Genomic DNA, 144,179 nt, shown 5'->3' with positions numbered 1-144,179 from the left:
ACCCACCGCCAGCTCTTGGGCTACTTTTACTTATAAATAATGGAATTAGCCATCACACGATTGAAAAAGTGAGCTTGTTTGTTGCGACGGGGATTCGAACACGTGACCCTAAGATTACGAGTCGAGTGTCTTAACCACCTGGCCATGCGAAGACGCTCCTCACTTTCCTTGTTCTTTTAATCCATCTAAACTATATTTGATTAAACTCCAGTTTTTTTATTGCTACAAAAAAAATATTTTTCTTCATATTTCGGCCATATTTGTTCGAGTCATTATCTGCCTAAAAACTTGCTCTCCAAACGAGTTTCAAGCTCCGAATTTTGCAATCATAAGTTTGTAAGCACAATACTGAGCTCAGTTGGAAGAGGGTGAGTGTAATAATTTATTATTATGGTGGAAAATTACAAAGTACGTCAGAGAAGCCATAATTGTATTAGATTATGGAATTTTATACGGCGCATGTGCAGTTACGTAAATGGTAATTTTACGTTCCTCTAAGCTAATGCAACATTACTTTTTGTGTATCATGTCACTGTAATCTCGCCTCAGCCGCATTATATGATTTTCATGCAAATTCAAACTATTAAGCACAGTATACATTTTCTTTCTTCATATGGTTACATCTCATTTAACTCACGATAAGCTTATGTGCTTAAACTCTCCATTTTGGGTTCATATCTTCAAAGACCAACTCTCACTACTGATATGTTTGTAAACCAATCAGGATATTTTGGAATTCAAAAAACTAAAGGAAATAGTATAAAAAACTGTGTTTTTACATAAACCCTATGTTTACTGACAACACAATAACAACTCATAAAATGAAAAAAATAGCATTTTTATATCTATTAATTTATTGAAAACACTTTCTACACAACAACAACAAAAGAGTTATAATTTACTTATTTTACGTATATAAATATATACGTTTTTTCTTCTTGATTGTGTTATAACTTTATTTAATTATTTGGGGGTATTTATTTTTTTATTTAATATTTTCTGATGGCTTAAAACAAGGTTTATTGTCTGTAGTCTGAAGAGTTCGGTAGGTTTTATTTACCCAGGGTTTCGGTTGTCAGTAAATGAACATGGCTAATGCATATAAACAGCATTTAGTCTTAAAAGTAATATTTAGTACAAGCCGAGCAACCAAAGCCGTCTAAAACATGGTTAACAACTTCGATGATGTTAGTGTTTTTTTTAGTCCTAAAGTCTTGTCTGTAGTCCTTAAATTAATCTGATATAAACAAATGAAGATCTTAGAATTATTTTACTTATTATATATTATTCACATTTGATAGTCTCTATATATGCACATATATACCTAAGGTACGTTTTATATCCCATATTATAGCCTGTACCTTTGGGATCCTTTCAATTGGTGTAGCGTTTTCTATTTTCGTTTGGGCTTTTTAATGTTTATATAAAATTATATACGTACATACACATGATTTATGTAACTTCTGCATATCGATTTAAAAACTTTTATTTCAGATAATAATAGAGGATATCTAAAAATAATCTCAAAATCGTTGTGCTCCGGTAGGACATCGGTATGTCTTCCAATTTACTATACTAAAATCCAGGAATTCTATTCCTCTAGGTGGACACAGCAGACCTCCAGATGTGGCTTTTCTATAAAATACACATACACACACGAAACCACTGATGAATTAAAGCAACAGGTCACAAATGCTATCCATCGAATCAGAGCTGAAAACTATGTAACAGCATGTCAGGCACTTCTTGTAGATGTCAAGATTGTTTGAATGATGACGGACCACAGTTTTAGCGTTTTAAACGATGCAGTGATGGATTTACAGTTAATCTATTGTATGAAATATTAATAATAATGTTTTGGTAGCTTGTATGTTCATTTACTATAGTTATATGAGCATTCGAAATGTGGATTCATTCAATATAGATATAGTGAAGATATAACAACTCCATATGTAAATATATATATGCATAGAATATTAATGCTCAACAGTCAAGTAAAATAAAGGAAAAAATAATAATTTTCCTAATAAACAAAAACAAGCTTGAACAAAAATCAGAAACGGTGCATAAATTAAAAGGATCTCCATGATACAGGCTATAATGTGAGATATAGAATGAACACAAGGTTTTAGAGGTGACTGATTAAGTAGAACCCACCTTGCTGTAGGGATACACCGTCTATCAGTCTTAATCTCCGTTCGGCTATATATGTATACACACAAACACACACGCATACGCATATATATATAGATGTATACAGAGAAAAAGATATGGTAACAATTGTAATCGAGTCAGATACTGTCTGAACTCTTTCGCTAAAACAGTTTCATTGTAGTGATATAGTGGGATAATGAGACTTATTTACAGTCATAAAGCGAAAAGTTCTTTCAGGCCTTGACATCTGAGAATTTCACGAAAACACGCACACATTCACAAAAAAAAATATAAACTATTGTTAATGATGGTATATGTATATGTATATATTTTCACAATACATCTGATGTCATAAATCGCTCAGTGGAACCAAACGATGAGATTGTTCGACGTTCGTTTCGTTCCAATGTCTCTCCTGCCTATAGTAGTTCTGATATGAAACAAATGTTCGACAGCTTCATATGTTCGACCCATAAAAGGTAAAGTTACTGTAAAGTAACAAGTGTGGATAAATAACGAGAGCTGTTAACTCTAAAAGAAGACGAAGGAAAATCAAGAGGGAAGGAGACAGGAACATTAGATATAATATGAAAAGGATAAGACAGGGATTAGACTAAAGTGAAGAGCAAAGTCCAGGAATAATTGTATCTGGGAGTGAAGATATCTTGAAACAAAGAAATAGGACAGTCAAAACATAATAACCGGTAAAAAATGCATAACATTATTAAAACAGTGCAAAAACATTCTCATAAAATTAAGATGAAAAGAGACAAGCAGAAACTGTTAAAAAAATGCTGATGTGGAAATGACGTGGAAGCGAGCAAATATCGAAAGGAACTATAGATTATGCAAAGGAAAAAGAGTGAGTAATGGAAAATATCAGCAAAAAATCTATTCAGTTAAGTTTGATGGAGGATAAACAGAGAACTGGTGGAAGAAGAAAAATGAAATGACTGAATCAAACGGAAGAGGACTTGAGAGAGACACAAGACTGAGGGTAGAAAGAGAAACGTAGAAAAGTTATAGGAAAAATAAAACAGTTAGAAAGATATGTAAGAGTTGGTTGTTTTGAATTTCGCGCAAAGCTATTCGAGGGCTATCTGTCACTAATTTTGCAGTGTAAGACTAGAGGAAAAGCAGCTAGTCATCACCACCCACCGCCAACTCTTGGCCTACTCTTTTACTAACGAATAGTGGGATTGATAGTTACATTATAATGCCCCAACGGCTAAAGGGCGAGCATGTTTGGTGCAACGGGGATTCGAACCTGCGAACCTCGGATTAGGAGTCGAACGCGTTAATCACTTGGCCATGCAGGGCTAGGAAGAAAAAAAAAGAATACAGAAGAGTATACTTAAGACAGTTGGCATGTGTATTAAAACATTCATTAAAATAAGGAGGCTTATATGTGTATTAAAACATTAATTAAAATAAGGTGGCTTATATGTGTATTAAAACTTTAATTAAAATAAGGTGGATTATATGTGCATTAAAACATTAATTAAAATAAGGTGGCTTATATGTGTATTAAAACATTAATTAAAATAAGGTGGCTTATATGTGTATTAAAACTTTAATTAAAATAAGGTGGTTTATATGTGTATTAAAACTTTAATTAAAATAAGGTGTTTATATGTATTAAAATTTTAATTAAAATAAGGTACAGAACAACATTACGACCTTCTATACTTTGTTTTAATTAAAGTTTTGATACCAATACCAGCCGTCTTGAAAATACAATTTTATTTGAAGTGGGTTTCTCGGCATTACGAATTACTTCACAAAAGGATAGAAGAGATTACGGATCGAGCGCCCTAACTATCCAGCCAACACAAACCTATGTAACAACAAAACTAGTTTCAGTTAATTTTTGGATATCAAAAACATGAGGATTTTACCACAAAATGATAATGTTTATATTTCTTGAACCAAGAATCACAGAATTACACAAAATCTTAATGTAATACACAGAGTTTCTTGACGTCATAATTACATTTATACCATGGAAAGAATAACGTTTTTCTAACATGATCGAATTACGTAATTCGTTCTTGTTATTCTAGCTTAGTTACAGCATTATTGGTATTTTCTCTCGGGGTAAACAATGTGACAAAACTAATTGACGTTTCATCTAATAATACCTGGATGTCGAGTGCTTACATTCGTCTCAGAGAAAGCAATTACAAACTTGTTTTTTAATATTATGCTACGTGACGCTACGGATAATCTTAACAAAGTGCATCAAAAATATGTTGAACAAAAACTAAATCTCTGTAGGTCTTTCTTGTTACACAGATGACCGCAGAACCTAAAACATGCAATTCGTGTACTCGTTTAGATTGTCGACGATTACCGGGAGGTGACACTTAACATCCAATATGGCGGCGATGTATGAAACAAACAGTTTTACGATATCACGTGTTAGGCCTCCACAATTCCACTTTAGTTTCTTGACACGTTTTTGTTTCTGCACGTGTGATCTCGCTGCATACGCATTTCAAATCAAACTTTAAGTTATCCCAATTACTCTTGCTGAACGAAACGTAGCACAGTTGCTGACTGTAGAAAAAGATTTTATATTACTCTTAAGAAACAGTTTGATACTTACTATAGTGACGGACTTTCAGACGTCTTATTTAAATTTTAATGAAAATGTTTTTTCCCCTCTATATATTTGTAATTCTTTTTGTGAGAAATGTACATTTCTTTTTTAGTTTTTTATATTCCAATACTTCATAGCGAAACGTCTATTTGCAGTCTTCATGGTTTCGACTAAACAGTGAACGGGGGCTGAAAATAAAAGATGACGAAATGATGAACTAGGAAAAGGCATAAGTTATGAGTAACTCATATTTAAAACTGTAAACTTTTTTAATTAACAAGCACTATTACAGGAAACCATGAGAGACTAGTTTATTTGCTAGTCCCCGTGGTACAGCGGTAAGTATTTGTAGTTATAACGCTACAATCAGTGATTCGATTTTTCTTGGTGGACACAGCAGACAGCCCGATGTGGCTTTGATGTAAAAACGCATACACACATACTCGTTTGTCACACGATTAGCAACAATAAAACCATGAGAACATCCATCAAATGTAAGACATAGAAATTTGTTTATTTAAGAAAATGTATGTGACGATTAATACCAGTTACTTAATATAAAATTTATCTCGCAACAATGTTCTTAATGTTAAGTACAACAGAATACAATCTATACTAAGAACTGAAATCATTTTCAAAATGTTTATTATTTCCACCACCCTAATAACAAGACCTGAGATCATTTTCAAAATGTTTATTAATTTCCACAACCCCTAATCACAAGATCTGAGATAATTTTCAAAATGTTTATTATTTCCACCACCCCTAATAACAAGACCTGAGATAATTTTCAAAATGTTTATTAATTTCCACCACCCCTAATTACAAGACCTGAGATCATTTTCAAAATGTTTATTAATTTCCACCACCCCTAATCACAAGACCTGAGATAATTTTCAACATGTTTATTAATTTCCACCACCCCTAATCACAAGACCTGAGATAATTTTCAAAATGTTTATTAATTTCCACCACCCCTAATCACAAGACCTGAGATCATTTTCAAAATGTTTATTAATTTCCACCACCCCTAATAACAAACAGGTTGTTATGTGGTTTTTCTCTTCTTTTATTTAACGTCTAAGTTGAACTTGTTGTGAAATAATTTAACATAACTTTCTATGTTTAAATAAATAAAAATAAGAACTATTCTACATAATTTTAAAATAAAAACGTCAAGTATTAATTCATTTAGTTTAGATTATAAAAGCAATAAAGCTTCTGTAATTTGTCGCATATAATAAAAGTCTTAGTAAATACAAACGTATAGTTGTAATTTAAGCGCATAAGACATGTGCTACGGATAAAAACACTTCGATAAAATAGGTTTCATTGTTTGTAAACTCACACTATTCCAGCTTTACTATGGTTTTACCAAATTTTTAATTGATTGAATAGATTTAAACGTTTATTTTTGTAGCTCTATCGTGGGTTGATTATCTTGTTCGGTTTCGTGTTGTTCAACGGGTTCTGTGCCATTTCGTTGTAATTAGAAATTTATTGGCTGGATTGATATTTAACATGCGGAAGTAACTGGTTTTCATTTTTATCTTAATCATCATAATTTTTAATAAACACGTAAAACCTGAAACAGTCGTGAACTTTTGTCTAGCTTGTGATTTTCGAAAGATTTTGATCTTATGAAAATTTTATAATTTTTTCGAGGGTTAAGGGAAGGAAATTTCTTAGTTTTTAAAATACAAATAGAGTATGTATAAAAATTTGGAAAACGTGCATGAACATCTGTTATGATGTGAGCATTTCATTCGCTTGTCCCAGTTCGTTTATTATTTTAAAGAAATGCGATATTTTCATGATAAAGGCACTGGCAAGTTTAGGTTTGTTTAATTATTCGATTTAGATAAAATTCAAATATAATTTTTATGGTGAAAAATACTATATATCTGACTTTAAAGACACTTTATTCAACTTTTTAAACTGTTATGTTCTCTCTACCTTGTAACCTTAGAATATGTTGTGATTTAATTATTAAATATATATTATTATAAGAAAAAATAATCAAATCTGTTTATTAATATTCATAAAATATCCTCATTTTATATACTAGATAGAAGAGTTTTAGAAACTTTCATTGAGTTGGGTAATTAGGTTTGCGTGGCCATTTTCTAAACGAAAATTACTGCCCTCTAAGAACGCTGTACACTTTGTTTATCTTTGCAATATAATTTGAAATATTTTCTTCTAATAAAGCTACTTTGTATTAGAGTGTATTTTACCGGTTTCCTCTACTAGTCAACCTTGAGAAAAACATTTGAAAGCAGAAAATTGATGTAAATGTTCTGTAAAATAAGTAAAAAAATAAATAATTTTAATGTAGTAATACGTTTATAATAATGCTCAAAGTTCTTTGTACATCACCATTCGATATCTTTCAGATTATCAGAGTTGAATGAAAATTGATGGAATAAAAAAATAATATCCGAATTGTTGTAATTTTGAGTACGATTACACAAAACTAATACACTTAAATTAGGAAGATGGAAGTTCAATAACTGCGTAATAATATTAATTAAAGGCCTACAACTAGAAAGGATATTGATGAGTTATGACAGATTTTTAGAAAGACAAGAGAGGCTCGTTTCTCAAGAAATAATCTGTCTAACTGATCACGAAATTATTAATTTTTTTTGCATTTAAACGATTGTTTAAATACAGATAATTTAAATAAATAACTCGCAACATGTTTAGCTCAACGTTCGACGTTAAAACCTGCTGCAGGTACTTTAGATTTATATTAAAAGATGGTTAACAAACGATACATTTACGCATATCGAACTTTTAAAAGCAACGAGGAAATAAACCAATAAGGTCAGGTTGGGTTTCGTTTGTTTGAATTTAGCGCAAAGCTACACGAGGGTTATCTACGCTAGCCATCCCTAATTTAGCAGTGTAAGATTAGAGGGAAACCAGCTAGTCATTACCACCCACCGCCAACTCTTGAGCTATTCTTTTACCAGCTAATAGTGGAATTGACTGTCATATTATAACGCTCCCACGGCTGAAAGAGCAAGGATATTTAGTGTGGCGGGGATTCGAGCCCGCGACCTTCGAATATGCCTTAACCATCTGGCCATACTGGGCCTTTAAGGTTAGGTAAAAGGTTATCACTCTGATAATAAATTTTAATATCTATTAATTTTTTAAAATTAATACCTTGTTTCTAACGTGGAGATCTAAGCTCAGCTTTATGATGCAGTTGAATTGTTTGAAAACAGAGAGCTAATTCCGGATCTGTGTTGCTGGATTGCTCTAAGATAGAAATCTAACACTAGATATTAGTTACTGTATTGCTCTAAGATAGAATTCTAAGACCAGGCCTGTGTTGTTGGATTGCAATAGGTGAAAAACTAAATGCCAGATCTGTATTGTTTAATTTCTCTAATATACGAAATTAAAACGAATTTTTGTTTGATGTTTCTAACACTCAATGAATTCTCACATAGCATTATTTAGATATCATTTTTAAGTTTACAAATTAAATATTTCTTTATAAGCAACTTATAACACCACTCCTATTTCAATAACAGGATCACTTGTATTATATCTTTTGTTAATATAATGCTGAAAAATGAATTATCATAATGAAAATAACCAGGTTTTGTGAAACAAAGGACTTCGAAAACAAAACCGATACCTAAAAAAATATTTTGGCCTTATAAAACACCGTGTATTTCTATGTTGCCCCCTCCACAGTGGCGCAGCGGCATGTTTGTGGATTCACGCCGCTAAAACCCGGGTTTCGATGCCTGTGATAGACAGAGCACAGATAGCCCCTTGTGTTGCTTTATGCTTATTTCTAAACAAACAAACAAACAATCTTTACATTAAACAGATTTACAAAGCTGTATCCAAAAGGCTTTAACACCGTATATACATATATATATTTAAATATATACCGGTCCTATCGTAATAAAAGTATTGATATCTGTACATATAAAGGTTTGTAGCAAGAATAATTATGGTAACATTTTCAGAGGATTTTAATTTCCTTATAACCTCATCAATTAACCTTCCAAAATGGTTTGATACTGAGAGTATGTTTTAAAATATCTCTTGTCAAGATTTAATTACCGTATAACCTAGCTCGGCATGGCCACATGGTTAAGGCACTCGACTTCTAATCTGAGAGTCGCGGGTTCAAATCCACCTAACTTCAAACATGTTCGCACTTTCAGCCGTGGGGGCGTTATTATGTGACGGTTAATCCCACTATTCGTTGGTGAAAGAATAGCCCAAGAGTTGGTGGTGATGATTAGTTGTCTTCATACTTCAGTATTCACCCTTTTAGAGATTAAAACTGCCGTTGCTTTTAAGTTTGAAATTTTTGACACAAGTAAAAATTGTATTATATATTCTTCGAGTGCTGTTCACTTACTAAACTTTAACAATAATAATTTCAACAAAGATGAAATTAAGAAAATTGTACATTTTCATTCACCACAAATGCTTTAACTGTAATGTTTGAAACTTGCTTGAGGACATATTTTGAATGCGCTGGAACGGTTTGTTATTGAACTTGCTTCAAGCCAGGGTTTAGAAGTCCATTACGTACCAATAAAAATGAATTTTATTTATAAATTAATACATGTCGTGTCTGGAAAGGGGGAAACTTGTGCGTTAATTGTCATTTTTAACACTGAAGAACGTTCTCTCTCCCCATCACGTTGGAATTATATATTACAAAGTTTAAAGTATTGAAGCATTCATTTTAAACGGCCCGATATGGCCAGGTGGCTAAGGCAATCGACTCGTAATCTGAGAGTCGCGGGTACGAATTCCCCATAACTCCAAACATGCTCGCCCTTTCAGAAGGGGGCGTTATGATGTTACGGCCAATCCAACTACTCGTTGGTAAAAGAGTACCCCAAGAGTTAGCGGTGGGTGGTGATGACTAGCTGTCTTCCCTTTAGTCTTAAACTGCTAAATTAGGGACAGCTAGCGCAGATAGCTCTCGAGTAGCTTTGCACGAAATTCAAAACAAACCAAACAAAACCCTATAACCTTATCAATTAACCATTTACATTATGATTTCTAGTGTAACTTCAGACAAAGTAGACATAGTAGGTTTAAGAACTTAATATGACTACAACATATATACTAAATATCAATCTAATCTGCTTCTATGTACATACGACAATTCATAATGGATTATAAAATATCTATCAAACATACATGCAATTATAATAACTGTTCCACATTGAGTCCTTAATTTTCATGGCCACGTGGTTATGATGCTCGTCTCGCTAACTGCAGGTTCACATACCACCAAACATGTTCTCCCTTTCAGCTGTGGAGTCATTATAATGTCCATTTAAGTACAATATTTATTGGTAAAAGAATATCCCTAGATTTGGCTGTAGGTGTTGATGACTAGCTGTCTTCCCTTTAGTTTTTACTGCTAAATTAGGGACAGCTGGCACTGATAGCCCTCGTACAGCTTCGCATGCAATTACAAACAAACAAATCTTAATTATCCCTACTTGTTGAAGTACTTGCTAATATTAAACACGAATTTTGATTTTCTTGTTTCTATAGGGTATAAACTTTAAAATCATGAAACACTTCTTCGTTAGATACTGAAAGTGCCATAATAAATGTCTCTAAAAATGTTTCAACCAGCTCTGTACAACTCAAATCAACAGAACACGTGATGTTTGGATTGAAACCAATTTTTACTCTACTTGAGAAACCTACCTATCTTAATAGAATAATTTCAGTTTACTCGTTCACCGCCTAAGCTCAAACACCTTTATTTATTTTCATGTTCATTAAAATGTTTTGGTGAATGTAGAATACAGAATTTTAATTCATAATTCTTCAATTCCAGCGATTCTTCAAAACTCCCAATACACCTAATCCATTCTAGAAGATTAAGTTTCGATCTTGTCAAAATTTATGTTATTAAATATTTATACTTTTTAAGCGACAACTTGCGATAAAATTAACTTGTATATTTTAGTAACTTGTCAAAAATCCCCGTAGAGAATCAAAGCATCTTTCCTTAATTTCCAAGTGGTTTACTTAAGTAAGTATCCTAATGTTTTGTTGTAACATTCGTAGATAGAACACTTCCCACGAATATTGTTAGGTATGCAATCTGTTGCGTCATTCCCATGAGGCCAACGAAATACACGCTGTGCGTGGCAGAGTTATTACCAATTTATGTGGTGTCCTTAACTCACAGTCAATTGTGAGTAACTAGCGAAATCAGTTTTGACAAAAGCTGATGAATAAATCTAATTTCATATGGAATAACAATCGAATGAACGGTTCGAGTTTGACAACCATTTTAATTTTAACGACGTGAAGCCGACGCCAAACAAAGTAATATTTAACGCAAAGCTTAGCAAGGATTTTTCTGACCAACAGTTCTTGCACTGAAGCTCAAGCTAGTGGAAGAGGGCGTCCCACGCTTCGTTAATGGCTTTACATTTTAATCCAAACGTTGCTAAGCGATTTTCACAGTTCACAGTTAAGTTGGTCAATAAATAACATCAGTGTTGCCCTGTTGTTAAGGCAGTTACCATGCAAGCATGACGTCGCAGCATAATGAAGTGTTTACAATAATTCTTTGATTGATTTTGTTTGTCAATTTGAAAGCTAGTGATAAATAGATAAATCCAATAATTTAAAAGCAAGTATCGTTAACGGATATTAACGTGAAAAGATAAACGCAAAGCTTTATGGCGCTGATATCTTAAAAATTTTAACAGTTTTATTTTATGTGGGCTTCCTACTGCTAGCTTCTACTTTAGCAGCCTAAACTTGGATGATGTCTAATGTTTTCTTCTAATATATAATATCTTGCGTGTTCAAATATCCTCGTAAGCGCAATATTACTCACATTTCAACACCTCTTCTTTACAATAAGAATAACTTAAACAAGACACGATAATATTTTTAGATCGTGTAAGAATCAGTTTCCGTAAAAACCAACACTTAGTAAGTTTTACTTTCTTCGTAAAATGGTGGATGATGGCATTTTTCCAATAATATAAAAATAACAATGTTTTTTTTTTTCTGATAACAAAAATTTAATCCATATACTTTAATAACTGCTTTACTGAGCCACATAACTCATGATGATGAGAAACTCACTCGAAGTAAAAATGTATTATAAAGACACCTGGTATGGGTATTAAAACTTTAATTAAAGTAAAGTCAACGTTTCGACCTTCTTAGATCATCTTCAGGCGCGACATAACATCAATAAAAAACACTGTTAATAAGAAAAGTGAAGATAAAATAATATATATATAAATATTTCACTGTTATGAATAATTTAGCAGTTTAAGACTAAAGGGAAGACAAATAATCATCACCGCCCACAGCCAACTCTTGAGCTACTCTTTTATCGACAAATAGTGGGATTGACCGTCACATGATAAAGCCCCCGCGACTGAAAGAGTGAGCATGTTTGGTGTGACGGGAATTCGAACTCCCGACCCTCAGATTACGTGTCGAGTGCTTTAACCACCTGGCCATTCTGAGATCATTCGTTAGGACATATAACAAATGATATATTTCTTATCTGGTTATTTAAAGTAGACTTTTCATTTGTTATCCTAACTCATATAATACTGGTGTATTGAAGATTGATACAGGTCTTATAACGGTCTACAATAACATGTTGCTACAACTAGGACTCAACAAAATACAATTTATCAAATTGTAACAACAGTTGGAATAAAATTTTTCCAATTTCAAAACCCACAGTTATCAAACACGTGATTGGCCAGACCGTTATATCCATGTTAATAAATAATAAAACATAAATATCAGTGTTAAGTATTTCAAATAAAGGAATCAGGAAAAGAATCAGAGGAACAGAAATAATTAACTCTAAAGAAAATCTTTCAAAATCACTTGTGTGTATTAAATGGAGTGACAAACAGCGATAATTCACAAACTATGTTGTGACTTAATTTATATAGTTTCAGTGCATTAGGACACAAGAATCCATCCCATGTAATCATGAATTTCCATCATATTTTGCTACATTAATAGTACCCACATGTTACCGCTAGTACAGTTGGTGTCAATTTCATAATACATACGTATTTATTTAGTTAGAAGGCGAGTTATTGTTTTAATGTAACTAAAAATTGACAGATGAACTAAACAATAGAGTGAATAAGAAATGAATGATAAACAAACCATTGCAAAAATATATATAATTCGCTGTGCCACAGTCCCTAGAGGTCTATTATCACATTACTTGTAGAAGGTAGAAAACAAAATAAAACAGCTTCTTTATCAAAAACGTAAGCCTATTTGAGCTTATTATTGGATGGTGTCGTTCAACATTTTGTTCTCAGCTGGTCATGGTTGAGTCTCATCACTTAACGTGAGACAGAATTTTTATTTCCCAGTCCACTCCACCGAGACACGACAGAGTCTTGATTGCCAAATTACTTGGAAAGATAAACATTCCTTTGGAAAGGGCACCGAAGTGTGTATGTACGTATACCTAAATGTTATCCCAAGGCATCTATTGCCGTTAGTGGCATATACATTTCCATTGGCGATAATCTGCAGAATATGAACCTTGTTGGGCTCATGAGAGTTGAATCTGCTCGAAGTCATAGTCACAAATTGGTTACCCATAGTTGTTTTTACCTAGTGACAGCTTGCTTATGTTTTCCTATTCCACTGAAACACGATTCTAATGAAAGGACACAAAAATGGATGCGTTTTTCGTTAAGCGCACCAAAACATCCGTGTTATTTTCTCGGAATGTTAACTAACGCTTATTGAATCACCATTTCATTCCTTGGCCCAAAATGGCCAGATGGTTAAGGCACTCGACTCGTACTCCGAGGGTCGCGGGTTCGAATTCCCGTCACACCAAAAATGCTCACTCTTTCAGCTGTGGGGGCGTTATAAAGTGACGGTCAATCTCACAATTCGTTAGTAAAAGAGTAGCACCACAGTTGGCGGTGAGTGATGATAACTAACTGCCTTCCCTCTAGTCTTACACTGCTAAATTAGGGACGGCTAGCGTAGATAGCTCTCGTGTAGCTTTGCGAAAAATTAAAAATAAAGCAAACAAAAAACCTACGCAATGTCTGGAGACAGCTGATAGCAAAGTTATAAAATTAGGGCTTTTTGTGTTTGTTTTTTAATTTTAGAATCTCGTAGGATGTGTTATGGTCTTTACAATTCAACCAACCGGAACAAAATAACATCGTTTCTGGATTTGGTCTGGGATTTCGTTTATCAGCCCTAAGTGTACAACAAACTCAGACATGATTGAAATTTACTTAGAAATATTCTGAGGAAAATGAATTGTCGAATTCTCTCATAAAGTTAAAAAAAAAGGCTTAACGCCATGGCAATACTATAAGTCGCTCACGAGGAAGACACAAGTGTCTAAATTGAATTAACGCTTACTATGGTGATTTTATCGAAGAACTTTCCACCACAAAGACAAAGAAAATGTCAAATATGAGTAAAATAACGATAATAGGAACACTTCTTGTTCATATTAAACATGTACGTAGAAATTTAGGTTTAATTTTTTATGAACAAACTGTTTACTTTAAACAGCTTCCAAACTGTTGCACGGGTACCAATAAATACGAGACACTTCATAACGATTAAAATAAAATATATGGCGCTACTCGCCCCTGCCTTGTAGCATTTAGTTTATTTTGAATTTCGCGCAAAGCTACTCAAGGGCTATCTGTACTAGCCATCACTAATTTAACAGTGTAAGATCAGAGAAAAAGCAGCGAGTCATTTCCACCCCCCGCCAACTCTTGAGCTACTCTTTCACCAACGAATAACAGGATTGACCGTAATATTATAACGTCCCTACGGTTAAAAGGGCGAGCATGTTTAGTGTGACGAAGATTCGAACCCGCAACCCTCGGATTACGAGTCGAGCGCCTTAACCACCTGGTCATGGCAGGCCTTGTAGCCGTGGAAGTGAATGTTGATATATTTAAAAATCTTCATGACGATAGGGTGCTTACGGAAATGTTTGTTTGGTTGTGTTGAATTTCGCGCAAAGCTACACGAAGACTACCTGCGTTAGTACTAAAAGACTAGAGATGAGACAGCTAGTCATCACCACCCGCCGTCAACTCTTGGGCAAACCCTTTTACTAACGAATAATGGGATTGATAATCACTTATAAGACTCACACGGCTGAATGGGCCAGAATGTTTGATGGTACAGGGATTCGAACCCGAGACCTTCAGATTGATGGACAAACGCCCTGACCACTCATGGAAAAGTTGAAACATATTTTTCACCTCCTGACAAAATGAAAACGATACACAGCGCCCTCTAATCAAAACCTGATTACGGAAAGAATATTATGGCAGCTTCAAACTTCTCTTCCTTTAAAAAAATATTTGTATAGATATAAACAACTCTTAACAAATATAAAATCAAGAGGTTAATTAATTTATGCTCTGGTGAAAAGAATCAGCATAAGTCGTTCGTGTATACATAAAACCAAATCTTTATTCAAATACCGCGGTAGGACAGCGGTAAAGCTATGGGTTTGTAATCCTACCATTCTGAGGTTAGATTCCCCATAGTAAACTCACCAAGTGTTCAGGTTAGATTCCCCATAGTAAACTCACCAAGTGTTCTCTGAGACAGACATAATTTTTACTCTAGCACGTTTCTTCCTCTCATATTAAGTAAATGCCACTTTATAAATGAAACAATACGTGAAATTATAACTTTATGAGTGTGAAATATTAACACAGGAATCTATAAGGGTATACACTTACACCTTTCATGTTCGGTCGGTTACTGAATTTCGTTTTTTCACGTACACTCTTAGGATATGCAATTTTTACCCTTTTACCAACATACATTATTAGTGTTGAAATTACACTCTATGTAAATAGTCAGTCGCTTCGTGTCTTCGGACATTACATTTTGAATAGTAATAATAATAAATTTTAAAAATAGAATAATGCAATATTCTATATTTTCGAGAAGAAATAGTAGTGTTATTTCTGATACATGTAAAAAACGGCTGGTATGGATAGAGAAAGCACTATGTAGAGGAGCGAACAACGTTTCGACCTTCTTCGGTCATCGTCAGGTTCACAAAGAAAGAAAGAGGTAATTAACCGATAGCTGACCACATGTTTGAAGGCGGTTGTGTAATTGAGTGTAGGAATGTGAAGGGCATGCTTAGATGTTGGATATATTTATTAATATTGGTATAAATGTGTTCCTTTGTATTAATCTATTTTGGGTTTTAGATGTTGTATAAGTAAGGCTTCTCTAATTTTGCTATAGGTCAGTTACCTCTTTCTTTCTTTGTGAACCTGACGATGACCGAAGAAGGTCGAAACGTTGTTCGCTCCTCTACATAGTGCTTTCTCTACTCATACTAGCCGTTTTTACATGTATAGTTTTCTCTATAAGCAGGTTTTCTTTTCATCACGGAGTGCTATTTCTTGTTGCATATACGCCAAATGTCCTCCAATTGGTCAGCTTTAGGACTAAAAGCTGGGATTCGACATTTTGCAGTTAGCTCATTGCGTAGCTTTGGTCAAAAAAATAACCAGCACCAACCTTATACAGCATATGTCTATTATAAAAAAAAACTAACTTCTCTCGCCGTTTGACGCCGCGTTATTAAATTGAATTTCGTCATAAGCCTAGATCGAAATCGGATTAAAAATGAACGAATATTTAGTGGAGTTACTATTATTGACCAAATGTACAAGAAACTTCACTTAAAAGTAGATTATACAAGGAACAAGAATCTGTATGTCATAGTTTCTTAACATGTAAGCATTACCTTCGAATATTCTTATAGAACGAAATCCACTCTAGTGTGCAAGATCCTCTTAAGCCTCATTTTCGTTCAATACTCTCTACACCAGGTCTCGTAAAGAGGCAAGAAGAAACAAAAAATAAAACCTATTGATTGGATCGTTCGCACAAGTCATCAGATGAGAACAAAATACAAACGTGGAAGAACAAAAAACGGTGTATAAAGAAAATTACAATTATATCAAGTTACTATACGCGCAAAGAAAGACGTAGACAAGGGTCAAAACCTTTACTCCTTTTGTCAGTATAACTCAGGAATAAAATTAAAAATGCATTAATGCATTCATTTAAACAGCAACAAAAATAGATATCTATTGTAACAAACGTGTTTATTATAAATCTAAAATACGTGCTCGAGCCTCCGAAGTTCGTGTTTCTGAAGCAAAGCTAAAATAAACAGCACTTCAGTTGATGTAACGTGTTTAGGCAGTCAACGTTTATTTCAGAGTTTGGATAACCAATGGGTGCCCTACTGACGACACGTGAACCAAATAAAATTTTTTTGTCCCTCGATTGAGAAAATCTATCCAAGAAGAGCAGACCTGTTTTGTTTTGTTTTCAATTCAATAAGCAAAATGTTCTTTTTTTTTTATCCGATTTAAGTCAAATATTTATTTTAGATCTAGCATGTTCTCGGTTACATGATCATTGCCTGTAAATAGCTAGCAGCATTCCAAAACAGGAATATTCAGTTTTTACATTTTATTTTGACCCAATATAACGATTTTAATTTGTATATTTATACTGAATTCTAATTCTAACTGAAATCTTCTTAAGTTGATAAATCAATTACGTCATTAATGTTTACACCAACTTAGAACTAACTTTGAAGCTATAGCCTAAATTGCAGCAAATTATTTAACAGCACTAACCATTACTTCTTGGATTATTCTTATCTGATTAAACAGTGTGAGATGATTGTTACTCTTAAAATGCATCCGAGGCCGCCTCAAAAATTGGGCAGCAAAAGTTAACAAATCATGATTCCTCAGATTCATATCCTGAACAAGAGAAAATAAAATTTCGAAAAATTTATAAGCAAAACAGAAATATTAATTATAACAATTAATTATAACCTTCCCTTCTAAATAGATAATTAACATTGTGTTAACTATGAATGCTTATTTGTGTTTGGTTTTTTTCCTGAAATTTTTTGAATTATTTCGATAAAACTAGCAGCTCTAATTGAAACGCTTGAATTAAAAATGATTATACATTTAGGATTTCGTTTTGTTTCCACAGCTTTCATAGAGAGCGAAATAGTGAGATATATTTCGAAAACGATAGAGTGAATTGTTTATTTGTTTATAAAGGTATATGTAAAGCTCATAATGGTCTTGTTTGGCTTAAAAATAACGTATATTCTAAACTAAGAGGATTATTTTTAGAAAAATAGCAGAGATGTTTTTACGTAAAACAACAAATTCTAGACTGGCACGGTGGCGACAGGAGACTACGAAAGTTCGTCTGGAGAAATAAATCGTTAATCACAGTTTTTAAAAATTTGATTACAAATAAGGCCGATGCGAGCAAGTTTTCTTTTGCCTAACTTTGTCACCAGATTTTTGCTGATGTTAGTAAATGTCGTCGCTATTAAAGTATTGTTTGTTTTTGAATTTAGCCCAAAGATATACGAGGGATTTTTGCGCTAGCCATCCTGATTTAGCAATGTAAGACTTGTAGGAAGGCAGCTAGTCATCACCATCCCCCACCAACTGTTGGGCTACTCTTTTTTCAACGAATAATAGGTTTGACCGTCACATAATAACGCCCCATGACTAAAAAGGTGAGCATGTTTGGTTTGACAGGGATTCGAGCCCGATACCCACAGATTGCGAGAGGAGCTCCCCTAAACGCCTAGCCATGCTGGGCCAATAAACATTTTACACTATGTAGTTTTGCAAGATTGCTCAGAATAGTTTGATTGATTGAATTTTTGGAATTAAACACAAATCTACACAATGGGCTATCTGTTTTCTTCCCGCCACGGGTATCGAAATTCGGGTTCTAGTGGTTTGAGTTCGCAGATATACTCTTGTGCCACTAGGAGAAGGTGTCGCCTGATAAAGTATATTTCCTAACTATAACCTAAAGCACATTTTCATGGTCTTATGGATGAAAAAGTCGAATTGTTTAGATGAAATAAAGTCATATATTATCAGATTTATTAAATCAAAGTTGTTATGAAATCATTGTTTCGTCTGGACTAGTAGAGACGTAGTAATTTTGGTTTGTTTAGAATTTCGCGCAAAGATTGTTTGTTTGTTTTTTGAATTTCATGCAAAGCTACACGAGGACTATCTATACTAGCCGTCCCTAATTTTGCAGTGTAAGACTAGAGGGAAAGCAATTAGTCATCACCACCCAGCGCCAACTCTTGGGCTACTCTTTTACCAACGAATAGTGGGATTGACCGTCACATTATAAAGCCCTAACAGCTGAAAGGTGTTTGGTGTGACGGGGATTCAAACCCTCGACCCACGGATTACAAGTCGGACGCCTTAACCCACCTGGCCGTGCCAGGCCGTTCGCGCAAAGACGTACAAGAGTTGGCTCTCCCTAAGTGATAGACTAGAGAAAAAACAAGTAGTCAACAATACCTACTGCCAACTCTTGGGCTACTCTTTTAACAACGAATAGTAGGATTGACCATCACATTATAACGTCATCACTTCTGAAATGGTAAGCATATTCGGCGATGGGGATTCGAACCCGTGATCTGTAAATTGTGAGCCGATCACCAGGCCATGCCAGGTCCCGGATGTAGTGATAACGTTAACTCATGGCTCGAGATCTCTTGACGGCTCCCGGACTCATAACATAAGTCGAGGAATGTAATGATACCTTTTACGATTTCAATGTCATAATTTGTCCTATCAGTCTTTGATGCATATTATAAATGACATATAATTTCGTTAAAAATTATTTGACTGAAGATTAAGAAAATGAGTGTCAAATTTTTTTATAGAAAATTGGTGAAACAAGTATTAGTTTCTTTTGTGTGTGTGTTTTTTTTAATGTCGTTATCCATGAAGTTTCTTTGGTAGGTTTTGAACCTGAAGGAGGGGATAGCGAATACTTGAAATAGATGGTGTGCTATTTTACGTAATTTATCGACGTATTATTTTTATTTCCAGATTTTTACTTTGGCTTTGCAAGAAATCGAATGGTAGTGAAAGACAGACTTGTAAAGAAATGAACATCTGCTAATCTCTTAATAACGCAAACTTCATCACTACATCTGTTATTGTATTCCAAAATTAATGAAACTGTTATATAAGAAAAACTCGTGTAAATAAAATAATTGTAATGTTTATGGCATTCTTCACGTTAATAAATAATTAAATTTACAAGCCCCAAGTTTGCTATCAGTAAACAGAGACATTATAAATTATTATAAGGAATTGGTTAAACTGAATGTCTTCGTTGCTATCCTTACTAGAAACTTCCATTCTTTCATATAGATCACTGTTTTAGAACAATCAAGGCAGAACGTTGTTCTATATTCTGCACGTCCATTATTAGAATAATATAAACAAAAATGACCAAACGTTGTTCCATAAGTTGACCAAAAAAAACTTTCAATAGAATTGTTAAATAATCCTTTATTAGGCCCCACCTTCTGAAAATTTCATTGGGTGAAGTAAACTAAGCCTATGTGACTGAGAGGGCCTGAGTGACTATTTTGTTTCACGTTAATTTACATAAATTACCCGCTTAAGAGGTTACTCAACAGCGTCATCAAAGTCAACCAATAAGAAATAATCTTAAATATATAAATCAAACATCTTATGATCCTTCTTATTATTAGTATTTTCTAGACACAATAAGGATACAGTGACGTATTTTCTAGGGAAAAACAGCCTAGAGGTGAAGAAAAGCACAGACAGAAAAGAACTGAACTTGCAAAATAAACTGTCATCACATCACGAGTGGAACAAAATATGTGGACCAGCTAACTAATGAATGAATATTGGCTATAAAACTGATTATCACTGCTATGAATATAGCTACATGTTCGACCACCAATTCTGTTTTCATTCCTTCAAGTCGCACACTGAATCCTTTTTTTTTTTTACACCTAAGGTGTATTTGGTTACATGTTGTAACTCTTTGCCAATACACACCAACAGACCACAACAAGTAAGAAAGTGGTATTCAATAGTAACCAACATTAGCTTTAGAATCGCACCCTTATTATTCGAAACGCATATACACTTTGTAGAACTCATAAGATTGTTTAAAATATGTGTCAATAGCTTTACTCTATAAAACAATGCCAATAACTTCCTTTATAGTAAAGCTAAGGAATCAGGATTAACTGTTTCTTGTCATCACCCACACGCATTCGGTATAGCTGTATAAAGCGCCATTACTTTTGCTAATTTTTAAGTAATATCACGTGACCTAAATTATTTTTAGTTAGGAGAATCTGATAAAAGTTAGCAAATTTATGCTTAAAACTTGGCAACATATAGTGAATGATAATCTTCCAAACGTATTACGTTTCAGAAAAGTTGAGAAAGAAATTACTAACCTAGTTTGCTTGGTCTGACCAATATTTATGTGTATGCGCGTTCTTGCACCCGATAGCTGTGTGTTATAAGTCAGCCATCTTTAATCAGAATGATCAAAAACTGAAATTGGTCTTTCTTGACTTTCAGCTGAAGTTGTATTACGCTATTCAGATCGATAACTCAAGTGAATTTTTTAGTAGACATATGCAAAAATTGTTGGTTACATTTGAGCGGTTTTTGTTGAATACCTTTTCACATGTAGCTCATATTTACACCAAATTTGAGATCTAATTGTAGATTGTAAAGATCTATCAGTGTAACAAATTGGAAGAATAGTAATTGAATGTTAAGTATGTTTTATATCTATTCAAGTGTTCGGACGTTTGGTAGCAGACCCGGCATGGCCAAGTAGTTAAGATACTTGACTCGTAATGTGAGGGTCACGGGTTCGAATCCCTGTTACACCACACCAATCCTTTCAGCCATGGGAGCATTACAATGTCACAGTAAATCCCACTATTAGTTAGTAAAGGAGTAACTTGGGAGTGGGTGGTGATTTGTTTGTTAGTTTTAAATTTCGCAAAAAGCTACACGAGGGCTTTCTGCACTAGCCGTCCCTAATTTGGCAGTGTAAGACTAGAGAGAAGGCAGGTAGTCATCACCGCCAACTCTTGAGCTATTCTTTTACTAATTAATAGTGTGATTGACCGTCACGTTATAACGCCCCCACGGCTGAAAGGGCGAGCATGTTTGGTGCGACGGAGATTCGAACCCGCGACCCTCAGATTACGAGTCGAACGCCTTAACTCACCTGGCCATGTGGGTGGTGATGACTAGCTGCCTCTCCTCTAGTCTTACATTGCAAAATTAGGGACGACTAGCGCAGATAGCCCTTGTTTAGATTTGCGCGAAAATGAAAAACGAAGAAACATACAAACTTTCGGTGCGATTGAGAATAACGAAAAAGATTCAATCAAAATTGTATATTTTATATCTCGTGTATTTCTTAATAGATTACCTTACAATTTGGTATGTGAATTAAAGGTTCGGAAGAACACATCCACTGAAAATATGTGACAGTTTGGATTAACACCGTCTGAACTACGTAAAATGGAAATCGCTAAACAATCACTTCTGTTAACAACATATTGTGCCGCAGGTTGTTTTGGCCACACGACACATTATCGTGTATTTAAATCCATATTACTACACAAAATTAAAATGCAAAACTTCACTTAGGTGCTGCTAGAATGACTAAAATATGTATTTATCCTTTTTTGCTTAGGACTCAATGCGCATGTGTGAGAAAGGCAATCACGGAAAAGATGACAAAAAAGATTTTGAGGATCCTTTCACTATATCTCGTGTGCTCGTCCTGAAATGAGAGATTTCCTTTGAAACTTTAAATAAAAAATAAACAAACATTTGAAAGTGAAGACTAGGGACGAAACTAAACAAAACTGAATTTCAATAGAATAGCATATCACAATTGCAATGTTGTTTGAGCATTTTTATCAATGATTCAATTATCTTTACTTAACGTTTTAGTTAAAGATATACCTTGGGTTTTGTCTAAAAGACATCAAAATTACCATTATAACTCAAATTTCAGGCTTATTTAAAACCAATTTTTAAAGTTAAATGTTGAAAATATAACATGTCTCGAGTTTTTAGCTTGGTATAAAATGTTACGTATAGTTTACGCACAATATTTAGACAAAAAACTAATGAATTTCATCTTACATTAATACGTTAAGAACACCACTTTGAATCTGACAATGCTGGCCATGCAATTGGCAGAGAAGGTAGCCACGTTCTCTCAATTTATATTGTATTCTCCAATAAAATTAGTAGTAGCGAAATGTTTCATAGAAAATGAATACGAATTTGATATGAAACACAAGGCACGAATACAAACTTACTGAAGCCTAAGTTTTTCTGGCGTTTAATATTACAGATCTTAATATCCGTTAACTAAGAAAATATTGATAAGATCATTTACGGTTTATATGCTTCTGTTTGCTTACAATGAATAAACTGTCGCCAGAAGATTAACGTTTACTTTATCAAAGACACCGAAATAAATATGCTGATCAGAATTAATTTAACGTTAGAAACGAAAGTCACGTATGAACATGTACAGGTTGTAAGTGTCGGAGGTTGTCGTGTTTGGTATTGTCAACATTTGGACATCCTATGCGACACGTGGGCTGAATGAGTAGATCAAATAATTCAGGTTCATGAATAGCCATTCTAAATTTAGAAATGCTGACTGGAGATGGCGGGGCACTATTCGGCAGCACTCCAGATGGATGCTCTTTAACAGAGTAGTGTTATGACTCCTTTGTAACTGAAACTGTAAAGTGTAAGCAACTCCATATTAAGGTTTGAACATTGGACTTACTGTTCCCCAGTGTCTTACTGCTTATTAGATCGTGTCTAGCCTTAAATTGAGAATTTCACAGCATTACTTTTTGTTAAATTAATTTGAAAAATGTCTGTAAGTAATATAATGTTTCATTGAACTCACAATGCTGAGACACTTTACACTTCCCGCTTTTTTTAAATATACTTTAAGAAATGAGAATTGAAATACGAAACACAATGACAAAAAAATGTTTCTTTTTTAGGCTCACTAACAAGGGCACTCACTCCCGCCACTTATTTTGTTGTTTTTGAAACTGAGAATAATTTCCCAAAAAGTTTGTTACAAATTTTTATATTTTAAGTATCTTCTTTTACTCAGATTTTTTTTCCAGAAGAAAGTTTGTTTGTTTTTGGAATTTCGCACAAAGCTACTCGAGGGCTATCTGTGCTAGCCATCCCTAATTTAGCAGTGTAAGACTAGAGGGGAGGCAGCTAGTCATCACCACCCACCGCCAACTCTTGGGCTACTCTTTTACCAACGAATAGTGGGATTGACCGTAACATTATAACGCCCCATGGCTGGAAGGGCGGGCATGTTTGGCGCGACTCGGGCGCGAACCCGCGACCCTCAGATTACGAAGCGCACGCCTTAACGCGATAGGCCATGCCAGGGCCCCACAAGAAAGTAAATTAACGATTTACAAAAATAGGCATGTAGCAAAACCACAAAGAAAAAACAACTTCTTTCAAAATCCAAAAACTCGAGAACGAAATTAATAAAGTAAAGGGATATAAAACCTTTTTGGGTAATAGCCAAATAATCTAAAGGTTTTATGGCATTCAGAGTTCCTAAAGTAAGAATTACGGAAGGAACAAGGGGAGAAATCCAAAGGGTTTTAAAATACTTCTGGGTCGTACCCAAAAAATTCTGGAAAGTCTCTTGTAATTGCTAACAAGGAGGTAAAAATACAAATGTTTTCAAGCTCGTGAAAATACACAAATAACAAATTAAGAATTTTTTTTTCAAATCACTCTTTGTCACGAATCTCTGAAGTCAGCGAGAAATTCAGCAGTTTTAGAGTATCTTTGTGGCATACACATGATATAAAAATTCCTCGTGATCAAAGGTAGAAAAGTTACAAACTTTGCGTTGCGTACTGACAAACAGACACAAATTACTTTATAGTGTAGATTTCTATTGCTTAAGCTCGTAAATTTATTTGGCGAATAACACAAGTCAGTAATTGGTGATAGTTAGGCAAATGTTACACTCCAGTCGCCTCACCAATAGCGTAATAAAATAAGAACCCATACTGCATAAAAATACTTACTCGTTAGATTTTAAGGCACGTAATCTGAGGGTCGCGGGTTCGAATCCCCGTCACACCAAACATGCTCGCCTTTTCAGCCGTGGGGGCGTTATAATGTGACGGTCAATCCCACTATTCGTTGGTAAAAGAGTAGCCCAAATGTTGGCGATGGGTGGTGATGACTAGCTGTCTTCCTTCTAGTCTTAGACTGCAAAATTAGGGGCGGCTAGTGCAGATAGCCTCCTGAAGCTTTGCGCGAAATTCAAACAAACAAACTTGTTAGATTAATTACTTTATTTCCAGTGACAGTCTGATACATCTAAACACTATAATTAAATCGTCCTATTGATAACGTAATCAGGTGAGAAGAATATATAGTACTTAAAATATTTGCGTAACATGTTCATTGATTTATTTCTTGTTTTTTCATTATTGAATAATGTATTTTATTAACAGAAAGATTCGCAAATGTTTTGTTAGGTTTAACTAATGTTAGGCCTATATTCGATAAAGAGATAAATTATGAATGTAATTTGCATATTTCTTTTTCTTTTAGTTCATTTAGGGCTAAACTTTACCGTACTCTCAGTAAATAAACTTATAATTTTATATCTTTTCCAAAAACAACAACTTTATAAGGTTTTACTATGTCGTTGTACAAAATGTCTACTAAAACAAATTTACATGCCTATTTAAATATTCTGCTATGCGCATATTTTCATGACAGACAAAAACTCAGTATTAATATAGCAGATTGTTGCTCTGGCTAGAACAAATATGTTTATATGCAGAAATCCACATACTTTTCACATATCTATTCTTTCTACAACACTACTTATAAAAAACTACAGTTGATGTTCAGAGCTTTGTTGCTTCACAGGAGCTCAGCGTAAGCCTGCAAACTTACACGTTTAAAACCAGGTTTTGATACAGTAGTGGAGGAATATAAATAGTTCATTGTGTAGTGAATTCGCGCTCAAGAACAACCAAACCAACTCACTTCAGTGCTTTGGATACACAAAAATTGACCTTTAAATTGAAAGCGTTCATAATTGTATGAAATTTTAATACAAATGATTAGTATAAAACACTTTTACCAATATCCACTGCTAGAAGAATGGTAAGTCTACGGATTTACGACGCTAAAATTATGGGTTCGATTCCCGTGGGTCGACTCAGCAGATAGCCTGATGAGGCTTTGCTATAAGAAAACACACACATCTACAACGATATCATCGACATGATAAACAGTATTAAAAACATCGAAGTGAGCATACAAGCAAAATAAATGATGCTATCACTAGTTGTCGTCTCTGGAATTTGTTCTCCTACTGTAAGTCTTAGTGAGAATGAGAAGTCCGTAGTTTAAGGATGTGTTAAAATGTTGATAGTTTTTTTTTTCTGCTGCGATTATAGGTTTATCCCTAATGGACTTTTGTTCTGTTCCCATATCCCTGAATTATTTGGGAAGGGTCTAATCATTTCTTGTTTTTCCTAGCAACAGATCTAGGAGCCTCTATGTATCTTCCACATTCAGCTACATTCTACATCTTCAGGATTTGGAAAATAAAATAATTAAGTTTCTAATTCATTTGTGTATCAGTGAAGGAAAGCTTTCTATGAACTTTGTTTTTTATTCGTTCTTTTTTACTGAACAAACTTCAAACGGACGACGGACCTCAAGGCTAACATGGACATAAACGTCATGATGAGATCAAATAAAACGCATCACGTGTTCTTTATGTGATTTTATATAGGATGAATTATTTTTTATGATCATGGAATCAGAGGTAAAAACAACTTACGACAGTATTGAAGAGTTGGTTAAAACACAATTATAATTGGTCGTTTGTTTAATGATAATCCTTTCCATATAAATTGGGTTCTTTAAGATACCGTAATTAAAGCATAAGTACTGTAAGTGGTATGTTTGCGGACTTCCAACACCAGAAACCGGGTTTCGATACCCGTAGTGGGTAGAAAACAGATAGCCCTTTGTGCTTCATTACAGACAAACAAGTTTGTTTGTTTTTGAATTTCGCACAAAGCTACTCGAGGGTTATCTGTGCTAGCCGTCCCTAATTTTGCAGTGTAAGACTAGATGGAAGGCATCCTTAGTCATCACCACCCACCGCCAACTCTGGGGCTACTCTTTTACCAACGAATAGTGGGATTTACCGTCACATTATAACGCCCCCACGGCTGGTAGGGCGAGAATGTTTGGCGCGACGCGGGCTCGAACCCGCGACCCTCGGATTACGAGTCGCACGCCTTACGCGCTTGGCCATGCTTGGCCACAGACAAACAAGAAAATAGTGAAAGAAAAACAAAACGATAACTACAAGTGAAGGACCCGGCTCGTAATCCGAGGGTTCGAATCCCGGTAGCGCCAAACATGCTCGCCCTTTCAGCCGTAAGGGCGTTTTAATGTGCCGATCAATCCCGCTATTCGTGGTAAAAGAGTAGCCCAAGAATTGACAAAATTAGGGATGGCTAGCGCAGATAGCCCTCGAGTAGTTTTGTGCGAAATTCCAAAACAACAACAACATATAAATGTGAAAAACGTATATTAAATATGATACAAATAAACAAAAGCTTCAATATAAACAATTAAATATTATACACTTTAAACAGTTCTCATGGTGAAATTAAAATACAGTGATAAATCAGAAATCATTACTTGACTTTATCAACTTGTGAATTCAAACAGTCAAGGCTCTCGTTAGAAATTATCTTAACTTTGTTCTTGTTATATAATGTAACCCTACGTTTTGTGCAGTCAGAAAACCTATAATTCAAAACACAAATCACCCGAGCGGAGAAAAAAAAAACCTTTTTTTTACGTTGCTCTTACACCAAGCATCTCGTTTGAAACAACAGAGAGAGTAAAACCTACTCTTATTATCTTATTTCATAAAAATGCATGATAGTCAGATTCGCGCATCAAACAACATAAAATGTTTTATAAAATATCCATCTATCGGCGCTTTTAAACATTAGTTTTTTCTTTTACCACGGCTTTGCAATTTTATGTTTCTTATATGACAGTACTTTACATTTTCGATAACTTAAAAGAAAAGGTCCCTGTGCACCATTACCCATCTTTCTTCCGAACAATTACCACCCTTATCTGGATAAGTGATTCATGCTTTTTTCAAACAAAATTCTGAAAGCAAAATATTCCATTCCTACAAGAGCTGAGCTGACATTTCAGACCGAAACAGAAATTTGAACGTTTTTCTATACACTTAAGAGGGAAAAGCTATATAATTCATAGATGCTGAAGTCGCTTTAGTCGAATTATTTTGATTGTAATATTTTACGTAATTTCCCTCTACTGATAAATCAAAATAATTCGATTCAACCTTCTTTATATTTTGGCAATATTTGATCAGGTATTATGCAAAGTAACCAAAGTTTAGAATTACTGGAGTAGAAATGAGCTTTTAATTTACCATGTTAGAGTCTTGCAGTTTGTTTTTTTTTTTTAAGTTAGTTTAAGTGCTGTAATAGTTGCATGTTTGTAAACACATAGTCAAACCCCCCGCTAGTACAGCGGTATGCCTCCGGACTTACAACGCTAAAATCAGGGGTTTGATTCTCCTCGGTGGACTCAGCAGACAGCCCGATGTGGCTTTGCTATAAGAAAACACAAACACATAGTCAAAAACTAATGATTCGTGTTAAAGTGCTCCAGAGAACATTATACCATCATAAATAGTGAACAATGAACGAATGGCGGCCTGGAATGGCCAGGTGATTAGAGCGCTGGACTCGAAATATGATGGGTGCGAGTTCGAATCCCTGTCGCACCAAACATGCTCGCTCTTTCAGCCATGGTGGCTTTATAACATGACGGTCAATCCCACTATTTGTTGGCAAAAGAGTAGCCCGACAGATGGCGGGGGGTGGTGATGACTAGCTAGCCCCCTTCTAGTTTTACACTGCTAAATTAGGGACGGTTATCGCAGATTGCCCTCGTGTAGCTTTGCGTGAACTTCGAAAACAAACAGAGAATGGCATTTTCAGTAAAATACTTGTACTAGCAATTACGGCTAGTGGTAATGTTCTTTTTGGGGTATTTTCAACTAATCGTGGTAATCAAATATGTTAGTACCCTTCGTTTGGAACTGTCTGTTTTAGGTTTTCATTCTATCTTTTTATGACGCTCTGAGTTTGGCAGAAACTACAGATTTATAGTACAAATATTACAAACCCGTATTGCCAAGTTATGACCTCAAAGTTTTTTGCTTTATTGAGAGATATACAAGAAAGTCAAACCTAATAACCGCATCCGTTCTATCGCATACATACTGTCAATAACTCTCTTTGGCATAGTCCCCCAGTGACTCAGCGGTATGTCTGCGGACTTACAACGCTAAAAACCGGGTTTCGATACTCGTGGTGGGCAGAGCACAGATAGCCCATTGTGTAGTTTTGTGCTTAATTCAAAAGAACAACAACTCTTTGGCATTTGCTATTGGATTATTTATAACCAATGAACAGCAAAGTTTCTAGGTTAGTGAACTATTTGCCATTAAAATGTTTGATTCGACCAGCAAATGTAATTTTTATTTATTGTTATACGATTAGCTATAATGTAAAAATTAGAAATTATTGGGTTAGGTATAAAAATAAAATGAAATATTTCTCGTGATACCAATTTTTTTATTAAAAACTGACACATGTTGAGCATGATTGTATTTTTTGTTTGTTTGTTTGGAAATTTCGCACAAAGCTACTCGAGGGCTATCTGTGCTAGCCGTCCCTAATTTAGCAGTGTAAGACTAGAGGGAAGGCAGCTAGTCATCACCACCCACCGCCAACTCTTGGGCTACTCTTTACCAACGAATAGTGGGATTGACCGTCACATTATACACCCCCACGGCTGGGAGGGCGAGCATGTTTAGCGCGACGCGGGCGCGAACCCGCGACCCTCGGATTACGAGTCGCACGCCTTACGCGCTAGGCCATGCCGGGCCAGCATGATTGTAATTCAACATACTTGTGCTTTTAATTCGATCATTTCTTTACATTAAAATGTCGAGATTTCATAAATGATGTCGGATAGACTCTGAGAAGGTCTAAATTGAGTTGTAAAATAAAAAAAAACAGTTATAAAAAAGCTTTTAACTATGGCTATAAGAATAAATAGTGTGTGATTGCCTATTACAATATGTAGTTATTGTAGAAATAAAAATTGGTAACTTGCATTATTTCGTAGTTTTCAACTTTTCGTTTTATCCTCCATTGCTGATTTTGTTATAGGTAGTGTTAAGGTAGAGAGAAATAGCACATTGAATATAAACTGAAAATTAAAGTTAAAATTAATTCCAATTTTCAAATAAAAGGTTCTCGAAGTTATGCAAATGAAACATGAAAACTGTACAAAAAAAAAACCTTTGTTGTTAACATGATTTTGTTTGTTTGTAGTTAAGCACACAATCGGTTACCTGTGTTCTGTCCGCCACAGGTATCGAAGGTACGCTCCAGCGTCGTAAGTCCGCAGACATACCGCTTCGCTATTCTGGATGTTTATATTTCCCTTTTAGGTTTATATTGCTATTACTGGTAAGTAGAAATGCTTGTAGAACTAATAATGGGTTTAGTCTAACATGAATTCGAAGGACGTCATAAGGAAGAAATGTCTAAACTGTTTTAAAACCAAAAAATTGTTAAAGGTTTCTTACAATGGGCCATATACATCGTGTCCAAGGCGGTAAGTCGAGCCCTAATTGTCAGCGTTGTAAGTCCCTAATATCAATATATTCATTATGCATTTAACAAAGTAAAAAACACCTTACAGAATCAAACTATAGATTTTAAACATAATTTTTAATACATATGTCTCAAAAACTCATTTAATATTTAACTTTCGTATCCGCAATATAGAACGTCAGTTAAACAACACAATAGACTTATATATTTAAAAACGACTGGTATGGGTACAGAAAGCACTAATAGAGGTGCGAACAACGTTTCAACCAACTTTGGTCATCCTCAGATTCAAATTGTTAGTTCTTTTCTTTGTGAATCTGACAAAGATGACCAAAGAAGATCGAAATGTCGCTCGCTCCTCTATTAGTGCTTTTTTGTATCCATACCAGTTGTTTTTAAATATATAATTTTCTCTACAAGTGGGTTTTCTCGTCATCACGAACGCAATAGACTAAACAACTTTTTAATTCTGTGTGACAAGATTACCCAACTAAACACAAACTTTGTAGTTCTGTGTGACAAGATTACCCAACTAAACACCAACTTTGTAGTCCTTTGTGACAAGATTACCCAACTAAACACCAACTTTGTAGTCCTTTGTGACAAGATTACCCAACTAAACACCAACTTTGTAGTTCTGTGTGACAAGATTACCCAACTAATCTCCAACTTTGCAGTCCTGTGTGAATAGAATATCCAACTAAACACCAACTTAGTAGTTCTGTGTGACAAGATTACCCAACTGATCACCAACTTTGTAGTTCTGTGTGACAAGATTACCCAACTAATCACCAACTTTGTCGTCCTGTGTGAATAGAATATCCAACTGAACACCAACTTTGTAGTCCTTTGTGACAAGATTACTAAACAAAAAAACTTTGAAGTCCTGTGTAACAAGATTACCCAACTAATCACCAACTTTGTAGTCCCGTGTGACAAGATTACCCAAATAAAAATCAATTTTTTAATCCTGTGTGACAAGATTACTAAGATATGTTTTATCTACAGACTCTGTTCACGTCATACTAACCACAGAACGGTTCCGGGAGAATTACCAAAATCAAGTCACGTTTTACCTGTTGTATTCATGTGTATATTTACAGCGACATTTCTATGTTAGTAATGCATGTCAATGTAAATCAGTAATGTAGATATCTATGCGTGTATTGTTATTTAAAGGTATGTCATATTATTCCTCTTATTCGCCCCCGGCTCAGTGGGACAGCGGTGTGTCTGCGAATTTGCAACGTTAAATTCCGGATTTCGATTCCTCGCGGTGGACATAACAATTTTGCCAGGGAATGGCATTTTGGACTCTGAATACAACGAGCCGAGTTTAAATCTCATTGAGACCTTGTTTTTAGTGATAAATAATTTTATGTGAATTCTTGAAGTGACGTGAGTCCTTCTGATAGCCAAGTGGTTAAAGTGCCCTTATACGGGGTCAGAGGCTGGGAGTTCGAATCATAGTAACCCTGTAATTAGACAAAGGAAAACGGACATACACCTGAGAAGATTTGTTTGTATTTCGCAAGACTAGAGGAAAGGTAGCTAGTCATCATCATCCAACGAAAAGTGGGATTGACCTATACTTTATAACGCCCCTAAGGCTGAAAGGACGATCATGTTTGGTGCGACGGGGATTCGAACCCGCGACCCTTAAATTACGAGTCGAACCCCTTTTTTTAATTTTGCGCAAAGCTACTCGAAGGCTATCTGCGCTAGCCGTCCCTAATTTAGTAATGTAAGACTAGAGGGAAGGCAGCTAGTCATCACCACCCACCGACAACTCTTGGGCTACTCTTTTATCAATGAATAATGGAATTGAACGTCACATATAACGCCCCAACGGCTGAAAGAGCGAGTATGTTTTGTGCGATGGGGATTCGAATGCCTTAACCCACCTGGCCATGCCGGGTCGACATGAGAAGGATAGTACAGTAAACAATAGAATATCGAAAACAGCTTAGAAGAGAAATAACTCAACAAACAACAACAGGTCACGAGAGAGGAAAAAGTAATGCGTGACCCTTCGAGGTATTCAAATCCCGAGTCCCGACCATCATGGAAATATACATTACAGCTTCAGTGAAATTTGTTTAAAAATTCTACAGCCTATAGAAAATTAAACATTTTCTTTAAGCCTAATAGATTTCTTTGTTTCGCTACAGGTTTACTTCATATTTCTCATAATATTTCATATTATAATTATTGTTCTTATATTTTTCTTAAGAATGTGTTAAAAACCTGACCAATAGGCAAAACCATGCATCTTATTTTGGCGGTGTTTGATTGGTCGAGATTTTTCTGAAAGTTGAAAATAGCTCAAAGCAAAGACTCAGTAATGAATTACTAATTAAAGAAAGAAAACTACCATCATGATTCAATAAAAAATTACTGGCTGAAATATAAAAGCTGCTAATGATTCGATAAGAAATTATCAAATAAAGAAAGAAAATTAGATATATTAAATATTCTTTTTTAATATTTAGTTGATTAACTTGGTAATAAATTTTGTTGCTACGAGAAGAATTATAATATATAATATATTCTGGTTTATAAAACATCCATCCTACACTGTGTTCTTTTATTAATAACCATTATGTCATGCAACTTAAGCAGGCATGAAAAACCGATAAAGCATTTCTTGCTCGTTTGTAACTCATTGCTTTAGCAGAATGTTCCTTATATATATATATACTCTTCAAAACAAGAAACGCAAAAGGGATATTTTTGTTATTTTAAAGAGAAATATGTGTAATAACGTTACAAGCTCAGAATATGTGATGTTACACGTGTTAAGGCACTGATTGTCAGACCAAAATGACAATAAAAGTTGTGCACTTTGAAAACGGAGGAAAACATCGGATTTTTCGCCAAAACACATGCGTGTCCAATAAATTTCTTTGAGAGATCTGCATGTTCTGCAAGTGCAACATGTGCAAAATCCCTATAAAAGTGACGGGTTCTCGGTTTCCATAGCTCAGTGTTAAGCCACCGACAGGCAATACAGTTACGCCAAGACTGACTGAAGCACAACGCAACAACGCCATTGGTCGCTTGGAAGCAGGTGAATCTCGATCAGATGTTGCCAGAGCTGTGAATGTCCACCCAAGCACCATCACAAGGCTATGAAATCGTCACCAACAATATGGATCAACTTGTGACTGTACACGATCTGGAAGACCTCGTGTGACCACGCCCGCACAAGATCGCAACATCCGGTTACGTCACCTTCGGGATAGAACCACCACTACGACGTCTACTGCCTCAACCATACCAGGGCTGCGTAGGATTTCCAATCAGACCGTAAGCAACCGTCTACGAGATGCAGGAATCCGACCTCGACGTCCAATCAGAGGCGTCATCCTCACCCAGCAACATCGTCAAGCACGCTTGCAGTGGACACGGGCACATCGAGTATGGCCTCATCGACGATGGAGATATGTTTGGTTCAGCGATGAATCACGTTTTATGCTTCGTAGGCAGGATGAAAGGACCCGTATTTACCGTCGCCGAGGTGAACGTTTTGCAGCAAACTGTGTGCAGGATGTTGACAGATGTGGTGATGACAGCGTCATGATGTAGGCTGCCATCGCCTACAATGCCAGAACAGACCTTTTGCACATTCGAGGGAATCTTACGGCTCAATGATACGTCGACGAGATTCTTAGGCCCCATGTGCAACCCATCATGGTGAACGTCAACGACGTTTTTCAACATGACAACGCCCGTTCTCATACAGCCCGACTCACCACTGTCTTCTTGAGACACCACAACATCAACGTTCTTCCCTGGCCCTCCAGATCACCAGATTTAAACCCCATCGAACATCTTTGGGACGAGTTGTACCGACGTCTGCGACGGCGACAACCTCAACCACAGGCTCTACCTCAGCTTGCAGCAGCTTTGCAAGCTGAGTGGACAGCCATTCCACAGAATGTGATTCGTCATCTCATCGCTTCCATGGGTATGAGATGCCAAGCAGTTATTGATGCTCACGGGGGGCATACTCATTATTGACGTTGAGTGACGTTAAACTTCACCTAGTGAGCGTGGACCTCGCCTTTGCAGACTTTGGATGTTCAGCAGTGAATGTGCAAAGTTTCACACATGTCATACAGAATTACCCGGAATAAACTTGTTAACAATTTGTCTAATATATTGCCTTTTGCGTTTCTTTTTTTGAAGAGTATATATATATTTAAAGGTGTTTACAAGTTACTTAGCCACAGATGAAATAGGATTAAGCTCGGTATATGGTTGCAAACTTGTCACATTTCTAAAAGCGGGACAAAGTTGAACTTCAGCACATTGTTTGTTTGAAATTTAAAAATGTTCTTAGGCTGTAAACCATACAACTTTGTTTTTAAAAAATTCTGTGAATCATAAAATCTCAACAAAAATTATCTGAAATCTCACTGGATATCAATATATGCATATGCTATAAAACAATAATTAAATGGCCAGGTGGTTAAGGCCCTCGACTCGTAATGTGAGGGTCGCGGGCTCGAATATCCATCGCACCAAACATGCTCGTCCTTTCAGTCGTGGGGGTGTTATAACGGTACAGTCAATCCCACTATTCTTTGATAAAAGAGTAGCACAAGAGCTGGCACTAACTTCCTCTAGCCTTACACTGCTAAACCAGGGACGGCTAGCGTGTCTTCGTGTAGCTTTGTGCGAAATTCAAAAACCAACTTGAAATTAAATTCTTAACAAGACTAAAAAGAAGGAAGAATTTGAAATAATAACAATAACTTAAAGTATCCATAACAATATGTTTTCATCTTTGTAAATCTATCTAATTATCTTTTTAACTAATTATTTACACATGTGCTTGGTTTTCTATTTATCACAATCATGAGAACACATGGCAGATGTAAGTATATATAGTCAATCTGGGTATTATATTTCCAATACTTTGGCTCGTTTTCACGATACATGAAAATGAAATATAAGAAGAAAGATAGCATTAGTAGGAGATTTTATTTAAAAAATGTTCATTAATCAAAATCATTTCAAAATTAACTTTATTTTCTCAAAATACGTCGCTTTTTGGGGAAAGGGGAGAAATAAACGGGTTTATATTACGAATGTGATAATGTGACTTGGGTTTCTTCAATAACACTATGTAACACAAAGTTTGTTCCTGGATAGTATGTGTTATTTTTTAATTGCTTATGTTGTATAAGTACAGAAAATGACCATTATTCCATTCAAATTTTGATTTTGTGACCTGGATAATGAAATTTAGAAATTAATCTGTTTTCTATGTAAAAACGGGCAAATTTGCACATTTTCGTTTACATAAGATCTGAATATGAATCAAGATTTACATGTATTTATATTAAAGTTATACAAAAATGAACAAAAAATGTTTAGAAATGAGTAGTTTTTCGAGATTTGCGACTGTAATGTAAATCTCTTTCACGTATCAGCCCCTAAATATAGTCTCCCATCATATTTTTGTTATACGCTCCCAGATAACAAAAGCAAAGTTTGAAGAGGAAAACAGGTTGTTTTTTTTCCATTTACTTTAGGCATAAGCAATTGGGAAATAACACTTTCTGCCCAGGAACAATAAAAAGTAAAAATTTTATTACTTATTATTAAAATAATAAGTTGAGAAAGTAATAGATGACTTTAATCGTTTTCTTTGTAGTCCCTTATGAATTCTGATTTATAGAAACAATAACACATAATGTTTAACTGAACACAACTTGAAAACATTGATATTTAAAATTAATCTCTGTTGAGGCAAATTAGTTTTATTATTTCACACATGCATTTACTTTCCACTTTAATAATTTATAATTAATTAATGTTATTTAATTATTCGTCAAGTCCCACTTTGTTGAAATACTTTATCAAAATAGCAAATATATCTCCAATTTTCATGTTTAACTTTTTTTATTCAATATTACGCTCAAGATGTATGTTCATAATTTGTTTGTTAATCGATTAATGTTTATACGTAACTCTTTTAGAAGATCGAATAAGAAAATTAACGAAATAATCTTTCTTTGGAGAAACGTAATATCTTCATTTGGTGTTAACCCTTCTTTACCGTTAAAATAAATGGCATTTCTTATTGATTTATCTTTCGCATTTATCAAACTTTTAATGTAATATTAACTCAGTTTTTCAGAAAATTGAGAAAAAGTGGGATATTCAATTTGATTAGTATATTTTAAACTACTTTAATTTTGTGCCCGTGCTTCTAGACGGCGCCATGTGTTCCATATCTCTGTCGTTTGGTTTAAGTCCACGTTCGTTAACTCTCTCAATATCTTTTTCGTACCATTTTTATTTTTTATTTCACTCTTTTTTTATACGCACCAGCCTCACAGTTAAACTAACTTATTTTGTTTAAAACTCCACATTAATACGACGGGAACTCGATCATTCATAATGATTTTATAACCTAAATGTCAGTGAACTTTTATTGCTTTTCGTCTTAAAACTACAAGTATGTCGATTTAAGTTAAAATGCATTACAAATCTTATCTTCTCAAGAAACGTTTTGTGAGAAACTGTAAAAGTAAATGTATAAGCAATTACAAAAAAATACAAGTATTTGAACCACAATCTAATGATAAGAATGTTACAGAAATAAATAAAACACTCAGATAACTCTACCTGGTGAGTAATATCATATGTTATAATACAGTCGTATGTCGAATTTATGATATATTTATGGATACGTTTGGGATACTCTGATGCTGCGTAAAGTAGAAAATTTTGTTGATAAGAGAGTTCTAGATATTTCTTGAAGGCCTTTTTCTACAGTTTGTTAAAAAGAATTTAAACTGTATCAACACTAATGATTTGGCCATATTTGATATAAGAATACTAAACCAATATTTACTGTAACAACAATGAACGGGTTAGAATCCTCCATCCTATCATACATATTATCCCTTTTATCTCTGGGGCGTTATAACGTTTCGATTAATTCTACTATTCGTTAGCAAAAGAGTAGTCCAAGAGTTTGCGGTAGGTAATGATGACTAGCAACTTTCTCTCTCTTATCTCTTTCTGCTAAATTAAGGATGGTTAGCGCAGATAGCTGTCATGTAGCATTGCGCGAAATTCATAACAAACCGAATTATAATTTCTTACTAATTTATTGTTATGACTATATATTAATTGGTTTATCATAATTACTCTCTAATTTATTTTTATGACTATACATTAATTAGTTTTTCACGATTATTCTAATTTATTTTTATGACCACATATTAACTGGTTTATAACTTATCTTTCGACTTGTAGTCTGCTGACGTCTTTGAAGAAACCCTAAGAAACTCTACATGGGGCAAAGGTACAGGAACACCCTCTACATTCTCGTATCTGTTCACACTCTCCTCCCTAAAACATGTATGCGTCCAGCAACAGTCAGTTGCAAACTTTCTTTGTTAACCTGAAGATGACGTAAGAAGATCGAACCATTGTTCTGTATTCTATTTTAATTAAAGTTTTAATACCCATACCAGCTGTATTTAAAATACAGAATTAGATCCCAGGTCATCTTGTGAGACAGGCATTTGTGCTATCTACGCCTTCAGGGTTTATATTCTAATCAACTAACTATACGAATAGTTTCAAGAGGGCTAGTCAGATTTTGCTGATCCATATGGTAGGTTCACCCGGATTTGTAACCAGGTAGGTGGATGCAGAAGCCTTCTTTTATCATATAGTTCTTATTTGTGGTTCTTACACCATTATTTAATACTGTTCCATTTAATAGGACGGCATTTCCTGATGTGAACGGGTATTGAAAATTTGGCATTACAAAATATTGTTTTTCGATTATGTTCCTGTATTTTGAATTTTGTTTTTTTAATATACTCAAGTGAAAGTTCATGGTGTTTTTGGTTTACATTATGCTTTAGATAGTTGGTTGTGAACTAACTATTGTGGTACGACAAATGAAAACTGTCCTCATTTAAGGCCATTTATATATCATTTGCATGTTTTCACAGAGAGCTGTAACATGTGTGTCAACAATTTCCTTTCTCGCAATGACGAGAAACCCACTTGAAGTAAAAATGTATCTCAGGACGGCTGGTATGGATGTCAACAATTTTACTAATAGAGCAGAGAACAACGTTTCGACTTTTTTAGGCCATCTTCAGGTTAGCAAAGAGAGAGTTTGCAAACTCACACCAGCCGTTCTGAGATACAATTTCCTGTCTGTTTATTATTTGTGTTTCACTTTATTTTTTTTCCTTTATCAAGGGCACTAGCCTTCCAAGAATACGCTGTCAAAAGGGTTGTAGTGGTGTTTTGACCCTCCTTTTTGGTATTTTTTATCAAGTTCTTTATGACGCCTATCTCTAAAGAATCTTGTTAGTTTTGGAATTTCGCACAAAGCTACTCGAGGGCTATCTGTGCTATCCGTCCCTAATTTTGCAGTGTAAGACTAGAGGGAAGGCAGCTAGTCATCACTACCCACCGCCAACTCTTGGGCTACTCTTTTACCAACGAATAGTGGGATTGACCGTCACATTATAACGCCCCCACGGCTGAAAAGGCAAGCATGTTTGGCGCGACGGGTATGCGAACCCGCGACCCTCGGACTACGAGTCGCACGCCTTATCGCGCTTGGTCATGTCGGACCCTCTACAGAGTCAAGTAGCTTGAATCACATTCTAGTTACTTACTAGTATATATGGGTTTTCTGTAAGATCGAGTTACGTATTCTCGTGACCATCACGTATAGTATGGAAGGTTGTTGACTGGTTTTGCAATCTTAAATCAATATATCCTTTAATTCTGGGTTCTAAAAATCATTTATGTTGATAAAAACTCTTAGAATTCAATAATTTTGGTATTGTATCTTTTACATTAAAGAAACTTCTAATCATAAATATCTGTTTCAAAATAAACTTTTGGATAAATCCGAAATAACCTATTAAGTTTGTTTCTTTAATTCAAATTCAATTAGGATTTGAGTATAATGAGCAAATTTATAGATATAGTTGTTAAGAACTATTTGAATAAATACTATTTGTTCGCACAAATAGACTATAGTTAATAATCGTAAAGTGTTTATTTCTTTGCAATTTTATCGATTATCCAGAAAGACATATCCACAAGTTCACTTGCTATATTAAAACCGATAGGTAAAACTGAAAATTTCTTCAATGTGAAAGATAAAATGCAAAAATTGCTGAAATAGAATAATATTTTCTTCTTCTGTTTCTTTTGTTTAGATGTTGTATGTTCAAGAACTTTATGAGGTCTGGATTCTTGTCTGTAGTTACAAATATATCATTCACATATCTGAACCAAATCATCGGCCTCAGAACAGGTGTTTAGATAAACAAACAACAAGTTATTAAACTGTAACAACATTTGAAATAAAATTTACCACATACCAAAAACACAGTTAGTAAATACGTAACTTACCAAAAACACAGTTAGTAAATATGTCCCTGAACAGGACTTAAAAAATTTAGCACTCACCAAAAACACAGTTAGTAAATACGTCCCTGGACAGGACTTAATAATAACGTTATTATAATAATAATAATAATCCTATTTCAAATAATAGGATTAGGAAAAAATCAGAAGAAAAAACAAACTAATTCCAAAATAACTTTTCCGTATTAACAATATAGAATAAATAATATCAATAATTCATCAGCTCTCGCGATCACTAAATATCTCGTGACTCAATTTATGAATCATATGGCAGGGTATTTATTCACTCCCATAGATCACGAGAGTATATCTCATGTGATCACAAACTTACGTAATATTTTGACACATTAACAATAGCTGTATGTCGCCTCTAGGGAAGCTGATGTAGTTTCATAACACGTGTATATTTACTCAAGTAAGCATGATCAACTAAGAGGTGAGTTTGCGTTTCACATAGTCAGATACTTTGACGATTAATGGTGATATTTGTATTAACAAGCTCGTTAGACAAGAATACTGAATCTCTGCTGCTAAATATCTATCTATATATATGTGTGTTCTATGTTTTAAAGAGAGGGAGATAAAATGTTGGCTTGCGTGAACATTTTAGGTAGGTCATAAAAGTATGGGATAGTGTTGTAATGTAATGTTAGTTGCACAATCTAACTTATGTTTGGTGTTTATTGAGAATTAGGCTAATCTCTTTTTTCTCTCCTAACTTGATTATCAAGTTACACTTGATAATCTTTAGCAGCCATCTTCAACCAGATTATTATATCTTGATTACAAAGACATTATCTTTGTGCGTTGGCAAACCTGCTATGGTGTTGTCTTTCTTTAAAATTCTGAGAACAATTCCGTCCTCTTACGATGTCATTCCACTGCCTGATTGACATTCCATGGATTTCTAGGAGATGACTTTATTTTGATCTAGAATTATTATTCTTTTTTTTTTCCGTGTCATGAATGGATTAAAAAAAAACCAAAAACCTTGGACGAGCGGAGAGAATCCCAGTCTTTCTAGAAAAACAAACCAGAATCAAATCCTAGTCCTTGCACCTGTATACAATCTTTTTCTAGACTTCTCTGAACACGGCACTTAAAACATTGGATATAAATTTGTCACTATCTATTTAAAATAATCAATAAATATTGTATAATTAGACCCAGACAGGCGTATAGACAACAAGAGATATTAAACGCCACGGTCTTACTGAATTATTTAAGCAGGCACAAATATAAAATGTAATATATACTTGTGAAAAAATAAATAACCCGTCTATATGTGTTTCAATTTTAACCCATGCCGCTTATAGAAGAGCAACTTTGGGCTTCATCTAGGCGAAGACCCAAATGTGGGTTTCTCAGATACAACATCAGAAAATTCTATGTATTACGCGTTACAAATTTCTACTCTCCCATGAAAATCCAAATGTTGCGCTTGGATTAATCCTTCAAATTTTCGTTATTTTACAAAAACATGATTTCTACTATATTGCAATACAGGAAAAAAAATGTGTAGAATTTATACTATGCTTTACATCTATACTACAAATTACATTAGGACGTGTAAAATAAGCCACTAAACAGCACCTTTTAGAAACTAATATTATTGCTGTATTTAAAACTATATTCCAAATCTTTCGTATTTATTATGAACATATTTCATTTTATAGAAAAGTTCAAACATATTGAAGAATTAAAGAGACACGAAGTTCAAAAATGGCACAACATGTTATAATTCCAAGACGATACAAAAAAATAACAGTTTCTAGAAAGTGAAATAAATATATCTTTCTTATATTTGTCAATGTTTACTTGAAAACAGTCACTCTTCTATAACACTTTATGTTATGGTTTGTCACTGCTGGCTGGTTTCTCCGTGGTTAATAGTTCAAAGTTTATGTTTATTTATTTGTAGTTAAGAACAAAGCTACGCAATGGGCTATCTGTGCTGTGCCCAGAACTTGTACCGAAACTTAGTTTCTAGTAATAAGTTCGCAAACTTACCGCTATGCCACTGGAGGGTAGGCCCGGAATGGCCAAGTGGTTTAGACGCTCAACTCGCATTGTGAGAGTCGCGGGTTCGAATCCCCGTCACACCAAACACGCTCGCCCTTTCAGCCGTGGGCGCGTGATAAGGTAACGGTCAATCCCACTATTCGTTGGTAAAAGAGTATCCCAAGAGTTGGCAGCGGGTGGTGATGGCCTTCCCTCTAGTTTTACACTGGGGGGAAGGGGGGAGTCTCAGACCTGACGTTTAGCCCGCGTGCGCATAAGGTATTGTTATAAAATTTCAATTTCCATATTGTTTACCAAAACCTAAGAGACTTTATGTAGTGTACATATGCATGTGTCAACTTTGTGTATCAACATCATCAAATCGATCATAAAAAGCAAGAACTGATTTAAACTCGAAATCTCAGAATCTATTAATCCATATCGCTAAATGTGTTACCGTTCATATCATTTATGTAAGTAAAATAATCTTTTAAGTCTGACTTTTCATAAAAGTTAAAACAGTTCTGTTAAAAGTGCGTATAATATTATGTATTAATTCGAGTGGTTATCCCAACAATTTAAATATTACCATAAATTAAGTTGTATTTACCTTTGAACTAGCTTTAATATATCTTCATCGGAATGTATCTTAACGGAATTATCGTTATTAATTATAAATAAACAAAACTATACTTACTAGGATAGATGGTTTTGAAGATTTTTAAAAAGGTTATTCATCATATTACCTCATTTCACTAAGTTACAAATGCTTCTGTCCCCTTCCTAATGGCACAGCAGTAAGTCTTCAGACTTACAACGTTGGTAATCTGGTTTCGATATCCTAGGTGGCCAGACCACAAATAGTCCATTGTAAATCTCTGTGCTTTCCAGGGGCGTAGATCCTGGGAGTATGGAGACATACATCTCCCCTTCATTTTAGGTGGGGGGGTATGGTGCATATAATCAACCCCCTACAGTTTGGTCTGTTGAATTGTTTTATTGCATCACAGGCCTACAAATTGTTGTTTGTTCTTGTGATTCTCGTGTTCTTACCAATCGAATTACATAATTAGGCCTAGATGTAGGCTTTTTCAGTAGCCGAAATGTACATCTTTAATATAGGCGTGCTTCTAAGCTTTTCCATCTAAGCGATAGTTCGTAAGTATCAGTCAGTAGGCCTAAGTATACATGCAAGTATCGTGGCAACAAGATTACTCTGTGACTGCATGTTTACAGCTTTCAGGTTCACGTAATCAGAGATCACCAATTTGCAAATTGAACAGCCCACATAAGTGGTTGCAAAAATCATTCCCCCCCCCATCGGGTGTAAAAAATCTACGCCCCTGGTGCTTGCTTACAAACAGACCCCAAATCACTAAAATCTAAATTATATTTTGACCAGTAAAACTAATATTAAGCCTTTATTTTATTCAGCATTTAACTAGAATCGCTTATCGAGACTGAAATACGCTTAAACTATTTTTCTTATAACTACATAATTGGCTATCTGCTTTCTGTCCACCGCGAGGAATCGAACCCCAGATTTTAGCATTGTGAGTGAGTAACCTAACCACTGATTTGCCATGGTACAGGACTCTTCTTGTTTGGTGACAGTGTCAACGCAAAGCTACACGATCACAATGGGCTATTTGCTTTCTGACTACCGTGGGTAATCGAACCCCGAATTTTAGTTTTGTAAGCCAGTAAACTTACTGCAGACTCAGCGAAGGCTAATACTCTTCTTAACACCAGAATTTTCCGAGTTTAAAAGTAAGCAAAGTCAATTTAACTATATCACGGATCAGCTGAGATCATTTTAAAAGTATATTACTTTAATCATTCTATTATTAATAATTTCCTATTAAACAATAAATAAATGCGAAATATTCTTGAGAAATGATAGATTAAATCTAAGCGATTAATGTCACGTTAGATAAGAACTTAAATTATTATTAACCTTGTGTATATATAATAATTTATATTAATTTTGTCATGCTTGCAATAATCACACAAGACAAAAACAAATACGTTACGAATAAGTAAATAACAGCTTGGTTGGCTATTAAACACATTTAATAAATTCTACCAAACTATATAGGATGTTAAAATATAATGAAACCTTAAATGATCACAAAAATGTAATAATTGGACTTCAGTAAAACTTAATGCTGTCAGGCAGTATGGAAGTTTAATCTAACAGTAAGAACGAGTGATAACATTTAGTGGATTTTAATTACGTTACCTTTTAACTCGGGCGATATTTACCGTGTTACATGAACCGTTTTGTGTTTATTAAATATTGTAACAAGAAAGATAAACTTACTGCACATTATTTTAAGGTGGATAATAAATATGCCAAGTAATTCAAGTGCGGTTTACTTCATGAAAGTCCTTAAGCACTCAACTAACAGGAAATAAAGGTTGTTACATGTCTTTATCGAGTAAACTACTTATTACAGTCATAGAACGGTTACTGAGAAACTGTTATATGTGTGTATAAAACTTTTGTGATTTAGATCATTGGCATATTTCATCCGACATTAACATTAATTATTTACAGGATATACATGAACATTTCATGCTAACATGATCAGATTACCTCCCGAGCAAGTCATGGGAATAAGATGTGTTAGATCATTTGAGGAGCAGTAAACTAACAGTTGAGTTGCTGTGTTTGAACTAATTTAGTGGAACTAGAATTTTTCAGCCACAACGACATCTTATAGGCTAAACGATCAGGTCAGTGTTAGTGTTTTCTTATAGCAAATCCACATCCTGATATCTGCTGAGCCCACCGAGGGGAATCGAATCGCTGATTTTAGTGTTGTAAATACGTAGACTTACCGCTGTACTAGCAGGGGGCGATTAGGTTAGCAACTCTTAGAGTTCAAGTATGTCCATCCATTGTTTTGAACTAGTGATTAGAGGGAGGAACACTAGCCAAACCAATCACTGCAACAACAGTTTTGTCCGGTTATTTTAGACGAATAATAGGATTGTCTCTAAATCTTATATCGCTACCACACTTGACGGTATGAAACATTACGTCATGAGTCTTTAACCTCTCGGTTTTGTTTTTTTTTAACTTCGCGCAAAGCTACTCGAGGGCTATCTGCGCTAGCCGTCCCTAATTTAGTAGTGTAAGACTAGAGGGAAGACAGCTAGTCATCACCACCCACCGCCAACTCCTGGGCTTTTCTTTTACCAACGAATAGTGGAATTAACCGTAACATTATAACGCCCCCACGACTGAAAGGGCGAGCATGTTTGGCGCGACGGGATGCGAATCCGCGACCCTCAGATTACGAATTGAACACCTTAACACGCTTTGTCATGCCGGGCCTTAACCTCTCGCTCCATAGTCTGATAGGTAGTGCTAAGCAATTATCACTTGTTTTATAATTCGGTTGATTATCAGTTCGATATTTGACACAATCCCTAATACGGTTATCAGTTGTTCTAATAAGATCTTTTAGTTTTTTAAAAGAAACGTGATGAAAAGACATAGGAACGATAAAAAAATATACAAATTACTCTACACCCATTAACTCGATAGATGGCGTCATACAAGAAGGACAATCTGAAAACCAAACCTAGTTTATTTATAAATAAATATAATTTATTATTTTGCATTCTTCACTTTTCTTCAAAGCATTATACAACGAAACACTTTACGTGTGTATGAACGTCGTTGTATGTCTGTAAGTATATGCTTAAATGATCAATCATTCTATACTCCTGACTTTTTTTTTTCCTGATTACAACTGAATGCTCTGTTGCACTTGTGAAAGTGTTGTTTCTAACAAACAACAGTGGGTATCAAGCCGTTTGATATGCATTCTGGGAGATACGTTTTTCTTTCTGCGCGCGTTGCTTCAGGGTTCTCCAAGAGCTACATGTCCCAGAGTGCCTTGACATACAAGTACTCTCAGTTTCTACCCAATGAAATCAATTAACTCGACCTGCTCACGTTGCCGGGAGTTAAGAAAACAAAAACCAAAAGTAATACTATACGAAAGAAAACTTACTCATGTAGTGTATTTATTTCCCACAATTTATTTTTGGCGCATAGTTCAACATTGAGGACAAATATAATGTTTGTTTTCTTTTAATGTATCTCTGTAGATATGATACTAACGAGAATAGTAACATCCAGAGTTTTTCTCTGTTAGTGAACATACAAACTGTGCAGTTTTATGCAATTATCAAATAGAAGTGTAGATACTAAATAAATTCGAATTCGATGTTTATTTTTAATAACCAAAATCTAATTGAAATTTCAATTAATCGTTCAGCAATTTACTGGCAAGCTAGTTACTAAGCCACGCTCCGTTTTGCCCCCAGTGGCACAGCAGTATCTCTGCAGGTTTATAACGCTAGAAACCGAGATTCGAGAGTTGAGGTTGATCAAAGCACAGATAGCCCTCTTTGTGTGGCTATGTACTAAACTGCAAGAAAACTCCCCGTCTTTTTTTGGTTTGTTTTATTTTGAATTTCGTGCAAAGCCACACGAGGGCTATCTGCGCTAGCCGTCCATAATTTAGCAATGTAAGGCTAGAGGGAAGGCAACTAGTCATCACCACTCACCGTCACCTCTTGGGCTACTCTTTTACCAACGAATAATGGGATTGACCGACACTTTGTAAAGCCCCCACGGCTGAAAGAGCAAGCACGTTTGGTATGACGGAAATTCGAACCCGTGACCCTGGGATTACGAGTCGAGTGCCTTAACCACCTAGCCATGACGGGCCTGACGATTGTGGTTTAAACTTATCGACTAAATTGAATGAATTGGAAAGATTAATTTCAAAAATAGTTGTAATATTTTGATGAAAAATAAAGAGAGCACAATATTTGAGTAAATACTTGCAAATACTTAAACCAGGGGTTCTTAACCAGGGGTGCCCGCACCCCTAGGGGGTGCGAAGATGATTCCCAAGGGGTGCGAGGATGCCCATGAATAATTAAAGCAAATCTATATTTTTACATAAGAGTATGCTTTATATTTCTCCTAAGAAGAAAATTTTTGCTTCAGCAGTGTTCCGAGATAAAGTTAAACCTAAACCTAATTTCCTAATGAAGTGGTAAAGTTGCATCAGATTCCAATACAGGGTAAACAAACGGGTATGTCATTTGGATAGACGAGGAAGGGACGCGTACAGGACACGTGCGCAACACGGAGAGAGAGGGAGGTTATCATCACGTCTCAGTCCACACCACCCATCCGTGCCATCAACACGTGAGTTATGGTCTCCCTGTTTCAATGTGTTTTTTTTTTCTGATGCATAACAGAAGGGTGGAAGATTGGTTATGTATTATTTCAGATTTTGCTTTCTACACATTTATTTAAATGAGCGATGGGTTGTTTACATAACATACATCATCACTGTAGCAGTGTAGCCGTTACAATATTTTCATAGAATGTATTGTCATGCCTACAAATCTACTGATTAAACCAGGTATTTCAGTCTCTCCATCACATATTTTAGACATAATTCATAAAAAAAAAGAAAACACCTACACATGAATGTGTTTCTTTTCCAGATTTGTCTGCAATATGTCGAAGAAACGAAAGTGGAATGACGAATATGTCAAGTTTGGTTTCACCTGTACTACAGAGAAGGATGGGACACAACGTCCACAGTGTATCCTGTGCAGCACACTCTTCTCCAATGCGAACTCCAAAGCATTTCAAGAACAAACATGGTGGCAGGGATGCAGGAAATGACATTGTGACATTAAGGGTCAAAAGAGCTAGGTTTGATCAGGTTGGCACATTGCCGACTTATGGATTTTCGCCAACAGAGAAACCTTTACTGCGTGCTTCTTATGAAGTTGCATACCAGATTGCTAAATCAAAGAAACCCCATACAATTGGTGAGGAACTGATCAAGCCATGTGCCCTTGAAATGGCAAAGATTGTTCTCGGCAAGGAAGCTGAGAAGAAACTCCAACAAGTGTCTTTGTCAAATGATGTAATCCATAACCGAATCATCGACATGAGTGTTGACATCCTGGAACAAGTTGTAGCTGACATCAAGGCTAGTCCAGTTAAGATTAGCCTACAAGTGGATGAATCAACAGATGTATCCAACTGTTGTCAGCTATTGGCAGTAGTTCGTTACGTGAAGGAGAAAAAGTGGAAGAAAGTTTCCTTTTCTGTCAGTCCTTAAAGACAACTGCACAAGCTATAGATGTGCTTAACAAAATACAAGAATTTTTCTCAAGAAACGAACTTCACCTTGACAAAATTGGTTCAATATGTACAGATGGTGCAACAGCAATGCTGGGCAATCGTTCTGGGTTTGCTGCATTAATGAGGAAAGAAGTTCCTAATCTGAAAATCACTCACTGCTTTCTTCATCGTCACTCTCTTGCAGCAAAGACATTGCCCCCAGATCTCAAGAAAACTCTGAATATTTGTGTCAAGGTTGTAAACTTTATTCGCAGCCGAGCTTTGAATCATCGATTGTTTCAGTCACTTTGTGAGAAAATGGGTCAGGAACACACTGTTCTTTTGTACCACACTGAAGTGAGGTGGTTGTCACGTGGTCGTGTGCTGTTTCGTGTGTTTGAACTGAGAGGAGAAATTCATCAGTTTCTCCGTGAAAGGGTACAAGAACTGGCTATATATTTCAAAGAACCTAGTTTTGTTCAGATGCTTGCCTATTTGGCTGATGTGTTTTTAGCTCTCAATGAACTCAATCTCTCTCTGCAAGGAAGGGGACTCAACATTGTGACTGCAAGCGCGAAATTGGCTGCATTCAAAGAAAAACTTGTCTTGTGGATAAAGCGTGTGAAGATGGGGAATTTGGCAAATTTCCTGCCTGGAAGAGACAGTCACAGAAAATTCTACCCTGCATCCAGACTTTGTTGCAAAAGTTGTTGAACATATGCAGATGCTGCGTACTTCATTTGAGGGTTACTTCTCGTGTGGAGAGCTGCAAACCTATGACAACTGGATCCTGAATCCTTTCATGCAGAATTTGGAAGATGTCAGCGGCATCAAGGAAGATCTCATCGACCTTAGACACAATCGTGAAATCAAATGGAGTTCACCAATAGTCAGCTGGAACACTTCTGGGCTTCTCAGCTGGAAGCATACCCTGCATTAGCGAAGAAAGCTCTTGAAGTGCTGGTACCATTTGCAACTACTTACTTGTGTGAACAAGGATTTTCTTGTCTACTTCACATCCAAACAAAATGCAGAAATCGGCTGAATTCTGAACATGACATGCGAGTGGCACTCAGTACAAAGACGCCAAGATTTGATGCCATCATAGAGAAAAAACAGCAGCAACGAAGTCACTAAGTTTACTGTGCATTACAGGCTAAATAAAAACATCATTAACAAAATTGAAATTAATTTTTCATTACGTACCCTGAATTTTTGTCTTGAAAAAAGGTATGCTGTATGTATGAAGATAAAAAAAAAATTTGATTACATCAACTTTGTATTTTTAGCTTTTTTATATTTAAGTTTCCAGGGGGTGCGAGAAATTATTACTGATTTGAAAGGGGTGCAAACACTGAAAAAGGTTAAGAACCACTGACTTAAACAAAGAAATTTCAGACATCAAATTAGCATCCGTTACGGTTTCTCTTAGCGCCATCTACTGACAATTAAATTAATTGAACTCTAAAACAGATAACATTTGCTACTGGAGAAAACTAAAGTAATTCTGGGCAATCTGATGGCGCTGATTTCAAAAAATGTACTTAGAATCTATTATCCACCACTTTATTTTGAGTTCTTGTAGCATATAGTTAAAACCTTTATCAGCACTATATGAAATACCATGCAATCAACTCAGTACAATGGATTTGTGTTGTGAAATTAAGTTTACTTGAACAATTTAATGGGTAAAAGGTATATCTTTTGGATAACTTTAAAGAATGACTGCATTGTATTGGTGTAATATTCCAAATATATTGTTCTCGATAGAACTGTAGCGAATTGCACCAATGTTGCTTCACTTTCACGATCACCTGGTCCGCCTTGGAATCACAAAACCCTCACGTGTTCAGTTTGCTATAATATTCTAGAAATGTTTAAACTCAGCATAAAAGAGACGGAGTCAGACGTCTCTCTCTCAGTTGCTTCTCATTAACTCAGTTGGTCACTTCGCTTTGCTCCGCGCACAGTTAAACAAAGTTCGTTTTTTTTCTTAGCATCATGCCCACGATATAATCAAACTCTACAAAACTTTCTTTTTAAAATATTTTAAATTCTACTTTTATAATCACAACTTGTTTTATATTTTTGGAAAATAATTTAAAATGCTGGCTACTACCATTTCAAGTAATGTCCGACAGTACGAAAATAACCGAAACATTTTCTACTACATTTATGAAAAATATGGAACAGTTTTACGAGAGAAACACGTCCCACACACAAGGTAAATGTAGTTTACTCCCACATTTTTGGTTTAAAATTTATGACCAAGAGTTCCACATGTATGTTGTACAGTATCTACATCTGGCTTGACACAATAAATGAATAAGAATAAAACAAATATGTCATTTGCAGTTCCCAGAGATCTTCTAACTGACCATTATGTTTGCATGACTAATGTTCTTGATATTAAGACAAAATTAAACAAGACATTAAGTATTCAAATATTGCATCTGTAATAAAACCAGTATACTCCACGTGGATGATCTTCCTTTGCCACATACACTAGCGATTTGGGAAACAAAAGAATTATCCTGTGAAGAAGACAATGAATTGACTTCATCCTCTTCATCTAGTAATTTTATTTATGTAACACCTCAACATAGACTGTCTCATATAATCACACAAGAAGAGCTAATTGATCTGATTAGTGACCTCTATCAAAACAACATGGGGAACTTCTTGGTTCAAGTTTACAACAATGGAAATTAATAGCTCCAGAAATAAGAGTTTTAATTTACCAAAATTGTCATCAAGGTCTTGCTTTTCACTACAGCATGCAAGATACTTTGTGTTTTTGTACAAATGTTGAAGCACTTATGAAAGAATTAGGTATTGAACATCATCTTCAAGTATGAAGACATCTTATTAACTCATCTAAAACTAGTCTGAAAGCTGTACTTTTGAATAATTGGAACAGTAAGCCATCAATTCCTGTTTCTCATGCTTTGAACAAACCTATCAAAACATGTAGGCTTTGCTTGCGATCATCAAATGTGATCACCATAAGTGGAACATATGAGGTGATCTAAAAGTTATTGCAGTCTTGCTAGGCTTACAAAGTGGGTGTACCAAACGTTGTTTTTGTGTCTCTGAGATAGCCGAAATTATTTTAAAAGAGGGAATGACAAGTAAAACAGAATATTAAGTATCAACTTTTAGAGAACCTTTAAAATGTGATTCTGCCCTCATTTCACACTAAACTTGGACTCACAAAAAATTATGTAAAAGGAACAAACAAAGATAGTAATGGTTTCAGATATCTTTCTCAGAAGTTTCCAAAATCAGTGAAGCAAAAATGAAAAGGATATCTTTGTTGGGCCACAGATTCGAGAAGTTCTAATGGATGACGGTTTTGAAACATTACTAAATAAAAACAAAACAAAACAATTTCTGCCTACAAACTAAACTGGTTGTCAAAAAGTTATTCGAAAATCACAGAAATGAAAACTGGAATGATTAATGACATCCTCTATAACTACAGAACAATTAGGTCCAGGATGTCACTAAAATTGTACTCCTTACCCTCCCACTAAGACTGATTTCCAAATGATCTCGGTGCCGTGAGCGATGAGCACGGTGACTGCTTTCACCGAAATATTTTTACAATTGAACAACGATATCAAAATCAATAGAATTCTGCGATGTTAGGAGATTACTACACTATGCTACACAAATTTTGTTCCTGGATAGTATGGGTTATTTCTTAATTGCTTATGTTGTATAAGTACAGAAAATGGCCATTATTCCCTTCAAACTTTGCTTTTGAGACCTGAATAATGAAATTTAGTAATTAACCTATTTTTTATGTAAAAACGGGCAAATTTGCACACTTTCATTTACATAAGTTCTAAATAAAACAACATATAAATCAGGATGTACATGCATTTATACTAAAGCTATAAAAATGTTTAGAAGTGAGTAGTTTTTCGAGACTTGCGACTGTAATGTAAATCACTTTCACATATCAGTTCCTAAATATAGTCTCCCATCATGTTTTCGTTATACGCTCCTTGGTAGCGGCGTTCAAAGTCCAGTATATCTTGGTAGAAGCACTCGCCTTGCTCCTCTGAGTATGTTCCCATGTTCTCCTTGAATTTATAAAGATAAGCGTCAAGAATATGGACTTTCAGGGGCATCCTGCAGCCCATTTTGTCGTAGTTCTTCACCAGAGCCTCAACCAGTTCCATATAATTTTCGGCCTTGTGATTGCCCAAAAGGCCCCGAACCACTGCGACCAAGCTACCCCAAGCTTTTCCTCTCTTCCAACTGAACTTCTTGGCAAATTCTGTGCACTCCAGGATCTTTTTTATTTGTGGTCCAACGAAGACGCCAGCTTTGACTTTTTGCCTCAGACAGCTTAGGGAAGAAGTCTCGAAGGTACTGCAGACTCCTTATCAAACACTGTGACAAATTGTTTCATAAGACCCAATTTTAAGTGCAATTGTGGGAACAACACCTTCTGGAGGTCCACTAGTGGCACACACTTAATATTGTGCCTCCCCACACAGAAGTCAGTTTTGTTGCCAGTACTTTCGGTTGTAGTGCGCTGCGGTGTCCCTGCTGTCTCAAAGGCAAAGATAACAGTGAAACTTGGTAAAGCTTCCTTGGAGACTCATCAGGAATGTCACCATTTTGAAGTCTTCGATAACCTCCCAGCCATACTCATCATACTTCTAGACTTCTAGCAAGGTCTTGACGCTGTTGTATTCCTCTTTGAGGTGCACCGAATGAACCAGAAAGAGACGGATACTTATTCTAGAAAATTCTTGTAACTTCTGGAACATTTTAGAAAGTTCTTGAAAATTCTTGTAAGTTCGAAAAAAATTCTCTATTAGCTACTCAGCACTGAATCTACCTGAAATGTTTTGGAAAATGGGTAAATTTGAAAATTTTATTACCCAGGTCACAAAAGAAAAGTTTGAAGAGTAGAATAGGTCTTTTCCATTTACTTTAGGCATAAGCAACTGGGAAATAACACGTTCTACCCAGGAACAAAAAAAAGTAAAAATTTTGTTACATGATGCTATTGGTTAATACGGCGTGAAACTGAAAACATACACAAAAGATGTAACAAGTCCAGTAGATATTTGTAACAAACAATAATAACACGATGAACGTTCTGAACATCACTTGAACATCATCAGTATATGGCCTTATTATACTCACTGATGAAATGTTCCTGCTTTTTATTAAAAATGTTATTTTCACGATACATAAGAATATTTTGAATATATCTGTCATAATTCGAGAACTAGAGGAAATCAATAGTTTTCAACACGATTTTTAAAATCATCACCGTCAAATTACTGAAAAACAGTTGAAGTTTTCTACAGGGTGTTCTGAAAGTCACTGTGCAGTTTTATAATCATATTTTATTCAGTCTATTTCAAGCCAGCAACTGATAGCGGTGTTTAGAAACAAATTAAGAAGGATCCAAGCCTGTATTGATCCAACGGGGGTCACTTTCAACATTGTTTATAATTGTCATTCATATTTACCTCCTGTATTCTACATTGAAACATGTCTGTTAATAAATGTATAAGTGCACAGTGACTTTCCGAACGCTCTGTAGTTACAGATAAAACAAATGTTGCCCAGTATAACCAATATAGTACATTGAAGAAATGACAACAAAAAACACTAATGTATTTTTAATTGTATAAAACGCAAGCAAACATACAAAGAGATAACATGTAATAATAACATACGTAGTTTGTACAACATAAAAATATAATCAAATTTTTATTACATACATATATATATATATATATATACATACATACCTAATTGTATAAAATCACATCATTCAGAAATTGCCAAAAATGTTAAGTATTTAGCCAAAACATCAGATTCATGTGTTAATATAGTCATACCAGCTGTGTGAAATTTGTTCTCATGAATAATCCATGAAGCGTTTTGCGACTATTTTAGGATAATGGAGGTTGTTAAGCCATTGTAGGCTTTGCTTAAGCACTCCGCGTGTTCTTCCATTATACCAAATTACCGGTGGAAAAGAAATCTGTAAACTGTTAATGGGAAATTATTTTATTTTAAGAAAATATCCAAGGACGATTGGTATTTTAAAAGGTGAAAGTGCCTGGAGTTATATTTAGAAATACGTTTATAATACATAGTTCAATCGCTTCATTTCGCACAGTAGTTCATTTTTTTGGAAAATATGGAATTTTAAAAATTAAATCTTTAGTTTACACTCGATCCTTTTATTTGCTTCTAATTAAGCACAAAGCTACACAATGGACTGTCTTTGCTGTGCCCACCACGGGTATCGAAACTTTTAGCGTTTTGTTCCTCACGCATGCCAATATGCCGTTTGATAGTTACACTCTAGGCCAAAAGTAGATAATAGTCGGAGCTGATCAAAACCTAATAATAATAATAACTTAGGGTTTAGTATTTTGGAAGTTTTGTTAGAAACACTAACGACTATTTTTATGCGTAATAACTAATAGTACTAACAAATATGTAACGGACGTAGTCACTTTCCAAACAACAAACAATTATAGTAGCTTTTAGCAAGAACTGGTACAGATGGTGAGATGTATAATTTCCATGTATTAACAATCCAAATAATTTAAACTTATGTCTAGTTCAGTTCTTGGTTGTTTTTTGTTTGTTTTTATATGTAACCTTACCTAATCTGAATTTCAGTAGATTTCAATAAAATAAATTTTGAAGATGGTTTGAATTGGAGACAAGATAAATTTATTTCAAGTTAAACATACTGAAAAATGTGTAATTTTTCAACAAGATCTGGATATGTGACGATGATAAGACTTAGCCAGATTGTATTTTTGTTGCCATCTCAAACATGTAACAATTTTTTCTCCATTACTAATTTAAATCGTCTTCAAACTTCATTGTTTCATACGTCTTTAACAAATTAAATTTCTTTAGAACAATCTCCATCGTGTTTGTATTATTGGCATCAAGTGAATGTGTTTGCCGAAAAGTAAATTTTCACTTTGTCCAGTTGATAGACGTATAGTATTAGCGTCCAGGACGTTGGTTTTTCCTACTTAGAAAGGTCGATAATACTTATAATGACATTAGAGTTGATTTAAGAATCTCGTTGCTCTGTTAGACCCACTGTTTGCAACGTAGGCTGTCTTTAGCTAGGAACTCTCCTAATTATTACATTAGTTTTCAACTGTTTTACTCATTGGTTAGTTAAAAAATTGCTTTGGTGTTTCTGATAATGTTAAAAATTTTAGGTTTGATGAAGTTGTTTATTTTGACAGTTTAGATGCTAGATCTATGTTCACTATGAGACTATGAATCTTTACATTAACCTTATTTTCAAAAACAGGGTTACTGGTCTAAGTAGAAATTATTTCGGACAATTGCTAGAATTTTTCACAAAAACTCTGTTTTTCGGTTCATTGGTGTATTTAATGAACAGAATAATGAAGTCAGCACGGGGTCTAGCTTAACACCTGTAGTGTCTAATGTTTTCATGTGCTTTCATGAGAATAACTGGCTGATGGATTGCTCTATTGAGGTCAAAACACTTATTTACCATCGCTATGTTGATGACATACTTTTAATACACAAAACATGAAGTTCAATTATTTAAATTTATAAATTATTTGAACTTTAAACATGTTAACATCAAGTTTACCTGTGAACCCCTACATTGCTCTGCCCTACCATTTCTTAACACAGGTGTTCAACAAACAAGAATATATGTTGTTATCAGAAACTCACCTAAACCTTACCATACTTTAACAGATTTGCTCCATTTCACTTCAAAGAAAACTTTAAGCCTCGTGCAGATCGTATCACTAGTTCGCTGGAACTTTTACAGTTACAGTCACTCGATCAATACTTAAATCTGTTTTAAAACTTAACTCCTTCCAGAATTACTTTATTGATTCTATCGTCAATAAATCCTTTCAACAACACATATACCAAAGCCACTGAACTATGACGTCTAGAAACTACAGATAATGATTTTTCTATGATATACAGGCTCACACTCACGAAATTTCAAGACGAAACTAAACATCATAATCAATAGAGTCTATCTATAATATCATCTACAATACTTGTTCAGATCTTTATTGAGAATTCAGATATTTTTTCAAGTTTAAATATCGTATTCAGTTTTTTCAACTATCATGCTCTATTTATGAATTCTGCTGACAAACGTGTGAGGGCACTTACGTCCAATAAAAATGTCCATACAGTATCAAGTAAATAAGTTCATGGTATTATTTTCAATTTGTCTGACTGTTTATTTACCTGTATACTATTTTAAGCGTCTCGTTTCCGGTACAATGTAGCCGATGGCGAGAGTGTATGTGGAAAGTTAACTCCTGGAGCTTGATTGAAAAAGATATGTTATACTAATCAGTTTATAAAAATAGGTATGAAAAGTCTCTTCGTTTGGTCTTTGAAGAATAAAAGTTCACCTTTCGAAAGCGTTCGGGTTTTCATTTAATTTCTATCAAGTAAATATGATGTGGTCTCAATTACTATAGGTGAAGGAGATGTTTCCAATATTTGAAGTGAAACCAAGGTTAAACAATTAGGAAACAGCTACTGCACTTTTATTTACAATTCAGGTAGTTGAAATTTATTTAAATTTTCACACCCAAATGTGTAATTAAAAGGTACTAATCTTAGACCTAACGTAATAACGTTAACCAATAATCAATTACATTGATAATTGTTCACAACGATAACAAATTACGAGACGGAAACAAAATCATTTAATACTTCGTCAACAAACATTTTTTAACTTAAAACATACGTCGTGGTTTTACGTCGGTGTAAATATAAATAACTAATATGAGTTATATTAATACAAGATCTAAGTTTAACTTTGCTTTCTTCTCTTATTTCATGATTAAGTAATGCATTCGTGGTCACTGGCCATCATTAATAACTCGGTATATACAAACAAAGCACTAAAAAGTAAAACTGAAAAGAAAATATTTCATTTGAGGGCCTTCGTTGAAAAAGAAAATAAACCAGACACCAATATGCTTTCAAGCAGCTGGTCCGCTGTATAATATCGAATAATGAATTAGGCTTCATGTCACAACATTATTCACACACCCGTATCAATTAAGGTTATTGTATGGTGAGTAATAAAATTGCTGAAAATTCTCTTAACTATTACAAAGCACTTAAAATATTTTGTTCACTGTTGTGCCTAAAGCTACATAATGGATTATGTATGTGCTACTTACCGACTGTGAGTATCGAAAGTAGATCGTTGGCGTTACTGGACGCTGTAGAATTTGGTTACGTTGCGCATGGTGGAAGTTATTGTTACTTTTCACTTTAATTTTATAGAAGTGTCTGTGAAAATTTTGTGAAGAAAAATGGCGTCATCAAATTGTATGAAGCGACAATATGAAGATGAAAACAGAAATTTTAAGCCAAAGTGAAGGAAGATTTTGCATTCACCATTAAAAGAGGTAAACTTTTATATTTTATCTGCAATGTGTTACTCAGTCATTACAAAGCCAGTAAGTTAAAACGCCACTATGAAACAAATCGCAAAAAAATTTTCGTCTAATTATCTATCTAAATCATAATTACGGAAAAATTAAGTTAACTGTGTTAAAATCGTCACTAAGTAGTCAGCGGACACTGTTGCCAACGTTCTGTAAGGAAGTTGATACAATGACTAAAGCTAGTTTTGTTATATCATGGAATATTGCTCATGCTAAACATCCATATTCTGATGGTGAATTTAGGAAGGAAAAATCTGAAGTTGTTGCAGTGTTAGATTCAAATAACCCCAAACTTCAGCGACTAATAGCACAATCACCAGCTTCACGCCTCACTACAGAGAGACATATCTCTCAGACCAGTGCTGATGTTGCAGGCAAAAAACTTAAAGGATTTCCTTGCATTCAGCTTAGCCCTTGACGATCTACAGACATCCAAGACAACTCACAACTGGCGGTATTTGTTTGTTATGTTTCCTCTGATGTAACTGTGAAAGAAGAGATGTTAGACTTAGTGGCACTAAAAGAAACAACTCGTGGTGTTGACATTAAAAATATGCTTGACAGAGCCTTAACAAATGCTGATATTTCACTGGATAAACTCGTCAGTGTTGCAACAGATGAAGCACCTGCAATGATGGGGAAAAATGTAGGATTAATTTCACTTATGAAAAGTGATCCCAGCTTTCCAGAATTTCTCCATTTTCATTATACACCTGGCAGCCAGATACTTAAAGTATGAAGATGTTATGAAATTTGTTCTTGAAATTGTCAATTTCATACGCTTAAATGGGAAGACCCACCACAGTTCAAAAATTCTATTGAAGAACTGGAGCTTGAAGACAAACCCAGTGATGTCTCTTTCTATTGCATTGTGAGATGGCTGTCAACCAGGAATGTCTTAAATAGGCTTGTGAGTCTGTTGGAGCCTGTTATTACTTTTCTTGAAGAAAAGAACAGATTCTATCCTCAACTGGAAAATAATGAATGGAAGCAAGATCTTATGTTTCTTACTGATATAATTAATCACATACAAACTCTCACCTTGGAACTCTAGGGGAAGGATAATATTGTTTCTGATCTTATTCAGACAATTTACAGCTTTCAGAATAAAATAAGACTTTTTCAAAGAGATATATTGTTAAGAAACTTCAGTTACTTTCCCAATCTCAAAAGGAGAGTAAATACATTCCCTGATATTGAAATAAAAGGCCACAAATTGGAAGAATACAAAGATAAATTGCAGGAACTGCTTCATAATTTCCGAGAGAGGTTTGAAGACTTGCAGAACCTGCAGCTCTGCTTCGCCTTTCTTGTAAATCCATTTGTGGTTCATGTGATCAATGATGGTTGTCCACTTTTCGAATATCTGATTACACAATCAATGGAAACTGAACTAACACAACTACAGGAGAACCTGGCTCTAAAGGTGATCAATAAATGCCATTCTACAATTGAGTTCTGGAAGCAAGTTCCAGAAAAAAAATATCCTGAACTGAAGAAAACCAGTATGCAAATCATCTCAATTTTCAGCACAACATACTGCTGCGAATCACTGTACTCTGTAAAGAAGTTGGTGAAGTCGAAGGATCGTGTAATGCTAGCAAATCAACATCAGACGGAGCTAATTCGTACACCCTTGATAACATATCAGCCGGAATTTCAACGCCTCATAACCAAGAAGAAAACTCACGAGGCCTCTACAAGCAGTAAATAGCCTGATAATTGTATAAATGTCTGTTTGTGTCAGAAAAATATTATGACAAGACTAAAATTTTGTAAGGTGGTACCTGATTAAAATATCTCTGATTTTATTGTTTTACATATTTTCATCCATATTTCGACTAGATATTTACTAAGACAAATAAATATCATTAAAAATATCTGTATTTAACCCTTTTATTTTTGGCACTCTCATGTAATGTTAATAATATGCAAATTTGCCTATTTTTCTTAAATGTTTCCGTAGTTCATTACCGTATCAAATACGCTCAATACAGTTAACGCAACAATCAGCCAGGATTTTGAAAACATTTGGTATATATATGTGTATTTTGTGGTTATTGAAACTAATACAAATTAACAGTTTAAAAACTACATACACGAATAAATATTATTACGTATATGTATTTATTATTTACATACAATTTATGTAACAAGATGTGTGTGTTATATTTGTTTATGTCTTGCGGCCCTCAAACATCTATTGTATGTGGCTCTGACGTTAAGCGATTTGGCCATCCCTGAGCTATATGTAGTATAAAACATGATTGCAGTTATACAACTGCAAAGTTACACAATAGACTATTTGTGTTCTATCCATTGCCTGGAATAAACACCCAGATTTTAGGAATAAGTTTATACGTAGGACTGGTCTTCACGTAAACAGCATGAATATATTTATATATTTCATTCGGAAACAAAAATGAATTAAATAATTTTTGTAGAGTCATGAACTTTCATCTAGTGGTGGTAGGTTGGAATCAAAGATTAGACTACTGAAGTGTCTTATTGTCTGTAAAAAATAATTGATAAAATTCGTTATAAATTTCAGTATAACTTTTAAGTCTACTAACCAAGACGTAAATTACAAATTTCGAAACTGTTAAGGAAAGGCTGTTGTGACAGACAGATCTGTGTAGTTTGTTAGAAAGTGTTTAATTGAGAAAGTAAATGTTGACGGTGGTATAACATATTATCAGTGTACTAAAAATGGAAAGTGAAATACACTGCTTACCTTTAAGTTCAAATGCTAAATGACAGCAACTGTTATGTGTGTTAGTATTATTATTAAACATCAAAAGTGTGCATGTTTTTCCTTCAGATTCCTCAATTTTGTCATTATCATATGATAATTATATTTTTCAGAAAATGAAATTGTAGTTTAGTTTTAAAAACCATATTTGACTTGTTAATTGGAGTTTTTATATATCATTATATATGTAAAGTTCTTATTTTTGAGAACAGCCACATTTCTGATAATTTTATAAACTTAATAACACTGGGAAAAATAATATTCAACCTTTAATTAATTATAATATTTGTATTTGTTCTTTACTTCTATGAAATAAATGTGTGAAAGGTGCTTTTTTAATCAAGAAACTAATGAATGTGTTATCTCAATACACTAGAAACTTTATCCATAAACAAGTAATTTATAAACGTACACCATGTTTGACTCTCTAGCAAAAAACTGTATTTATAACTATGAAGAAACTTACACTTGAAAATCATATTGATTCACACAAATTATCCTGGATTAATAGTGTCATACAGGCATTTTTCAAGATATGTTAAAGAAGTTTTTCATATTTATAGTAATATAGCCTAGCAATATGTAAAGATCAGTTGAAACATACCCAAGTCCAACTTTGTTTTTTGTGATATGCCATTTACAAACAATTAATAATGTATTAAATAAGCACAGTATCATGCAAATTTGTTAGGACAAGAAAATATTTTGCCATTCCATTTTTATGGGGCTAATTCTTCTATGCCATTATAGAATGTACATTCCAACACTATGGTAATGCTTCACTGATCCCTGTTGACAATTAAATGCACTAGCATTACAACACTTATTCTTTAAAATTCCCATATACTTGTACCAAAGGCATGTCCTAAGGGTTTTGCTTGACTGAACACACTGATCAAATTTAGGGTTTGAAATACCTGTCACAGTACCTCATTCAGTGTCTTAACTGTGTAGAAAGAAGTTACCATGTGGTACTGATACATGCCAGAAGAAATCAATTTAATAGCACTCTACAAATAAACCTTGATATAGGGTTTAACACTAGATATTAAGTTTTGTTATCATGCTATGGCCCAAAATGGGAAGAGAATTTACAGTAAAGTAGAGAGTTAGCATCACATAAAGCTGTTTGAACTGTTCAACAAATTGGTGCAGACTTGAAATGCTCCCCAAATGCTGTAAAGTATACCCTAGACTGTAAGACTGAGACAGGTAAATTTGAAAATAAGAAAGAAAGAGACAGAACACCTAAACTCAATGATACTGATGTTAAGTATCTTTGTTTATGTAGCCCTCGGGATAGAAGGAAGACACAGAAAAGTTCAAAGCATAGGTTGTACGTCCAGTGGAAGAAAGGTGAAAGATACTTATCTCAATGTGTAGCACCTACCATGAAGCACGGGAGAGGCAGTGTGACGGTTTAGGAGTGTTTTTCTGCTGAGATGACAGATGCAGAAATTATTTAGCTATGAACACTTTGTCCCAACACTTCTTATATATCAGAGGTTAGTAGTAGACTGTAATAGCATTAGTAAAATAAATAAATGAGAAACAAACCACATTTTCTCAATAAATTGTATTATTTCACATTCTGTATTAAGTACACTTGCATTTGATGCGAATGTTCAAATATTTCAAACTGAGAACAATAACTGTGCACTGCAATAAATAAGAGCCATTGCTTCCTTTCTGAAGCTAATTTCTTCAAAACTTAATAACATTCATGTAAACAGTCACACCTATCTATTGAAGTAATAATTAATACTATGAGCAGAGGGTTTAACAGCTACAATATAATATCTATTTTTGGAAAAACAATATCATTCAAACCTCATTTCCTATGAATCAGGACTACACAGTGAATATCTTTTCAAATTGTAGGATATTTACTTTCCCAAAATTTCACTAATTAAAATGGTAAATGAACAGCAACAACAAAAAAGTTACACATACAATAATACTCTTGATAAATAATTTTTTCTTTTGTAATAAGAGTTAAAGATTACATATCTGTAGGACATACAAGCTCACAATTACAGATACATATAGATGAACTGGAATTCTACTACACTAAACACACAAACTGGAGTGCATATTTGTATTATGGCCAACACACATCTTCAAAGAACTACAAATCATGATTTAACAAAAATTCTGGAGTGCACAAATATACAGAAAAAGGCTGAAGTCTATCAAGATAAAGGTTACACAAGAACATTTTCCAATTGGAACTCTGATAAAAATATTAATTCATTGGAATGCCATTTTACCAGATGTTAACAACAGAAATCCTGCAGTTTAATAGATGTTCTGTTTTATTGTACAATTTGGCACGAGGATGAATTTTGTAAGACAAGCTTTTACCATTAAAGAATTGTTTTTCAAATTTGAATTTATGTATTAAAGTTTTCATACTCTTTATATTTTCTGCAACACTTGATATGTCTTAAAACAAAAGTACAATTGATATTTATTGATAAATGATGATTTGAAAATTATGATAAAGTATCTGTGGGAAGGAGACTATTAGAAAACTAAGGATTCCAACTTTTACAGTTTAAACATAAATGCACAAATAAGAAATTTTATAATCAAGGCATACTGCAATATGCTTCAAACACAAAGCTTGTGTTAGTTATAATTTATGTACTATAAATGTACATGGTCACATTTCTGAATAGTTAATACAGTAGGATCAATTTAGATCTTGGACTGACTAGAAAAGTTGTATTCCACCAAAACTGGAATATTATTCAAAACACAACACTTATTTTTAATTACTGCATTTTCATAGTTGACACGAGATACAATAACAAAACTTGAATTACAAAAGACATGTTTTACCAAAATTATTTTTAACTGGAAGTTGCTTTGATGATCAAATCTGTTCTTTTTCTGACAAGATATGTTCTGCAAAAGCTATTATAATATAAGATGCTACATAATTTTATTTTTTTTTGCTTATGGACAATCTTTGATCAATCATAAAATATGCAATAAATAAGAATACTATTTTTTGAGGTGTCACTATATCAATATTTGTTGAACACACCATTACAAGTGAACATTAATCACTTTAATCAGGGTAAAAACATACAGACTTGAGTGTATTGATTCAAGGCATCTTATAAACTTTTATTCAACTAAAGACTGAATATAATAAAAGCATGATATTGGTAACTTCAGAAACTTATTATAACTTATATTTTTCATTACTTGTTTTAACCACAAGAGTTCTGATTTTACAAATAAACTTGAAAAGTGAAAAAAGTAGGCTGTTTTTAACACCTCAAGAACAAAATGAAAACCTTTCTGTATGCCAATTCACAGATTGCACTGCAAAGGAAATGTGACATCAGCTGTGTAAAGTATGCCCCTGCAAAATGTGGAGGAAAGAGCCACTTTTTTTCAATGCATATTTGTGACTTCCTTTCACATTATTCATAGCTGCTATTGAAGCTGTAGTATAACATGAGATTTTGACTGTGTGAATGAAAAACCTTAAAAGAAATAAAACCAAGTCTTTGGGAAAGAGTGAATGGAATTACTTTTCTTTCTTTGGTACATGGAGTCTTCTTTGTTTTAACCTGATCAATAACATCCACAATACATACATACGAGTATATTAACATAAATCACAGTGGAATGTAGTTTATCTTAAATTAGTAAAAAAAAAAAAAAAAGTATTAAAGAAATCACAGCTTGTAAACTACTTGTAGCACAGTAATCACCATAAAATAAACCACACAGTTAAATAACATGTATAACAACAATTATAATGAAAACCTTCAACATAAGTCACTTTTATACAAAATGATCTTTAGCTAATTAAAATCACAAGCAGTGTAAAAAAAATTACATGGAATGTGACCTACTAGTTTTTAAACATTTACACAATAAAGCCAAGATTTACTTCTTGAAGCTTTGACCTTTTTTCTTGACCTTCAGCCAGAAGTGATTTTTTTTTAGTAACATCAGTTCAACTTCTCAAGTTATAAATATACATACATACATACATGTGAGATTAGGAGAACCAGTGAAGAAAAAGAATCAAAATTGTAAGTTGCTTGCTCTCCATATGAGCAAACAAAATGTATATTGAAATTATTTGATCCTCTGAACTTCATTTTTTATTAACTGAGCAATATTTGTAAAAAAACAAGTGACAATAATGATTTATTACTATTTTATTTAACTTTCTTGTTTCAATATTCATAAACACTTATATAATTAGAAACCTCAAACTCAAATGTTTTTTAATAATGAGACTTGCAACATAACAGTGAAGAAGTTCTAAACATTTATGGACAATCTTTGATCAATCATAAAATGGGAAATACATAAGAATACTATTTTTTTAAGGGTTACTATATCAATATTTGTTGAACACACCATTACAAGTGAACACAAGGGTGACGTTTAACATTTTCTGCCATGTAATTGTAAACAATTCTTTTTTCTCAATTCAATTTGAAGTTCTAAACATACTTGGAGATTTGGTGAAAACCATCACTTACCAACTGAAACTGCTTCTGCTACAACAAGAACACAAAAAAGCATATCCTATTCTTCTTTCTTTATGCATACATATAATGACATATATTTAGTGGTGAATTTCAACCAGCATACAGTTCTGACAAATAATTTTTCTTTCAATCCTAACGACTGGTGTGCAATGTTTGTACCAAATTATAAATATTAAATAAAGTACAGGTTTATCAGTTTTACAATATAACAGCTTTAAAAGTCACACATATACCCACCTGACATTTTACTAAGTAGTCTCATAAATGTTTCCAGTAATTCACTCCTGTACATGTTATTCATTTTAGAAAAGGCAATATTTATATGTCTGGCAATCTCTTAGCCTTTCACGATTTAGTTGTTGATGTAATATGTACTATAAAAGGCTGTCACTTTAACAGAGGCAATGTTTACACGTTGGACAATCTCTTTGTCTTTCATGATTTAGTTGTTTACATAAGATGTACTGTAAGAGATTAAGTAATAGTCATGCAGGTATTAATATTAGATGAATATGATTTAACATGAGATTCAAGACTTTTTTTTTATTTAGTTCATAACAAAAATGTAAAATGTAAGTACCAAAATTTCTTTAGTTTTAATGCCACCAATCCTTAAGTTAAAAATACCTATCTTCTTAAAACTGATTATATGAAAATGTAATAGTAGGAAGTTTTCCTACAATGAACAAATTGATTTCAAGTTTTAAAATTTCAGATATTATAGAACCATGAAATTCACATTACTGATTTGTTTTAATGATTGTAGCAGTTCTTTTCCCATAAGAATGTAGAAATATTATAATATACTTTTATGCATTTATTAATGTAGTGTAGTTAGGCAACTGTAAAGCCTAAATCTACTATTGAAGGCAAAAATCAGTGCAATTCTAAATGTGCACTTATCATGCTTAACACAAAACGAACTTGTGTCATTCCTAATAACTGCAACTTCTCTGTACAAACTTTAATAAATTACTTGAAATGATTAAATTTAATTAAAATTATATTTTTTACTATCATGAAGAAATGTATCATGACATTTTTTTTAAGGAGTTTGTCTTTTGTGCAAATGTGCACAGAATTAGTTGTAAACCACGTGTAATGTTGGAAAACACAAATTGAGAATACCACTTAGTAACTAGTCATACAGTGAAGCAAAAATGGTTCTAAAGCCTTAGAGAGGTACAGTGTCTTAAGGTATAATGTAGTTTTGAGTGCTTTTAATACAGATTAAAGTGAACACAAGGATGACATCTAACATTTTCTGCCATGTAATTGTAAACACTTCTATTTTTTTTAATGGAATTTGAAACACAAGTATCAATGCAATACTCAAAATGTAAAAAGATCTTTCCATGTTATTCATTTTAGAAAAGGCAATATTTATATGTGCAAATTAAATATACTACCATAATGGCCATTTTTGTTGTGCCATTAACCAATTTTGGAATAAGTGCTTACAGGTTTAAACCAAAATAATAAGTCACACACACTGATTATTGTGTTAAGCATAATTATTTACTAGTGGAAGCAAAAAAAATGCTGTTTGCTTATTTTAACTACCTGTGCATTAAAGTGTGCTTAGCAAAATTAAACTCACTGAAATACAGAATATAACAATAATAATTTCTAGGTTAGTCATTTCACAACTGATGAGTACTCACTCAAGTTGTGTTGTATTAAAAACCTATACCCATTTTAAACACATGCATGTGCACAAATGCTCTCACTTCTAAGCCTTGTTAGACACACAAGAGGTAGGATAACTAAAGACAATTTTTCAACAATCGTCTTGTAGCCACGTTTATTTTGTCCTTTCTTTTGTTAAGTATATACTTCCAGGAGGAAAGATATTTGATTCTTTGAATCTCATTACAATCAAGTCTCTTTTTCACAGTAGTCATGTTACCCAGGTAATGCCCACACTAAAAACACATTTGGCACAATATCTACTATAAAACTAGTAACTGATCCTAATTATTTATGATTGTGAGGTGTGTTTTTTTCCCGTTTAATACACATAACTGTTTAACTTCCTTAAAAATTAACTTCCATGATTATACTTTCTTAAAGCACTTGATATAACTGCACTCTTCAAAGACTGAAGCTATAGACAATAATGGTTCAGTAACAACTACACTAACGTTTTATTATTTACCTCATATTCCATGAAGATTTACTAAAGAAAAATTAAACCACTTTAAACTTTCAAAAACATAACAAGTATTCATATTTATTTATTATTCTGAATAAGGGCAAGAAAAAGTTGTAAGAGGAATTTAAATTTCTATTATTTTTTACTTGAAAACTGTGAAAGGGATGTTTAAAATTGTATTGCTTGGTAACCTATTAAAAATAAGGCTTGTGTAAGAGAAACAAAAATTAAACATTTGAGAAATTAATAATACCAGTAGAAACTCAGCCCCCCAATAAGTCACTATTAAAATAAGGCTTGTGTAAGAGAAACAAAAATTAAACATTTGAGAAATTAATAATACCAGTAGAAACTCAGCCCCCCAATAAGTCACTATTAAGTCTACCTATTAAAAATAAGGCTTGTGTAAGAGAAACAAAAATTAAACATTTGAGAAATTAATAATACCAGTAGAAACTCAGCCCCCCAATAAGTCACTATTAAGTCTATCTATTAAAATAAGGCTTGTGTAAGAGAAACAAAAATTAAACATTTGAGAAATTAATAATACCAGTAGAAACTCAGACCCCAATAAGTCACTATTAAGTCTATCTATTAAAATAAGTCTTGTGCAAGAGAAACAAAAATTAAACATTTAAGAAGTTAATAATACCAGTAGAAACTCAGACCCACAATAAGTCATTAAGTCCATAAAACACCTGAATCAAACTGTATAAAAATAAAACATAACATGTAATGTTTACTATAAAAAGTGTAAATACACATAACAACAAACCCAAAGTTAACATTAACATTGCAATATTCAACAATATAGATATTTTACAACAGAACGGAAGTTTTTATACTATAGTTACACTAGAAGTAATAATTGTTTAATAAGGGAAATAAAGTATAGTGTTAACATAAATTACATTACATTCATACACAGTTGTAAAAATATTGCATACTTATCATTGTAACTGTTACATTTAATGAAGTTATAAATATTATGTAAGTACCTTGATTGCACCAATGACTTGATTATTAAAATGAGGTGAAAATATCATGCAATACACAGGATACTATTGCAAATGACAAAATAAATCAGTAATAACAACAACTAAGATAAAAGATGGTGATACATACACTCCCTTTAAATACCAACTTTAGCTTATTTAAAGTGTGCACGGCAAATAAGATTAGTTTAATTTTTCAAAATCTGAAAAGTTGGCAAAGTTCTGGTGGGAGAAATTTGAAGATGCAAAGGGATCATTCATTCCCAATGTTCCAAAAGGATCAAAACCATCTTGGCCACTGCCATTAGATCTTTCTGATAGTTGACTGCTTTCAAAAGCAGACTCAAAAGCCTCTTGAGAAGATGCTTTTAGTTGAAAAGTCTGTACAGGTATTTTGGTAGAGTTGGATGAAACAGACTCTGCTGAATCAGCTATAAAAGGGTCAGGTACAGAAGGTGGTGGTGGTGGTGGTGGGGCAGGCGCTGCTCGAGTTGGACCTGATTCGCCCCCTCCACCAAAATGTTTTGGTGGAGCTGGTCTTGGAGGTGGGGCTTTACTCTTCTTAGGTGGGAGAGCTGGGGTAGGACTTTCTGGCCGAGGAGGTGCAACTCTGGTGGGATTGAATGGATTGGTTCCAAATGGATCAGATGAAAACTAGAAAGTAAAATCACCTTGATAACCATGAGTTAACAAAACAAAAATATTACACAGTTAAGGTAATATATCTTGATGCTACAAGTAAAAACATAAACAAAAATTCAAGTAGTATGTGCATTTAAATTTTCAGATTTGCTGTGCTTGCAGTTTTATTTTCAACCTTCCATAAGAGCCTAACCCATGAAATAAAGACAACCTAAATTAATATTTTATATTTTTCAGTTTATAGATCGTGAAAGCCTGAATGTACATAATATATGGGTTGTTATCACCTAGTTCCTTATCTATAATCTAAATGAACACAACACACTATAATTACAAAGGAGCACTACACTCCTTTGATCAGGACTTTTTTTCATTGATCAGTATCACTAATACAGGTTACTCTTGCATGAATACTGTTATGTGATTTTCATTAAAAACTAATTAAATAGCCCTATTTTTAACATTTCAGTCCTGAAAAGCAAAGATAAACATCACTCATGAGTTGTAGTGTACTATTCCTTCTTGAGGTTTAACTTTATGGGTCAGTATGGTTCAGGGACATTGCATTTTGGGCTTATAGTCAGACAGTTACAAGTTTTAGACTAGCCAGCATCATGTTGTTGTGTCCCTGAGCAAGGTACTTTATCCCACTTGTTTCCATCTACCAAAATGTATAAGTACCAGCTGGTAGCTGGGGGTTAACTGCAATGGACTGGCATTCCATCCGAGGTGGGATGGGTCACCATACTCACAAGCTTGTGTCATTGGAACCTGTGTTCAAAAGCCTCAGTATTATTTGCCTTAAGCACAGCACAGGTTTAAATATTCCTTTTTTATGTTCTGTGCTTGTTTAAATTTTACAAACATTTACATTGATGCTATGTTTCAAGAAACACTTATCCAACACAGAAAAGTAAGAGCTTTAACAGGGATGTTGGAATCTTGTAGTACAGCACAGTCAAGCAATTTGAGGAAGTTGACTTTTAATGACAAATATTCAATGCTATAAATATTGAACTTTACTGCAGATAGGTAGACACAAGTTGGCAAAGCATTGGAAAATAAGTAGGTCTAAAAACTGTTATAAACATGAGGTAAGTGTAGATGTTTTTCCTACCTTTCCCTAAATTTGTCCATCGCAGCTCAAAATTAAATACATGCAAAAAATATATAATTTTAGATGCATCTTTTGTCATTATTTAGGCCCAATAGATAAATTTAGATACTAAAAGCTGATTGGGCAAATGATTCGTGGGGGAAAACAAAATCTGGAATGCTTTATTTTTTACACACCCTTGATTTGAAGCTGCAATGGACAAATTTAATAGGAATGTGGGAAAAATACCAGCTGCATGACATTGTGTTTATTAACTTGTTTATATGCAAATTACTAAACTAAATGTTAAATTTGTATTGGTTATATAGTGTCTAGCTACAAATTGTGTTAAAATTACGTATTAACTGATAAGACACTACAAACACTTTATAAATAAAGAACAAACTGTATATATAAAAAACGTCCTTTACACATATTGCATGTAATATACAAGTGGGGAATTGTTTTTGTTCTTCGGGATAACTCGAAAACCTGTTAAATCCACAACACATACACTGCTGTTTTCTTTTTAATGAATTTCTGATGGGACCAAAATAAGCATTTCTTTTTATTTGATTCATTTGTCCAGTTTAAACTAGTTTGGTAGTTTCCAAGTTTAACTTACTTATGACTATTCTGACCACCCTGAACAGTTGAATAACAAATACAAGAAGGCCTGGGGCATATTTCAAAAACAACACATGAAGTAAAATGCAAAATATTCACTCACTAGCACTGGCTCATACTTTAAAAGCTATCTGAAATTGACAATTAAACAACATTTTTATTAAGGATCAGGCTTTTTGGTTTCATAACTTAGAAGTTTTGGTTCTCTGTATTTATTCATATTTTCTCAATACTGTTAAAATTTTAAAGTTTAAGCTAAGTTTTAAATTTTGAGTTGATATGGATCTCACCTATTGATATGGAAAACACCTATTTTAACTAACCACTAATTCTCCTACATCTGTAAAGGTCTTTTGTGTTACAAATTTTCAATCACAAAAGTGTGTTATGACACAAGATACCTGTGATGTGGAAATCTTAACTGACTGTAAGTATTTATGCATAGAATTGGATAAATGGCCAGATTATAGACACCTATGAATCAAGCATAATCATCCTAACATTTGAACTGCATATCCAAACAAGGCAATCAACAACTGAGCAATATCTATCATTTGAAGCAGATATTCATAACCAAATAGCAGGTTTAACTGTTATTCTTAATACACATTCACAGTCAGAAGCATGACAAGTATTTAGTAGTACCATAATTCCAATCTGATGCGCTGACCAGTAGGCAACATTTAGACATGATGCAAGAACAAAAACCAAATTAGGCTTGCAGAATTTAACAGTAGTGCTGAAACACAGATACCTTTTAACAACTGAAATACAAGATTTAACAAAAGATAAAATCACAATGTATATTTTAGCATCTTGGTTACCTTTAAATCAGAACCAGATGAAATCTGATTGGTACCTCCAGCACTAAATGGATCAGGTGTCACTAAAAGAGGAAAAGTAATACTGATAATACGAAATTGTTCTACTTAACAACTTACTTCTATAGAAAACCTGTTATACATACCAGATACTTTTAGTAATAACTCTTTATGTAATTTATTTTAATTAACTTTTAAAGAAGTATCCTACCGATAACATACTTTCAAAGTAACTATCCTACTCATTATTTACTTTTAAGAAACTATCCTATTGATAATGTACTTTTAAGGAACTATCCTATTTCAGATAAGTGCAAAACATGATACTACACATAGGATCTACATATCCTTTCTCATAAATATTTAACACCTGGATGCTTCGAGATGAATTTTTATGCCAAATTTTGAAGAAAGAAATGACATACTATCAAGCATAAGGACACAAATAATTTTTTTTGTATCTACAAGTTTATCATCTGTTTTAATGCAACTGAGCTTTGAATTCCAAAATTTGTGCAATGTAGGCTTATTACATGCAGCATTGCACTGATACATTGAAAAGGTATTTCCTTCCTTGAATCACAAGGCTGATCAATATTGTTAGACTGTTTAATAGTAGCAGCTGGGATAATTTCACTCATTTGCACCCAAGACTATGTTATTTAACATTAAATGTTTGTTATTTATAGAACAGACAATTTCTAATATCAAAACTAAATTTTATGAAGTAATTACAAGATATGGAACAATAAGTGGTACCTGCAAAAAACAAAACAAAAATATAATTAAGATTGAAATTGAGAGAAAAATGTCAGCCATATTTCTGTTGAAAGATTCATAAAGGATATAGACTCAATACTCAGACTCTCATAATACTAACACAGAAATATACACTTTACAAACTTACTTTGATAGTAAAGTTGCTCTGTTATATTAAAGGTAACTGTCAAAGTTTATAATGTTATATACCAACATGTATGTATCATACGTCTTGGACTTTTAAAAATGATTTAAAGTGATTCAGACTACATGCACCATTGTTTGTTTGTGATACACAAAAATATCTAAAGTTAATTATCTACAAGAGGCCTTTCACTTAGTCTTCAAAAGTATGACATAAATACCACATATGTTTAAGAATGTTTAAGCAATTAACAATAGAGATAAACAGTGCTGGTGAACTTAAATATTTACAAACACACATGACAAATCTGTTGTGCAGAAGTTCAAGCATTGGCACTTCTTAGTGTTTGTTGCTCTTGAAAAGTTTAGTGTTAATAACTTAACATTTTCTGGCTGCTTCCTCTAAAAAATTTGGAGTGCTCTAAATACTGTCTTTCAAAGATAGAAGTCTGATATCCATAAGAACAGGTAAAGTACATAAGGTTTGCGCATAGAAAACAAAGTTATTAGTCATAGCAGCAGTATAAAAATAAATGGTTAAAAAATGTTGAGCTGAATTTCTTCTGGAAAGGTTTAGCTTAATAAAGCAGCTCATGAGTCTTGTCAGTCACATACTATACATTTTTGTTTATTTACAACAGAAAGCAATTTATACTGAGTAGTAAAGTAAATATATTTTAATTATCAATATCTTACCAGACACAGAAGTTGTTGCTGGAAAATTAGCAAATGGTTCGGAACTTTGGAAAGGATCAACCTAGTGGCACAAAGTGTTGCAGTATATGAATGCAAAAGTAGTACAACTAATATTGCTTAAGTACTTTAGCATAAATAATACTTAATACTTTATGTTATAAGTAATGTATTGTTAACATAGACATTTCGTTCCTAATTATAGGATGGCTTGTGATATTTTAATAAGTAACATACAATGTAGCTAACATTAATGCAGCATGTTTTATAGCTACATTTCTATACTGTTTTTATATAGGCTTTAAAGGAATATAAAATGTTCTTCACACCAAAAATGGTAAAATCATACATTTAAGAAAAGAGAATTCTTTTTTAAATATGTATAAACTAGACAGTAAATGGGAATTCAATAATTAGCACATTTACTAAAGAGGTATTAATAATTACCACACTTAAAAAGGTATTAATAATTACACACCAAACAGGTATTAATAATTACCACACTTACTAAACAGGTATTAATAATTACACACCAAACAGGTATTAATAATTACCACACTTACTAAACAGGTATTAATAATTAGCACAATTATTAAAGAGGTGTTAATAATTAGCATACTTACTTTCTGTTCTTGATCAGAAATGCCAGAAGTATTTTGTTTTGGCTCAGGTGGGTGATTTCTAAGTCCATCATTAAATGGATCCCAACCAAATGGATCTGCAAATCCTTTACTTGCTGGTCCATTAGTTTTAAGGGAATCTTCTGAATGAGAATATAGTGTGAAGACTTTGAAACTCAGAGAACAAGGAGGAAAAGAAGGCAACCACTACATCAAATCAACTATTTTTGAGCTTTTTTTCCATACATAAAAAATATGACAACATTTCAAAGAAAATGAAATATCCAAATGTTCCTTGTATGTTATACAACATGTAATTATGACTCTGAAAAGCTACACCAGGTAAATTTACTATTTTGCCTATCTTATTTTTCTCTGCTATGATTTATTTAAGGTTACACTGTACAAGTCACCAATTTCTCTACATTTATATACATTTTCACAAAGTGGGAGAAACTTCTCAATTTTACTGCTGTTGTCCTGATGTATTAACAACACTGGAGAAAACTGGATAAAGAAAAATTTTTTACACAATATTATACTCTTCCTTAAGTGCTTTCAATAAAATAGTTGACCTATTTCAATTTACATTCAAGGCTGTCTTCAATTGTTATCCTTTAATTTTTACCATTTAAAGTTTCCTTATCTAGAGTGCAACTGCCCATCACTAGGTAATTTTTTACCTAGAGAAAACAGTTTATTTTTCTTATAGTTCACATCACTATACCTATCTTTATGTGCAATAAACTTACGAAAATCTTGTGCAAATCAGATGTGTGCTAGGTTTATCCTTAGAATATACATATATGAGGTTCACACACAGACAAAACCAAGATATTTAAATGTACAGATAAAAACAAAACAGTTCATTGTCAAGAAGTACAAAATTCATTTGAAATATAACATGAAGATGTAATTCAAAAATTAACATATTTTATGGCTACACAAAGGATGATGTAAAAATGAAAAGTGAACTATACTAATGTACACTCACCTTTAAAAGTATCTTCATAATTAACTGCATCTAGATCAGTATATCCATTGACTTCACTGAAAGGGTCTGTATCTTTAAATGGATCATCCTATAATGTTAACATAAATACGATGTATGAAAATAATGACTTTGTCACTACAGAAATAAGCAGTAAGAAATCAATCAATAAACAAAGTGTTACTTTTTATACAAATACTGGGTTTATTGGAAAACAAAGTAAGAGAACATTCTTTACTTATGCCTGCAGTTAGAATTAACCAAAAGTCCTTGGATCTTTGCAAGAAAAACAACAAAGGACACGTTATCAGAGGTAAAATGCACTTAAGAAGCTGACAAACAAGTCCAAATACACAATTAGAAGTAATAAACTCAGAAATCTGTTCATATATTAAGATTAATTGATTGATTTAGTGTTTTATGGCACAAAGCAGCTAGGCTATCTGCACCAAACGTCCGGTTAAAAGGTAAAAATAAATTAAATGTAGTAAAATACAGAAAAGGAAATGAAGGTAAAACAAAACATCATTGAAAAACAGAAAAAAAATAAAACCAATGTTGACACCTAGTTTACAATGGCAAGAGAGAAAGCAGAGTAAGAGAAGTTGTGAAGTACTTACTCCAGCAAAATGGTAATGATCATAACCCGCCAGGAAGACTAACAGGGAAGTACAAGAACCACCGTCAGTCACCTGAGGTTGGTCTTTCCAATCCTGGTTCTGGGTTATGTGTCATTATGGCCAGTACCAAAGGGTAAAGTAATAAAAGTTTAAAAGACATGCAGCAAAATTGGAATAACAACTCGCCAGGACAACTAACGGGTAGTTCAAACGAATAGTTCAAACAGTAGCGTTAGTCACCTGAAGTTGGCCTTTCCAGTCCTGGTGTAGAGTTATTTAATGTTCTGGCCATTTTTCAATGTCAAATTGAACTAGAGAGAATGAAACTGTGAAAAGGGAACCACAATTAAAAAGGTATAATGAATAAATATCCAACACTTAATAAACTAAAAACTTTCTGAAGGTGGACAGTGTCACCATCACCAATAACACTGTCCAATGTTACAGACAAACCCTGGGACAGAACATGTTTAAAATAGTGCTGTCGTTGAGAGTTGTAATGATGGCAAGAAAGTAAAATGTAGCTTACAGTGATTTGAGTGTTACACAAACAACACACTGGTGCATCAGTTCCAGGTAAAAGAAAACAATGAGTTAAAAAACTGTGACCAATGCGTAGTCTAGTTAGAACAACTTCCTCCTTCCAAACCTTACGGATGCTAGATGGCCAAAGCCCAATATAGGGTTTTATTTGAAAAAGCTTGTTGTCGTGTTGCTCACTCCAAGTGGACTGCCAGCTGGCACAGAGCCGAGCCTTGAATGCAGGACCATAGTCCATGTACGGAATAGGCACAGTGGTGATAGTGCTGGAGCATATAGATTTAGCTGCCGTGTCTGTAAGCTTGTTCCCGTGAATACCAACATGGCCTGGTATCCAGAAAAACTGGATAGAAGTAGATGTTAACGAGAAATGGGCCAGTCGGTTTTGAAGAACAGGATGTGAGCCAACGTGAAGTGATTCCAGGGCCAGTATAGAACTAAGCGAGTCAGTATAAATAGTGCAGTTAGAGTACTGCTCAGCTTCAATATGATCCAGGGCAAAAGATATGGCATACAGTTCAGTAGTGAACACAGAAGCTGTAGAAAGGATTCTGCACGCAACCACCGAACCGCAGCAAACTATAATAGAGCCCACTGAATTACCTGATTTGGAACCATCTGTATAAATGGGAATGGAATGATTGTTTGAAAGATGTTCATTAAATAAATGATGGTACTTCCAATCTGGAGTATCTGCCTTTTTCAGATGACTGAAAGAAAAGTCACATTTGGGGGCTGTAATAAGCCATGGTGGGATGGGCTGACCTGTGGAATCTGCAATGTTATCCAAGGACAGACCCAATTCATCCAATTGCACCTGGATGCGAAGGCCAAAAGGAGCAATGGCAGATTGTCTGTTCTGAAAAAAGTAAGGCCCACTGAGAAAGGAAAACATATCCCCAGGTGGGATGCTTTGGTAAGGAACGAAATTTCGAAGAATATAGTAAAGATAGAAAAAGGTAAAAGGAAAAAGGCAAGCAGGATTCCACCATAGACGAGGATATCATGAAAAACGTGTCGAGGTTTTAGGAATACACTGAGCAGCTTCTTGTATAATCCAGCCAGTTACCGCTGCCACACAGTCGTCTATTGATGGCAGGATCAAGTTCTGCGAGAGCAGTGAAAGTGGACCAGTCTGTCTGATCCAGCTTCCACTGGGGCACGTGGGTAGGGTGGCATCGACCACAGCCAATCTCTCTCAAAAATATAGGAAAATTATCACTGCCTAGTGGATAATTGTCAACACTCCATGAAAAATGGGAAAATAATGAAGGGGAGCAAACTGAGAGATCAATAGCAGTAAAGGACTGACTAGGTGCATGAAAATAAGTGGAAGAACCAGTATTGAAAAGAAAAAGATTGTGATCAGAGAGCATACGCTCTACAGTGCAACCCCTCCTATCAATAACAGCACTTCCACAGAGGGGATGATGTCCATTAACGTCCCCCAGGATTAGAAAGGGAGACGGCAACTGTTCAACGAGAGCATCAAGGTCTGATTGATCATATGTCTCTCCAGGGGACAGGTAGAGAGAACAAACAGTGATGGTATGACCCAAGGAAACACGGATGGCTACGGCCTCCAAGGGTGTGTTGAGTGACAAAGACAGGGTGGGCACATGCTGATCAACCAATAGTGCCACCCCCTCCATGTACTTGTCCACCAGACAGCCTGTCATTTCTGTACAGAGAAAATTGAAAATGGTGACTGTATCAGCAAGTTTGAGAAATGTTTCTTGTAAGGAAAGACATACAGGATGGTAGAAAGCAATCAATGTTTTGATATCATCCAGATTAGAACGTAAACCTCGACAGTTCCATTGTATCAAGGTGGCCATTCTTAATGACGGGTAGGCAAAGTGACTGAAAAACCCTTCTGTTTACGACCATGTCTTTTTTCCTTACTGTCCTTAGTCGGAGGAGGTCTATTGACTTCCATGGATCCTGCCCTGGGTCGATTGGGCAGGTCTTTGTTATTGGAAGGGGATTCCAGGGACTGAGGACACGAACGAATGATTGTTTTGCATCGTGGGGTGGGAGAAAAAGATGTATCAGAAGAAATGCCTGTATCTGAAACTGAAGGATGTGGATCTTGAGGTTTGTTGGAATGTATGGGAGGAACAGAGATGGGTGTGGAAGTCGATTCATCAACCTTTTTTACCATGGAGGTCAAAAGGCTTTCATTTGTTTTGAAAACGATTCTCTTAGAGGCACAGAGAGATCTGTTTGCACTCCCACTATAGTTGTGGAATGAAGTGCAGCAGCATATGTCCAAGATGAAGTGGCAGGCAGCAATTTCCGAGCCTCAGGATAACTAATCTTATGAGTCGTTTTCAAACGCTGCACCTCTTTTTCCTCCAACCATTTTGGGCAAGAACAAAAGTAGAAAGGGTGAGAACCATTGCAGTTGACACAATGTGGGTCTATGTCACATTCATAGGCATCGTGGTTCTTGCCACTGCAACGAAAACGTCAGGGAACCATGACATGATGTCTTTGAGTGGCCAAACCTCTGACATTGGAAACATCTGAGAGGGTATGGAATGTATGGCCGTACCCTGCAAATTAGATAACCTGCTTTGATGGTGGCAGGTGCATGTGATGATGTAAATGTCAAAACGAGGGTATTTGTTGGCAGTGTAACTCCATCTTTGCGAGTGGATATGCGCCTCACTGCAGAAACTCCGCGAGTGGAGAGATCAGAGAGAATCTCTGACTCGGGGACATTCTTCAAATCCCTCTCAACAATAACTCCTCGTGATGAATTCAAGTTAGCATGAGGGGCAACCTCAATAGGTATATCCCCAATTGCCTTTGAATTCAAGAGGAGTTCACTGTGGTGGGTTGTGGATGTTTCAACTTATATGTTGAAACTATAACTTTTATTCTTATACTGCATATATTAGCAACATTTCAGATCTATCACTTTTTCTAAGAACATTCAGTCCAACAGACAAGTTTTGGTATTGAATGAAAGGTCTATTGGGCAATAGCTTGTAAGAGAGAAAAATCAGACCTGAAATATTCTTCTCATACACCTTTGCTTTAAAATCTAAAATGGATAAATTGAAAGGAATGTTTAAAAATATTCACATTTGATTTTCTTTTCATAACAAATGGCAGATATCTGTTTCTAACGCTTAGCAAGCTTTTCATGTTTAAGGCAAAATTTTTTAGGCTTGCATTTATATATAAATAGCACTTCAGAAACACTTTTGTCTTTCATCACCCAGCTCAACACACAAGTTTTGGTATTAAGTGAGGGGTCTCTCGGACAGTGACTGGGAAAGGACTAAACATAAGACCCAAATTTATAATTTTTCACACATTTAATTTGGAATACAAAATGGACAAATTAAGAGAGTTGTCAAAAATGAAATCTGCAGTTTGATATTTTGACCATAAAGTCACAAATACACGTTTCTTTAAAATTGTATAAACAAGACCAAATACAAGGGGTTGAATATGTCACATTAATATTATTTTTAATAAACAAATCAGCCAGTCAAGTGACAACCACAGTCAATATATAAAGTTGCAGTGGAATAGCATGTACAAGAATTATATTTAGAAATTATGTAGTGTTTCACAAGATGTGTGATGTCACCAAAACATTGATCACTTTCAAGAAGAGTAAATAAGTAGCCCTTTCTTATGTGAAAAATTCACACACTAAGATGATAATGATGTGTTCACACCAGAAGTTTAAAGTTGCTAAGATGGAGATATTCCTTATGTTTAAATGTGTTGTGAAATAAATATGGATAAACTTGGGGAAGCAAAATCATCCAGAAAGATACCTTCAATAAGTTGTACTTCAGCCATGGTAAAAATTTACCATGTTTACAAATATGTAATATTAAAATATTACATTATTTTGCAGCATTCCAACAAACCTAAGTATTACATACATTATTTTAGTATTTCATCTCTAATTATGCTTATTAACAACAACAACAAAATCACAATTACAGTAATTCACGTTAGAAAATAAAACATTTGGAACTCAAAAGAAAAAAATCTAACTAGAAAACAACAATACTAACTGTGTTTGACAACTTCTGATATTCTGATTCTAGACTGATTGGAGTAAAAGTCTGTTGTAAGGATTCAATGATGTCAGCCATGGTATCAGTATTAACAGCAGAATCAAACTGTTCTAATGCTTCTTGCATTTTGGTTTGCTGATCTTGAAGCTGGACAACCTTCTCTTGGGTCTTAAAGAAATAACAAAAGCAATACCTATCAGAATGCACTGTATCATCAGTTAGATAGCCTCACTATTAATAGATTTCCAGTTCTATTTTCAATGATGCCTAACAAGGTTTGACAAAATTAGCAGACTTATGTTAGTCCTAAATGCATATATTAAATAATGCAAAATAATCTTTGTAATTGTAATAATTAATAATAATTATTAACAATTAATTATGATATAAATAGTAATATATATTCAAAATTATTTTACGTGTTATGACCAACTGAACTAATGTTTCACAAAATGGAATACTGTATGTCATTAATCAACACAACGATGACAGCAACAATGAACATTCGGCTATACTGAGTTTTGAGCAAGCATATGTATATTTTGAAATGTTCAAGAACTAAATGTGTTGCTGTACACACACATGCTGAATGTTTGTCGTTGCTGCCATCATTCTGTTGTTCATTATTAAACCTCAATTTCTGTTGATTGAATCTGTCGCTACTATGTCATTACATTCAACATATATAACAATAAGTTGATCAAATAACAAAAATAGTCTTTACATAAACACCCATGTATGTTAATAGCAAGTTGACTGTACAGTTAAAACTTACCAATAAAAATATTAATAAAAACATTAACTGATTATATAATTATGGAATTTGAAAAAAAATTCTACATTTTTGGAAACTCAATCTTTATAGCCTTTTGTATAAAATGACCAACTTGATTCTAAGCATGTTGCTTATCAACAATTTAAACCCATAATACTTTTGTATATTTTGTTGGAATTATTTTTATGATTTCCTAGTGATTATTACCATACCTTATAAAATTATATTTACTTAATTTTTTGAATAAAAATATGGCCGGATTAATTTTCAGCCAAAGGACATAAATGTTATCAGATGCTGTCGCCATCTCATGGATAAATCTGGATTTTTCAGCCAGACTCTGATAGCACTCACTTTGGTTTGGTGAGTTAAATCAAACACAAATGTTTTTGTTTCACCTTGAGTCACTTAATGCCAAAAACAATAAACTAAAAATAGGTTAACTGGTGAAAATTTAGTGATAACATCATTACTGAAGATCAATCGTGGTATTTGATCCTTACTTGTTTGGCCTATGTTTTACTGGAACTGGTCAGGCTTAATAAGAAAGATTACCAGGTAGAACAAAGCACACATACACAGTAGTTTTTGATGACTAGAAAACAATAAAATATTATTATCTGGTTCAATTTCAGTGAAATCTTTTCACACATTTTCTACTTAGTACTTACATTATTAAGTTTGTGTACTTAAATTTATTTTAATTTAAAGCATGGCAATTCTTAGGACATAAACATATCGATCTAAAGTTAGAGCTTTTGAAAATCCTGAACACAAAAATATTTTCTGTTTCTTGCCTGAAAGTAAAATGTCATACCCATGACCCAATCATCAGAAAAACAAATTTAATGTGTACCTGTGAAACTTGAGTCTGATTTTCTTGTAGAGTTTCAGTCAGTATTTCTAATTCACTTCTTTTTGATTCTACTTTCTGTTCTAACTGTGATTCTTCTTGCCTCAGTTCATTCAACTCACATCTTTTCTTATCAAGTGTTTCCTCTTGATCCTGTATGTTTGAAAACACATTTCATAATTAATCTAGAATTTTAAATTAAAATTAATTTAAACTAGTCAAGTCTGAGATACTTGATTTAGCAACTTAACTCATTTAGTGACACCTTAATTAATTTTAGGTTCATAACTGTCACGTTCGTAACTGTTTTATAAATATTGCATGACATATAAATTCCTCTCGTTGTATCAAAATGCAAGACATGTGACACAATGATTTTATATTGTACTAAAATAATATTATAATACATATTTTTTATCATAACTTTCAGTGATATTATTATGATGTTACTTTAGAGAATATATTATTATAATTATTCACATGAGAAAATTTGATATTAGCATAGAAACAATCCTACTAACTAAAGATACAGTATATAAGCATTACAAAAATATCATAAAACCTTAAGAATCTTGGCCATAAAGAACTATAATTTAAATGGTTTAATTATGGAAAAAAAAACTTTGTACTTCCCATAAGGCACATAATTTTCATTTCTTCTACAAGTTATAATGTTTAGTTGGTTTTGAGAGTTTTCATAGGAAATGGTCTATGTTTAAAACAACCAGTTAAACTTTATTTTGCAACTAATGCAAATTATCTAACATAAGAAACAAATATTAAATGTTGTATAATATACATTATTAACCACGACAACATAAACTAATTACTTATTATCTATTTTGAAAATTTTTACTATAAAAAACCTGTTACATCACTTTAATGACGTCTACTGCTACCTAAACACTAAAAAGTTAATCAAACCTTCAAAGACTTTTTCTGGTCTTCTACTTGTTTTTTCAAGCTTTCCACCTTGTAAAGAAAAACAACAACAAACAATAAAACAAGACCACAAATGCATGAATACTTTTTATATATTATTGTAAATTTAAAAAAAATTAAATATTTGAATATAATAGAGATGCATTTGCACTCTGCCAGGCAATCTGTTTATTTCTAGCCATGCATATCATATTCATATTAAGTGAATATACACAAGCTATCTTTTCAATTAAAGCTATATAAGCACTAAATTTTACAACAAAAAGAAATAAGCACACAAAAACAAAATACTGTAACCTACATATACATACAAAAAAAACTTGCATTTTGAGTAAAATATTTGTATGATATGCAGAGATGTCGTTAAATTTCCATAACAACACCCAATGCATAAACATTGTACTACTGAGGTACAATAACTATGACAACTTTGCCTGAACTAGAGATGTATTTGATAAAACCATTGAGCAAGTGGTGTCTTCATGGTGTATTACAGTAAGAAGTATGAATAATTCAATCTTGACATACATCTATAGTGAATGGCTGGAGATAAATAGTGTGCAAATATACATTAGTATTTCATGGTGATCTATTACATAAAATACAATTGATACTATATCTTTTCAAGTAGTAGGTAGCTGGGCACAGAAAGGTATTATTATGCGAATATCTAACAATCATTCGTGTTTACTAATTTATAAAGGCTGGCTAAAAAATGTCTTGATAAATAACATTATGGACCTTTTAATTGACCAACACTAGAAAAATTGAAACTTATATTTAAAAAATCTGCCAAGCATTTTGGTACAATATCGTGCAAAGGATATTGTGTATTGTCATTTATTTTAGGTGATTAAATATGATTACAGTAGTAACACATGGTATAAGGGTGGTACACTTGTACTGGTACCTAATGTTCATGTGATTTTAATCTCATAGGATATGCCATGAGTCAAGAAAAAAATCTACCAAAACTTTTACTGGGTTTGGCTGTAACTTTAATATTTTTCCAATCTAGAACGTAACTGTTAATATGATTGTTACATGCTAAGCTTGAAACATCAGTACACCTGAACTTGATAAATAATTTTAGTGTTTTTAATATCCATATTTCATGTTTTATTTATATAACCACAACAGATTTCATGACATTTCACACAAAAATGTATATTAACACAACTGTACCACCAGAATACTACATGTTATCATAGATGGATTTAGGGTCAAATTTGTTTTGAGCTAACGGTTTCTACTCAGCCTTTTATGATAACAACTAAAGACTAAGGTAAAAATAAAACAATAACAATAAAAGCTAAACCCCAAGAGAGGCTTTGCTTTTGGACACAAGACAGGTCCTTTTTGTAATAGGCTATTCAGGAGCTTCAGCCTGGATCTATGGCCCCAATAGGCCTTCCTTAACATGCCCCTGTGTGTCACTACTGTCATCATATTTAATTACTTACAATGAATTACAATACATATTAGCCACAGAGAAAGACATTAAACTGTGCTAATGTTGGAAAGGTTTTTAACAACTTGATTCTAATGAAACTGTTTTAAAATTTTGTTTTAAGATCAATTTTATCTGGTTTATCACTGTTTAACCCTAAAAAGATCTTTAAGGTTACTATTTCAGCCTTTATGTATACAACAAAACTATATCTTTGTGATTCTCAAAATCAGAAATTCAGCTTTCAGATGTTTTACACTTTTAAATATAATAAAATATATGAATTTGATAAAATTGGTTCCACTTATTAAGAGTAAACAATTTTAACATGCTTGCTGCTGTTCCAAACATTATTATGATTTACAATGTTTTATAAAATGGATCATGTTATATTAAAGTGTAAAACAGCTCAACATTCCTGCCTTCCTACTATTTCATCTATCGAAACACAAATGCTTTAACATGCAGCATATTCAATGTTGAAGCAAAACATAAAGCAGTTGAGTAGCAACTTTTATTCAAACTTTCATAAATAAATAATCATATATGCAGTTTGAAACAGCCAAATGTGAAGGGAAAAAAATTAAACTGTAAAAGAAATATAATGATTTAAGATTCTCTTTCAAATATGAAAAATGATCAAACCTGAAGTTACTGTTAATATACCTGTTTAGCTCCCTCTTCTACTTTCTGCTTCAGGTCTGATAAACTATTTTCTACAGACGTTTTCTAATGGAGTAGGAAGCATGCAAAGGTAACTTAAAAAGAAAAAATGTGATAGAAAAACAAAACTAAAACTACTGTTAAATAAGTAAACTGAAATACAAATGAAAATTACTCCTCATTATACACTACTTTACTACCTGAGATATAATTTAATTATAAAATATACTGTTCATAGCACAGTTGGAGGTCAACAAACAATATGAAGTGTTTTATGAAATAAACCATACAACAGGTGTGTTGATTCAACACACACACACACACACACTGCCATTTTAGTTAGAGGATTTAAATTTATTATGTTTTCCTAACTTGCAAACTCAGGCTTTGAATGTGAATATTTTGATAATTTTTACCCTAAAAATCAGAATATGTCTTTATTAGGGATTTCTTTTGATATTATTGTTCTACCTCTATTTGAACATTACCCCCACTTCCCAAACACACACAAAATGTGTTATCACTGGCTATTATTTACAACAATTAAATCTTTAATATGCTAGTTATGGATTTATAAAGATTCATAGCTTATTGTTATAGTGGAAAGTGGACATATACTTCACTAAACACAGGTCAATACACAATGTTGGAACGAGGGCAAAGAAATGTAGCAAGTGTATGAAAATTAGGGGGATGGTGGTGGTGGAAAAGAACTTTTATACATTATTAATTAATTCTGTTATAGTCAAATAAATAAACCAAAAAACTCAATATGTTTTATAAATTAAAAGTGAAGACAATAAAATATTTTCATATCCCATCACAGCAAAAGAGTGACATGTACAGCATAAAGCAGGAAGCTACATCTATAATCCACTTAAATACATTTATAAATTCAGCAACACAAGAATTTAATTGCTGTAGTTTTATTAAATTGGTTTTGCCTGTTTATACATATTTATTATTAAGCATTGGTAAGATATAAAAAAACAAAACTGATCAGCAGGTGTGCCACTATTTACACCAGGGATTCACAAAATTTCTTAGCATAAAAAACCCAAAAACATTCCACATACTAAATGAGGCTCCAGATTAATAAACCTATAGAATCTGAATATTTTAAGAGTAGTCTTATGCACTTGCTACAAGCTCCATAACATTTTCCTGTGGTCCTTGTTTGGAAACCCTGATTCACACCTTCAATCAATAACTTTAGTTCATTAAAATAAAAAAACAAGAACACATAATTAGTGTGGCCTATTAGGCCTATAAGTAGAGCATGCTACATGTGTACATATTACTTATGATGTCTACAATAGTATGGCCTATTAGATCTACAAGTAGAGCATGCTACATGTGCACATACTATTATGATGTCTACAGTAGTGTGGCCTTTTAGGCCTACAACTAAAGCAAACTACATATGCACATACTACTGTGATAACTACAACAGTGTGAAGTTTTAGACCTACAAGTACAGCAAGCTACATATGCACATACTACTGTGATAACTACAACAGTGTGAAGTTTTAGGCCTACAAGTACAGCAAGCTACATATGCACATATTACTGTGATAACTACAACAGTGTGAAGTTTTAGGCCTACAAGTACAGCAAGCTACATATTTAGGCCAGTGTGAAGTTTTACACAAGTACAGCAAGCTACATATGCACATATTACTGTGATAACTACAACAGTGTGAAGTTTTAGGCCTACAAGCACAGCAAGCTACATATGCACATATTACTGTGATAACTACAACTACATAGCAAGCACATATGCACATATTACTGTGATAACTACAACAGTGTGAAGTTTTAGGCCTACAAGTACAGCAAGCTACATATGCACATATTACTGTGATAACTACAACAGTGTGAAGTTTTAGGCCTACAAGTACAGCAAGCTACATATGCACATACTACTGTGATAACTACAACAGTGTGAAGTTTTAGGCCTACAAGATAACTACAACAGTGTGAAGTTTTAGGCCTACAAGCTACATATGCACATACTACTGTGATAACTACAACAGTGTGAAGTTTTAGGCCTACAAGTACAGCAAGCTACATATGCACATATTACTGTGATATCTTTAAGCACAACTACATACTCATGTTGGCAGAAATACTAGAATTAAGATAAATATTTCACTATTCAACTTGATCTGTTTGTTCTTACTGATGAAATTATGTTTCAATTCCTCTTCAAATTTGTGTTCAAAAAGAATTTAAATTTGATGTTTGTATTTGATCATCACATTTTAGCCTTAACTGTCACTTACATTTTTTTTATACACTTTGTAAGCCAGACAAACTGGAATCATTTATTATAAATTTAGCTTAGAAACCATTAGTTTAATTTCTAACAATTTTCAACAATTACACATTGAAGTAAACAGTAAAATATCTGTGGTTGACAGAAAACAGATATTCCATTGTGTACTTCACAATTAACAACAATCAAACATTCTTTCAACTGCTTCGATATAAAACAGCAATAACAGTAAACCCTAATTTGAATTAGTTGATTATATTTTTTGCAAACTGTGACAATAATTATTATACTGAACAAAGTTCAATGGATTAAATTAATAAAGAAAAATAATAATGGCAATATTCTGATTACTTGACACTTGAAATAACTGGAATGCTATTGATTATTTTGTGTTACGTTAACTGATGAACTCTAACAAATCTAAAATTAAATATGACAACTTTCTACATGGATTACCATGCATGTTGAATTTTGCCTTTAAATATTGAAATATTTCTCTCTGCATTGATATACTTGTTGCATTAGCTTAAAACATTTGCATAGATGTGCATCTCTGATGACAAACAAGGAAACTAAGCTAATAAATGATTCTTTACCATTTTCCTATGAATTTCTAACAGAGTTTCAGCAAGTTTTAATATATATGATAAGATTATGTTTTGAATAAAATTTTACCAGATTTTAAAAAAATTACATGGATTAAAAATTTGATGCCTTTTTCCTAAATCTCTATATTCTAAGAATCCATAATTGAAGTTAATGGAGAATGCATTACGCCAACCACTACAAGTCTACTATAGTAAGTACTAATAAAGTCTTCTGCCCAGTAGTAAGTCTCATTCGGTCAGCTAAGGTATGACAATGATTGTCAGGGTGTAAATTGGATTAAACAAGTGAACTGTTCTTATTATCATTTCTATTTCAGTTGTTTAGAAATTACACTTTCAAGTGAAAATTAACAACACAAAATTATTTATTTTTTTAATTTAATAGTTTTTAATCTTTTTTTATTTATTTATCATTGTATCTGAGTTAACTATCATTCACAAGAGCTGGTGAACCATAAGCTACCCTTACATCACTGTTAAACATAAAGATAGAAAAGAATTGGTGACTTTAAATATTTTTTGTAAAAATTAAATTTATACTAATCATATTCATCTAACAAATTCCATAATATACCTTGCACTACTAATTATTTAAAATGAATGTACCTGATTATCTAGATCATCCAACCTCTTCTGAGCTTCTCTCTTCTGAACTTCTAACTGCTTTAACATGGCCGGAAGAGCTTCTGATTCATTCTGAAGAGTTTTCAATTCACCACTGCGAATTTTCATGTCAGCTTCCTTCTGTGCTATATCTTGTTCTAGCTGCATTTTTTCTCTTTAAAATAAGAGTCATGTTTAAAAGGAATCTTTTTATTCTTCAGTAAACTATTAACATCATTACAAATTTAGGTTTGATGAAGCCAGTATAAATCCTTTTTGTACATGTAATCATATACTAGTAGAGGTAACCTAAAGATGACCTAAGAAAGTCAAAATGTTGTTCTCTGCTTATCAACAAGTATTAATACCCATACCAGCTGTTCTGAGCTACACAGAGTAAAAATTTAAATAACTTTAAACTTTGCAAAATGGGTAAATAAATAAAATAAGAAATTTCAGAGTCCCTCTAGTACACACTCAAGGAGTTCTGAAAGGTTCATAGTGGTTGGAAGTTGGAAAATCTTCATTAACCCTAAAACACCAGCATGGTTAGTTTAGTATAAAAGTTTCATTTGTACAGGGTTATAGTGACACCTTGCTGACATTCTAGGATTAAGAGCATTCAAACAGACAAAAGCTCCTATATAGTATAGATAAACAAGTACTAGTTCTCTATTACTGATGTTTCTGTGTATGCTATAACTTACAACTACAGTTTATATTTAATGCAATATGGCATTCAGATTTAATTTTAACAATTATACACATGAATTTCATTAACCAAGAAGAATTGACTACACTGGTTTCTTGTTACAGTTTTTTCCTTTAGGAAGTTTTTGGTTATAATCAAACATATAAGTAATGGTTTTTATATTTTAAATTGTAAAATTTAAAAAAAAATCATTATATAATCATAAGTAATAATTGTTTATGATTAAATTCCATCTATATACAAAATGTTAATACCAATGGTCAACAGAATACCTCCAAGGAAACAATAGATATCTTGAACAACTTCAATAAAAACTTAAAATTTTTTCAGACAGAACCTAAAAAAATACGAGTTTGGAAAACATTTCTCAATATATTTGAAATTTCCATACTGTTTTCTTACTTCTGTAATTCTTTAACTTCAGTGTTCATCATATCTAGTTCTTTGCTGCTAGCAGATGCCATGCTACTAGAAACAACTGTCAGCCCATCCTAAAAGTTTAAAAAATATAATAATTATTATTATTATTACTATAAAGACAAAAGAGTTAGTCAACATTATTATGCATGACTGAACAACTAACAAGCTCAACTTAAGGTTTTAGGTACTTAAGAAAAATCAAAATCAAATTTACAGGTGATCTGAGAGCATACTTAATTCATTCCAGCTCAGCATAATTTTCTTGGCACTTCAATTATGCAGCAAAAGTACCATTATTCTCTCTATTAAACAAGAATCTTTTATATTACCTGATAATGTTTAACTTTATTCTTATAAGGACAATGTTTTGAAAATTACAGAGGTGTTTGTTTAATGTTACAGTATTAGTGTGCCTGGTGTCTGATTTGTATTGAGTGCTTTGAATACCTTGAGAACAGCAGTCACAAGATTTCCCAAAGGTTTAACAATGGTAATAAATTCAACTATTGAAACTTGGATTAAAATTTTTCATGTGGTAAATGTACACTGATATAATTTTAGTGTAAAATTAAACAAAGAATAAAAAGTAAGCTCACTTACTGAACCAATAAAAATAACATTTTTGTAAACATAACAACACAATGCACTATATTGAATTTTTTTGTTTGATTTGCTGGGTTTACAGTTAACCAAGCATAGAATGAGACATGAAATCCAATATATTCAATACATTTTTTTTATAATTTCTTTTGTCTATTGTTTATCAAAAAATGGTTACAAATATTAAAGTAAGAATTTAAAAATAAAAATCTCACTTGCAAACTAAATGAGTCATGACTTGGTTTTGGTCTTAGTGATGGAGGTATCATATCTGGAGTAAGTTTTGAAGGAATGTCGCTACCTTGAAGTTTTATATTAATCAGATACAATGCCAGTGCAAATTGTTCAGAGGTAAGTTTTCCACTTTCCTTCACATCACATAAACACCTTTAATGAAGGAATAAATACTTTTATAAACAAAACATATTTAAAACGTGCAAAATGTTATTACAACCAAACACATTTCCATATCAAAAGAACCTTTAAATATCAAAATTAAATATTTAAATAATATTACACTAAATTTGAAATAAATAGTAAATTCACAATCATAGAGATTTTTTTATAATGCACTGTAATATATACAAGTGCAACTATATCAATATATTCAATATTTATTAGGATAACTTAGTTCTTAACACTTGACAAAAGGCCTATTTGTTAAGTCTACAAAGCTGGCAACATTTACTGTAAAAGCTTGTTGGCAAATATAAGACCAAAGTTCTCCCTAGGGTATTGTGAAAGATTCCAGACTTGAACCTATTTTATTTTTCCAAGAGTCCCAGTAAGTTTCAAGGGTCCCATAGATAGAATTATATAAAGTAGAAAAACAAAAACACTCAAGTGTCAATGAAACACTATTTACAAAGTATGCTACATGTTCACCTCCTGCATGTTAACAGTTACTGTAAAACTTTACTTACAATTTACACTGTGTATTATTTTCCTTTGTTGGTGGAGAGTAATTTTCATAAGATTAAAAATACTTTTCTTCACTTATAAATTTTCAACTATTATTTGCACATCCCTAAAATCTCCTTTTTTTCATAAAAACTTTGTATATTTTATCACTTATTCTCTGTACCCTAATTCTATGGGATGTCAGTTGATTTTACCCACCCTGAAACCACCATAAAAAATAAGAAATAATTATAAATTCTCCTTTTTTTTTCTGCAATGACAGCAACTTCTGACAGAAAACAATTGTTTATCCTATGTAGTTTTAAGCTTGTAACAGTATATATTTTTATATATTATTATTATTTACTGTTCTTTGAACCATGTCTAACTACTATTGACACCACATAAATTGCAAATTGTGGTGAGCATGCAGCTTATATTAATGTACTGAATTACATAATGCATGAACTACTTGTGAGCATACCTATGAAACAATTACTAAATTATTATACATTTTACTTTATCTAAGAAAACAAAATTTCAATTTTTACATTTTAGTTACTTTTACAAAAAATACACATTAAAAACACCAAATAATACTCTTGACTGTCAATGAAACTACTTTTTTATATTAATTGTACTACTGCATTAAATAATTTCTATTTAATTAAAAAGAGTGCCAAACAACATAGAATAATATCATGTAAAAAGAAAACAACATTCCATAACTATCACAATTTTTCTGGATTTTTAACTGTATGACAAAGGCCAATAAAATTCAACTAGGCTCACTGGAATGTTTCCCATAGAAATAAAGTTCGAACTGAAGAGAAACAATTCTTTTTATTAGTTATAAAAAAAGGCAGTATTAAATGTCAGAGAAAATTACTGAAAAGTTCTTAAAGAGGGAATATGACAGATGGGTGTGGCAAGAGAGATTTTATTTTCTATTTTATTGCTCTGTAACCAAATAAGATTGGAGGTTATGTAAATCATGTTTTGCTTGACCAATGAAAGCATTAAAGGAGAGGGAAACACAAATAATGAATGTCATAGTTTTTATACTACAGGGTGGCCCGTAAGTCCCTACACATCCATATTGTGTCTAAACAACGTTATAATACTAATGATGAGTTGAAGGCTGCTTTTACCACAACATTTGGAACAATAACCTCTGCTATGTTGAGGAAAATGTCTCATAGAACATGGCATCTCATAATATTATGCAGCAAGAATGAGGGACAGCACACAGATACACTGGCTACATAAGATATATGGATGGGCAGGGACTTATAGTCCACCCTGTAGAGAATATTGAGAATTTTTTTAAACCATGTTTTTTATAAATTTAAGAACTTAAAACTTATAATACTAAACTTAGACTTATCTATGTTCTGATGCTAAATATATTTTTATACACTGATAATAAAATAGTCTAATTAACTTTTGAATCTAACTCTAGGAAAGACTGACATGCGTTTTAAGGGTTAATCATGTGGCTTTATTTTAGTGATTTGCTGTTATTAATGAAACTTGTTAGAAATTGATTATGAAAACTTAATGTTGTTTAGTTTGTTATGGCACAAATTTCAAAGCAAAGTATTTGTGCTTGCCTTGCATATGGGATATTTTGCAATGCATATTTGATAATAGAGGGTTAAATCTTATGCATAAGGGACCTGGGAGTTTGAGCTAACTGGAACCCTGCATAAGACTGAAGCTGAACATTCACATTTGAAATGTAATTACTCAACAAAAATAAAATGTACAATGGAAACAAAGCATGTGATATCACATTCATTCTAAGAACAATTTTATTGAACATTTTTCAGACATTGCATACACATATTTCAAAAAAAAAAAAAAAAGGACCAGTTAGATAGGTTTGCCAGGAGAGCCATTTGGTCTGGTCCTCAAACTTAGACACTTGTCCTTTTTCCTGGAGTTTTTAAGCTCTGAGACTTGTTTGTATGTGCCTCCCAATTAGATCAAAATGTGACACACATGCTCCCAGCTTAAGAGCTGCAAATTAAATATTTAAATTATGTTTCATTATTCACTTGAGTTAATGATTGATACATTTTGTTTCCATGTGTCATAATTTTTTTTATTATAGCCAAGGACCTCACAAGATAGAAGCAGCCCAGGCCTCCCTGAACCTTTGAGAGGGTTTGTCAAAAATTCAAAGATGTCAATTTATATTTAAATAGTTAGCCCGGACAGCCAATAACACTTTGTAGCCAATCAAATAATAGATTCAGTATTAATCTATTGTTGTTGTTTTTTCTAAAGAGTGTGTCAGACACACTGTACATGCAAGAAAGCTCTATCTTACATGTTTATCACAACTTATAATAATCAGTAAAGTGACTCGATCCTAAATCAAATGCAAATAATACTCAGTTTAGTATCTAAATTTAGAAGCTTTTAATAACACGGATAATACAGACTATTTGCCGTACACCATGGGGAAATCAAGCTCTAGGTTTCAGTGGTGCAAATTTATAACTTACCACTGATTTACTAGGGTTGAACATAAATGAAAGAGAGTTCACTAAAGAACCCACTATAGATCTTGAGGCTGAGAAGAATCATTTATATCCATAAGTCATCAAAATACACTTACATACAATATCTGCTTACAATAATTACAAAAAGACAATTTTTCAAATACTAGAAACAGTGAAATAAACAGCCGCCAGTTCTGTCTTTACACACAAAAATGTTTTTGTGTCTGTACGTTAACAGCTGCTCCTGTTTCTGTGCCCACATAAAGAATTTTTAGTTGACATGGCTCCCACATTTCAAGTAGCATGAAATTACCTGACCAAAATATTATTTCTTGACCATTTGGGTCACATTTTCAGTGAGCTACTATCACACTGTGTAAAATTACAATAGTAGTCAAGTATTAAAAAGAAAAAAAAAGCCAGATTGCATGCTAGGAGTCACAGTTTGCTTAAATGTTTTGTTGCAAAGTTTCAACACGACTTTAAGTCATGCCATTCTCAAATTAACATTACTTGATTAGAACATATGTAACACAGCCAGTTTATCCACTTATTATGATTCACACTGATAGAAGTTTTTAACTTTTGGCGTGAATATGACGTTTCAATTTTTAATACACAGAAGGAGAACTCTTATCGTTATACACTGGAGCATGTTTCTTGCATGTCAATTTTATTTTGGAAGCAGTTCTTCCTGAGGTGCATATACATACAAAACATTAAATTACTAACCATACACTGAAGAAAACTTAGATTTTCAGTACTTCTGGAAAAAAAAAATCTGCACGTGTTAAAGTCATCTACAAATTCAGAGCATATTTTATTGTTTTTGCACATGCTTTGAAATTGTACATAAATTCCATATGTATCAACATTATTAAAATCTTTGAACTAATATGATAAAAAAGCTTTAAGTTCAAAATACACAATAGGAAACTTCACACATAAAATCCAACCTGCTAATAAGACATTCACAATGTTTAAAGTTGCATTACAGTTCTACAGGATCATGCTATGCAATCACACTTGCAGAGGTTATGGTAGCTGACAAAGATATGAATATCACTATATTCAAACAATATCACTCATAGTGATACTGTATTAAAGAATTACATATTATATCAATCACATGTTAAGTTTTACATTTTATTCTCACATAAAGTTGCTTATTACATCAACTAAGAGCTATTACTTAGTAAAACTTTCAGTAACAGCACTCAAATTATTCTTAATCTGGTACAATCCTTGGATCTAGACAAAATTACAAACACAAATCACCCATACTCGACCACACTATCACTGTCCTTGGATCTAGACAAAATTACAAACACACATCACTCATACTCGACCACACTATCACAGTCCTTGGATCTAGACAAAATTACAAACACACATCACTCATACTTGACCACACTATCACAGTCCTTGGACCTAGACAAAATTACAAACACACATCACTCATACTTGACCACATTATCACAGTCCTTGGACCTAGACAAAATTACAAACATACATCACCCATACTCGACAACACTATCACTACACAGCCTCCAAATTAATATCTCAGTCTCAAGAAAATAATAAGGTCTGGAAGTCTGTAGTTTCAAAACTGTGCAAAATTCATCTTTACCTTTGGTTTAGTCTTTATTTACTATTAACTCTAGTATCTTGCTTGTTGTTTAACAAACAGAATTTTGCTGACATGCTGCTCAGATGTCTGGTGCATTACAGATCGTCAGGTACATGATATATTCAGTTACCATTTGTACAAGTTCAAATGTTTGTACAGTGTAACAGATTTACCGTTACATATTTATTTTGATATCAATGTTTGTTTTAGTTAAATATACATTTAGGAATGTATGTAACTTGTTTTGTTAAATCTATGTTGCAAAATTCCCTCCTGTTGTCTAACTTTGTGGAAGATATTTGAGTGTAAGAATCAACAACATGTTTAAGGAAAGCATTAGTGTATCTTCAAACATTGTTGCCAACTGAACTTTCAAGAACCTCACCCTAAAAGTTTATAAATCAGTGCACCACAAGACAGTTTAATAATATGGTTGGGGTGCTACAATTAGTATACTATAAACCTTGGAAGCTATAACTGTAATAAATGCTTATTAACTGGAAAACTACAGATAATTGACAAAGAATGTTTATAAATTTCAAACATTACAAATGATTTAACTTCAGACATTAGTATTTCTATGAGGACATTAGATATTTCTGTTGGGTAAAAAGTCATGTGTGAAGAAGCTAGCTAGCTTCTTGTTAAGTGAAGTGTACCTGTGTATTGACACAGAATTAATTCACTCACTGTGAACAGTTGATAAAATATTCAGTTCTAAACAAGATAGAGAACTCAGTATTGTTTATAAGTTTGTAAAACTTGTGTAGATAAATCATTATTTTAATAACTATTATTATAAATTGTATTGTTGTTTCTGTATTAAAATATATTTGTGTTAAGAAATATTATTGTGCGTATCAATCTTGTTGGCAAATATCATAAATTTGGTACATATTGAGATTAACTCCTATACTCACATTAAAATTTCCAGCTATCTGAAACTGTAATACACAACTTATTGCAGATAAAAATAGTGTCATAACCTTGAAAACATGTGGCACATTACTACTTGCTGCCAATGAATATTTTAAATTTCAATTATTTTTCAATTGAAATTTTTCAAACTTATCTCCACATTACCAATATTATAAATTGCAATCTATATTTTGCTTCATACAGGTTTTCTTTAACTGTAACTGGTGATATTATCTATACATCTTCAAGATACAAGTCTTACTATGTATCAAGACATCACTTGCTATAAGAAATGCTTAGAAATGTGTATTTTGTTTTACAATGAAATAAAATAAAACTTGTTAGATCAAAATAGCTTTATTAATGGAAATATTCTGTCTCTACATAGTAAGGTGTTAAGGGCTTTTGAGTTTTAGTAAAAGGAACCTCCATAACTTTTACAAAAAAAAAGAAAAAAGAAAGAAAACCTTGTTCAGAGCCCTTAAATTCCATTTAAACAAAAAACCTAGCTACTATTTACATTATATATTGCAACTATCTTCATATTCCATGATAATTAAAGGTAAAAACAGCGTTTGGTGTAGAAAAAAAAACACTACTTATTCATACACATGCCAGAAGTAACCCATTTTGGAACTAATTATAACTTATTTTTAGCCACCTGTGTCCTAAAGAATCACTGAATCACACAAAATTAAATGACTTTTGCTGGTTTGTGTCTGTAAAATGAAACTCCCTGATGCTTTCCGGGTTGAGAACACAAAATATAAGATTCACAAATTCTTTCCAGTTTCCCTGAACCACATAAATTATAATGAGTTTACCACTAATTTATAAACTATTAAATGTTTCATTGATAATAAAATATGATGTTTCTGTATGAATATAGAGAAAAAAGAAAACAACATTATATTATTTAGAAAGCCAAACTGAAGGTTCAGAATTAACTGAGAGAAATTTAATACTGTTCTGGAATGATATGTACATTTGTATTAATTTTTAACTATGAAAAATAAAATCTTCAGCACAGAAAGAAAGAAAAGAACAAAACATACCAGATGTAAGCTAGAGTGTTCTGAGAAAGACCCGACTGAATAAATGTTTCTTTGACATCTGGACCTGTAACAAAACCATCTTGGTCTCGATCAAGTTTATGAAAGATTTCATCATACTTTGCCTTATCTGTGGCAGTCACTACCCACGGCACTGCAGCTGCATTGTAAACCTGCAAAAATAACATTCAAAATCGTTCCACTGCATAACAAGTTAATGAGGATTTACTACAGATTTATTAATTCACACATCATAATAACTTGAAAACAATAACACTTGAAATGATTTCAGTGAGGAAAAACACACAGATAATACTATGTTCAATCCAGATTTAACACACAGATTAATCAGTATATAGAATGTTTATTAAAAAACTTAGACCATATACTCTACTTTTCAAACTTCTATGCCACTTGAACTAATTAGAAGTTAGCTCATACATGTATCGAAACTACTGAATATGAGTGAAACTGAAGGTTTTAGAAAGTTAAATTGATCTTATAACATTAAAGCACATTATTTTTTGATAAACTGTAAAATGTTCGCTTAGCACTTATTAACATTATCTATAATGAGAGAATGGATGTTAAATACATGCAAATTTGAAATCTTCTAAATGCTATAAAATTATTTTTGTTGTGACATCCTTCACTTACTTTAATATTTCATTACAAATAAGAAAAAGATGTAAAAAAGTAGAAATCAACTCATTAAGAAAGAAATATGTATATGCATTCAGTAAAGCAACATTTGCATTAACATGGCAGTCATAAAATTCAGTCTTAACTGAAAGTGCAGGTGCTTAAGGGATGATCTTTCAAGCAGTAATGTGATAAATAAAGGAAAGATCTAAAATGCTGTCATTACATTTCTCTGATTTGAAATTCATGATGAACTAACGTTAGGTAGGGTCAAAGTGCAATGTGAAGCTTTCACAAAGTTACATTCAAAATGTAATTAAAGAAACATTATTATTAATGTACATTGATAAATTTGGCATCAAAGCATCATGTATAATTCATGTTTTAATTTTTTAATTTCAAACAGAAATTAGGTATTTAAATTGCAATCTTCAATTCTTTGTATTATGTGAAATTCTTAATTCTGAAGTGCTAATTTTAGATTTTCCTTCAAATCCTTTATAATCTTTTGAATTTGATACAAATGAAATTATAGTATTTCTAAGCTATATCATAAATTCAGAACATCCAATTTTCTTCACTTATTAAGATATAAGTGCAAGAAAATCAAACAATATGTCATAACCACCCGATCCTGTGTTTTGAAATATATCAACTCTGACATTTCTTGCTGGATTATTTATAACCAACAGGATGAGATGATTTCACTTACTGAATTTCCTATAATGTTAGCTTTCTATAAAGAAATTTTTTGAGCCATTTCACTTTACTGTTGCTATCACTGAGATCACTTTGGCCAGTTAATAAGATTATTATAGCTTAGTTAAAAAGCCAGCTAAATTACAACAGTTTTGGGATGTTACACTTTCTATACACATTAGTACTTTGTGTTCTTAATTGCATGCTTAAAATATATAAAAATAAATTTATATATTACCACAATCATTAAAAAAAAGTTACTGTTAATTTTTACTTGGAGCCCCAAAAAGCAAAGAAAACACAAGTGCTGATGTAAGTATTAAATTTCTTGTTCATTTATGTATAATTTTATTAATTTTTATAAGTTATTGAAATGTAAAAATCATAAACTTATAAGGTTAGGTAAGAAATTAATTAAAAATTAAATAAAATAATCATGGTAGCACATACATATTGCATGTGATACGAGTGTGAGGGTAACCTGATATTTTTTTACATAAGTAAATAGTCTGTTAGGATGTGCAGTCATTCTACAAAAAAAAAGGTAATTTAGATTTATCTTATATTTTTCAAGTTTCTATTTTACCCTACATTGTTTCACTACATTTAGGTGTTTAGGGTAGAAACATAATGAATAAAATAAAGTATTTCATTCTCATTATGAAAAATCATGTTTTACTCTCATAAACTCTGTAACAACTTTGTAAATTGACAGAGAAACTTTTGAAAAAAAATACTTGAGTGTACAAAAGACTTGTAGTATTTTCCTCAAGCTTGCAAACTTTCCTGAAGATATGTTTACTACAAATTATAATGTGTGTGTGTGTATATATATATATATATATATATTAATAATGTGAAAAAACATAGATTCAACAAGTCTTGATACAAAACGATAAAACCTAATAATCTGAGTTATTTTGAAAAGGCAAACTGGGAATTTTTGTTCATCAAAATGACTGAGCCCTAAACTGAGAGTTAAGAGAAATGTGAAAAAAAAACCACAACAAAGCACACACACACACACACACACACACAAAGACTATCATGACTTTAGCATTTAATACCATAACACAAAAAACAACTGGGGTGTAAGATAGAAGTTTGAATAAGCTTTTCACTGTCATCATATCTATTATAGTTAACAAGTTCTTGTATTGGACAAAAGGCCTTGTCAAAGTAACATGTTGGCACATGAAGGCCAGATTTAAAATACTGTTTATACTCACCTCTGATTTGAAATCTGTAATGAACTAATTATAAGCAATGCAAGTGAGCTGCAGTCTAGTACAAATTTTTATCTCATTAATTCTATACCTAATATTTCTTTTCGTTATTGGTTACCATAAATCTTTAAGGATAATGACAATGGAATAGTTCATTCAAAAATTCATTTAGCACAACATATCAAAAGATACTCTAAGAATTACAGATAAACATGGGTCAAACAATTCTAGTGTTATAGTAATTTTGTCTTCTTTATGGTGTTACTATATTACTGAACTCAAGAATTCGTCATAAGCGATTTTCAAAAAACATCAAGTGAAAGATATTTACGAATTAATCAAGTTAATGCAATTAACCAGAAATATCAAAATAAAATGCAACAAGGAAGATACTTTGATTCATATATTACCTAATCCTTTAACAGAGTCAACTATTGTAAGCAGTGAAATATAAAGCTCGTATTTCATTGAATAGTTTATAAACATGATGTTTTGAGTAAATACAAAGTATGCAAACAATTTTGTTAAAACAAAATCCATGCAAAAAATACAAAACAGACAGCATGTTTTAAGTAATTAATAATTACCCTTGGGTTGATAAACAACAATTTTCTTTAATACTTTAACCATCACGGCAAAATCGTTTTCAAAGCTACAAAAATAAACTTCACAACCCCTTTACCCGTGAAACAACACAAGTAATAAGCTAAAGTTAAAACATGAAGATAATCAGAAAGGTTGATTAAATTATTAATAACATAAAAAATATAGTCAAAATAACAGTTCTCATATCAGATGATCTTTTTTGCCTTAAACTGTTTACTTACCCATGATGTCACACTAAAAGCAAAACCTAAACCAAAGCAAGCAATTCACAGCTATAAATCTTATGCATGTGTTCATCTGTAAACTCAAATACCCCATTCATGTAAATATAAGAGAACCAGTAGGTCAACAAATAATATAAAGGATATCAAAAAGTATAACTGTGAAGACAAGATAGTTTCTCATATCATGATAAATATAACTATTTCAAAAACAACAAACTTACATTTATAACATATTTAAAAGTATTAAAATCTGGTAAGTTGGTTCAGAGAGGTCACAACAGAACTACATTAGATTTATAGATTGTTCTAGACCAATTTGAATAATGCTGTTATTTTTAGTATGAATTATAATGAGTCACAAAAAACAGGTATAATATTTCACTCATACTGTTTTGGTCAGCAAAAATTTTAACAAATTTTTTTCATTTACTGGTTCTAGAACAATTGCACTTATGATACCAAAATATAAAAAAGTTTGTTCTAATGATTTAGTAAGACAAGCTGAGCATGCTCAGGAATTTTATTTCTAATTTGACAGTTTCTTGTTAATCGTTTGGCAATATAAAGTTTCAAGAATTCTACAAATGTCATGCTTTAAGATTTTTTTATTCATAACACTTTGAAATTGCTCTTTCTGTGTTTTCAACATATAAAATCCACATTTTAATTTTGAAATTACAAAGTACATGCAAAAAAGTTCATTTACTAAAAATATTTTAAATTGTTCTTAGTAAAAACCTGCACCAATGTCTACAAGCAAAGAATATAACTAAACAAATTACTTAAAACATCTACGTTATAGTAACTCTTAACATACATATTTAGCAGTTAAATCCATGGTAGGTGGACTTGACCTATGACCACTAAAACCTCCATCCATTCCAGGTAAAAGATCTGGTAACACTGGAACTGCACCAGCTAGAGATGATTTTCTTTTAGACACAGGGATCAAATCTGGGGGTAATTCTGAAGGAACTGGGACATTTTCAAGAGCTTTGTACACCAAATGCATTGCCTGTAAAGATTTAATACAGCAAAATACAAGAACGTTGTTTTTACTATAAGTCAAGCATTTTGAACACATAATTCAGCAAAGTATTGTAACAGAGATCTTTAAGATGTTTCCATTCCCGTTACAGAATTTTAGTTACGTAATTTTAAAGTGTGAAACTTTGTTCTCTTATAAACACTTGGTAAAAGTGAATGCTCTAAGTCTGCAAGTTATTGGAATGAAGCTTATCCTTTATCATACTTAAGTGCTATTTCTATCAAAAGCACTTTTGTTTATTGCAGAGAATATGCTAACATAAAAACTGCATAAGATGTTTTGATTCCTTGTATTATACCATCAATAATTTTACATCTTTTTGAAACACAAACCTAAGGACAAAACTAGGATTCACTGCAATTTTTTTTAGAGCAAAAACACACATTCGTTTGTCTACTGTTATAAGCTTACTGCTAAGCTACAAAGGAATAATAGCATGAAAGATTTCATGTAAAACTTAGTGTAAATAAATATATTAAAATAAAAATAACCCTAAAACAATCACTATAATGCAAAAAATATATACAGAAATGTTACCTAGCACTAATAAGAAGGTAGCATGTTGTGGTTTATCATATTTCTCACACACAAATTTGCTTACTAAATATCCACTTATATACAAATGTAATGTCTAATTTGACATTTTTACCACTCAATCATTTATTATTCATACTCTTTTCTACACAGTTTGAATTCCTAATTTTTAGAATGACACCAGTGTAAAACTAGAACACAAATGCTGTACTAAGCAGTGCTGATAAATGAAAAAAAAAATCATGTTCTACTATTCCATTAACAGTTTCACTCAATGTTTACAGCAAGCTCAACATGAAATAAAACAGAACTGTTATCAGTATTCCAATGGAAAAAAAAAAATGTTTGAACTGTACTTGCTAGAATAATTGATCTTTATCCTATATGTCTTTAAATATACAAATTCACTACTCTAACAAAACATATATATATATGAAATCATTACAATAAAAATTCATTCCTTTCCAAGAAACCATATTCAGCCACAAGCAATAATTACTGTCATTTAATCATTACCTATTTTCAATACATAAAATGTACATTACCTACTACAACAAAGTGTTTGTACATTCACAAACTGTACTTACAAGGATAAATTCATCTCTATCGAGGAAGCCATCCTGGTCAATATCACTCAGCTCCCATATCTTAAAAATGTGGGGAAAAACACAATACAATAGCATTTTTTCTTTTATTATAGTAATATACATATTCTCTTGGCTTATAGTCACAGAATGATCACTAACACCGTTTTGAATAATGTTAGAAAATACCTTAATATCATATTGTTTATTTTTGTAATAGCTATGTTTATACTGTCACAAACGTACTGAATTGTGTATCTCAGTCAAAATATAAATTAATTTCCTTTCTTAAGCACAAACCTACACAATAGTCAATCTGTGCTGTGCACACCAAAGTATTGAAACCTGGTTTTCAGTGTTATGAGCTTTCAGACTTACTGTCATATAGAGATTCTAAAAAATAAAGAGGAATATATAATGCTTTTCATAATATTTACATTTTTAATTCCAAACAAAGCATACAAAATGCATACCCAGATGCAACTCTCTTACCTTGCCTAGTGTTTCAAGTGGAAGTTTGGAATTCAACATAATCTGTGAAAGTGGTATTAAAATATCAGATTAATCAGAGTACACGTCCTCATTTAAATCAAAACACAAATATCGTTAGGTTATCACGATATCCTTACCTCAGCAATGACTCAAGTAAGGTTCTTTAGACATTTTTGAAAATACTATAATTACATAAACTTTTGATCTTTATGTGAAGGCTTGTATTTCATGCATTATAAACTTGATTATAAAAAGGAAGCAGAGAACTGGCTTCAATGAGACAAACATGGTTTCCTTAACAACTGTGCATGCACAATACACTAGCAAGCTATTAAACTTACACCATTTCTATTATTGCCCACCTGATCCATGTTCTAGAAATTTGAAATATTATTTTATATGTCCAACCAAAATGGCTTGCATGTACTCTGCCCACTTTAGGTACCAATACCCAATTTTTAGCATTATTCACTACACAATTGTTGCTGTGCCAGCAGAATACCAAAATTTATATTGACAATTAAAAGCAGGAACAACAATAATAAAAGTACTGTTTGGCCAATGTTTAACAATAAAAAACTCAATACGTTTGTGCAGCTGCCACTAGGTAAGAAAAATGTGTTATTTTAAGTACTGTTTCTGCTCCTTTTTTCTTCTTCTACAACTCGCATTGACTGAATTTTCGAAAAAAAATATGTTATAAATAAAGGCATTTTCACTCCCCAACCCCCAAAATCTATGACCAATCAAAATAGTGGCATCTATTTGCATCTCTATACTATTATAAAATGAATAAACATAAAGACTAGCCTCAAGAATATGCATTATTCTATTGAACAAAATACATGTAAATAAAACAAAACACACCACATACAATTTGGCACATAATTACATCAGTTATCACTTTAATTACAGTCGCAGGATGAATTTTTATGCACTGGCTTGTCATGTTGTTACCTTTTATATACATATATATATATATACACATATATACAGCTATGTTTGTGCATATGATCTTCTGTTTTCCTACATATAGACTTTCATGTTGCAATATAGTCTATAAGACATTGAATGCTTTGAAACTGGCCTACTGTCATGCCGTATTTTCTGGACACCTGAAATTAATAAAGTGTTTTGTTATTTGTCAATGGATGAATGCCATTAACACTACATAATGTTTAGGGACAAGGGAACTGTTGGTCTATCTTGGCTATCCCATCCTATAAGCCAAACTAAAACTATTAAATTACAAAAAAATTTAAAGCCAGCCCTTATCATTCATATATCTATCAAGCTCTCTTTTAAACTCACTCAAATGTACTGCCTTCACAACATCTAAGGGCAACCCATTTCATAGGCCAATCACCACGTATTAAAAAAATAATCATAGCTGAAGATAGCTTCTAGATTGCCAAAACCTATATTTGTGTCCCCCAGTTCTATAATTTCTGCTGTTAAGTATAAATATGCTAATGCATCTATATTTTCAGTTTATTTTACAATCTTAAATAGTTCAATCAGATCTCCCCCTGTTTTTTTTAAAGAAAAAACAGTTTTAGGAGTCTTAATCTCTCTTCATTGAATCCTGGCAAGATGTATAAAAGTTGACCAAACGACCAAGTAGTTTAGTTTACAAACTAAACAAATATTAATAAAAACGTTAGGTTTAAAAAATTGTAAAATGTTGATATAACAATGAGTACTCATATCAACTGATTAAACAATAGAGTAAAAATATATTTAAAGCTTACAGTTTAGTTCTAAAAACTTAACTAACTCTATATATACTTTTATGAATATTATTTTCACTAATAATAATATTAAAGTATTAGAAAATAAAATTATTCAATATCTTAATAATACATATATAATTAAGATACATTAAATGAGCCACGATTAGATTTATCTTAAAATAAACAAGCAGCGATATAACATAGCAGTTGATCTTCTCAATGCTACTACTTTCCTCAAACTATCGCTTCTCTGATCTATAAAATGGACAATAAATAAATTGTACAGATTGCTCAGATACTTTAAGAAACTTACAGGCTTTACTTTAGTTCCAGGTAACTTGTCATTGGTCGGTTTCAGTGAATTAAACATTTCTTCATACTTTTTGCGTTCCGATGGCTACATTGGAGAACAAATTCACAGTTACAGAGTACTCATTGTATTCTTTGAGAAGAATTTTTACATTTAGTCAACATTTATTTGCTTCATTTCAGTTCAAATCGATGCATACGTATGATATACATACACTCTACATGTATGTTCGGAAGTTTGTGACATGAAGTTTTTTTTTCTTTACTGGCTGTTATTTTGAACAGGAGAGACTACTGAAAGGTGTTAAAAAATGACAGATTACAAAATACTTGAGTAAAAATTGTTAAAACAGAGTGAGAACTAAATGTTTTTATAAAAACATTGAAACTGCGTATCAGAAGTACTCACAGGTTCTGTTTCTAGATGTATGTCCAAATTCTAGTGCTACAGTCTTACAGATTAAAAAAAAATCCATAGATCGATTTGTTTTATCAGATTTGTCAAATCACTAAAATTAATGTTGTATTGATTGATTGATTGATTTAGTGTTTTATGGCAAAAAGCAGCTAGGCTATCTGCGCCAAACGTCCAGTAAAAAGGTATAAAAAAATTAATTGTAGTAAAATACATAAAAGGAAATGAAGGTAAAACAAAACATCATTGAAAAACCAATATTGACACCTAGCCTACAATGTTAAGAGAGAAAGCAGAGTAAGAGAAGTTGTAAAGGACTTTCTCTAGCAAAATGGTAATGATCATAACCCGCCAGGAAGACTAACAGGTAAGTACAAGAACCACGGTCAGTCACCTGAAGTTGGTCTTTCCAGTCCTGGTTCCGGGTTATGTGTCATTATGGCCAATACCAAAAGGTAAAGTAATAAAAGTGTTAAAAGACATGCAGCAAAATTGTAATAACAACTCGCCAGGACAACTAACGGGTAGTTCAAACGGATAGTTCAAACAGCAGCGTTAGTCACCTGAAGTTGGCCTTTCCCGTCCTGGTGTCGAGTTGTTTAATGTTCTGGCCGTTTTCCAATTTCAAATTGATCTAAAGAGAATGAGACTCTGAAAAGGGAACCACAATTAAAAAGGTGTAATGAATAAATATCCAACACTTAAATGAGATTAAAAAGATTAATGGCCATTAAAAAACAAAAACTTTATCAAGGTGGACAGTGTCACCATCATCAATAATGCTGTCCAATGTTACAGACAAACCCTGGCACAGAACATGTTTAAAATAGTGCTGTTGTTGAGAGTTGTAACGATGGCAAGAAAGTAAAATGTGGCTTACAGTGATTTGAGTGTTACACAAACAACACACTGGTGCATCAGTTCCAGATAAAAAAAAACGATGAGTTAAAAAACTGTGACCAATGCGTAGTCTAGTTAGAACAACTTCCTCCTTCCAAATCTAACGGATGCTAGACGGTCAAAGCCCAATATAGGGTTTTATTTGAAAAAGCTTGTTGTCGTGTTGCTCACTCCAAGTGGACTGCTCGCTGGCACAGAGCTGAGCCTTGAATACAGGACCATAGTCCATGTACGGAATGGGCACAGTGAGGATAGTGTCAGAGCAGATAGATTTAGCTGCCGTGTCTGCAAGTTCATTCCCGCGAGTACCAATGTGGCCTGGTATCCAGAAAAACTGGATAGAAGTAGATGTTAATGAGAAATGGACCAGTTGGTTTTAAATATCAGCAAGATCAGGGTGTGAGCCAACGTGAAGTGATTCCAAGAGTAGTAGAGAACTAAGCGAGTCAGTATAAATAGTGCAGTCGGAGTACTGCTCAGCTTCAATATGATCCAGGGCAAGAGATATGGCATACAGTTCAGTGGTGAACACAGAAGCTGTAAAGGGGATTCTGCGTTCAACCACCGAACTGCAACAAACCATGGCAGAGCCCACTGAATTACCTCATTTGGAACCATCCATATAAATTGGAATGGAATGATTGTTCGAAAGATGTTCAGTAAATAAAAGACGGTACTTCCAATCGGGAGTATCTGCCTTTTTCAGATGACTGAAAGAAAGGTCACATTTGGGGGCTGTAATAAGCCATGGGGGAATGGGCTAACCAGTGGATTCTGCAATGTAATCCAAGGACAGACCCAATTAATTCAATTGTGCCTGGATGCGAAGGCCAAAAGGAGCAATGGCAGATTGTCTGTTCTGAAAAAGTAAGGCCCACTGAGGAAGGAAAACATATCCCCAGGTATGATGCTTTGGTAAGGAACGAAGTTTCGAAGAATATAGTAAAGACAGTTGCAAACAGCAAAGGTGCAGATAAGGTTCATGAGATTCTGTGTATAAACTTTGAACTGGGGAGGTGTGGAAAGCCCCAGTGCAGAGTCGAACTCCTTGATGATGAATGAGGTTCAGCATCTTTAAGGCCGAGGGTCTGGCAGAGCCATAGACCATTAATCCATAGTCGAGTTTTGAACGAATAAGAGCACGATATATCTTTAACATAGAACATCGATCTGCTCCCCAACTGGCGGTAGAGAGAACACAGAAAATGTACAGTGCTCTTGTGCTTTTGACCCGTAGCTGCTTTAAGTGAGGTATAAAGGTCAGCTTACAGTCAAAGATAAGCCCCAAGAACTTGATCCCAGGGACCACTGGCAGGATATGAAGTTCAGGATCAAGGTGAATACTCCGTTGGCGGTAAAAGTGCATGCAAACGGTTTTAGAGAGAGAAAAATTAAAGCAGTTTGCCATAGTTGTTCAGTGATGGCATTTATCTTTATACTGAAAAGTGTGACTCTAAAAACACAGCCCTAAGGGCCCCCAACTTCCTGTATAAAAGAATGGAAAAGCGTCTAACCCACACGAACTTGGAATCTCCTGTCCATTAAACATTTTTTAATAAACATGGGTAAATGGCCATGTAACCCATATATATGGAAGTCTCGAAAAATGCCATAACTCCATGTTGTGTCATAAGCCTTCTCAATGTCAAAGAATATTGATACAAGATGTTGGCGTTTGAGAAAGGCTTCTCTGATTGATGTTTCAAGTGAAATTAGGTGGTCCGATGTAGAGTGCTGTCATCGGAACCCACACTGGGTGGGTGAGAGGAGGTTGTTTGATTCCAGGAACCAAACAAGACGAGCATTAACCATCCTCTCTAAGGCCTTACAGAGACAGTTTGTCAAAGCAATTGGACGGTAGTTTGAAGGAATCTTGGGATCTTTCCCAGGTTTAGAGAAAGGTAAGATAATAACCTGGTGCCAGGCATCAGAAAAAACATTCTCCTGCCAGATCTGGTTAAAAACAATCAGAAGAATATCATGAAAAGCAGGAGAGATAGCAAAGCATGTCATAGTGTACATCATCAGGTCAAACAGATGTACTGCCAGAACGATGAAAAGCCATTTTCAGTTCCACCAGTGTAAAGGGACAATTATAGTTAAAGAGACAGTCAGTTTGAAAGGAAAAAGGTGAATGCTCTGCCAGAGTCTTGATGGCGAAAAAGGTGGAGGAACAAGCAGAAGTGCTAGATACCTGGCAAAAGCTTTCACCTAGAGTATCGGTGATCAGAGAATAAGATTGAGAGGGGGACAGAATTGTAGTTCCCACTGACCTTTCGAATCCTGTCCCATATGACCTTGGAACTGGTGGTAGAAGATATGCTAGTTGTGAATTTAATCCAAAATTCCTTCTGCCTTTGACGTCTTTCCCACCTAGCATGTGCACGGGCCCGTTGGAAAGGGAGGAGGTTCGAAAGTGTGGTATATCTACAGAAAGTATCCCAGGCCCATTTTTGAGCCTTCATGCCATGTGGCAAGCAAGATTCCACCACGGACGAGGATATTGTGGAAAACGTGTCGAGGTTTTAGGAATACACTGAGCAGCTGCTTGTATAATACAGCAAGTTACCGCTGCCACACAGTCGTCTATTGATGTCTGATTCACGATGGCAGGATCAAGTTCTGCGAGAACAGTGAAAGTGGACCAGTCTGCCTGATCCAGCTTCTACTAGGGCACGTGGGTAAGGTGGCATCGACCACGGCCAGTCTCTCTCAAAAGTATAGGAAAATGATCACTGCCTAGTGGATAATTGTCAACACTCCATGAAAAATGGGAAAATAATGAAGGGGAGCAAACTGAGAGATCAATAGCAGTAAAGGACTGACTAGGTGCATGAAAATAAGTGGAAGAACCAGTATTGAAAAGAAAAAGATTGTGATCAGAGAGCATACGCTCTATAGAGCAACCCCTCCTATCAATAACAGCACTTCCACAGAGGGGATGATGTCCATTAACGTCCCCCAGGATTAGAAAGGGAGACGGCAACTGTTCAATGAGAGCATCAAGGTCTGATTAATCACATGTCTCTCCAGGGGACAGGTAGAGAGAACAAACAGTGATGTTATGACCCAAGGAAACACGAATGGCTACGACTTCCAAGGGTGTGTTGAGTGATAAAGACAGGGTGGGCACATGCTGATCAACCAATAAGGTCACCCCTCCATGTACTCGTCCATCACACAGCGCGTCATCTCTGTACAGAGAAAACTGCCAAATGGTGACTGTATCAGCAGGTTTTATAAATGTTTCTTGTAAGGAAAGACATACAGGATGGTAGGATTCAATCAGCGTTTTGATATCATCCAGATTAGAACATAACCTAGACAGTTCCATTGTATCAAGATGGCCATTTTTAATGACGGGTAGGCGAAGTGGCTGAAGAACCCTTCTGTTTACGACCACGTCTTTTTTCCTTACTGTCCTCAGTCGGAGGAGGTCTATCGACCTCCATGGATCCTACCATGGGTTAGCTGGGCATGTCTTCGTTGTTGGAAGGGGATTCCAGTGACTGAGGACACAAACGAATGATTGTTTTGCATCGTGGGGTGGGAGAAAAAGATGTATCAGAAGAAATGCCTGTATTTGAAACTGAAGGATGTGGATCTTGAAGTTTCTTGGAATGTATGGGAGGAACAGAGATGGGTGTAGAAGTCGATTCATCAACCCTTTTAACCATGGAGGTCAAAAGGCTTTTCATTTGTTTTGAAAATGATTCTCTTGGAGGCACAGAGAGATCTGTCTGCACTCCCACTGTAGTTGTGGAACAAAATGCAGCAGCATATGTCCGAGATGGAGTGGTGGGCAGCAATTTCCGAGCCTCAGGATAACTAATGTTATGAGTCGTTTTCAAATGCTGCACCTCTTTTTCCTCCAACCCTTTTGGGCAAGAATGAAAGTAGGAAGGGTGGGAACCATTGCAGTTGACACAATGTGAGTCCATGTCACACTCATAGGCATCGTGGTCCTTGCCACCACAACGAGCACATGTCAGGGAACCACGACATGACGTCTTTGAGTGGCCGAACCTCTGACATTGGAAACATCGGAGAGGGTTTGGAATGTACGGCCGTACCCTGCAAGTTAGATAACCTGCCTTGATGGTGGCAGGTGCACGTGGTGATGTAAATGTCAAAACGAGGATATCTATCGGCAGTGTAACTCCATCTTTGTGAGTGGAGATGCACCTCACTGCAGGAACTCCTTGAGTGGAGAGACCAGCGAGAATCTCTGACTCGGGAACGTTCTTCAAATCCCTCTCAACAATAACTCCTCTTGATGAATTCAAGGTACATGAGGGGTAACCTCAATAGGTACATCCCCAATTGCCTTTGAATTCAAGAGGAGTTCACTGTGTTGGGATGTGGATGTTTCAACCAATATGTCTCCAGATCAAAGCTTCTTTACTGACTTTCGAGCACCAGCAAGTTCCTCTAGTCCCTTCTAAATATAAAAGGGGGATATTTGCCCTATAGGTTTTTCTGAAAGAGAATGTAAGATAAGAAAATGAGGTACAGGTGTTACAGATGTTGAAGATTTCTGCTCAGGGTCTTCAAGACGTAGTCGTTTACCTATTAACTGTTTTTTCACTATTTTGTTTAAATTTTTCGTTGGAGGATCCATAGGAAAAAAGGAAAATTTTGGTACCCACTGACCCACCCACCATGGAGCCCTACGAGGGGACGCACTACAATGTCATGCAAGGACATTGCAGCAACGCCAGGGTTTCGTGAGCACTATACCCAAACACCAGCATCAGACACAATGTCCACAACACCCGTTAAGAACTTCCAACACTGGTACTTGGTTGACTCTAGCCCAAGTAGACCAGCCGACTGACCCAAGGGGGGGCACCCAAAGGCCGCCCGTCTACAGAAATTCAAGGCTAAAGTGGTGTGTTAGGGTTGAACCCCTCAACCACCAGGATCCTCTCCTCCCCATCACGGGTCACCACGCATGGCAAACACGTGGGTGGATGCTCAGATCCCAGAGGAGGTAAACTGAAAGAACAGAATCTTCCCTGGGAGGCCCCCTCACCACGTACAGCAATCCACATCGAGGGGTATTGATGTTGAAATAAATTTAATCCTTTTTTTATACTTAATTGTCACACATTTTCAAGTTGTTATATTATTAAGTAATCAAGACAATATTTTTAAGAAAGGCCTTATTTTGTTATATCTGACGGTTAGGTATCATTAATCTTTAATTTGTAAGACATTCTTATTCATAAATAAATGTCTAATTCTTTTCTTATTCCATCATCCAGGATAGACTATATAATAAAATTAATTTTATTGTGCACAGAACAGGAAAAACAAAAGTAAAAAGTAAGTACAAGATGCTCCTTTATGTGGTCTGTTTGACAACTTTTCAATTGATGCTATGTCTATTATTAATGGGTTGATATATCAGTGACACAGACAAATAACTGACAATTTCATACAACTAATTGTGGCTTTACACTCCAATCATAGGTAAATTCATGCTATAGAAAAAATATTAATATCTTTTATTTAGTTTTACTATAATAACAACTTACCTTTATAGCCCAGTCAGTTACTGTAGACATTTTTCTATTGAAAGTTGTAGGTCCCTATGTTAAACAATGAAAAAAAAAAGTATAATCAGATTTTATAAAAATCAAATTAAATTACTTATCAAATAAAGTTATAGATTGTAGTGGTGTTTCTAAAAAATATATAAAACAAGAATATTACGGAAATACAAAGCTTTAAAAATTAATTTTGCAAATACAAACTAGTGTGTTCATTAACAAAATGTATATATAATCTTACCATATCTGGAGGAGGCATTTGTTGTTTGATATTTGCCATATCAAGATTTTGCCCATTTTGAACTAGAGAAATTAGTTTCAAGCTTACAAAAAGTCCTTTTTTATCAAGATAGCCCTTTCCACTTGGATCAGAGAAGTCCCATATCTAAACAAATGTTAAACATCCTTATCTTTAGTTGACTTAGTATAAATATGCAAAATAAAAAGGAAAAAAAAAGTGAAATTATATTCAAATTAAATTGTACAAATTGTATTGGGACATTTTTAATCAAAACTCTAGTTTTTAATGTTTAAAACTCAATTAATTAAAAAAAGTTAATTATAAATGTATTAGACAGAAGCAATGTTTTTGTAAATTAAGTAATAGTTTTCTTATATAAGCCCTATTTATTTAAGAAAACTATTACATAACAATTTTTCACTTTTTTCTGTTTCTCATAATTTAAACTTAATATCAATCCTGAAACTGAGTAAAATGTATGTATCATTTTTTCCTAGAGTTTTAGTTTCAAAACCTCAATGAAATATGTTTAACTTCAGCATGTTAACCATTTTCAAAAAGAGTAAACTTTAAATGTGTGTGTAAATATATATATATATATATATATATATTAATCATTTTAAATTCACTGTATATAAATCTATAAAAATATTTTATACATATTAACTGACCTCAAGAAGTTAGCCAGAAACAAAAGTGATTTTATAATTTATCAATGTGTGTGTTTTCCTGATTACAATAAACAAACAAGATCTAAAAAACATGACAGCTGTTTGTTTCTAATATATTTATAATATTTTTGCTAAATGTGAAAGAAATTACTTAAACACACGTGCTTTATTTTGTCTTGCACAGTATGATTCCACATGTAATATTAAGTACTCACACTTTAACACAGATTCATTGTTAAGTAGTGTGTATCTCCATCAAAGATATACATATATTTATCTCTGCTGACTGACCAACTCCTAAAACCTCACTATATGTTGAATACATACTGAAAAAAAAACTAACCTTCCCTAATACAGTATCAGATAGACCAGACTTCTTCAAAAACTCAGCAGCTTCTACAGCTCCGACACAGCCTATTCCTGCTGGATCAACCTTTATAATGACACAGGAAGTTTAGTAACATTAGTAAGGCATAAAGCTTACACTTCTAACAAAGAAAGAGTGATGTTTTAAATCCAGAACGTACACTTACATGACATAGATGTAAGTGGATTGGTGTATACTTATATGGTTCGGTCGCAATTGCACAATAGCCAACTCGGCAACAGGCCAATGTGGCAACAGCAGATTGGGTGACGGTAAATTATGTCAAAAGACTGTCGACAGTTGTGTCATGAGATGTGAAATGCATGCATGTTTACATGTACATGAATCAAGTTTACAATGTATGAGTAATTTGTTGCATTTTGAATAGATAAGTACAAAATACAACAATGTGATACAGTTGAAACTCCTGCTAAAAATTTGAGCTAACTGTTTTACTTTGATAGCCATGAGCATTCACTTAGCCAACTATCAGCAATACTACTGGAATGTCAACGAGTCTGTCAGCAAATGGGTTGTCACCGAATTATCTGTCTACTATTAATACTGTCACCAAATTGAGTGTTTCTGAGTTGGTTACCACCAAGCTAAGCCTGAACTAATTATACATACATAGTAAGGTACCTGGTGTGACATAACACAAACTGTGTTATACATATCAGTTTGTGTTATACATCATTGTATCTTTCATGAATTGTAGTTGTCTACCTGATTCTCAAGCACCTTTTTTGATGAACCAGTGAGAAAGCAAATTTACTTTCCTATAATTACATTATAAACTTAAAAGGGATGCTACATCAAGCACATTGCACTGAAATTTAGCAAAACTTCAAGGCACGTTCTAAGATTTGCTAAACTTTGTGTTGAAATGTCATGTTAAGAATTTTAATGGGTTGTTTTTACATTAATTCAGTTACCAAAATTGCAAAGTTTTGATGCAACAATAAAATACTGATTCCTTTGTGTTTCAATGGTCTGATAATAAAATGTTAACTTTACTGTGATAAGCCTAATGAACAATAGAGGTTGGTCAGATTTATTTAAAAAACAAAAATCTTTAAAAAACAGAGCTATGAAACATAATACAGATTTCTTTAGACTCTCTCACCACAAACAACCATTACAATTTTCTAAAGTTTATTTACACAGAAGCAGTAGGTTTCACTAGTTAAGTCTGAAATAAGATCTGTTAAGAGTTAAAGTGGAAATCTGTAAGTTTAACAAAATCTCAACACTGATTTTTAGGGCCTCGTAAAAACAAATGTGGAAAACAATTGAACTTTACAATTGTGTCAATTTTGATGTGTCAATTTAAATGCTAAGAACAGCTGTAAATTTTATATGTCACACACATATTAAACTTGATTAATTGTTAATATAAGGCTACATATACATATATGACATAGCAAAAGAGAGAAATGACCATGATCACATGTCCAATTACTGCTGTCCAAGCTCTGAGCGTATGCAAAGATTTTTAGCTTATCTATGAATGAGAAATCTCCCTGGAAACAATTAAATAGTGGTAACATTGCAGAACTCCTTAAAGTTAACTTTATCAGATCAAGTCAAGAAAATTGAACCTTGTGAAAAGCAATACCCATGTGTGCATTTTATATGAGGATAAAATTTCTGCACTTTTCATGCAGTAAATGAAAGCAAGTTTTTATTTTTAAAAAGCATGAGGATAATCTACCATGTTATGTAATGTTTCATCTGTTGTTCATTTAGTTCTCATGAACAAAAATCATGGTGTTACACCTCATAATTATAGTTTCACAGTCTTGTTGTGAACAATTATTATTGTCTACAGAAGATGGTAAAAACCCAACAATTCTCTTCATTAACTGCACACCAACAACACAAAAGCATAAAGTATATCATTGGTAACTTCGCTATTTTAACAGTGGAAAATTCAGATGTAGTAGTTTTACTACAAGAAACATAATAATGCAAATTTTCTTTTACTTATTTCCAATATGCTTATGATAAAATCAAAATGTTTACTGTAATAAATGTGTCTTGTATTGCTACAACTGGAACCATAAATTTTGTAACTATTTCCAACCGAGAAACATAAACAAAAAGCATAAGAAGCTTTAACAAGTCATATTTTATCAAACAAAGCAATACTTCTTATAAACACCTTTTCATAACAGCTGTTTCACTTTTCATTTAGATCCATAAAAATTGAAATTACTAATTAACCTTCTGTGAAGCATTTCACCAAAACATACTTTAAATGTAAGATTCAAAAGGATAAAAGGCTGTTCACATTCAGTTATAGAGAAGCCCTAAAAGTTAAACTCCTGTATAAAAAAAACAAACTTTTTTTATATGTACAGCTATAGAGAGTAACTTACCTGCTGGTATAGAGCCTCATATAGGGCAACATTGTTTCCAGCAACCTGAAAAAGGAAAAAATACACTATAAACACTTGCCTTTTACAACATACACACAAGTAAATGTAGTTATATCTACATTCCTAAAGGTGTGAGTAGCTTTTGCATTTTTTCCATATTTTCTTTTCCTTCTGGACATTCCATATCTATTAAAAATTACATGTATATAAAACATAAGCATATACATATCTTGGTCTATTTGAATATTTGTTTCTTGCTATGGTCTTCAAATTAATATGACAAACTGTCCCTGAAGATACCCAACAAGTAAATAGAAGATCATCAAACACAATTACAAGGTAGATGGTCAATGACTGTAATTGAAAGAATGCAGAATGAGAATAAACAGCTATGGAAGACTACAGATGACAGTTGTAACATTTCTCAAGTTCTTGACTGTTTTTTGGAAAACAAATTACGTAAAACTATTACAAACAAAATCAGGAGAAAACAACAACATAGCACTTAATTAGAAATATAGAACAATTAGTCACAATCAATTATTATTGATTAAACAAAAACATTAATTAAAAAAACTATTAGTGGTAGGTAACTGTGATTAATCTCTTCTTATATTCTAACTGCATAAAAGTATCACAGCTTCATTTACTTTCTGAATATCATATGGGTGAAAATTATTTACAACATGCAGACAATAAAAGACCATTGGACCTTTACGTCTATCCTTGAATATTTAACCAATTTTGAGAAAAAAGTAAATATTTATAACAATCCTATATTTCAGGAAATTATTATTTCCTTTTTAAATTCATATAGTGTTGGTCTCTGCTACTGTTGAGAACTCATTCCACAAGTTAACCATCCTGTTGGAAAAATGAAAGTTGTCTTACTGGAAACCTAGCTTGATCCTTTCTAATATTAAATGTGTTCTCTTATCTTATTGTCTTTAGGAATAGATATAATGAAAGTTAACATTTTCCTACACTTAAATTGTAAAACTTACTTCTGCTGACACTTAGAGCTATATCTTGACACTAGCTTTGCCTATCTAAGCACTGGTCTTGTTTGCTCCAGTCTTTTATACCCAACTTAAATGCCTTTTGGCAATATCAAATTTGTAAATCTCTTCATCCATATTAATGTGCCCTCTATCCTGGTTCTGTAAAGTAAGAACCTAACTCAAATAATGCAATCACTTTTTTGAAACTTACCCCATCCCAGTCATTTACACCAACTCTCTGTGGTGAAGAAGGGCAGGACAGGACTGAGAAGATATGAGAGGATAGTGAAGGCATTTTTCATACAGAAAGCAGCTGCATAGATTGTAAGTGTACCCCAACAGAAGATTGATATCCTAATGGGGGAACCACACTACATCCAGAACAGGAATACTCTTCACCCAGAACTTCCTGTATCAAGGAAGGAATAGTATGAGTAATCATCATTATAAGCTTGCTCCAACCAGTCGCCAAGGTTCCACAACTCGGGGTTGGAATTAATGAGTCTTGGTCCCTATATCACACACTCTGATAGCGAGGATAATTGAACTGCAATGTTATACATAAATATTCTTGTGACTGTATCCCAACTTATAGTCATACAGTGACGCATTCTAAACCAACAGAATTACGATGAAAAAGGAAGTGTCACTGAACCTTTCTTTTCCATTCAAAAAAAATCCAAAAGGTACCATTTCAGGCTCATCTGTGCCTCACTAAACAAAGGAACAGAACTCGACTGGCCTGGAATTATGAACATTCATTTCTACTCCTCAACCAACTGGAAAAGAAGTATTCCACTTGCTTCTGGAATTATGGAGAGGATGTAGAACACCATGCTCAATCAATGACCTTGAATGAGACCATTTAATGTTCAGAATCATAAAGAGACAGCAGATCTTCTTCCATAAACAATATACTAAACTGACATTGATCAACCTGAAAGAATAGTATCAAATCTAAACCAATGTTATAGTGTAGGCTCTCATGGAGGCTGGTGTCATTTCCACTGACATATGAAAAAGATTCAGGGACCCAGGTAAGAAGGCCTCAAACTTTATACTCTTCTCCACAAATGCAGGAACACACACTAACACCCTGGAGGAAAAACCTCTGTTCACCACCTCAGGGACTGAAAACTAGGTGTGGTAAGGGCACCTTTAGCTGCACTAGTAGAATTTGGAGGGGTTATGTGTACTAGGGAGCCCTGAGAAACAGTGCACTAGATGAACCAAGTTTCCTAAATCTTTAAAAACAAACTAACCCTGATTTATTCAATCTGAAGATCAGTAGGGACAGGCAGAATCCCCTTTAGTTTTACTTTTAATAGTCCATGACTGGTGGTCCATGGTAATATTATGTGGTAAATGGCTAAATCTTATGGAACACCTCATTTCCACAAAGCTTATTGCAACCAATAGTTGCAATATTCAAATTGGCTGCTAGGGCAGAATTAAATTGATAAAAACACACCTCTCTGGGCAACACTTGCCACAAAGTGGGATCTAGTTAAAGCCATATGTAAAAGACCCTGGAAAATAAAGAAACAAGATAATCAGAACTGAGTGCATTCACCACCCATGCCAACACATACAAGTCCACTAGTATGCCAATAAAAATTAAGTTGCATTATAATATGTTGAAAACTGCAGGGCTGTATTTCCTTAATTAGTTCATTATTAAATTTCAATACAGGAAAGGTCGTGTTGGACAACTCTGTATTTTGAGAACATTTTCTGCCTTGTAATTTTAAATACTGCTTGGTCCTTTGTGCAAGTAAAGGTGGAAAACATGTTTGAGAATTACAAAGCTTACACTAGAGTTGGATATTTAATGGAATTCACTACTGAATTATTTTCACAAGATTTAGAAAGTTACAATAATGAGAAAACTGTAAAAATAGAAGCACTAATTCTAATTAATTTATTACTCTTGTGAGTCATTACACTAATAGATTATGTTGAACAAATTTGAATTAATAAAAAGCACTAATGATAAATTATAAATTTAATATTTTTACTTCTTAGACAGTTGGAATAACTAAAATAAAGTGGAATCTCTAATTTCAATCACTTGATTATTTTATGACATTAATCAAAGGTAATTGAAATTTTGTGATTAATCAATTATTTTATGTGACACTAAGTGATATATTAAATCATATCAATTAACAGTTAATCAACTACCTCTACATAAAATAAAACTGAAGTTTAAAAAAACCTCAATTATCACTGACCAAAAAATAAAGCTCAATAAAAAATTTGGGATGTTAGAAATGAACAGATTATTGACACTGACAATACCTAAATGACAAGTATCATACAAATTACAGTAGCATCTGAGAAATGCACAAAATCATATTTTATTAGTAAAAATCTTACATGCAGCTAATAAAAAAAGTTTAGATTTTAAATATTTTCAATAAAGTTTGGTGGTGAATCCATCTTTTATGTAATCAAAACAGAATAGCTACTCCATTAAATTGTTACAAATAAAAAACTTTAATTTCTATTACTAGATTTTTGACATTTCACTCAAATATAAAACTAAAAGAGTCTGTAATGAGTGATTATTAAGGTTTCAATTATCTTCATACAAAAACAACATAACTAAAATTATATAGCATAAAAACCTTACAATATAACTTAGTTTTAATTAACTTACAATATTTCAGCTAAAGTGTTGCACTTTGTACAACTGAGACATTGATACGAACTATCAAGTTATTTGGAAAATTAATTAGTTCTGCAATGAAGTGTATTTGTAATATTATGTACAAAACATAAATATTACATGATAAGACTTAAGACAAACCTGTTGCTTTCAGAAATATTACTCAGTTTGACTTGTCCTCAGGCTAACCTATTTACACAAATTTAATCTTACATTGCCTTCATGAGTTTGAAAGTTTAAGAATCTCAATTCTACAAAGCATACTTTTAGTTTAGTACAAAACTAAATTTCCTAACATTTACCTAAACATACTAACTTAGTACAAACATAAAATAAACTCAAAAGACCACTTGTTCAAACCTGTTACAGTCCCACCCTTAAGTAAAAATTTGAATCTACCCTTCTTTTCTGGAAAGTATCAGTTCCCCTTTTTAAGCTCCTAATAAATGATAATGCCAATAGCAATAAATTTCATAAGTGAACTTAGCTTGTTTGTTTCCAACTATTAAAGATGGGTCTTTCATTCTGTTATTAGAGCTGTGTAACTGACTGACTGATATCTCTGGTTATCAAATATATTAATAAATACAGTTAATGTTGTGTAAAATATTAAACAAAATGACAACTAAGTCAATTAATTTCAGAAAAATAATCAACCAATCAAAAGTAGTGTTTCCTGTTAGTATTGTTTTAATGTATTTAAATTTAAGTAGTTCAGATATTATCATTATTAGTTTTCATTATTTTTGATTAATTCAAGATTGTTCAACTATACTGATTAATGTCAAAAATCATGAAATCATCATTTAATTGAAGTTATTGTTTTCAATTATTCCAAGTATTCCAGTCTATTGTAAGAATACTTAATTACTGGTATGCAATTGATTAATTAATTAGCCTAATGATTAATCAATTACCAGACTTCTGTAGTCATCCAGCTCTATCTATTACATTCAAAATGTAGGTCAAAGAAATCAGTGTTATTCTTGTTTCCACCATGAATAACCCAGTCAACTTAAAAAGATCACCTCCCACCCTTCTGTTATCAAGAGAAACTAAATTAAAGATATTAACCTATTCCTATAAGATAACCATTAAATCCCTAGAATTAATTAATTAGCCCTACTCTTTCAAATAGGTTAATATAGTCTTTTTAAAAAATAATAAAATTGTACACATATAGTGAAACCTATAAATTTGATATAAAATTATATTAGCTTCAAAACAACTAACAGAATACTGCTTTGATGGTTTGGGTTACTTATCCAGCTCTGGGACAAGGTTCTTTTCTTCAGTCACACTATTAAGTGTTTTTTTTTTTTTTCATTTATATTAATACTGTGATCCAAGTTGTAACACAAATGCTTCACCATGCAGATGTTTTAAATATAATTGAAGGTAATCTGCTATACAGTGTCCAACTAAACAGTTGATTCAAATCATTCCATACCTCAACATATTCAACACAGTTAGAAATGCTAAATAGATTAATGCTATCAGCAAATTTGGTAATTATATTCATTCCCTTCATTGTAATTATAAAGAAATAAGAAAAAGCCTAAACATTGAACCTTCTGCACCAACAGCAACATGGATCTAGTTTTGATGGATCCAATTAATAGCATTACACTTTTCTCTCGTACACCAAAGTAGAGTCCAATTAAGTAGATGTTCTTCTTCATGCCACACCATTATGATTTTAGCTAAATCATTTGTATGGTGCCTTAAAAAGTTTTTTCTGAAGATCAAGGTACGCAAAGTCTATATCCTTTTATTTATACACATAACAAGTACTATTTCAGTTAAAATAAAATTTCCTTTCAGTAACTTCTTACCGACTTTCATTTATCTAATATTTCGCTAAATCATCAAATGATTTTGTAAAACATACCTAATCAAACTCTTAGAATTTTACCAACAAGTAGGATTAAATGGTCTGTAATGTCCATTACAAGTTTAAAATTAGGATTTTTTTTTTGGAAAACACGAGCAACTTTTAAATCCTCTGACACCTGCTCACTGTCTATAATAATGACCTACAAAAATTCGAGGCTCGCATATCCGAGTTTAAGTTTGAGTTTGGCCTCGTTAAGAGTTGTTTAAATCCCTTAGCAGTATCTCGTAAGGGCCATGATGTTTTATCTACTTTTAAAAATCTCATTATTTCTATCTAGCCCCACAGAACTAAGTTACATCTAACATTGATATACTGTTGTTAACAACAATATATATATATCATGTCATAATTGACATCAAATGATCACCAACAATGCAACATGATTCAGGCGAAATCTATTATTTCCCATAAAATACGCAGGACAAAGAATATTTTCAACACCTTCTCTTGTAAAAGGTTACGTTAGTTATAGTAGCCTTTTGTTTTCACAGCGATTTAATAAAATTACTGATGCAGTATAGTAAATACGTGTAAATTATTAATAGAAATGATAAAGGTTACCTCCGTAGGCGATGGAAGTTCCGCCATTATTATTATGCTAGTTATTTACAGCGCTCTCTCGCAGTAAATATCAAAATTATAAAATAAGCGAAATCAGTATCTCAATCGATAAAACTGCTGAAGTATTGTTTCAAAGCCTATTTTCTCTTAATATATCATAGATATAATAATAAATTTATTAAAAAAACTTCAAGCACTTGAAATGATTTGATATTTTACACAGCAATTAGTATTAAAATATTCTTTCAATCTGATAATGAATGATGGTCAAATCCACCTTGTGCAAAGCATAGTGTGATTATTGAACTTCGAAAATTTTGAAGCAGATTTGTTTTTGGTCGTATAGCACAAAGCTACGCAATGAACTCTCTGTGATCTGCCAACCATGGCTATAGAAAACCGGTCTTTAACCTTGTTAGTTCACAGACTGTGCCACTGGTGGGTGGATTTATGTTATTCTGGGACTGATACATAATAACTATCTTCTCATACGAAATTACAGTTAAATTTTGCTTCCCTATGATCCTGTTGTCTATTTTAACAATTGTTAGTTTTCGATACTTTTTCACGTTGTATCAAGGTTTTTGTGGATGGTGATGACGAGCGCAGATAGTTCTCATGTAGCTTTGCGCGAAATTCAAAAAACAAATAGTGCAATGTCTTCTTTATGTTAGCTTTCCTACTAGTTTATGGATTTTAGAGAAAATACTATGGAAAAAGAGAGAATTTTCTAATTTCAATGTATAAAATAGCGCAACCAACCACTTTTTAATGTCTTAATATTCTGAAATAGTAACCAAAGAGATGCTAACCTTTTAGCAACTTCCTAACTAAAAGAGGTTTGTCCAAATCTTTGAATCGAATAATGGACTGAACTGTTACTTTTATAAAGCTTCCAGAACTGAAAGTGTGGAGCAGTATAACATTCGGTTCTTCCCGACTGGAATAGCGCATGTGAGCAACACGTCAGGTCTGTGCCCGGTATGGCCAGGTGGGTTAAAGCGTTCGATTCGTAATCTGAGGGTCGCGGGTTCGAATCCTCGTCGCACCAAACATGCTCACCCTTTCAGCCGTGGAACATTATAATGTGACTGTAAGTCCCACTGTTTGTTGGTAAAAGAGTAGTCCAAGAGTTGGTAGTGGGTGTTGATGACTAGCTGCTTTCCCTCTAGTCTTACATTGCTAAATTAGGGACGGCTAGCGCAGATAACCCTGGTGTAGCTATGTGCGAAATTCAACAAACAAACAATTTCAGGTCTAATTTCTAAGAAAAATTCTATACAATATTTGTGTTGGATTTCAGAAATAATGCTGTGAAAGGATTTTTTTTCTTTTGATATAATTCAAGTGGACAAGAAATGTGTCATTCACCAAGTAATAAGATGCTTAATGTGTATGTGTGTTTTCTTACAGCAAAGCCACATCGGCTTATTTGCTGAGTCTAACGAAGGTAATCAAATCCCTGATTTTAGCGTTGTAAATCAGTTGACTTACAGCTGTATCATCAGGGAATGGTACAGTCATGAACCACAAATGTTCTGTTGTGAAATTACTGGAAAAGGCAAATTCAATTCATATTTCAACTAAAATGTATATATACTTCACAAATAAACGTTGTGCAATTGTGAAATACCATACACAACATTTATTTTTAGTTTGTTTCACGAGTTTTACATCTTGTATGTGCTGTATTAACCTATTCACATTTACAGAATACAAGCAATCAGAAAAATAACACGTGCTCCGCGTGCGGCATTAAATGCCAATTTCTCCAGCTTATTCATTCATTTAAACTCGTTCTTTGAGATTCTTCCGAGCTTCTCTATAAAGTTTCATTTAAACAGCGAATGGACAGCTTTGATTCACATTTAAATACGCTAGTTATTGCTAACTTTTTATTTGAAAGTTTATCGCACAGTAGTTGCATATGTTTGCTAGCCGTTCTGTTCACTTGTTAACTTGGGCTTGTTTGTATGAGTATGTTTAGATTAAACTAATTCATGAAAAACGGAATGGTAGTATGAATACATTATGTGGATATTTCTTACGCCCAAATAATCATTACATGTTGCTGTTCTTTTTCAAAATGTGTGTTGCATACTGGAGAGATTTAGATATTTGCTCAATAAAGATGTTAGGAAAAAACTATCTTCTCGAATGAAAAACATAACAAGCCTTCTAGTTCAGCCAATCTTTTGTCTTTACGGTTTCACCAAGACTAGTAGCACACGAACAGTTTTGTACTAGTAGTTCTGATGAAACCGCAATGTCAAAACGCTGGGTGAAATGGACACGGCAGATAGCCAAATGTGGCTTTGCTCTAAAGTACTTACTCTACAAACGATTGTATTAGTATGATAATGTCACCATTAGATTCACGCAGGCAGGTGCAACAAGCTATTAATATTTGCTAAGTTAACAAAATTAAATAAAATTTATTAGTTAAGAACCACAAAGTTAAATTTTCAGGGACATACTTTTTTGAAATAATAACTTTGTTTTATTATAGAGCTGTGAAATGCTATGCATAAAACTCTGAAAAATTCTATATTAAAATTACTCTGGTGGCTCAGCAGTTAGTCTGAGAGCTTCTATCATTAAATTCATGTTTCGGTAAAGATTGTATGAAGAGAACAGATAGCCCATTGTTTTGTTTTGTGCCAAGCAACAAACAAACCTTAAAATAAACTATAATTTAGCCAGTTCAAATTTAAGTAGTGCCATCTGTTGTTGCATACAAGAGCGATAATTTCAGGGTATGTGCACCACCTGACCAGGTTTTCGTATTTATTTATTCTTTGTTATTTTCCACTACCTGGAAAGAGCACTGGAGAAAAAAGATCATGAAATAGACACCCGTAGTGCGTAAATAAGTAAGTTACTTGTATGACCTAATCTGACCTTAATTTTTTCCTCTTCGTGTTTCAAATCATTAGTCTTGTTACGTTATTATAATTTAAATCGGATAAAGTTCTGATTTATTATATTACGTATTACGATTATAGTCCAAAACTCAATTAAATTTAAATAATTTTAACTCAAAAGTTAATTAAAGTAGAAGTATATCAAATTTATGATGTTTGCCAACAATGAAGTTTAAATACTTTTGTATAAAACTGCATTGTCTAAGTACACTTATCTACGTTGACTGTCGTATTCTCAAAATAACTAGAAACTAATTATAACAACTGTAATCAATTAAAAATAATACTAAATGGGATTTAAAGAAAATAAAAATTCCGATTGCTCAATCTAATAGAGTCGACTAAATGCTCACTAATGAGAAGCAATAAGCTTATAGTTCAGTATGCTTCAATATTAAGCTTTATATATTAAGATATAAATGCTTCTTCTCGCGATATGACAGGAAAAGGAGCCTTAGGAAAGCTTTCATTGACCATTACACTTAGTAGAAACAAACTTTCTGTATAATAAGTGCCTGACTGTAAATGGTAAGGAATGAAGAATTGTTTACAGGTTGAGATAGTGACACAACAGACTGCAACTGTATAACAAGACTATTTCAAATGAGGCAAAACAAACATGTTGTGCAGAGGCGAGCAAGCTCGAATGAGATATGGATTTGCATGAAACTAGTCCTAAGTGACATTTATTCAAATACTTGTTTAATTTTATACGTTACTTAATCTGACCGTCGTTTTATTTTCCAGGATTTGAGCGGATTCGGAGATGAGAGCAGATTAGAATAATTCAACAGGCAGCTAGCGTCATCTATCGAGATATTTGTGTTACTATCACATAGCTCGTCATTTCAGGCATAGTATAATGTTAGACCACTAAACGTTTATTTGTCGTGCAACGAAATTTTAAAAGTTGAAAGACAATCCTAAAATGAAGTCATATTATGGCAGTTAATAAATGGGTTTCGTCAACCGTGGTATAGAGTTCTAGGTTAGTTCACTAGTAACGTGTGGTTTGCACTGCATTTCACCAGTGTCTTGCTTAAAAAAACAAAAAAAAACTTTCTTTTTTGCGATGTTAAAATGCAGACCTTAGTGTTGGTTCGCTAGATGGAAATTCGTATATATATTCGCATATTCAGAATTTCTGTAGTAAAGTACATAATTGAAGTTTGTCTGATAATGACTCAGTAATAAGGTCTATTACTTTCTTGAAAAAAAATCAGTTTGTCGGTTTCCAAGGTTGTTTGAAATGGATAATCACGTTTGTTGTTTAAAATGAGTTTTAAAACAAATGTAAACACACACACAAACACAGAAATCCTTGCTGGGAAGAACACAAGTGGGGAATATTATTCAGACGTGTTTGCTTTATTGTCTTTTAAAAACATCGGAAAAGAAAATGTTATAGACCAGGCAATATCTCAGAGAAGTGGGTTTCTAGTAAGCCTAAAACAGTTTCTAGTTGCCTGTTTTCCAGTCACAAAATGAAAGTAATATCAAGGACAGGACGGACAACAAATACATTTTTACATAAGACATCGATTTATTGTCGTTAAAATGAAAACGACCACTACATCTCAGTTGTTAAAAAATCTTTTACATTTAAGAGTCACTTATGGGGTACGCTGAAGAAGTGTTCTTAAACTTAGAAAGAAAAAAAAAACGAAATTTGAAACCCGTACGAAAGAGACCGCCAAGTGAAAGAAACAGAAAAAATATTAGCCATTTCTTTTAGCAACAAAAAGCCTTATTATATAGGCTAGTCGTTATGTTCGTATATTATACGTTGTTCACCTTTCGATATTATTCGACACCCAAGACGATATAAACAATACATTTCATTGCTTAAGACTCTTGGAGGTATATGTTTCAGAAAATTGTGCATCTATGTTTAGGATTATCATGATAGTGTGGGAACTTATTTCTTCCTCTAAAGGCCCGGAATAGCCAGGTGGTTAGAGCACCCCACTCTTAGTCAGAGGGTTCCAGGCTCTAACATCTATCACACCACACATGCTCGCCTTTTCAGCAGTGGGGGCGTTATAACTCTTTTTACCAACGAGTAGCCCAAGAGTTGGCGGTGGGTGGTAATGTCTAGCTGCCTTCCCTCTAGTCCTTTCACTGTTAAATTAGGGACAGCAAGCGCAGATAGTCCTAGTGTAGCTTTGTGCGAAATTAAAAAAAATAAAAGAGGAATATTTCCAGTTATATATACAGCAGGTACATGCAATAAGTTTTTAAAAAAATAGCCTCAGACTGTGGGTGTGTGTTTACACAAATATCATAACAAATTCTGTAAACTATTTACATTATGAAAACCCGACATCTTGCACAGGGTGACGCTTGGACGCTTGCTGAAATGAATTTTTTTTAACACTATAAAAGGCAAGACGCAAAAATTTGTGAATTACAAATTTCTTTGGAGCATATATCGAAATTACAATTTCGCGTGCAAGATAGATTATGTCAATTTCTAGGATATATGGGCCTAAAAAAGGAGAAACAGTCTTAAAGTGAAGTAGGTTATGCACATATACGTTTAGTTTCTTACTAAGATAATTTGTGGTTTGACATATTTAAGTGAGATTTCATTTTTGTAAAAAAACAGTATATTGTACATTTTGCACTTAATGCTTTTTAAGGATTTAAAATTTATTGAAATTTTCTAAGGCTATATTTGAATTATATATTTTTGCATAAACAAATGATGGTTTGAGTGGCTTTGTCAGTCCATGTTTCCTAGAAACTCAATTACGCATAAAATAGAATGACAGATTTTTCCTGTAAAATTATTAAGTTACTTCATACACATGCTATTTGAGAACATTATTGTTTGATTAACGCGATGTTCATTGATGTGATGCACTTCATATTATTTCATAGAAATTTTATTTGGCCCGACATGGCCAGGTTGGTTAAGACGTTCGACTCCCCCTCGCACCATACACGTCGTGGGGGCATTATAATATGACGGTTAATCCCACTATGCGTTGGTAAAAGAGTAGCCCAATAGTTGGCGGTGGTGGTAATAACTAGCTGGCTTCCCTCTAGTCTTACACTGCTAAATTAGGGACGGCTAGCGCAGATAGCCCTCGTGTAGCTTTGCGCGAAATTCAAAAACAAACAAACAAATTTTATTTAGATATTGCTTTTAATCATTCGATGGTTTTCACATACTCCAACAGACGAGTTTTAAAGTATCAGCAAAACTCGGGTTCGGAAATTTCACCTCAGAAAATGATTTCGAACTCAGACAATAAAGTTGAAAAATGCACACATGTGAATAAATGAAGTTACAATAATTGTATATCGTGTCCACTTATCACTGGCTGGCCTCTTTCTTCACAGGTTCACTATACTGATTACTAGGGTTGAGAAGTCTCTTGTGCAGTAATTTTTTCACGGGACAAGAAGAGAAAGAATCCTATATACGACCGCAGAAGACAAAGACAACAGGAAATCTGTTTTATCGCCAAAATTCTGACAATACTGAATACGTTATCGAATATTTCAAGTAATATTAATAGACGAGGAAAAATTCTAACTTATACCAATTTTTACAAGTGATACTTCTTCTGCTCACACCATAGAAGTTAGATAAAGGTGAAACTGATTTGAGTTTCTAGTTGTTGGCATATGCAATACTTACTCGAGTAATAGGATTGGTACGTGTTCAAAAGTTTCCGACATTGAGACAAAATAATGTTATACGAAATACAGATTATCAGCAAGAAATATTTGAAAAGTTTACCTAAAAACGTTTGGCCAAAGATAGGTATTAAACTAATCAAGAAATGATGAAGTTTTGACTGTTTCACTGATTACGATCTCCTTTCTTTGTCCCAGGGCAATTCCTGTTACGAACATTAAAATAATCGTTAATGATCAAATTAAGAAATTAGTTACAGTTTGCAAAAGGCAACAGTTGTTTTCCTCAAATGAGATTCACGTCTAACTATATGACATTGTTTAGAGATGTTAGATTTTTGATTAATGGAGACTTAATGGGTGCTAACGGAAATTTGGTCATTACCTAAACTTCTTCTTGGCTTATGTCTTAATGATAATCGAAAGTTCCTTTAATACTCTATCTGCCTATTTTAAGACTATCTTTACATTTTGTTAATTGAAAAATTCCTTCTATACTTCGTTAATAATTGTTTGTTTGTTTTTGAATTTTGCGCAAAGCTACTTAACGGTTATCTGCGCAAGCCGTCCCTAATTTAGCAGTGTAGGACTAGAGGGAAGGCAGTTAGTCTTCACCACCCACCGTCAACTCTTGGGTTACTTTTACCAACAATGGCCCGGCATGGCCAAGCGTGTTAAGGCGTGCGACTCGTAATCTGAGGGTCGCGAGTTCGCATCCCCTTCGCGCCAAACATGCTCGCCCTTTCAGCCGTGGGGGCGTTATAATGTGACGGTTAATCCCACTATTCGTTGGTAAAAGAGTAGCCCAAGAGTCGGCGGTGGGTGGTGATGACTATTTGTCTTCCCTCTAGTCTTACACTGCTAAATTAGGGACGGCTAGCACAGATAGCCCTCGAGTAGCTTTGTGCGAAATTCAAAAACAAACAAACAAACAAACAAACAATTTACCAACAAATAGTGGGATTGACCGTCACATTATAACGCCCGCACTGTTGAAAGAGCGAGAAAGTTTGGTACGACAGGGATTCTAACCCGTGACCCTCAGATTACGAGTCAAACGCCTTAACCCACCTGGCCATGCCGGGCCTCGTTAATAATTAAAGCATTTTCTTGGAAAGTTATCTATCTAAAGATTATGTTTTACCATTTTAAATGTTTTTTGTGTACACTTTCTATCTCTCTTCAGATTACGTTTTACAAATTAAACTACTCTCTACGCACAATTTCTGTTTAATTTTTCTGTTTATATCTTCTTAATCCACATAACTTTGTTACAAGACTACGATTTACTAACTGTAACGTTTTTTAATAATCTGTTTATATTAGGACTATTTATTATAAACTGTACGTTAAGATACCAATATTAAGAAAATTTAAATATAGCTTTTATTTTATTCCATTTGAAATAAAATTTTATGTCAAGCAACTATAAGTGATGGGAGAGAAAAACAGTAGCGTTACATTTCGATAACTTCAAACATTTTATTCATAAATTTACATATAAACAGTCTTTTGAAACGACGGATTATGGAAATTTAATTTAAACTGATTCAATCAGGTGTCTCAAATATATGTTTTTGTTGGTGGTTCGATTCGAGATCCTGAGTTCCGAATTATACTTTTAAGCCTCGTGAAGACGCCAATATGAATAATTAAATAGTGTTGTTGTTTTTTTTCTAAAGAATTTGAGTAACTAAAACAATAATATTTGTTAAAATAATGTACTATGTAACAATAAAATCTTGATAGGACGAATGAAAAGTATATGAATGTCAACTTGTACAGAACTCCATATTTCCAGTCTTGCTTATTTCTCTCTCTTTTTGTTTCTGTAGTTTGAACGACTCGTTATTACAACATTTTTGTGATGTTTTTAACTAAGGATGCGCTTAGCTATCTCCATCTGTTTGTTACCAAAGGCACTAGCATTAAATTAATTATAAATGTTTCATCTTCGTGACTTTAGAATAATTGTATAAAGACTCTCTGATATTTTACAGACAAAAATACGATCAAACCAAGTTGATACTTTGGACTGGCTAATATTAGCTTGTTGTAGAAATAAATTAGTAAGAATTTTCCAACCAATGCTTTTTTTCCCTTATGGTTGAGAATTTCAGTCAAGACTAAATGTAGCTATAAAGAAAACACGAAACAAACGTAATTAAAGCTATTCTTTATGATAAAGTCAACGTGTAAAATATTGTTTATTTGTTTATTGTGAGGTACAATGGGTTATCTGTGCTTCCTCCACCGAAGTTGTCAGAACTCGACTTTTTAAGGCTAGGAATCCTCGGACTTACCACTGAACCACCAGAGAGCAAAATATTCTTAAACAATCACAACTGATGTTAGCCTAGTTGCTAGAATATTCGAATCGTAATCTGAGGGTCGCGGTTTCAAATCTCTTTCCCATACACACTCGCCCCTTTAGCCATAAAGGCATTAATATGTTACGGTCAATATCACTATTCATTGGTTGGACCAAGAGGTGGTGAGTTGTGTTGATTAGCGGTCTACCATCTAGTCTATGGCTTCAAGCTTCATGTGGCTCAGCGGCAGCTCTGAGGGCTTTTAACACTAAAAATAGGTTTTCTATACACGCAATGGACACACCACAAATAACTCACAGTGTAGCTTGGTACTTAACAACAAACAAACTAACTAACAGATAAACCTGTCACTTCAATATTATGGTCTGTTAATTCGAATAGGCCTCGAATGGCTTTGCGCGAAATTCAAAAACCAACAAACAACTGATTTCCCACACAAGTTTTAATTTCGCACGTTCAAATGAATTTTAATTTCCATGTGGGAAAGCTGTAAGTTTATGGACTTACAACACCACAATTTGGGGCTCACTTCTCCGGAATAGATATCCCATAATGCTTTGTTCAAATAAACGACTCAATTATGAACACACAATCGAGACTTGTAAGCTGCTTACGAATATCATACACACAGTCTTTCCTACTTAGCCCCATAAATATATTTAAAAGAAAACATATTATTGCAAATTAGTGGAACACGATTTCGCGTGGCTGATTAAATATTTTTCTTTTATGTAAGTAAATCATATTATGTTGATATATAACACAAAATGTTTCAAGTTTTCAAAATCTAATGTTTATTCGTTCTATTATATGAATTATCTTCTTCAAGGCCGTTTTTAATGAGCTTTGTTTTAGCCCACGACGAGTTATTCATGCCATAATACGTTTTGACAGAATTCATTAGGAATTTCAAAAACTGGTTGCTTAGATGTTAAATGTTTTTTTGTATCATATAACTCTAATGCAGTGTGTTTTTAGCAAAAACCCAAACGTTAAATGTATGTTTAGATACTGATATTTAATGCTAAGCTAAAATTATTTGAGTATTATTAAAATAATACTCTATATACCTGTTTATTGTTCTGTTCACCTATTTAGGTTTAGTTTGCACTCGAAAGTACGTTTTAATTGTTAGCACAAAAAAAATCCTTAAGTACAAAGCAGTACACTGGGTTAATTAATAAATGGCTGTCGTTTTTACTGCTATAAACCCTGAAGCTTACTGCTGAACCATCTATGTGGGGGTGATAGGTTTGAAGCTTACTGCTGAACCATCTATATGGAGATGAGAGATTTGTTTTTGTTTTTAATTTTACGCAAAGTTACACGAGGGCTAGTCATCACCACCCACCGCAAACTCTTAGATTACGCTTTTACCAACGAATAGTAGGATTGGCCTTCACATTATAAGCGCCCCCACGGCTGAAGATGTTTGGTGTGACAGGGATTTGAATCCACGACCCTGGGATTAAGAGTAGAGTGCCTTAACCACATGGCCATGAGATAGAGATAAATATATATTGTGGAATAAACCCATATATAGATATGTCCACTTGTTTATTGTGTAATAAAATACTACATCAAAAACTTTCACATTTCGAAGAAGTGATGCAATTACAGTTCATGAATAGGTTTTTGAAAAACACGTAATGTTTGAGTAGCTCTTTATGTCGTTTGCATTGTACAATGTAAATGAAGTACACAATTGAATATATCTCCTTATTTCTCTAAGTTTAGTAAAATTGTTAAATCATTCTCGAAAGACAACGGTGGAACATAATTAATCGATGTTTGTTGTTTGCCATGTCGTTATCTTTATCAAAAATATCAAATGTGGTTATGGCGTTTTTCGTTTATAATTGGTTAGAAACTAAAGAAAATGGACGATACTGTGCCGGAAGGTAAAGTTTTAAGGGGGTGTTTATCAAAAGTTAGTTTAGGCACATGAGTTTAACCCCACAGTTATTAGATGGGTTTATTTTGAATTTCGCGCAGAGCTACACGAGGGCTATCTGCGCTAGCTGTCTCTGATTTAGTAGTGTAAGACTAGAGGGAAGGCAGCTAGTCATCACCACTCACTGTCAACTTTTGGGCTACTCTTTTACTAACTAATATTGGGATTGATCGCCATATTATAATGCCCCACGGTTAAAAGAGTGAGCATGTTTAGTGTGACGGCGTTTCGAATTCTGACGGTTCGAATCCCCGTGCTACCAAGATTTTTTGGTGCCAAAATTGGTTCTGTTGGGGTTGCGTTGCGGAAACATGTTGAATTCGCCTCCGAATTTTGGTTGCTTTAATTATACAGATTTTTATAAAGTACTTATGTATCAATTCACAGAGTCTCTGATAATATACAAATCACACAAAAAATGTGAACAAAATACTATAAATAATACAATTAACTCTACTCATTACAAGTGGCGCCACGTCTGTATAAAAATACGAATAATTAAACCCAATATTTTAGATCAGGTTTCAATTGTGTTTGCGTTTGTGCACAAAACTACTGAATGAACTATCTATTCTGCGCACATCGCAGGAATGAAATTAGAATTTTAACGTTGTAAGACTTCAAGATTGTCTTTGAGACACCGGAGGTGATGAGTGATTGTGCCTGTTTTCTAAATTAAATGTTGTAACGGGTAAATCATCAAATTTCTCATTACGTCGCGACATGCGAATTTGGTTGGTAGGATTTGTTTGGATTTAAATTTTGCGCAAAGCTACATGAGTGTTATCTGCGCTATCCGTCCCTAATTTACCAGTGTAAGACTAGAGAGAGATAGCTAGTCATCACTATCCAGCGCTACTCTTTTACCAACGAATAGTGAGATTGACCGTCGCGTTATAACGCCCCCATGGCTGAAAGGGCGAGCATGCTTGGTGCAACGGATATTCGAACCCGCGACCCTCAGATTACGAGTCGAGGGCCTTAACCACCTGGCCATGCCGGGCCTGGTTGGTAGTGAACTGTATAAAAACGAGTCTAATATTTGAAGGCTTAGAAATTTTTCTAAAACAATAAAGTTACGAATTGAGCTACGTAAAATTAAAATGGTAATATATACAAATATGTATATATAATATAAGTAGATATGTAATATAGTTTTCCTTGTAATGTTTCCGAAGGTTCACGTGAAGAAAATAGAAAGATAAATATCAATAAATTGTACAAGAATTTTAGCTTTGAGACAGAGCTTTTAAATAAAGAAGCTATTGACTATATACAAACTAGATTACCAATGGTAATATATGTTAATATTGTATATCTTAAACATTCGAGGAAGTCTGAGTCTTATTTCAAATTATTTCTTCTAGCGTTCGAGATAATGAGTCAGGAGACATTTGACATTTTACAGAGTACTTTCTGAAGTGTGCGAAATGTTGTAGCATCTAAAGTATTCCCACACAGAGCACTTTGTTTTGTTAATTGATATGTCCTGCATGAATAGGGTTCAGCAGCGAATTTTTATTTCTTACAATCTTTATAGTTTCATTTCATTCTAGCTGTGTATCTTGGCCATTACAAATAAAGTGTTTTCATATCATTAGCAAATTTCTTGTTTCTTTAATTAAGTCTCTGTGCTCTGGGAGTTTGATCATCTGGGCGGGTCGCTCACAAATTAGCCTATTAAATAAAAGGCAGCGGTATTCGCTTTGATAAATGAATCAACTGAAGTTTCTTATATTTTAAGCCCAATAAGGAACTGTTGCAATGTACTGCTTTGTTTCTTATTCGGACCATTTCGCTAGCAAAAGCAAATAGGAGACTGGAAAAGCATAATAAAAGAACGCTTTTGACGTTTAATGGAGAATTACCAAATATTCTTCCGTGATATATAGTTTCTGTAAAGTTACGATGAAAGCATTATACCATAAATTTGGTAAAAACTACCATATTCCTTTACGCGTAACTATCTGAACAAAATAAAACTTATTATATGATTTTATCATTAGGAAATAGGCCTGTCTGTAGTGTATGCGAATGGTAGTCAGTTGTGGAAAAAACGACAGAGTGGGGAAAGTGTTTATGATAGACATAGTTTCAATATTGTGTATGAGAGGTGATACTATTTCTAAAGTTTAGTAAAGAGAATTTAAAAGAAAATCAATGCCATATTTATTTCCAAGATTCATAAAGCAGCGAAAAAACTTTGAAACATCAAAGTTCATGTGAAAGTATGTAAGTATCTAGATATGAATTGAGCCTATAAAGCAAACAATCCGAAAACTATTCGTAAATTATAATTAATTTACTTGATTTTAATTGAGTATCAAACTTCACAGCTGCACCAAAATACAATAATATCACATTTATTTGAAAAGTATATCGCAAAGAGAACAAACGCATTCTGAGAAAGGCTGGGCTGGGCGTACCCAAATAGCTAGTGTGTTAGGCTGCGGATCGACTGGCTTGGTATTTCAAACGTGATGATGTGGCCTCTTTCATAAGTTATTCAGTTCAGAGAGCCTGAAAAGGTTCTTTTGAATGCTGGTTGCCGTCTAACCTCTGATCAGCAGATTGAAATGAGAAACGGCTGCATACGAACGTTAGTGGTCTTTGGTTACATAAATTTATTCTATCTAGGTCGAATATTCTAATCTCTAATACCGAGCACGAGATATTAAATACTTCACACTAACGTGATTAAGAAGATAGCAACAAATAACAAATTAGGGTTGTAAAACGCTTTTTCTCTTAATGTGAAAGTATCAGGGCTAAACAGATCCAAAAATGATTTCTTATTCGGTCCAAGATTCGAAATTATTTTGCCTTATTCACTTTTGGCCACAAGGTTGTTTGTTTGTTTAGAATTAACCACAATGGACTATCTGTGTTCTGCCCATCACGGGTATCGAAACCCGGTTTTTTAGCAATGTGAGTCCACAGACATACCGCTATGCCACTGGGGGCACTAGATTGTTAAAAATTCATGTGCTTATTATATTTGCTTATAAAATTTTTAGAACTCTCTCTAACCGGATTGAAGTGATATGTATGGAGTTCTAAGTAAAAATTCTTCGTCCTGTCTTGAAATCCAAATTACTATAATTTTTTTTTAATTACAGAGTTTATCTTCCTTTGTTAGTTGCTTTGTGTTGGCCTGGCATGGCCAAACGCGTAAGGCGTGCGACTCGTAATCCGAGGGTCGCGGGTTCGCGCCCGCGTCGCGCTAAACATGCTCGCCCTCCCAGCCGTGGGGGCGTATAATGTGACGGGCAATCCCACTATTCGTTGATAAAAGAGTAGCCCAAGAGTTGGCAATGGGTGGTGATGACTAGCTGCCTTCCCTTTAGTCTTACACTGCTAAATTAGGGACGGCTAGCACAGATAGCCCTCGAGTAGCTTTGTGCGAAATTCCAAAACAAACAATGCTTCGTGTTTTACTTTTAACGCTCAGTGAAACAGCTTTCATCTCCAACCAGTCAGGTTTTCAGTTTGTAGAATTTTGGATGCTATTTGCAAATGTTGCGCTTGAACGGTTGGTCATAAATAATCGAGAAGGTTTTTTGTATTTTAATTTCCAATCTTTCTATTCTTACTAGAAGCATACACTTGTATCATGTCGTTTACAATACAATCCGCGTGAATTTATTAAAAGTTTTACCGCAAGTTAAAAAATGAGCAATTAAAGCATCATCCACTTACCTGTCGTTGTCTGATAAAATTCGAGAAATACAAATTATTTTTATGCATATATAAGGTAGTTCTTCATTACATAATCATATTGGGATATTTGCCGTTTACAATACAAGAGAATCGAAACTCGGATTTTAGCATTGTAAATCCATAAAGTTGTTGCTGGCCTAACGGAGGGCACTAACATTCAGAAACTACATTTATCTACTGCTTTCAACAACACTCTTAAACTAAAGTCAGTGTCTAGTTTAGTTAATCAATTAATTGTGTTAGTAACTACATTTATCTACCGCTTTTAACATTATTTTAAACCTGAAAGTCAGTTTCTAGTTCAGTTAATTAATTAATTGTGGTAGTAACTCAAGCGATAATAATAATAAAAAAAATATCACAGGTTGATCGAACTTGTCTTCGAAATTATTGATTTATTTCTACCGATACAAACATTATGTTTCACAATTAGCGATGGTTTACGTTTCAGTACTAGACTTAGTATTTCTTTTCACCTGGAACACATTTAGTATCGTTTAAAGATATTTTAGAGCACATAATAATTAAACCCGGTATGGGCAGGTGGTTAAGGCACTCGACTCTTCATCTGAGGGTCGCGGGTTCTAATTCCTGTCATACTGAAGATGCTAGCCATTTCAGCTGTGGGGGCTTTATAATGTTACAGTTAATCCCACTATTGGTTGTTAAAAGAATAGCCCAAACTTTGGCGTTGGTTGGTGCTGACTAGCTACTTTCCCTCTAGTCTTACCCTATTAAATTAGAAACGGCTAGTGCAAATAACCCTCTTGTAGCTTTGCACGCAATTCAAAACAATATGCATTCAAAAATGTTTAAAAGTGTATAGTAAAGAGATATCTTTATTTTTCAGGCATATTTGACTTTTATAGACTTTGAAACTTCCAATTTTATAGGAAATAAATAGTTTGTAGAATTTAACTAAAAATCAGAAAATGCAATTACAAGAAGTTTCAGCTTCGTGGCAAAACTGTGCAAGCGGAGACTTGACAATAAAAGAAAACATAAACATTTATAGATAAATAATAAATAATAAAATGTTTTCCTAGAGTCCACCGGTAGAGCAGCGTTAACTCTTCGGATTTACAATGCTAAAATTACGGGTTCGATTTCCGTCTGCGAACACAGCGGATAGTCCAATGTGGCTTTATTATAAGAAAGCACGCGCACACACGTCTTCCTATATGATAAACAGAAAACCGCTGAAAACAATAGTTTTAACATGATACTGATGATTACGAAAGAACAAAATTAGAATATTATTTTCCAATAAGTTGAGCAAAATATACTGCATTCTAATACACACAGGAGAATAAATGTAACAGAGCTATTTGAAATAGAATTAAATTACAAAGAAACCAAGTTAATAAGATGGTTAGGCCTAGAAATGCACTAGCTTAGTCAGAGAGGTTCTCTGAAATCGAAATATGTCTGAGCGAAGTTTTCCTCGAGCTAGTGAAATGTTTTGGTCCCGAAAAAAAAGTTTTAAACATTTCAAAGAACGTCGGTCTTTTCAAGGAATCCGTCGCGGAACGACCTGATTGAGTTTTATACTTGGAAGAAGTGAGGACACTGAGAAGGGAAAACTACATTTTAACGAGCAGTCAAGAGGAAAAGCGAACTCTCTCGGGACAGGACAAGACTGGGTTTCGATTATATCAGAGTCCGTCAACGTCAGCAGAAAGAAAAAAAAAAGTCTCCAATACAGAACTTTATAATACAATCATGACGACCAAGATTTTAAAGCAAAGTTTATTGAGGTTTTCCGCAATATAATTATTCTTCAACTTTACTGGGCAAACAGCTTTCTTTTTTTATTTTTAACTGTTACTAGATGGCAGCAAAGATCACTGTACAACTTTCTGCACGTACAAATAACTTATAATATTGCATATTAACTTCATTTCAGTTTGTTGTAAAGTCAAAAATAAATGACTGTCATTTTATTAGTCTCCCATTTTTTGTTGTTTTTTTATAGAAACAACAACACATACACGTTTGCTGGAATGGCGTAGCGTATACGTTATAGACCGTAAATCTGAGGGTTCCTAATTCACGTTCCATTGCCACAAAAATGTGTTTCACTCTTTGCAGCTGTCGGTATATTATAGTAGTAACAGTCAATTACCGTTGTTTCATGAAGCAAGAGTAGCCGAAGAGTTGTTGGTAGGTGTTGTTTACGAGCTGTGTTGCATCTATTCTATTATTTTAAAATTAGGAAGGTTAGGCTACCTTTGTGTAGAATTTTTCCTTCCATTTAATATTCATTTTTCTGCCTGGAAGTGACATAACTTGATGGCTGGGGCACATGACTTGCAATTTGCGAGTCGCGGGATTGAACCCCTAAACCTGAAAGTATTTACCCTTTTAGCAGTAGGAACGTTGTAAAATGGCGTTCAATCCTAGTGTTGGTTGGTGATCCAAGAGCTGGCGACGGATGGTGTTGACTAGTCTATTGCTCCTTTTATCCAGTGGCTCAGTAATATGTCTGTAGAATTATACCATTAGAAACTAAATCTCGATACCAATAGTGGACAGAACACAGATGTCCCTTCGGGTACCTAAATCACAAGCAATAACAACTTGTCTATCATTTCAAAATTAGGAACCGCTAGCGCAAGTAGTCTCAAACAGTTTTTCGTACAAGTTAGGAAACAAAGACAGAAGCTAAAAGGGTCTAGGGTACCTGAGGATGACAAAATCTTGTCAAAACATCGAATATTTATAATAAAGATTCCTCATTACCAAGTCAAGCGGTATCAAAACTTTTATTTTCTAAAAACTGGATTCATTTTTATCAACTTTCAAACATACAAATCCCTTCCATCCCTTGGTCCTATAAATAACACGTTATACCAGTCGTTAAAATGGATCATTGTAAAACAAATTGTTATAAATTTTATTCTAAATGGGAGTACTGTTTAATTGAAGCTAAACACAAAGCCATATAATTGGCTATTTCTGTATTTTGCCTACCACGGGTATCGAAACCCGGTTGTTGACGTCGTAAGTCCCCTGATATATTGCTGTGCCACTGGAGGGCAAATGGAAGTGGTGATGAAGATGAAAGATCGTTTAGTCTTGAGAACGTGCCAACTAACAATCTCGGGTTATGTGTCTTTCAGCAACAAAGCCAGGAAACAAGTTGTGTAGCAAGCCAAGTGGTAAATTTAGAGCAATTTTTTCTGGAAATGCTGAAACCCTGTATGCATAGTTTGAGATAAAATACTCCTTATAAAAACATGAATATACCCAGTGTAAAAGATAATAATACACACACGCACAATTTTTTTTATTTCGACAGAAAAGAGCAGCTCCTGGTAGATTTTGCGCACGTAATGGTGTGTGAAATTGCCTATTGTGGAAGGCTTTACCTTGTGCAGTCACGGCGTGTATAGAAACAGATCTTATAACGCAGCTTGCATGAAGACTATTTCCCATTACTGCGTTGTTTTGCGTATCAGCTTTTACAAGCCATTTCATATGAATGTCACGCACTTTTAGACAAAAGATCTGGTATTAGATGGTCCAGGGTTCTGAAGAGAGCTCTACTGGCACATGAACGTATTTGATGATACAACAGGGCAGAAAGAATTGGAAGGAGAGCATTGAAAAAATTGGGGGGATCTTGTTGTTGTACGTTTCATCAACGATGCACAGTTGAAGTGAAGAAGCCTCCGTGTAGAATACATAACAAAAGCAATCTGCTGGAGTGTAGGGCAGGAAGAAATTCTGGATAATCAGTAATGGTTTACTGACGCATTGCATGTGGTCAGCGACGCTCACTTGATGGACGCTCATAACGAATTTGAAGCGACAATTGAAGCTTATACAACATTCAGAACAAACGTTTTCAACAAATCGCCAACAGAGAAACAGATAGCTACAAAACAAAAATCGATTGCTCACGTTTGAAATAAATGAAAGTGGTCTTAACGTTTTGTGTTTTATAAACAATAATACTATCGTCTTCATGTGCAAGGATGACTCTCCAGAATATTCGATTAAAAGATTGGTTAGTTTCTTTTCTAAACAATTGGCTATCTGGAATGTATTCATCACGGGTATTGGTTTGTTTTGAATTTCGTGCAAAGCTACTCGAGGGCTCTCTGCGCTAGCCGTTCCTAATTTAGCAGTGTAAGACTAGAGAGAAGGCAGTTAGTCATCACCACCCTCCACCAGCTCTTGGGCTACTCTTTTACCAAGAAATAGTGGAATTGACCGTAACATTATAACGCCCTAAAGGCTAAAAAGGTTAGTATGTTTGGTGTTATGGGGATTCGAAGCTAAGACCCTCGGATTACGAGTCGAGTGCCTTAACCACCTGGCAATGCCGGACCACAATGGGTATTGAAACCCGAGTTTTTAGCGCTATAAGCCTTCAGAGTTACAGCTGAACCAGGTGGGAGCTATGTGACTAAACAAAAAACAAATTATTTAATCAAATAGAACAGTTATTACACTATTCACATTAATGTTTTACTATAGTTAATTTAGTGGGGCGCATTTCTTGAGACCTATAACGCGTTTCTTTCTTCTCGTTTTGGTAAATAATTTTTTATTAAAGTAAATAGTCAATGACGCACACTTCTGTCAACCGAAAAATAATGATGGCAAGTACAAAAACAAAATGAAACAATGTTATATTCCAAAACTAATGTGCCTTTTAAAATAAAAATACCACAAAGTGACTTTCAAGACATTAAGAATATGAAAACAAATGTAAAACGTATGTCAGACATCATCAGAAAAAAGATGTCTTTCGCCATTGCTCCCATTGTGTTTAAGTTTCGATACCCATGGTGGGGAGATCATCGATGGACCGTTGTGTAATTTTGTGTTAAGCTACAGACAAACAAACAAACCTTCGCTATCAATAGAAATATTGATGTAGAAAGTAAAATGACACAAACTTTAAAACAAACACAAAGTTCTTGTGATTTGTTTTGGATTTATTCACCAGTTTTTATGACATTATGTTCGATAAAATGAAAAGAAACAGATGCTTTAAACTACTCAGAAAAAGCGCCTTTGAAATAATAAGAAAAACATAAGATGGCGCTGTAGTGAAATTCAGACTATAAATCATAAGAAATGTACGCCTTAATGAAAACACATGATCGCATATTTACTTTCATCAGCTTTATATGTTTATGTTTTTTACGTCATATAACGATTGTTTACCTCCTACAAAAACTGTTTACGAAATAAACTACAGCATTGACTGCATTGAGTTGCACTGAGTCAGCGTGATTTTTAAAGCAACTCTTCGTGACTGATAAGTTTCAAAAACCTCATTTCGTAAAGTCTTGACGTGGCGCGTTCTAAGATTTTTCCATCTCCGTTTAAACAACAACAACAAAAAAACGAACTTTCGTTTTTTCTGTTTTTTATTTTTCTTGTTCAATTAATGATCAGTTCAGTTACTGAGTACAGTTTGTTGAAAAATATGCTACATAATTTTATTTTTACATTGTTTAAGCAATAAGCAAAGAAAAGAAATAAAATTTATAATTTGAAAATATTCTAGATTTTAAACACGTTACGTTTGTTTTTTGTAATTTTGCGCAAAGCTACTCAAGAGCTATCTGCGCTAGCCGTCCCTAATTTAGTAGTGTGAGACTAGAGGGAAGGCAGCTAGTCATCACCACCCTCCACCAGCTCTTGAGCTACTCTTTTACCAACGAATAGTGGGATTGACCGTATCCTTTATAACGCCCTCACGGCTGGGAGGGCGAGCATGTTTGGTGCGACCGGGAGTCAAACGCCTTAACACGCTTGGCCATGCCGGGCCAAACACGTTTCAGTTAAAGCTTTCATAAACGTTTTCTAGGATAAACTGTCATTATTATTTTTGATCATTATGTTATCCCTTAAAAATGTGTGTTTATGTTTTCTTATAGCAAAGCCGCAGCAAGTTATCTGCTGAGTCCACCGAAGTAAATCGAATCCTTGATTTTAACGTTGTAAATACGTAGAGTTACCTCTGTACCAGCGGGGGACTATCCATTAAAAAAACGAATAAGATAAAATAATGTAATTTATTTCCATCTGGGTTACGAGTGTACTATTAGTGTGAGACCAAGTGTTGGCCGTGTTAATTAAACACTTGTTATGCGTATAGTACAAAGCTACATACACAGTGGGCAATTTGTGATGTGCTTGCCACGGCTGTTGAAAAGCCAATTTTTAACGCTATAAACTACTTTGAAAAAAGCTCCTTTTAAATAATAAAAAAACATTAGTTGGCGCTGTTGTGAAATTCAGAATATAAATCACACCTGTGTTGCTGAAATAAAAACGCGCTCAATTAAGAAAACGACAGAAACGGCATTTCTGATATAAGACTTGTTTGTTCTTACGCTCAAAACTGCACAATGAACCCGTTGCTAGGTTGAACCTCGATTGGGGGGTGGTTAATCAACGCTAGATGTTTAGATTTCTGTCACAGTCACGTTACTTTCAAAGAAACTTATTAACTAGTTGTTTAAATTTTCATGTCTGTACAAGATAGGCATATTATAAATCAGCAACATTTGACTAAGAAAAAGTCCACATTTGTTCATTTTTATGACTAGCACTTATCATGCAACAAGAGTGTGCGTTTTCTTATAGGAAAACCGCATCGGACTATATACTGTGTCCATCGAGGGGGCCTCCCTTACACGTTAAAATGAAGGATTCGATTCCTCTCGATGGTTTGTTTGTTTAGAATTAAGCACAAAGCTACAGAATGAGCTATCTGTGCTCTGCCCGCCACGGGTATCGAAACCCAGTTTTTAGCGTGTAAGGGAGGCCCCCTCGATGGACACAGTATATAGTCCGATGCGGTAAATCTACGAATTTACTGCTGTTCCAGCGGAAGGTATCATGCAACAAATTCCTCAAAATAAAGCAAGTACACACGTGTCACAAGTGGAGAAGAGAAACAGAAGGTTTTACCTTTCCATCTTCTATTTTTTACACGTTTTATCACGTTTAAGTGCCATATTCAATATGAATTTTATAGATTAGATTAATCTACTTTGAAGGCTTTTCTTAATTACAACCCTAAAAAACTGAGACAAACTTAAGAATCAATGTGGTTACTGATGTAACTTGGGAAATGGTAGCTTCTTCCGCCCTTGCATAACTATTCAAAAAATTTGTTGGTTTGTTTTGAATTTCGCGCAAAGCAACACAAGGTCAACCTGCGCTAGCCGTCCCTAATTTAGCAGAGTAAAACTAGAGGGAAGGCAGCTAGTCGTCACCATCTACCGCCAAATCTTGGGCTACTCTTTTACCAACGAATAGTGGTATTGACTGTAATATTATAACGACCTCAGGGCTAAAAGGGCGAAAATTTTTTGTGTGACGGGGATTCTAAGCCACGACTTCCGGATTACGAGTCGATTGCCCTAACCACCTGGACATGAGGGACCAGAATGCAAAATATAGACAAGTGTTGTATCTGTGGTTACAATGTTTCACCTGTTTATCCTGTCGTTATTAGGTATTGTTGTTTTTTTTAATTTAGCACAAAGCTACACAATGGGCTATCTGTGCTCTGCCCACCACGGGTATCAAAACCCGGTTTTTAGCGTTGTAAGTCCGCAGACTTACTACTGAGCCACTGGGAGGCCATTATTAGGTTTACCAATTACGTTTTTACTCTACTGAATGTTGTCAAATTAACCTGATGAAACGTTGTAACAATACTGTGTTTAGTCGTTAATGAAACTAATATTACTTGGTTTACAATTTAAGGTTGAATTCCAGAAGTACTTGAATTATTTTTTACTTTTTTTTACGATTAAAAATAAATAAAAAGTGACTTAATGGTTAGTTTGCCGGGTTGTGAATGTTAAGTTTTGTTGACCGTACCCTATCACTGTCACGATAAGAAATACATACATTGTTGGGCAGTAGATGTGTTATAAGAATGACAGTCAAAACTCACTATTCTATTAGAGTAACCGAAGGTTTGGGGATGGGTGGTGTTGACTACATTTATAACTTCAAATTGTGGTTCACAGATGGTGATCGAATAGCTTCTCCCTAGATTTAACAACAACAACAACAAAAAAAAAACCTTTTATATTGCAAGTGATTAGAGGAAGCTACGCCTTTTTCTGATCTTGGTTTAGTAACGGAGGAAGAGAGCGTTTTGAAACTATACGGAGTCATGTGAAACAAATGTTTTATGTTAAAATTTTAAACATACAATTTCAGAAGTCTTGTCAGAAAGGGTTACTTTTAATTTACGTTTTAATACGTCTTTGATACTTTCAAATATGCGTGATAATCGACCAGACAGTAGTGTATAG

General features: G+C 33.7%; 1 protein-coding gene and 1 long non-coding RNA gene across 7 annotated transcripts; one reads left to right on the top strand and one right to left on the bottom strand.

Moving 5' to 3' along the window:
- Positions 1-40,295: 40,295 nt before the first annotated feature.
- LOC143241976 (uncharacterized) lies at positions 40,296-63,813 on the top strand. Its single transcript, XR_013022376.1, has 4 exons — positions 40,296-40,368; positions 44,494-44,672; positions 61,640-61,853; positions 63,679-63,813. It is a non-coding gene; the product is annotated as an uncharacterized LOC143241976 (long non-coding RNA).
- On the bottom strand, positions 61,910-121,338 carry LOC143241949 (uncharacterized). Of its 6 annotated transcripts, none has more exons than XM_076485288.1 (22): positions 121,298-121,338; positions 115,168-115,212; positions 112,763-112,852; positions 111,749-111,892; positions 111,493-111,546; positions 104,642-104,725; positions 102,596-102,637; positions 102,107-102,166; positions 100,755-100,952; positions 96,544-96,713; positions 89,746-89,917; positions 88,913-89,001; positions 87,802-87,973; positions 84,313-84,375; positions 82,179-82,226; positions 81,258-81,407; positions 79,624-79,794; positions 74,421-74,508; positions 73,430-73,569; positions 72,810-72,870; positions 71,214-71,275; positions 61,910-68,678 (listed from the first exon to the last, which is right to left on the bottom strand). In XM_076485288.1, the coding sequence occupies exons 1-22, from the start codon at positions 121,322-121,324 to the stop codon at positions 68,208-68,210; spliced, it is 2,601 nt and encodes an 866-aa protein (XP_076341403.1). In that variant the 5' UTR covers positions 121,325-121,338; the 3' UTR covers positions 61,910-68,207. The 6 variants fall into 6 exon arrangements, with proteins under 6 accessions (XP_076341403.1, XP_076341395.1, XP_076341384.1 ...); XM_076485280.1 differs by lacking the exon at positions 121,298-121,338 and adding an exon at positions 116,380-116,491 and having other exon boundaries at positions 73,430-73,566; XM_076485269.1 differs by lacking the exon at positions 121,298-121,338 and adding an exon at positions 116,380-116,488.
- Positions 121,339-144,179: the final 22,841 nt, after the last annotated feature.

The sequence above is a fragment of the Tachypleus tridentatus genome, chromosome 2 (assembly GCF_004210375.1).
Source record: "Tachypleus tridentatus isolate NWPU-2018 chromosome 2, ASM421037v1, whole genome shotgun sequence".
Classification (NCBI taxonomy): Eukaryota; Metazoa; Arthropoda; class Merostomata; order Xiphosura; family Limulidae; genus Tachypleus; species Tachypleus tridentatus.
This window is presented reverse-complemented; position numbering and strand designations above follow the sequence as displayed.

What these genes read in the sequence shown, in the direction of transcription:
- LOC143241949 (XM_076485269.1), bottom strand. Translation starts at nt 116,463, where the DNA reads ATGCCTTCACTATCCTCTCATATCTTCTCAGTCCTGTCCTGCCCTTCT. An exon ending in TAACTGACTGGGCTATAAAG is followed by an intron (nt 104,726 to 111,492) that starts GTAAGTTGTTAT and finishes TCTCCAATGTAG; the next exon opens with CCATCGGAACGCAAAAAGTA. An exon ending in CTGGAACTAAAGTAAAGCCT is followed by an intron (nt 102,638 to 104,641) that starts GTAAGTTTCTTA and finishes CCACTTTCACAG; the next exon opens with ATTATGTTGAATTCCAAACT.